This window comes from Aulonocara sp. 'chitande type north' Nkhata Bay, linkage group LG11 (assembly GCF_057382095.1).
Source record: "Aulonocara sp. 'chitande type north' Nkhata Bay isolate Kocher_YH1m ecotype deep benthic linkage group LG11, A_spYH_male_GT1.1, whole genome shotgun sequence".
NCBI lineage: Eukaryota > Metazoa > Chordata > Actinopteri > Cichliformes > Cichlidae > Aulonocara > Aulonocara sp. 'chitande type north' Nkhata Bay.
Window position 1 is genome coordinate 20,729,200 of NC_141354.1, and position 115,961 is coordinate 20,845,160.

Genomic DNA, 115,961 nt, shown 5'->3' on the forward strand with positions numbered 1-115,961 from the left:
GTATAAGCAAATGATGAATGGGCATGTTTTTCAGCTATATAATAATACTGACATTACTGCAGAAGGGATCACAGGGTAATTAATTTTAGTGACAATACTGCGGTTCGAAAAAGAAACCAGTATGATATAACCAAACATCAAAGTCTAGATCACATTTAAAATTAAAGATTGCATCAGATGAAAAGAACAGGACTCCTGGAGCAATAATGCAATTAATGGAAGCTGTTCAAAGAGAACTGAAAAAGGAAACTAAAGGAAGCAAGAGGGCAAGCCAGTCAACATGTTTGAACTCCACCTTGAAACAATAACAACTATGGGATACATTCATACAAATACACTGAATTATTTTTGCAAACATGGTGATTCTGCTGAGTGTAATTGTATCACTGATTGTAAAAATCTGTCTTCTATAGTCAAAGGAGCTTGCAAAGAAAAGCGTCTGGACTTCTTTAAGTTGCTTGAAGACGTTTCACCTCTCATCCGAGAAGCTTCTTCAGTTCTAAGGTCAAATGGTGGAGAGTCCCAGATATAAACCTAGTGGGAGTGACCCCCACAGAGGGACAAAAGGACCCCCTGATGATCCTCTAATCACCTGGGCCAAGGTGTGAAATTGGGTGTGGGACCCAATCAGCCAGAGTTTCGGGTGTGTTCATTGTGAAACCTGGCCCCACCTTGTCATGCGAATTCCTGAGGTCAGATGGCCCAGGATGTGAGTGGGCGTTAAGGCGTCTGGGAAGGGATCTCAAAACTGGATTATAGAGTATCACTTGACACAAACGTAACTGATTCAAGTACGGCAGCCAAGGGTTTTTGAACAATTTTTATTTTAATAGCACAAAAAGCACAAACCTCAAAACTGCAAACTACAAACCTCTGCCAAGGCAGCTCACTTGCTGGAGAGTATTCACTTTTAAGGGAATAGTGGTGTAATTTGTATATAAACATATGTATGAATATGTAATGCATAATATGAATTGATTTACAAGTAACTGGACATGAAATACTGCAGTATGTTTCTAACTCAACAGGCAGCTCATTTTCTTCCTCTTTGTAAAACATTCTTTAAATGTAGAGTACAACTGGGGCCAACTTTAAATAACAACAAATGTGAAATGTAAAAGTGAGATCAGAGGGGAAAATTGATAGGATATTTAGATGCAAACTACAGTCATATTTAGAATTCCCATATAACAGTGTATCATTTCCTAAATGGTCCCAATGCAAACAAAGGCAGTAGACTTTTTAGCATAGTTTTAAAGATAAAATGTGTTTTATGAAAGTCTGACATAATGAAACTTTCACCTTAATGAAGAAAGGGTCCAAACTAACACGATATTTAGAATTTCCATTTATCAATCTTTATATATGCCTATGTGTTGTCAATACAAATAATTGCAACAAAAATCTGGACATATATACCATTGTTATCGCTTTAACCCAGACCTTCCCAAAGTGTGGGGCCCGTCCCCTAGGGGGGGGCGCAGAGCCATTGCAGGGGGGGCGTGGCATGAAAAGGCAAAAAACAAAAAACAACGCTTGGACACTGCTAGCATGGGGGCCTACACAAACGCAAAGCAGGAGATGAAGCATAGCTGAATATGTTTCCAAACCAACTTCATTCTAAGCCAAAGACTAGAAAATGTGGTGAAGCATAACTTCCCTTTGGTTTCACCTGCACAAGTGCCGAGGTAGGTCTCCCCTGCAAAATTGGTTTTCCCTTCGTGGGGAGCACCGCTGAGCTCTCCACATCACGGGCAAACAACATCCCACATTCTTGATTTTTAGTTCACAAACACTTCTTGTAATGACTAACTACTCCTGACATTTTGGAGATGTTAGCTCTTTATACAGTAAAGTTACAGCGGGATACAAATAACATCAGGCTGATCCTGCCACGATTTGTTCCCCCTGTCTAAATCCCGGACAAACAGTATTCTACAGCTGTTTATCTTTTTGAACCCATTTTGCACAGAGAGGCATTTTTTTTAAATGTATTGACAGCAATGTTGAATATTATTACACAGGAAAAAACAACTACATGTAAAATAATCACGTGTTTATACGTGTTTATATGTAAGCGTGTAAAACCTGAAGATAGAGACAAAATACTGTTAATCTGACTATGTGCCATTCTGCAATTCCTTTCATGTAAACAATAACGTGGCGCACAGCTGACGTGAAAAAAGGCACATACCTTTGACGTTGCATGACAAACTCTGTATTCCTCGTCCACACGCAAACGCAAAAAATGAGTTTTAAAAATCTTCGTTTTCGGTGATTCCAAACGGCGTTTACGTGTGGACGACACAGCTGCGTTTTCAAAAATATCTGTGTAGGTGCGGACGTAGCGTAAAAGAGTTAATAGTTTATTTTCTTACTACCTGTAATTTATTGCAGATTACTTGTATTTGCTTAATTGTTTACTAAATGTTTGAGGTGTGAAATAAACCGCAATTGAGCAAAATATGGGTGTGTGTGGTTGGAGGACGTGTTAGTGCGTGCGTGTGTGCGCGCGCGAGGGGGGGGGGCGCGAATATTTTTCTGTAAAACAAAGGGGGTCCAGCGAAAAACGTTTGGGAACCACTGCTTTAACCTTTAGATCAATCTACAGAGCTTGAAGGAGAGGTCAGAGGTCAAACATAGCATGATGTTTTCAATTTTATACGGTCATTTCTATATGTTGACAATACACACCACACCTGTAAGAATAATAGTCTCTAACCTATGAGCCTTTTGGTCCATGTTCAACCATTTTCAATAAAATTGACCTTCAAGAACTTGGTGGATGTACATTTTAATGGCTTATTAGCATGACTTCACTCTACACCCCTACAAAGTTTTATCAGAAAGCATTCAAAACTTTTCCAGCTTTTATATTTACAGACAGCATGACATGTAGACACTACAAAAAAGCCCAACCTCCTTGCTGAAAGAAAATATATGCTGAAGTAAAAACTGCTTTTAATCTAATTTTGGGCTTTCTGCCTTTGTTGACAGCCTAGCAGTAAAGAGTAAACAGGGGAGGACACAAAGCAAGGACAAACAGGACTGCTTGAACCCGGGACATTGCATTCCAGCCATAACACATATGAGTGTCTGCTAAACCAGTGAGCTAAACCACAAAGACCTGAACTGCTCCAGGTCTGTGTTCTGGATCTGTTTCTGAAATAGCCCGTATCCTACAAAAAATAGGAAGCATTACTGTTTTGAAGTCAGAGAATCAGACTGCTGTAACACAGACACACAGCTCACCTTTGACCTTTAACCTTTCAACTGAAAATCCACATCACCAACATTAGTTGTAAAATTCACAGATTCATGTGTGAAACAACTGTAGAGGAATCTTTGATTCTGAATTTTGAACATTTTACTATTTTATATTTTTTTTCTGTCTCAGTAAAAAAACAAAAACAAACGATAAATTAGGGAAGCTCTGCAAGCGCGATTGTTGAGTTTATGGGGTTTTTCCTAGATGTGAAGGACATAATCGTGTATCACTCGTCATAATTAATGTTACACCACACCATGTTTTTGGTGTGGATGGTTGAGTATTTGTATAAAAATGTGCAATGAACACAATAAATCATATTCCAAGTTATACACACAGACCTGGCTTGAGGTAAAATTACAGAGACCTGCTGGTTCCACATTTCTTTGTTATTAGGGCAATTTATGCTGAAACAGGCGTTAGAGTGGCTTATGTGTCATCTGTTGAATCCAGCAGAGGGCAGTGTCTGACTTTCTAATGATAAAACTATGACGGTTCAGCTAGTATCTCTTCTCAGGTTAGACTGTATTATTTAGTATCATCTACAGTTTTTGGCTTATAATTACAATTGTGGTGTTTATGATAATATTAATGCTGAGATATGTCGAGATATGCATTCTCTGGACCTACAGAGATATTTGAATATTCTACTTACATCTGTATGTATACAGCATATATGATGAATGTGCAGGAGGGAAAGTGTTCAGGACAACACTGACATCAACCTTTGTGTGTAATTAGACAGCATCACAGTGTAACAACATTCAAACCACTCCAGGAGTAGTGGGGAGCAGCATAATCCACCATAACACTCAGTTTGAAAATATATGTGTTTCTGAAATAAAAGCCACCTTACCTATGAGTATCCAGGATGGTCAGAGGCCCAAAATAGCTTAACTGTGTGGTGGAGCTCTACACTGAGGCCCTCTGTTCCTGTTCAATTTACACTAATCTTTATTATAAATTCTGTCTGCTACAGTATACATCACTATGCTGCTTTAATCGATTTTAGGTAATAAGTCAAAACATTTTCATCATAAAACAACTTGACCAAACACAGTGGCTGTAATGGAGAAAACCACTCAGTTACAACTACAGCACATTTTTGCTTTCTGTCATGTTAGCAGTTTCAGCAGTGAACATGTGAGCTAATTTTAACTGACCGAGAGAGAAACTCTGCAGTCTTTCAGAGTCGTATTTTAGTACATTTAAGTGAGAATGGGAAGTTGTCAGATGCTGTGTGTACAGTGATGCCACATATGTATATATGTGTATAAATATTTATAGACATCATCACAAAAGACAAACGTCCATGTACTGGAATAGAGACATATGTTTCTTAATTTGCAACAATTTATGCACTTCTGTAACAGAAGTTGTATCTTTTCGTACATGGATGCATGAATATAAGATTACATGTAAAATGTATGTACTCAACTGTCAATACAGACTTTGTAATAATAAAATTAATACTTAAGTACACTTTACATGCAACATCTGTATTGCATCTAACATGAAATGTCATTGTTCATACTTTACCAAGCTGATATATGTTTAATAATGCAGTCAGTGCAGTACGAGCAGTCTTTATTTTTCATAAACTGCTGAGTTAATGAGAATCGCTACGTGACATCGATAATGGAATCAGAGTCTGACTGCTACAGCATCATCATCAATGATCTCACCAAGTCAGGCATTTGGCAGAATTTCCTGATACTTTTCCAACAAAGGACTAAAAATGACTACAAATATCTGCTTATCGATTAATGATGAAAATGCTTTCCAGATGGTCTCAGTGTAGACACTGTTCAGCACGGCTTGTGCGTCATATCCACAGGTTATCACACTTATCACCAACTTCAGAGCACTAGTTTTCTTACTTGATATTTTAACGATTTCTGGCTATGAACTGTATGTTTAATATTTCACAGACTGCAAGATTAAGACCTCCCATATCCAACAATTCAGTTTTCTTATTCCCAGTGTATTAGACTGTTCTGTCTATCAAACTTTATGGAAACTATTATAAAAAGAAGCTAGGACCTATTTAGTCACCCCAGACTTTGCTTAATTACTTGATGATTTAAACAGATATTATTTGATATTATTCTTTGAAACTAAGGCTACACGTTAACCCAAAACAGGCCCAGTATCTTTTTAAACTTGCCTCTATAATGAAAGCTGTAAGACGTGATGGGATTTTACATGCAAAGCTGGATTACAGATGATGTTTTTTCTGCCATTTCTGTTCTTTCTGGGACGTAAACAGTTGGATCTCGTCTCTTTAAATGATATCACTTGTTTCTATCAAGTATGACTCAGCAGGTTAAGGCCAATAATACTGCCTCAGCTATCAGTACTTGAGCTCCATTAGGCTCTTTCATCTTGTCTGTACTCAAGTTTTCACAGAATTATATATTTAGATGCTCAGACCACTCTGCGAAGTTGAGCTTACGCTTTAATGCAAGATTCAAATTCAGAAGAAAAGCAGTTTGTTGACCTGCATGACACCAAAAAGCTATTTTCAAATGCAAAAAAAAAAAAGACTGCGTTATTTTTAATCCACATAATGTTGGCAATCTGTGGATCCAGCTTTGTAGAGTCACCATTAACAAACTGCTGAATGATTCATAGATTAAAATCTTGCATGTTCTCTGTTTTCATAAATACAGAGAACTCAACCGTGTCTTATTCAGTGTTAAAATAAGAGTCCACAGCAATGGAACAAACCTTGAAAAAAACAGAAGTGTTATCAGACAAACTGTTGAAATGCTGAGACGGCTTGTCTTTCGAGTTCTGTAAGCTCTTTAATGCATTTAATTTAAATGAAATTAAACTTAATGTAATCTTTGTCGAGTAAAGTATCAGTAATGTTGGAGTAATGTAAAAACAGCCTAAATGACAAGTCAGGTTTTCACTCTAATATTCTGGTCTTTAACCCTTTAAGACCTACCATAGAACCAAGTTCGCCAGAGCTTATATTATATTTTTACATGCTGTGGAGCCATTTTTGGGAGCATTTCAAGTTGCTATACATCAATACAACCATTATAGCCCAAACTTTAATAATATGTCTGCATTAGGTGCATAGTAATTACATAAATTGCAAAAAAGTGCAATAAACTACAAAAAAATTGAAAATCGTTTTTGTTTTTTTAACATATATTTCTAGTTAGAGAAATTTAAGAGGCTTATCCCTCAAAACTGTAAATACAAAAAAGTTACACAAACTAGTTTCCCACCACAGGAAATTTATTTTGAGTGTCTTCATAGTTTTATTTTTGAAATACACCAATTTTTATATACTGCAGGAAAAACGAAAATAAATATTATAGTGCAAATTTGCAAAATAACAGCATATGCATCAAAATAAACTATTTCCAGCAGTGCAATATGAGTCTTAAGCATCCCAGAAACGACACAGAAAGTCATAAAGTCAAACATAACTTTTTAAAACACATAACAAGTAAAACACAAGCTCATAAGGCCCCGATCGTAAAAAACTACATTTCCGCAAAATGACGTCACTTCCGGTTTCGGGCAGGTCATGCGGTCATGTGATAGTTCGCGCTGATGGACGTAGGAAGTGTTACAAACAGCTGATGGATCGGCGAAGCGTGTTTCTGGAATATCATGTTTTTGTTGCTGCAAGTGATTTTTATGCAGTTTTTGCAAAGCTATATGTGGAAGGAAACTGTGACCTAGGACAAGCTGATGGCATAAGATGTAAGTACAACTCCTCCAGTTTCATATGCAAAAAAAATTATTGCGCTAGCTTACTTGGTTGCATATGGAACGCCAGGACTGCCATAATGAATTATGCCATAATGGGGGTAGGGATAGCTCAGTAGGTAAAGTGGTCGCCCCATGATCGGAAGGTCGGCGGTTCGAATCCACTTAACGGCTACCCTGAGGTACCCCTGAGCAAGGTACCGTCCCTACACACTGCTCCCCGGGCGCCTGCTTAGTGGGCTGCCCACTGCTTCACTGAGTGAATGGGTCAAATGCAGAGAAAAACAAGTAATTTCCCCATGGGGATCAATAAAGTATCCATTATTATTATTATTATTATTATTAATTAAATACACCATTAAATAATTAATTAAATGTGGCAATAATTAATTAAAATTGGAATTAATTAATTAAATAAATAGTTATGACACATGTAATTAATTAATTATTGACACATGTAATTAATTATTTATGTATTTCACATTTTAATTAATTATTGACACATGTAATTAATTAATTATTGACACATTTAATTAATTATTTATGTATTTCACATTTTAATTAATTATTGACACATTTCATTAATTATTGACACATTTAATTAATTATTTAATGATATATTTATTTATTTCATTTTGGCAGTCCTGGCGCCTGGCTCTCGTCATGAAATAATTTTATCTGTCAGCCTCACCCATCAAACTCAGGGGGCGGGGTTAACGCTGCCCATGCAGCTTCTCTAACATTTGATTGGTTGCCGTGCAAAGTAAGTCAAAACAGGTCGATCCTAGAAAATCGATTGCTTGTGTAGACTTGGGGCAGCCAGTTATCCCAGAATGCAGATCAAATCACAAGCAGCAATGGTGGTGGTGTAGTTTTAAAATACCCCGTTTTTCTGTCACCAGCTACACTTTTAACAGTGTTTTAGCCGCGAATGTCGCGACGTATGTCTGGTCAGGTTGTCAACATAGAACATGTTTGCAAAAGTGCTCAGATGTTTTCAGAGATTTCACTAGCTCTGCTAACAGTTAGCATGCAGAGTGCACCGAGGGGGTTACGTTAACCGGTTTGTTTACATATTCCACTCTCCGTGTTCCACATGTTGCATTCGCAGATTCTCATTTTCACCGAACGATCGTCTCTTTCCGCCTGGTCTTGTGTCTCTGTGCTTCTGTAACATAAAGAACGAGCTGACATTTTTCTCACGAAACCAGCGATCAGCTCAACAGACCCTCAGTTTACCTGCATGCATCCTCCTCCTCATCTGTCAGCTGTTTAACACCTGCTGCTAATTCAAGAAACACGCCTAGTTACCTGGTGATAGTCACAGTTTAACTGGGCAGCCGGTGCTCGATATAACGCAATGTCAGCGCATTTTTCTGCACAAGATAAGTAAATATAGTGTTTTCCCCGAGCGCAGAGCTGCTGGAGCTTGTTTCCTTACAGAGCACTTTATAGGCGAGCCAGCTTTATCAGCGGCTGATGTCCAATCACCGGCACACAGCTTTCAAACCTCAGCTGAGTTTTAGCTCTCAGTGGTTAAACGCTGGACTTCATTCACTCAGGTTCTGTCTGTCGGGTCACGTTTACTTCGCTGTTTTATTTACAACTGAGCAAATCGGTTTGGCTGAGGTTAAAGTTACGTTTCATAACTGCATAGTTTCACAGACGTTTAATGGTTCACTGGCACATGTGTTAGACTGAACTATCATCTAAATATCATCTGTTTTTTAATAGTTATTCAACTGTATTCTAAGCACCAGCTGTCTGTTAGAATGTGATTTTTTTTCTCTCTCTGTTGGCAGAGGTATAAAAATGCGCAGGAAAATCTGACATGCATGGCAAACTTCACCGACGATATTTAGGGAGGAATAAACACACATCAAACATAAATGAACCATTTGCCTGTCTCCATAATTGAGAGAATTTTCTCTTCTTATGTCAACACTCTCTCTCTTTTTTTTTTTTGCTTTTTTTTTTGCTTTTTCGGTCATGTTATGTTTACCTGTCAAAGGCTTGTTACAAACTATGAAACACATTGTGCAGACTTCTGGATGTTAGAAGAAAACTAATACTGCTCATGAATGAGACTAAAGGCAGGAAGGTGTCCTTTAAAACTAAACATGTTAATAGGACCTCCCTATTTATATCATAGTTTATGATATAGCACGTGTATTTCAGTAATAGCCTGCTGAGGCCACTATACGTGCTGGCCTCATATCAAATGTGAAGGCAGACTGAGTCTATGTTTGACGTTTTTTATATCTAATCTTCCTTTTCAAACATTTAAACAGCAGCGAGTCTGCAGCTGAGGGAATACAAATTCAAATTGTCGGAACAGGTTTGCTCGTTTCTTGGATTCATTTGGTGATTTATTAAATGTATAACTGTTATTCTAATCTGCTGCTGAGTCTCTTACACTTTTCTTTATGCTGTATATTTTCACGTCTCTGGAATAGTTGGCAGTTAGATAGTCAGCTGGGAAACTTTGTGTTAACTCATGGAGCTGAGGATATCGTGGATATGCTGACCTCGCTGCGTGGTGTACAGAGCGAGGTCAGCATGATTAATATTCACAATAAAAATATTAGCCGAACATCGTGAAGTCTGTATGTGTTTCATAGTGTCGAACAACCTTTGTACAGTTAAAGCCAGCAGTTACTACATGACGGAAACACCAACGTTATCTCTTTTATGTGTTTATACACAGGTCACGCTGATTACTGAACAAAAACCCAAAGATCAGATGTTAAACAGATTTATTTGCTCTCTCTCCTCCTTAAACATGTTTTTAATGTTAGTTATAATTCAGAATTGGCGACTGAAACACGTAGGACACATAAGAACATCAGGAAATAAAACATCGATAAATATAACCTCAGTAAAAGAAGTCAGCGGGGGTTACTACAGCTGTGTACCGGGGCCTGCGCTTTGTCGGTGGGATTGCTTGCGAGGCGAGCGGGTCTATCCCACGCTTTGCCGTGAGACTGGGCAGACATCTCCGAAATCATCGAAACACTTTTGCAAAGAGGCTGTATCTTGACAAACCGACCAGACACATGAAGATTAAACCACTACATTCTCGGCTAAAAAAATATTAAAACGGTATTTGGTAACACACAAACAGGGTTTTTCAAAGCTCAGTTCTGTTAGCTTCCACATGCCGGTTGTTGTGTGCTAGAAACAATGGCCACCAGGCCAAAGCAATGGTTTTGACTCGATCAGCGTTAACCCCGCCCCCTGAGTTTGATGGGTGAGGCTGACAGATAAAATTATTTCATGATGAGAGCCAGGCGTCAGGACTGCCAAAATGAAATAAATAAATATATCATTAAATAATTAATTAAATGTGTCAATAATTAATGAAATGTGTCAATAATTAATTAAAATGTGAAATACATAAATAATTAATTAAATGTGTCAATAATTAATTAAAATGTGAAATACATAAATAATTAATTAAATGTGTCAATAATTAATTAATTACATGTGTCATAACTATTTATTTAATTAATTAATTCCAATTTTAATTAATTATTGCCACATTTAATTAATTATTTAATGGTGTATTTAATTAATTCATTATGGCAGTCCTGGCGTTCCATAGTTGCAGAGCTACCGGGATTTAAAAATAGTTACGCAAAACAGAGCGTGCCCGCTCCGATCGGCTGTAAAGGGTTAACTTGCTGTGTAAAGAGCACTATATAAATAAAACAGAGCGGAGTGTAAGAAACTTTATTTCGTACCACTACGGGGGTCTCATTTTCTTAGGATGGCAAGATTTTTGAGGAATAGAAATACCCACTGACTGACATTTTGTGATAAAAATATAAAACATACATTGTGTGATATAAGATAATAATTGTATCTGTTGTAGTGCTTATGGGGGTGGTGACAAACTTTCTGAAATGTTGTTGCAGGAAAAAGGAAGAAACAGAAAAGAGAGGAAGAGAAACTTCAGCTCCAAAAAGGCAGCAGATATCAGTGTGGAGAGAAGACTGACGAAGAACAAGACGAAACACGTAAACTGTTTAATATATTTCAAAATATCTTTTTAAAAATGTAAATCTGAATGTAAAGGTTTTCATATTTATAGCAGTGCTGGCAAAATTAAGAGATCTTATGCATTCATTAAATATGGTTGACAATATACATATATTTATGATATGAGGGGTATTTTTACTCTGTAGGGATCTTTTTTTTTTCATTAATTAACCTCCTAGGACCTGGTGTCCACATATGTGGACATCACATTTTGGGTTATTTAGACCAAAATACAAAATTTTGCTCTACAAGGGCCTGATATCCACTTACGATGACATTATACTGCTACTGTTCTATCAACATTTTAAACGAATAGCCTCATATGTGGATCTTATTTTTCTTAAAAACAAAAATAAGGTTAAAAAAATCTAGTAATTCTTTGTTTTTACATTCATCGGGCAAATATATCCCAAATATCAAAGAGAAATTAAAAATGCATGCCGTGGAAGAGTTCAGGTCTTAGGAGGTTAATGTTTCAGAAATAGATATCACAAAGATTTTTACCATAAAGATCTTTATGGTCAATTACTACATAACTAAGCATGTGACATCATTTACTGAGTTGTGAGAAGAAGACTTTTCTTGTGTTTTAAATTTTGTTTTAATTCCTTTATACTTCTTTAATTTGCTTTATCATCTTGATTAGTTATTCTGTGGAAGGAGAGACTGAACGTGTTGCGCATCGAATATCCAGGATGTTTGTTCTCATCTGGTCAACTCTGTTTTTCTCTGTAAGAGGCAGCAGTGCTGACAAAGGTTTGTGTCTGCTAATTTGTAAACCTGTATTTCTGCCAATATGATTTTTGTATATATCTGTGTGTGAAACTATTTTCATGACATGAATCTAGATAAAAAGCATTTATTCACACTCACACATAATTTAACAGTGCCATTGCTATCTGTTGACTTGTATGTCATAAATAAATCTTTTGTTAACTGCACATATAATAAGATAAGAAATGTGAAACCTTTCATCTTTCCCTTTGCATTAACAGGTGCCTCAGTCTGGAGACGACAACACTGTAGAGGCAAAGGAAACTGTGTGACTCTGAGTGAGCGAGAACTAACAGCAGAGGCTGGACTCTGTGTTGTGATCCCGTGTTCTTTCACTACTGCTGCTAACTTTACACCCAAACATACAATTTGGTACAAATGCGAAGCGTCTAAAAAATGTAGTGATGCTGACATAACATTTCACAGCAACAAGAACAATGAAAAAGTTCAGTCTGGGTTTAAAGGACGAGTCTCACGTTTGGAACCTGATGTGAGTCAGAAAAACTGCAGCATCATCATTAATGATCTGAAAGAGTCTGATTCTGGATTTTATCAGCTCAGAGTTAATGGTGAACTGAATGGACAACAAGGTGGATTCACATTCAGTCAAAAAGTAACTGTTTCTATTAAAGGTATGAAAAGTTATTCCAAGAACAATCATGTAGAAACACGATATTAAGTCATGTACAACAACATATTTTGTATTTTTTTTGGTCTTAATGAAGTATTCATTCATTTTAGGAAATTGTTAACCTCTAGCTGGTAGCTAGTAGGAACTGCAGCAGTTCCTGGTAAAACCTGTGTTTGCCATTAACCATTTTACCAAATATTTTATTATCTGAGCCCAAATCCAAGTAGTTAAACTTCAGACAGTTTATGTGATTTCATTAATGCCCAGTATTTCCATTAGGTATTGAACAGAAGCCTACAGTAATGATTCCCACACTGACAGAGGGACAGCAGGCCACACTGACCTGCACTGCTCCTGGTCTCTGCTCTGGATCTGTTCCTCAAATCACCTGGACATGGAGAGGAGAAGGAGGGACTGAATCTTACATTACAGGAAACAGCACTGTGTTTAAGACTGAGGGTCTGACTCCTTTCACACAAAGACATGTGTCAACTTTGACCTTTAACCCTTCAGCTGAACACCACAACACCAATGTCACCTGTAAAATCCGCTTCACAGGTGACGCGACTGCACAAAAGACTTCAGGTTTGAATGTAAACTGTGAGTACTTTTACAACCTTAAGTTGACTTTCCCCCCTAAAATCTATTTTATTTTACAGGATAATCTTTTCACTTGCAAGAATTTTGGAGTTATGGAAACTACATGACTGGGATTTATGTGTATTTGTTTCATAGATGTGAAGGAGGTTAACATCACTGGTGTTACAACTGTCAGGGACGGTGAGGCTCTGAATCTGACCTGCAATGTTCACAGTTTCCCTCCATCTCTGATTATTTGGTCTAAACTTGGTTACAATGAAACGCTTCACATTGACACTGGATCAGCCAATCTTGTTATCATCAATGTAACAGCAGGAGATGCTGGACAATACGTCTGCACAGCTAAATATATGAACAATACCCTGAAGGACAAAGTCAACGTCACAGTGATATGTGAGTACACAGCTTTATGCTTTTGGACGGAATATATTTCTAGCAGAAACACAAGCCTACATCTGGTTTTTGTAAGTATACAAAAATATATCCATTACAAAAAAGTGAGCTGAATAAAAAGCTTGATTAGCGTTAATATCTACAGGTAGGATTAAAATTAGGAATGAAAAATGAAGGTCGAATGTTGGCAAAAAAGCCGTTTAAACATAACATTCAGACATTTTCATAGATGCTGATCAGAAAGTGTTGGCTAAGCCTGCAACTGATCAGCTTGCCTGTTTTATGTTACTGGAAGTCGGCACAGCTGCCGTCCCCTCACCATCATCGTCACAGCTTTCATTTTTAATGTACTAAAGGAGTTATTAATGACTTTTCATACTGTTTTCTCTGCATCTAACATGTTGGGAAAGAGGAAGGTCATCTAGTACAGTGCTAAGCTTATTTACTTGCTGATTGTAGTGAAAGGTTAGTCAGTAGTAGCTTGCCTCACACAGTGGTCTCCCGGTTTACTGTGAAAGACCAGAGTTTTAGACCACAATACGTGTGTGAAAATCACCAGAATAAAGGCTTTTACATGCTGGATGTGCAAAATCTGGTTTCAATGGACTCAAATATTCTTAAAGCGGCCATGCACACCTACTGCATACTTATGTAGGATGAATTTGCACAACAACTTAGGATGAGGATAGCTGTGGAGTTTCAGTGCGACAATGGGTGGGTTGATTGCAGTGTTTTTAAACTTGTGCTAATGCTAATGCTGCTCCCGGTTGTTTATAATGTGACAAAAGATTATTCTGTACAGGTCGTCTGTATAGCAAAATATTTGAACATGACTCTTACATTATATCTGAATGTGTCTGTGTCTTGTAAGTACGTTAACCTTATTATCTGAGGTTTATATGCACAGTAAAGGTTACGTCTGTATTTCTTTTAAAACAAAGTTTGCTTATATTTAATCATTCTTTGAGTTATTTTCTAATTTCTTATCTTAAACAAAATATTGCCATTTCTTCAACAGATAAAAGGATACCTCAAATCATTGGAAACACAACTATCAAGGAGGGAGATGTCCTGAATCTGACCTGCAGTGTTGAAAGTTTCCCTCCATCTCTTATTATGTGGTCTAAATTAGGTTCCAAGGCAAACCATCATAACGACACTGGATCTGCTACACTAGTCATCCCAAATGCAACAGCAGAACATTCTGGACAGTACATCTGTACAGCAAAATACATGGACAGTGTCCTGAAGAAAGACACCAATGTAACCGTGATATGTAAGTACACAACATCGTGCAACATCGCGCAGAAAAAGTATTCTTGACACAGTTTCCTCCATCGGACAACCGTGCATTGTCAACATTGTGCATTGTGCAGTCAAATTTGTAGACATTTTTAGATTGTTGGCCTTGACTGCTAGCACTAAAAAGCAAACAAAAAAATACATATTGAATAAAATGCAGACAATGTAAAATATACAATAAAATGAACATTCCTGACAAACAAAAAATTACAAATGTGCATTCAAGAACCATTTGAATTTACTGATCACATTCTACAATAAACATTTTAAAAGCTGTTGGTATTTGTGGCACTTGACAGTAGGTATATAGTGTTACAAACAAAGATGGGCAGTAACACGTTAAAAGTAACACATTACTGTAAAGCTATTATTTTTTCAAGTAACGAGTAAAGTAAGGGATTAATATTCCAAAAAAAGCTGAATTGGTTTACTGTATCTCATGACAATGATGTGCGAGCGTGCAACGTCCATAGCAGCAACAGACGTGTGTAGATGAACAATGGATTATATGGAGGGTGGGAGAGAGTACGACCATGCAGCATTTAAAGCTCGGAAGTACTGAGATTACTTTGTTTAATTCCGTAAAAAGTGACAGAAACATTAGTGTCCACTGTACACTCAGCGTGGGAAAAAAACTTTCTACAGTGAAAAATTAAACCTCAAATCTGAGCAAGCACCTGCCCTGCCACAGTGTAACGTTGAATTGTGTTCATTGGTTGAGAGGAGGCGGTAGAAACCTTAGCAGGATAGTAGGAAAAATACGCAATCACACTGAAACTGGGAATTCCACAGCATATCCTTTAATGCACCTTTTCTTCATCAACCATACAAGGCCCGGTTGAACGGCTGTTGCCTACGAAACATGACACACAGTGTTCATACAACCCGTAACATTGCAAAAGTTCCTGAAGAGGTCAAATATATAAAGTCTGTCTCTTTCCATGCACTCGCGTGCAAACATGTTGTTCATGTCACTACCCGATCTGTACCAGAAACCCGGTCAGTACCACACATGCGCAAATCTTACGTCACTTCCTCTCTTTGCCAACATTGCGACATTTAATATATTTGAATGACACGGTTAGCGCCCAGTTAGCTCCTAGCATTTCTCAACAGCTCTGCCTCTTTTTCGACTGCCCGGGATATTTAAACAATGGATACCTCCATATACAAACAAATTCATGCATTTCTCCTCAACGGAACAACAGCGCCATAAAATAAGAAGAATGGTGCCTAATTACAGACTTAATAATACAGACTTAGTTATGTGTCATGTGAAGATTCATCAGCCAGATTAAGTGTTTACTGACAAATGACAGTGATAGGGGACATCATCATCACTATTCCAACAATCCTCTCCACACAGACAAGCAGAAACACATTCGACTATCACTAAATCAAATGTAACACGCATACATGAACATGATTTGTAATGATGCAAGTTCAGTTTACAATAGGGCTCATTTGCTCGGTCAGCAAGTGACAGTATCCTCGTACATTGGGGCGTAAACTGCCATTAAACGAAACAGAAGAAGAAGAGAACATCTGCACATGCACGGTACGGATCGGGGAGCCCTGATCCGTAACTATCTTTTGATTTTTTGTTTTTGTCTACATTATATTGAAATGTTTCATTATTGCCGACATTTTCCCTTGTGGGACAATTAAAGGATTATTCTATTCTATTCTATTCTAACATTTTAAGAGATACGTATTATTGTTAACATCTTAACAGATACTCTGACCTGTAACTATTGTAAACTGCTTCGAGCGGAAATAGACACCTTTCGCACATGCATGGTACTGATCGGGTTTCCGGTACGGATCGGGTAGTGACAGTTCACAGATAGGGCAGTGGCTCATACTAATGACATCATAAACCCCTGACTTAGGTTGCCTTAAAGAAACACCACACAATTGTGACTGTTACAACGGGAATGCAAAATTCACAGAGAAACCCCCGGATTATTTTGTGCTTCTTATTATTGTTCTAGCATCAACACACTACTTTTCTTACATGTTCATGTCTACACAGCTGTACAGGGTATCATTACACATTTCCATAGTATAATGTTTGTATGACAGTGTTCTTTGAATGAACCACTTAAATGTGGTTTTTAGATACAAGGAACCTTCACATCATTGGAAATACAACTGTGAAGGAGGGAGATGTTCTGAGTCTGACCTGCACGTTTGAACGTTTCCCCCCAGGTCTTATTGTGTGAAAAAAAACGTAGTTCCAACACAGACATTCATAGTGGAACCTACAGTGAATTGCTCAGTGACACTGGATCTGCTACACTTGTTGTTTATAATTCTGTTTATAACATGTTTATAACATTCTGGACAGTATATCTGTACAGCAGAATATTTATACACGACTCTTACATCTTATCTCAATGTCACTGTGTCTTGTGAGTAGTTTAACCTTGAATCTGAAGTTTATATTTTGGGTTAACTTTCCCTTGTTTTATGATTATGATCATGTGTTTACAGGGTTTTCAAAGATACAGAAGGGCTCTGGATGTGTGCTTCAGTCAGAGGTTTTGACCTGTGTGTGTATCAGTGAAGGGTTTCCTTTACCTACTATCAATTGGCCGCTACTGAAGAACCACACTGAGTACTCTGTCATTACTACTGTGTCAAACCACACAGTCAACAGCACTATCAGTCTAACTGTAAAAAGCCATGGCAACAGCACTGTTGAATGTGTGAGTAACAATGGAAATGGAGAAGAAAGAGAAATCCTCCTTATCCATCAAAACTTGTCTGAAAAACATGGTATGTGCTTTTTCAAATTATCACCACTACCACTTTCTATATCAAATAATATCAATATCTTTGTAATCAGACATTGATTAGTTAGTTTTTTCCATTTACTCTATGTAATATAAAGAAAATGTATTAAGCTTTTTTTATGTCGTTTCCTTTGGTTATAGAGCAATCATCTGGTGTCAGGCTGGCATACCTGAAAGTCACTATTGCCTTTTTGACTGGGGTACTTTTTTCAGCAGTCCTTTGCTGTTTGGCCAAACATTGCTACAGGTACAGCATTTACTTTTATAACTATTATTAGGATGGATGGATGGATGGATAGATAGGTAATTACTTTTTTACTATAAAATTACTCTTTTCTCCAGAAACAAACAAAAGACTTCCAGAAGTTTGGAGATGAGGACACATCAAGATGATAAACTGGTATTTATGTTCATTTGGCTTTTTTTTTTTTAATATACTTGCTTTTTAGTTAGTTAATATGTATGCTCTCATTTGTCATCAGTCAAGATTTTATTTTGTAAAGACACTTCCTGTTATGTTGCTGAGAATAATCGAGAGTTTATTAAAACTCTCCTTCATGCAGAAACGTTCATGCAGTTTCTGCTGGAAGACCTGTCTGCTAATGTAGACACTAAAATTCAACAGGAATAGATGAACAAAGTTTTAACAAAACAAATATTCTTTGTACACTAAAATATCACCCAGTTCCGCGATGCAACTGTCCCACAACCCAGGACTAATGTTCCTTATGTGCTTACAACCAGGAGAGAAATTGCCCTTCCACAGTGGGGACCACGTCCCAGGTGGATGAGGAGATCCCTCCTATCCTCATCTTGCCCCTCCACTAAGCTAGTCACACCACAGCTCAGCTCGCACTCTGCACTTGAGTCTGTCACTCGATTCCACTGCGGCTTCCCTCGTGGCATTGCTTTTAAAAACAGACAAATCAGAATGAAATCATGCAAATAAAAACCACACACAAATAAACAATAAAAATCAATTATAAAAGACAAATACAAATTTCCACTGTGTGACACTAACACCTGTTAATATATATTTTTTTCACATCCTGATCCAAGGTTCTACAATGTTACAGTATATGAATTGGGTCAGATTCATGCCACAATTATTTGGTTCCATTTATAAGATCAGCCTTCATTTTTTGTTGCGTTTAATTCAGTTCAGAGAGGGAGGTTTTGGATAATCTCGCTAAAAGACAAAATCTACTGAAAACAGTTGTTTTAGTAGGAGAATAAAAGTATGAGCATAAGTCCATGTATCTTACTTGATGTTTGAATTTTTTTTATACTTTAGTCATTTTCAATATATACTATTGGAGAATGTTGCTGTGTTTTAGGTATGATGATATAGTTTTGTTTGTTTACCAATTCCATTGGAAGCTGGGAATTCACCACGACACAAAATGCAAATATAATTAACTGGCACAAAACGATCTGCTCTTTGGAGGGACTGTTCTGGAGTCTGAGAAGGAATAACTCTGCTAAAGAATCATTCCCTTTTAAACACACCGCAGGCATATATAGACATTAAAGCTCTGTTTAATCAACAATACCAAAAAGACACAAAAAGAACAAAACAAGCAAACATAAAATGCAAAGTACATTGTGAAAGATTACAACCAGTAACTGTCAGTAACTAAAGGTTCAATTCTTACACCAAACTGATAAAGAAAGAAAAAGTAAAAGAAGAATTTTGTTCTGTATGCATAGCAAAATGTAAAAATACCAGACAGACGCAAGTGACTGACTCTTTACTTTGTACCTAACAGGTCTATGATGGTCAAGAATTACAGGACAATCTGACTCTTAACTCAAACAGCGGGCCAAAAGAAGTGGAGTATGCTGACATTAATTTTTCCTTGTTGAAAAGAAATGGTGCCAGAGAGGCAGCAAGGAGGCAAGAGAGCACAAAGACAGTATATGCTGAAATTAAGAAAGCAGTCGAGGAACGGGAAGATGATGCTGAAGAGGAAGGTGAAATGCTGGAGGCCAAAGAGGACGAGATGGTAGTGGAGATGGAGATGAAATACCGTGAACCAGAAAAGGAGTTAAAAATGGGAAAGGAGAGAGTGTACGCCACTGTGAATGATGTTACTGATGAAATTTGAGGAATGTTTTATTGTGGAGTTGATTGAGATAAAGAATCTCTCATCACACGTTATGAACATCACGCCTTTACATACAACAGCAGGAACTATGCAAACATTCATTTACCGAAGTATGTGTGTGTATAAAATAACATTTCTACACCTAAGAACCATATGGTTCTGGTATATAAAGTGCACAAATAAAGTTAGAGTGTTAAGCTTGCTATTAACAGTAGAGATACTGCACAACAAAATAGGAACAAAAAAAGCTTAAATATGCAGAAGTGTTCGCAGACAAGCTCTATGCAGATGAAATGACGTCATGCCAAAAGAGGCAAAGTTTTTTTTCTTTTCTTCTTTAAGCTCATTAATGCATTTGATCTTTCTAAGGAACTTCCTTCTTTATTTACCGTATATTACTGTTTACTAATATATGCACATTTGAACCAGTAGGAAAGCAATGAATTAATGGCAATACAATGAGCCAGTAAGTGCTGAATGCTGTTGAAGTGATGTGAAGACAAATGGTGTGTATATGTTATATTTTCTGTCTGATATTGTAGGCTCTTCATTTGACAATGGAAAGACCGTTGAAGTGATTGAAATACAATAAAATTGAAATTAATGTATAAATTGTAATGAATTCATTTTACTGAAATTTCTGTTTCTTAAGATAAAAAGAGTTTTCAGGACTAGGTCTGCACTGTAATGTTCCTCAATGGCTTTTTAGATCCTGCTTTCTATTGAGCTTAGCTATTTAGTTTAGGTAGCAGCTCCTTCTGCTGAGGTTGTCTCTCTGAGTTGCCATTCATAAAAGATAACAGTTCTTGGATTAGCTTGATTGCTTTTTCTGCCTCTTCTAGTTTCTCTTCTGCCATTTTAATGAGCATCCACTTACTCTTATTGGCAACAGCTTCTTCTGCCAGGTACTTACAGACCTCCACCATTCTGTCCTAGTTTATCTGGCTCAATATAGAGAAATATAGAGGAATCTCCAGATCCACCTCACTTATTTTGTTTTTTCTCTAGAGAAAAAAGTCAGCTCTCCACACAGCAGAGCATCACCAGTAAATCATCCTGTACAGTGCAGTTGACTCTCACTTTATATGGCGCAAAATCCCAATAGTCACCTCAAGGTGTTTTATGTTGTAAAGTAAAGATCTTATAATAGAGAGGAAATCCCAACAATCAGATGACCCCCTGTAAGCATGGACTTAGTGACAAGCACTGTATTCCCACACTAACAGTGGGACAGCAGGACACAATGCAGGACAGCATACTGACCTGCATTGCTCCAGGTCTGTGTTCGGGATCTGTTTCTGGAGTCACATGGACATAAATCTTATGGGACCCATCTCTGTTTTGACATCAGAGAATCTGACTGGTGTAACTTAGATAAACAACTCAGCTTTGACCTTTAACCTTTAAGCTGAAAACCATATCACCAGCGTTACCTGTACAATCAGCTTCACAGATGAAACATCTGGAGAGATATCTTCAAATTTCAATTTTTGAAAATCTTACTGATCTCATTTTTCTGTCCCTCTCTCTCTCTCTCTCTCTCACACACACACACACACGCACACACACACACACACACACACACACACACACACACACACACACACACACACACACACACACACACACACACAGTGATATATATCCTTACCGTTCTTAGGTTAAAATCTTGCACCTCATTTGCAAACACTTGGTTTGCACAACACAGAGAGAACAGCTGTGCTTTACACAAAGTTAAAATAACATTTCTCAACAATTGCTAATAAGAGTACAGATATTGCACAATATAAATAGAAACAAAACAGCTTAAATATGCAGAAGTATTTGTAGAGAGGCTGTATGCTGACGTGGGGAAATTCTGAGGGAAAGAGAAAATTTTGTTTTAATTTTAGAAAGGTGCATTGGTTTAGTGCCCCTCGCTCATGTATATGTTGCGTACTTCATTTCTATTGTGTTCACAGTGAATTGTCATATTATTTGTACTTTATCAACCTATTATATGTCTAACAATGCAAAAAATGCAGTCTGAGTAGTCTTACTTGATCAACAATCTTTTTACAAACTCAACATCATTTGTCCTTTTTTAGTTCTTTCCTTTTTCTAGTTTTAGGTGTGAAGATGAGTGATCCATTCTGTGCAAAGAACACATACAATATCACTCTAAATAAAAGACATATAACAGCTGAGTCTGGAGTATGTGGTTTTTTTTACCATGTTATTTTACTACAGAAGCTAGTTTAATATCAAAAGTAAAAAATTGACCTTTAACCCACTGCTAGAGTCTGACCTGAAAATGAGGAATGGTATCATCATCCTCAATGACCTCATCAACTCAGACTGGATCATATCAAATCAGAGTTTCTGTTACCAAGAAGAGGAACTAATAACTAAAGGACTTATGACAGCTGTTAACCTGTTAAAGCCTGGACCATGAAATAAATGGCAGAAAAATAAAAACAGTAAAATATATATAAAATTCCCCGCTCGCCCCTACGGGCGGTCTATCCTTCAAGTTCAGGCCTGGAGCTTGAAGGTCCTGTGCAGTATCTTAGCTGTTCCTAGGACTGCGCTCTTCTGGACAGAGATCTCTGATGTTGTTCCTGCACTGCACCGTGCTCCGATTACCCCAGGGACCACTGTTATCTTCACGCTCCACATTTTCTCGAGCTCTTCTCTGAGCCCTTGGTATTTCTCGGTAATGGTGGCTGTAGGCATCGTCCGTGGGGCTGCGTTAACATCATATAGTTGACCTTCTGAGGGTACTTCACGTAGTCTTGGTAACCGGCTATGGGGGAATCCAGGTTTCAAGCTTGGCCATGATCCTATCTTTAAGGTCAGTTTCTAATGCACTCAACGATCCTTCTATCGCACTTGGGGCTTGGAATCCCAATCTCAGGTGGGAATGATATCTGTATTTAATTTGACTTGACCTTTTCAAGTTGGGTTCAGTTTTCCTCTCCTGAAATTGTTGCTTAATATCTGTTGCGCTTCTTCTTCCTATTGACTTCTCACTTCCTAAACGTGATGACCTCTCATCACGTTTAGGAAGTGAGATATCCTTCAGCATCGTTCAGTGAGATACATTTCCTGGTCCCTATTCTAGGAAGCATGTTCATCAAACTGAGTGTAAAAATAAACTATGAGTTTATTAACTCTGTGATCAGCAACTCAGAGTTTCAGAGTTTGGTTTCAGATCAGAGTTTCGTGTTCAAGAACAGTTCACCATCGTAAGTTCAATAAAGTTCAGTTCAGTTTAAAAAATAAAAATAAAAACAGTTTTTGTTACAGACTGGTTGAGACTGGTTCCTGGCCCGTGCCATGTGTTGAGGTGCACCTCACTGTATCTATGGGTCATATCTTAAACCTCACACTCAAACATCAGCTCCTTCTCCACCAGAGAAGTGATGTTTCATATCCCAGTTGTCAGCCTTGATATTCAGACATCAGACCACCAATGACTACGTCATTTGCTGGCGTTGATACACACTGCACCCAACCTCTATAGCATCTCTTTTGGGTGGTGACAGTGAGCGAGAGAGAAAATTTAATTTAGTTTTTTTCACTACTGGCTAAAAATGCTTCATGAGATTTGCAGAATCTAATCTAATCTCAGCCTTCACTGATAGATAATAGCAACCTTACAGCTATACCAGGAATGTTTTGCTGACTGATTGGAAATCTTTACACTGTGTTTCACAAGCCAGCTTTCCAAATCTATAATGACTCTGAAGTTTTATTGGTAACGGTAAACATTTTATAGGAAATGTCACTTTTATAGATTTTAAAGATTTGAGTCTATTTTTTGGAGAATGAGTTACTTTAAATAAAGAATACAGGTTGTGCTTGGGAAAAAGTAAGGCGTTATGAATGAATCTGGACAGGATGAACTCCAACCTGGACCTGGGCATCTATGGACTAAATCTGTGATCCTGATCTATTTTGGATCCATCCAGTCAAAGAAAGAAAAAGAAGAGTATAATCCCCTGTTTGAGTTTTTTTTTTAATGGCGGCCAGTATTCTATCATCTCCATCATTATTTGGTAGAATTTTGTAGAAGAGCACTTGTTTTCTCACTTGAGATTTTTCTGTAATCTGTAGCTGGCTATTAACATGTTAGATGTTTCACAAACTGCAAGATTAAAACCTGTATCTAATGATTCAGTTTTCTTCATCTCAATCTGTCTGAAGGACTGAAAAAAGGTATTTTTAAAAAATTGTTATTTGTATGACACAAACAACTTTATTGTAAATGTGCAAACGACTGAGGTTGCTGTTGATGCAAATAATGTTGCTGATCACGCGAAAATGATATTGCTGTATTATGACTCATTATGTATTATGAGTCACTTCCTCTATCTCTGTCTTTCTCTCTCTCTTTCTTTCTTGCAAAAAATTGTTACACAGTAAAAATTAACCAATGGTTAAATTAAGGATAGATTAAAATTATGCACCTCAAGTGAAGAGCTTTGCATGATACAGAGAGCACACCAGTGCCTTACACAATATTAAAGTAATATTGCAACACTTTCCAATAACAGTACAGATATTGCACAATATAAATAGAAACAAAAAACCCCCTAATACTTCCTATGCAGAAGTTTTTGCAGAGAATGGGAATAAAATGGAGAAATGCTAAGAGAGAAAGTTAATTTCTTTAAAATTATTTAAGTTCTTTAATGCACTTAACCTTTCTCAAGGAACTTTAAAAAAAATATCATTGTTAACTATTTTAATATATGCAGATATGAGGCAGTAGGAAAGCCCTTGAATGGCATTCCAATTATGCTGTACATGTTTTGGGGGTGTTGGAATGATGTAATGATGCTTAATGACATGCACAGGTCATATTTTCTCTTTAATATTGTACAGTCTTTACAGTGTAAAGACAACAAAATTAAAAAAATGAATGGAATGTCTGGAATGTCAATTTCCCAAGATAATAATAAGATTTTCAGGGAATAAAAATTAGTCAGTGATTAGCATTTTGTGTTAAAATATACAGCATACACTGTGTGATATGAGATGAGAGATAACTTTATTGGGGAAAGAATAGTATTTGGTCACTTAAATTGACATCAAAACTGGCCTCCCTGTGACTCGCTGTGAGGTTGTTGATCCACATGAATTTCTCCAACCTAATCAGCAAAGATCAGATTATATGAAAGGTAAAGTGACATTATTGCGTCTGCCCGGTAATGACCCACAGGATGTCAAAATTCAGTATTCTTCCTGAATTCAAGAAATCTGGCTTTTCACCCCAAGCTACCCCCACACTTGTGGTCATAACATCAAAACTAACAGTGATAAGATGATGAAACCCACAGATTGTGTAGTTTAATAACTGTTTAAAATTTTCTGAAATTATACACTAGTATGAATCTAGAACAGCAATTAATACAATGTTGGATGCTGTCACAGCTTTTCATATCACTATTCAATGATCCAGCAAGAAAATAAAACTTTTATAGACATTTTCAAAGTAGAAATACTGAAATATATGATTTAATTATTTTTTTCTTTTGTCCTAGTTGCAGATTTTTATATAACTAAATTGCATATTTGTTTAGATTTTTACTGTCTTTTTCTGGTAAAATGAATTTAGTAATACAATGTTGGTCATTACTTAATGTGATCAAATGACATATATAAAATATAAGGGGGTAAAAAGTTGTTATAACGCTGTTTCTGTTTTCAGTAGATTTAAACTTTTCCTTCAAATTGGGCTACATGCTGACTAATAAGTGTACTAATTTTTTTTTCTCTGAATCAATCTATTTGGTGTCCTGGTGAAAAACGCCGGTGTGTTTATGAAACGGACCCAAAACGCAGACACAGGAGAAATGAACTGGTGTTTAAACAAAAAATGAACCTTTACTGCGGGTGATACAAAAAACGGAAAACAAGGGAGAAAGAAAACTGAAACCTAAACTGGGAAAAACTATGACTATCTATGACACCTAAGACATGGGACAGGAAGACGGAACTGAACAGGAACATGCAAACATAGCGAGAAAAAGTCTAAACATGAACATGAACCTGGTAACAGGTAACAGGCGACTTAAAGAAACAGACGGGTAATGAGGGAAGTGGAAACACCTGGGGAAACACAGGTGACACAAATGAACATGTTGCCACAGGGGGAAGTAAAACAAAACACAGTGAACATGGAAACACTACAATCTTCAAAATAAAACAGAAAATATGGAGAGACGTAGACATGACACACGAGCTTGACAACGTGGACACAACACAGACATGAAACACATGACAGACTGGACAGGAAACATGACACATAACCAAGGAAACATGGATTAAAAAACAAAATCCAGAATAAAGCTCAGCTAAATCCTAACTAATAATAAGACAAGAACTTATTATCACCAACTTAACATGAGAAAATCAAAAATACAAAATAATCTGAAAACACTGGGTCACAGACCCCGCCCCTGACATTTGGTTGCTTAATGGAAGACAGCCCATCAATTATCCTACCACAGGATAGCACAACACACAGTAGATTGTATACACATGCTAAATATGGTGAATTAACTTAAGTGAATTTATTCTGTGAAAAAACTTTAAATGCTTTCTCACATTATCTTACTTACCGTCATTACCAACTTACGGGAGCAAGTACTGTATTTGTGTAGTATTTGTGAAGTGTGTATCAAGAAAAATGTTCATAAAAATGTTCCTTTAAGTTTTTGTTTGCTTTTCCCATAGTTTTTATATACTGTACATACTATATGTAAAAATGTATACTTCAGTGACATTGATTGACATCCTAAAAAAAAACCATTTTGAAATATCACACAAGTAAAAAAAAAAAGTCCTTTCGCACACTCTAGTTACACTCTAGGGTTGAAATTAAGAATGTCTGTGTTTTGCAATGATTGCCCTGTAAAAGGTTGGAAAGCCAGTCGGTCAAGTTCATTGGTGTGACGAGAAACTTCCTGAAATTGTGCTACAAAAAGAGGGAAAAAAACAGAAAAGAGAGAGGCGAGAAACAGAAACTTACATTTAAGTAGTCAGCGGACATCAGTGAGGAGAGAGAACAAGGCAAAACAGGTAAGAAAAAATTTAATGTGTTTTAAAATATCTTTTTAAATACAAAAAAGAAAATCTATTTTTTTTTTACATCAATAGCAGGTCTGGTAAAATAAAAATACCATTATGCATAGATTACATGGATGATGCTGCTCTGTTATATGGCAGGTGTTTTACATTTATTGTATAAGTGTCGCTGAAGCACTGTAAGAACATTTTTATTCATCAAGTAATGTTTCAGGATGGATGACACAAAGATTACTTTTTAAGGTAGTGGTGTAATCACAGGTGTGGGTAACATATAGACAAACAGGAGCAAATAACTGATCACGTTTAATCGATCTGAATTGTTGAATTTGATTTTTGTTTTGATTTTTGTTTTTATTCCTGCATGTTTACGGCATCATCTATATTAGTTATTCTAAGGAGAGAGAGACTGAATCTGTTGAGCATCGGGCATCAAGGATGTTTGTTCTCATCTGGGCAACTCTGCTTTTCAGCAGTGCTGAAACAGGTTTGTGTCTACTTTGTTATCAACCTGTAATTCAGCCAACATATATATTTCTTTCATAAATTTGCAAGTGAAACTGTTTTTCTAACATACAAATCATTATTTATTCTACCAAGACTTTATCATAAGTTAGTAGTGTTACTGTTATCTGTTGACCTTTATGCCATTTTATATAAATCTTTGTAACAAAACTTACTACAGGCTAAGAAATATGTAAAATTCTGATTGTTGCATATACTACACTCAAACAAGCAACATATGTAAAACAGGAAAGCTATTGAAGTATATTTATTAAAAATCATATTTATTGTTATAAACTAAATATTCTCTGTCACTATGTGTATCTCCCTGTTTGTGCCTCAGCCTGGGGACGACAACACTGTGTTGGAAGATACTGTGTGACTCTCAGTGAGCAAGAACTTACAGCAGAGGCTGGACTCTGTGTTGTGATCCCATGTTCTTTCACTACTGCTGATGAGTTTACACCCAAACATACAGTTTGGTACGAATGTGAAGCATCTCAACACAGCTGCAGCGATGCTGACATAATATTTCACAGCAACAAAAACACTGAGAAAAAAGCTCAGGCTGCGTTTGAAGGACGAGTCTCACGTTTGGAGCCTGATGTGACTCAAAAGAACTGCAGCATCATCATTAATGATCTGAAAGAGTCTGATTCAGGATCATATCAGCTCAGAGTTACTGGTGAACTGAATGGAAAACAAGATGGATTCACATTCATTCCTAGAGTAACTGTCTCTGTTAAAGGTATGAAAGCTATTCCAAGAAGAATAATGCTGATTTTAAATACTCAGTCTTGTGAAACCTCATGTTTAGTATTTTTACAATCTTAAATGAAGTATTATTTAATTTCGGGAATTGGTTGATCCTCTGTGGAAATCTAATAGGAGCTGCAGTAGATCCAACTAGTGGCCAGCAAAATATTTCTTTCATCAAGGCTAAATTTGATTCCACTAATGCCCAATACTTCTATTAGGTCTTAATCAGAAGCCCACAGTAATGATTCCCACACTGACAGAGGGACAGCAGGCCACACTGACCTGCACTGCTCCTGGTCTCTGCTCTGGATCTGTTCCTCAAATCACCTGGACATGGAGAGGAGCAGGAGGGACTGAATCTTACATTACAGGAAATAGCACTGCGTTTAAGACTGAGGGTCTGACTCCTTTCACACAAAGACATGTGTCAACTTTGACCTTTAACCCTTCATCTGAAAACCACAACACCAATGTGACCTGTAAAGTACACTTCATTGGCAAAATAATGAAAGAAGAGACTTTGGGTTTGAATGTGAACTGTAAGTACTTTTATAGTATTAAACTAGCTTTTTTTTTTTTCCTGAAATCTGTTGAGTTGTGCAGTGTCAGCTGCATTCTTCTAGCAAGAAAGTCAGAAAGTTAGGGAAACTACATGATTGTGTAATTTATATGTTTTGTCTCATAGATATGAAAAAATTTCAAATTACTGGCATCACAACTGTTAAAGAGGGAGACAATCTGAATCTGACCTGCAGTGTTGAAAGTTTCCCTCCATCTCTGATTTTATGGTCTAAACTTGGTTCTGTCACAAACCTGCACAATGACACTGGATCAGCCAAACTTGCCATCCAGAATGTGACAACAGAAGATTCTGGACAGTACATCTGTACAGCAACACATCTGGACACAACTATGACTTCTTATGTCAATGTGACTGTGACTTGTAAGTAGGCATTATCGTTTTTTATTAATGTCTTGATGCATGCTCAATCATGCATTGGTCACTGAAGGAACAATGGGCTGGGAGGTCAGTTCCTTGATCAAAAATGCAAATTCTCATTAATTATCAAGGAACTGACCTCCCAGCCCATTGTTCCTTCAGTGGTGCTGGTTTCAGTCATTATGCAAATGTACTGTTTATAAAATTGGGGTAACCTGAAGTCAGCTGAGACTGAAGAAGTCACTTGGGTGAGTGATGAAACGTTTCTCCCACTGAAAACGCTACATCCAAATGAACAAAATCAACTTTGGGGAGTCTTTATTAATCTTGTATTTGACAGCCATTCTAAACTTCTTTTGACGTTCTACAGAAACCAATTTGCTGAATTTTGGCACTTTGCTCAGGGAATATATATAATGTCACACATGTAACACATCAACCTACCTTAGCAGCTTTTACTGCAGAACTGCATATTGTGTCTCATCACCATGATCTATGCAGTGTTAATTTCTCCCTCTTTAAAAGATTTAAATACACTCCACAGATAAAAGGAAACCTCAGATCATCGGGAATACAACAATCAGGGAGGGAGATGTTCTGAATTTGACCTGCAGTGTTGAAAGTTTCCCTCCATCTCTGGTCATGTGGTCTAAACCTACTTCTAACCCAAGCCGACACAATGAAACCTACACTGACGCGCACAATGACACTGGATCAGCTACACTTGTCATCCCAAATGTGACAGCAGAACAGTCTGGACAGTACATCTGTACAGCAACACATCTGGACACAACTATGACTTCTTATGTCAATGTGACTGTGACTTGTAAGTAGACATTACCAGTCTCATTAATCTCAAGATATATGAATATGATATAAAATGCCTTATTATGAGGCTGGATCACTACAGGCTACCATAACAGCTACATTCCATTTTAACATTAATTCTTAAAATGAATTAAACATCATGGAGTTGAAACATCATTCTTCCTTCTCTGGTGATTTGATGATTAGAGTGGTTCGCACTGGTGGGGGAAATAAAAGCAAAACATGCCAGCTAGTTAAATACCTGGACAACATTATATAAATATTAGAATCCCTGACTGTTCTGTGTGGACCAGGTTTCCATTTTTTCTTTTTTCTTTTTTCTTTTTTTTTTTTTTGGGGGGGGGGGGTCTTTCTTTTTTTGGTTCATTGTTAATATTTTTTTTGAGTTGTTTTCTCTCACCTTATCCTGAATGAAATGCTGGTGTGCTCCACAGACACAAGAAGACCTTGGATCATTGGAAACACAACTGTGAAGGAGGGAGATGTTCTGAATCTGACCTGCAGTGTTGAAAGTGTCCCTCCATCCCTGGTTGTGTGGTCTAAACTTGGTTCCAACACAAACCTGCACAGTGACACTGGATCAGCCAAACTTGCCGTCCTGAATGTGACAACAGAAGATTCTGGACAGTACATCTGTACAGCTAAATATATGAACACTACCCTTAAGGATAAATTCAACATAACAGTGATATGTAAGTACAAAACCTTATGTTTTTGGACAGAATATTTATAGTACTGTTCATTTTTTTTCTTCCTATCACGTAACTGAAATTGTGAATCACAAGGAGAACAACAAAGCAAACAATGCAGTCACTATGCAAATGTGCATCTTGTTTCTTTCAGTTTAATGAAGCACAACAATTGTTGCATGTGTATTTGAGAGCCATTCTAAATTTCCTTTGACATTCTACAGTAACTAATTGTATTTCAAGTGCAGCTAAAGTTTGGCACTTTGCTCAGTGAATATACATAATGTTACACATGTCAAACATTAACCTATTTTAGAAGCTTTCACTGCAAAACTGCAGTAGCAGTTTCTCATTACCATGATCTGTGGCAGTGTTAATGTCTCCCTCTTTAAAAGATTTAAATACACTCCACAGATAAAAGGAAACCTCAGATCATCGGGAATACAACAATCAGGGAGGGAGATGTTCTGAATTTGACCTGCAGTGTTGAAAGTTTCCCTCCATCTCTGGTCATGTGGTCTAAACCTACTTCTAACCCAAGCCGACACAATGAAACCTACACTGACGCGCACAATGACACTGGATCAGCTACACTTGTCATCCCAAATGTGACAGCAGAACAGTCTGGACAGTACATCTGTACAGCAACACATCTGGACACAACTATGACTTCTTATGTTAATGTGACTGTGACTTGTAAGTAGACATTACCAGTCTCATTAATCTCAAGATATATGAATATGATATAAAATGCCTTATTATGAGGCTGGATCACTACAGGCTACCATAACAGCTACATTCCATTTTAACATTAATTCTTAAAATGAATTAAACATCATGGAGTTGAAACATCATTCTTCCTTCTCTGGTGATTTGATGATTAGAGTGGTTCGCACTGGTGGGGGAAATAAAAGCAAAACATGCCAGCTAGTTAAATACCTGGACAACATTATATTAGAATCCCTGACTGTTCTGTGTGGACCAGGTTTCCATTTTTTCTTTTTTCTTTTTTTTTTTTTTGGGGGGGGGGGGGTCTTTCTTTTTTTGGTTCATTGTTAATATTTTTTTTGAGTTGTTTTCTCTCACCTTATCCTGAATGAAATGCTGGTGTGCTCCACAGACACAAGAAGACCTTGGATCATTGGAAACACAACTGTGAAGGAGGGAGATGTTCTGAATCTGACCTGCAGTGTTGAAAGTGTCCCTCCATCCCTGGTTGTGTGGTCTAAACTTGGTTCCAACACAAACCTGCACAGTGACACTGGATCAGCCAAACTTGCTGTCCTGAATGTGACAACAGAAGATTCTGGACAGTACATCTGTACAGCTAAATATATGAACACTACCCTTAAGGATAAATTCAACATAACAGTGATATGTAAGTACAAAACCTTATGTTTTTGGACAGAATATTTATAGTACTGTTCATTTTTTTTCTTCCTATCACGTAACTGAAATTGTGAATCACAAGGAGAACAACAAAGCAAACAATGCAGTCACTATGCAAATGTGCATCTTGTTTCTTTCAGTTTAATGAAGCACAACAATTGTTGCATGTGTATTTGAGAGCCATTCTAAATTTCCTTTGACATTCTACAGTAACTAATTGTATTTCAAGTGCAGCTAAAGTTTGGCACTTTGCTCAGTGAATATACATAATGTTACACATGTCAAACATTAACCTATTTTAGAAGCTTTCACTGCAAAACTGCAGTAGCAGTTTCTCATTACCATGATCTGTGGCAGTGTTAATGTCTCCCTCTTTAAAAGATTTAAATACACTCCACAGATAAAAGGAAACCTCAGATCATCGGGAATACAACAATCAGGGAGGGAGATGTTCTGAATTTGACCTGCAGTGTTGAAAGTTTCCCTCCATCTCTGGTCATGTGGTCTAAACCTACTTCTAACCCAAGCCGACACAATGGAACCTACACTGACGCGTACAATGACACTGGATCAGCTACACTTGTTATCGCAAATGTAACAACAAAACAGTCTGGACAGTACATCTGTACAGCAACACATCTGGACACAACTATGACTTCTTATGTCAATGTGACTGTGACTTGTAAGTAGACATTGCCAGTTTCATTAATCTCAAGATGTATGTATGTGATATAAAAAGATAATTGTTGAAAAAAAATAAAATAAAATGTCTTATTATGAGGCTGGATCACTACAGCTACAGTCCATTTTAATATTGATTCTTAAAAAAAAAACAATACAAACATGGCAGCCAGTTAAATGCCTGCACAGCATCACAGAATTATTATTATTATTCTGTGTGATCAAAGAACATAAGAACTTTATTTTCTTCTGTTTTTGTTTGTTTGTTTGTTTGGTTGGTTCATCCTTAATAATTCTTTTAGTTGTTTTCTCTCTCCTTATCCTGAATAAAATGCTGGTGTGCTCCACAGATACAAGAAGACCTCAGATCATTGGAAACACAACTGTGAAGGAGGGAGATGTCCTGAATCTGACCTGCAGTGTTGAAAGTGTCCCTCCATCCCTGGTTGTGTGGTCTAAACTTGGTTCCAACACAAACCTGCACAATGACACTGGATCAGCTACATTTATCATCTCAAATGCAACAGCAGAACATTCTGGACAGTACATCTGTACAACTAACTATATGGACTATGCCCTGAAGGACAAAGTCAATGTAAAAGTGATTTGTAAGTACACAACTTTTTGCTATAAGACAGAACATTTATAATACAGCACAGTTATATTTCCCCCGATCTGGTAACTGAAATTGTGACTGCTAGCATAAAAAATACATAAAGAATAACATGCAGATGATGTGTACATGTGTTCTTTGTAGGTACAGAGTAACAAAAAACAAACAAATGAAAACACAATGCTATGAAATAACATGCAGAACACAAGGTATATTGTGGGGAAAACAACTTTGCAGAAAACCACAGCAAATGTTGCACATGTATTTGAGAGCCAGTTGAAACCGCAAGTGACATCTGCAAAAATCAAGATGTATCTTCAATGCTGCTGAAATCTGTTTCACTTTGCACTGTCCATGTAATATTATACACGCAGTGTCAGATCAGTTTGTGAATAATATTATTAGTGCCAGTATCAAAAATCTTATTTCTTTTCTTTTCAAAATCTCATTACAAATTTTCACAGAAGGGTTATCTGCCAGTGTTCCTTTCATGGTGCTTATTTAAGTTACTGAAATGTGCTCTGCAGATAAAAGGAAACCTCAGATCATCGGGAATACAACAGTCAAGGAGGGAGATGTTCTGAATTTGACCTGCAGTGTTCAAAGTTTCCCTCCATCACTTATTATGTGGAAAAAACTTAATTCCACCACAATTCTTCAGAATAGAACTTACACTGTCCTAACCAGTGACACTGGATCAGCTACAGTTTTCATCCAGAATGTGACAACAGAACATTCTGGACAGTACATCTGTACAGCAACACATCTGGACACAACTATGACTTCTTACGTCAATGTGGCTGTAACTTGTAAGTAAACTTTACCAGTCTCCAGGTGTCTATAATGTATGTACACAATTGTTTTTACGTCATTGGTAGTCAGATATTTTGGTCTTTACATTTTACTAGCCATAATGACGTGAGGAAATATTTTTTTAAGGATGCAGTATAAATGGTTATCAAATTTCATTACATGAAGACAAAAACTGCTGGTTAAAGCAAAGGAAACATTAAAAACCAAAAAGTGTTGTGTTCTCACAGTGGTCCAACACATGTTGTGGTAACAGGCATTGATTCTGCAAGTCTCTTAAAATCTGCTTGAGGGATCAAATATAATTTTTCGTGTTATGATGATTTGGTGACTGTAGTGGGGAGCAGTACAGCAGTAATGGGTAAAACCCTGGAATACTAACTGAGTTGTGCTCCACAGATACAAGAAAACCTCAGATCACTGGGAACACAAGTATAAAGGAGGGAGACGATCTAAATCTGACCTGCAGTGTTGAAAGTTTCCCTCCATCTCTCATTATGTGGTCTAAATTGACTTCTGTCACAAACCTGCACAACGACACTGGATCAGCTACGCTTGTCATCCCTAATGGAACCGCAGAAGATTCTGGACAGTACATCTGTACAGCTAAATATATGAGTAACACTCTAAAAGAGGAAGTCCATGTAACAGTGATATGTATGTATACAACTTTTTGCTTTTACTATATGGTTAAATGTGTGATGCCATCTAAACATCTTTGCATATTGACTATTTAGGCAGATTCTCTTGTTGGTGATCACAAAAGAAAATCTGTTATCCCACAGATAAAAGAAAACCTCAGATTATCGGGACTACAACTGTTAAGAAGGGAGATGTTCTGAATTTGACCTGCAGTGCTGAGAGTTTCCCTCCAGCTCTTATCATGTGGAAAAAACGTAGCTCCAACACAAACCTTCTGAGTGGAAATTACACTGACCTGCACAATGGCACTGGATCATCTACACTTGTCATTCATAATGTGACAGCTGAGTATTCTGGACAATATGTCTGCACAGCGAAATATCTGGACAAAGCCATTACTATACATGCCAGTGTGACTGTGACTTGTAAGTGGAACACAATGATCTTGAATCTGAAGTTTATGTACACCTTCCTTTGTTTTATGAGTCTAATCATGTGCTTACAGGGTTTTCAGAGACCCAGGATGGCTCTGGATGTGTGCTTCAGTCAGAGGTTTTGACCTGTGTGTGTATCAGTGAAGGGTTTCCTTTACCTACCATCAAATGGCCGCTCCTAAAGAACCACACTGAGTATTCTGTCATTACTATGGTCTCTAAACACACAGTCAACAGCACTGTCAGTGTAACTGTAAACAAACATAGCAACAGCACTGTGGAATGTGTGAGTAACAATGGAAATGGAGAGAATAGAGAAAACCTACTGATCCACCAAAACTTGCCTGAAAAACATGGTATGTGTTTTCCATCTAAACACCTTTCACTGCCACGTTCACTTTTTACGTACCACATTTTCTTAATGCAGCCTTGCTAATTAGGCTGTCATTTATAGTTTGTATTTGCTTTATCTAATTCAAAACAACCTGGACCATAATTTTTTATGTTGTTATTTTTTGGAGTGCAGAGCAATCGTCTAATTTAAGGCAGGGATACGTGAAAGTCATCATTGGCATTTTGGCTGCAGTAGTTCTTTCAGCAATCGTTTGCTGTTTTACCAAAAATTGGTACAGGTAAAGCACTTGCTTTTATAATTATTATTAATATTAGTTAGCTGTTGTTTTTTTCTGTAGATAAATTTGAACATAAATGTACTTCTCTAAAAACACCCCTTTCTATAGAAAAAATCAGAAGACCTCAAAAAATTCAGATGAGACTTTGGAGATGGAGAAACATCAAGATGATAAACTGGTATTTATGTTCATTTGACTTTTTTTTGGTATGATTTTCTACACAAATGCTCAGAAAACTTAAGTGTCCATACTCTTACTATACATTCACATATAAAGTGGCCCATCCTGCTCCAAGTTTCTACAAAAGAAAAAGAAATTCGGTCTGAGTCAAAACACAATTAGTTGGATCCCTTTATCTTTCTACTGAGTCTAACGCAATTCAGAGAAGTAGGTTTTGTAGAATTGTCCTGAAACACAAACTGCACAATGACGTGTTAGAAAAGGAGTACGGTATCATAATGCAATTTTGAAGTAAGTCTGAGAAGCAATGACTCTGTTTAGGCATCAATGCCCTCTAAACACCAAACAGACAGAATACACAGACATTTAGTTGCACAAAAAGACACAAAAAGAAGTATGTTGGAATAAGAGTGACAAAGGTGACACAACACTATACACAATAAACACAATAATATGAATAAACAACATAGGTTATTAGTTTTGCCATAAACAGTTGATGAACAGGTCACTGATGTTTAAGCATGAATGTAACTTCTAAGTTGGTTAACTCAAAAATACTTGCAACATGCTGACAGTTAATTTTTCCCTGTTGAAAAGCAGCAGTGCCAGGAAAGCAGCAAAGAGGCAAGAGAGGACAAAGACGGAGTATGCTGAAATCAAAAAAGCAGTAAAAGCAGAACAGGTAGAAGATGCTTGAGAAGGAAAGGGAAATGTTGGAGGCCAAAGAAGAGAAGGAGATGGAGTTGGAGATGAAACATTGTCAACCAGAAAAAGAGGAAGGAGAAGATGAAGCTGTGTACTCCACTGTGAATGATCCCACTTATTCTACTGTCACTGTGTCTTTTTTTCTTTAAATAACCCAAATAAAGTTCTCTGCAGGTAGTTAGACACTTCATTAAGTGTATATGTAAGATCCCAAGGACCACCTCAATGATCTGTGCCCTAAGATATAATGCGGTTTTCTTTTACATGTTTTATTTGACAAGAATAAATCTATACTTTAAATTTTCCATCTAGTCAGAAAAAATAACTTTGTAGGGCTAATATGATTCCTTTTTAGAAATGTTATTTAAGACTTAGTCCACAGTAAACATCGAGATTTTTTTTTAATATTACAAAATCTTGACATATATGTTGGTGACAATACAGTGTCCAGACAAAGACAATATACTTAAGATTGTGTCTTTATCCAAAAAGAAAAGAAAAGAAAAAAAGAAAAATCAATTAAACATTCTAGAAAAGTGTGACCTATACTTTTTGTGGTTTGAGTTTTAATGGTCTCTGCTCATTTTCATTTATTATTCTTTGTTGTTTTGCTAACAAAATAAGACCTTTTTGCTTTCTTTGGCCATTCATTGTGCTCACCAGAAAGTGGCAGAGTAAACCCATTACCCATGTGAAATTATAAGTCAAGTAGATGTGTGGTCTGTTATCACTGGTGCTGCCTGGCTGCAGATTTTGTATTTTGCCTGGTCTTGTATGATGCATTAATAAAAGTGAGTATTTTATACATCTCTAATTCTGCCCAATGCTCTGAATGGTGTATCACAAGCAGGTTTCTATATCATAACATGAAATAGAGCTTTAATTTCAACCTTGAAAATTTCAGTATATTTTCATCATTGTTTAGACACTGGGTTAAAATAAAATTCCCACTCATGGTATCTACAATTGTGAAATATTAACACAACAAAAAAATTATCACACTGTAAAGCAAATCTTAGCATGATCTGATCAGATACAGTGTTTCAGATTTGTAATTAAGTTATAGAAATTGAATCATAATCAATAGCAGTACACTCACACACCAAAAATTAGGGCATTAGAGTACCTTACGTTTTTGGCGATACTGGCGCTCTACTTACTTGGTCACACAACATGACAATGAGCAGTTGTTAAAATTGAAAAAATGTGATGCAAAAAGGAAGCAGAGAAACAATCACATTCAAAGCAAAAGTTGTGGCTTACAGCAAAAACCAAGATGTAATGAATGGTCACCATTTCACCTTCTTCACAGTTTCAACACCTCTCAGCAAGTAGAAAGTGTTCACCTATAATTTGGTGTCTTCCATACAAGCTATGGCTGAAGTTGTCAACCTCTGTGTTAAGGAATTTTTATTGTTTTATTTGATTATGCTTCAAATGTTATGTTATACATATTTCACCAGACACAGTTTTCTGTTGAAACAGCAAGCTGACCCTGTGACACTGACAAGAGATCAGTACAGAAATACACATCTGCAGAAGTTGACTCGCAGTATATTATTCTTAGAAATTGACTTGCAACACACATACTTTGTGACACACACACACACACACACACACACACACAGACAGACAGCATCAGGACCTGCGTAACAGGAAATGTGATTATATTTGCATATTGACGATGTAACCTATAAAAATAAACGAATACTGCAGTTCGGTGTGATTTGCTCTGAGCTTTTCACCCGTGCCGCACGTTGTCAATCTTAAGTGTCTCAGTGTTGTTTATTCACCTGACTGTTTGTTAACTGTAAATCTCTGACACTCTGTTAGCAACCAAAGTAACCACAGTGAAGTTATCAGAGCAGCAATATCTGTGAACAGTTTCACTTAGTGATGGAAATATCAACCATATCAGACAACATGACCCAGAGTCATGAAACTACAGTAAAGCAGGGGGAAAAGCCCCAAGAAGGAAAAGTGATGTTGTGTTACAGTTTTAAGGCAGAGGAGGGTGGGAATGGTAAAATGCAATAAAAAGCTCACTTCGGACTTCCCACTGCGAGCACTTACATGAAACCTTGTATTGGATGAATTTGCTCCCTTGCAAGAATAAATACTCCAGTTCTTGACTGTTGTTCATTTTTCTTAATTTGTATTCTGACATAGCACAATGTTGATAATTTGTTGAGCTGACCCTTTGAAATAAGATAATAGTGTAACTTATATGTTATTATGAAACTTTGCACTTTCCTTTCCTTTATTCATACTTTTCATTAGACAACACAGCAGTAGCTGAACATACAAAGATACACTGTCAATTTGAATTGGAATCTTATGGCAAATGGAGTGCTTCTCTTGACCACTGCTAATGTATTTATGTGTGTGAATGTCATCTTTATGTATTCCATCAATATTTTGTGTTTTAAAGGTTCTATAGTGGCTCCTTTGAAGACCCAGGCTTTCTTTTTCCTGCTCAAGAAACCCAAGGGAACACAAGCATCTGTTGTAGCTGAAACAGAGTTTTATACCAGTTTGGAAAACTGAAACTGAGTTTAATCAAATTCAAATTAAATCAGATTTCTTTTTGGATTTTGAATCATTTGATTTTCGATGACAAGAAAAACACGTTTTTGGCTGTCAGATGTGCTTCAGAGATGAGTACCAGTTCACCCCGAGCACATCTGACAGACATGAAAGGGTCTTGAAAAGCTGTGAAGAATGTTATATTGTACCTGTAACATTTTTCAGCGTGTCCGGTTTGGCAGTGGTTTCATGCAGTTAGATTATGCAGGAGGATGAAGGAATTGACACTACTGACGTGCCCACCAAGCTCTCCTAACTTAAATCCAACAGAAAACCGTTGGGACATTACGTTTTGGTCCATCCAATGCCACCAAATTACACCTCACACCGTCCAGGAAATCAGAGATGCCCTGCTCCAGATTTGGGAGGACACCCCCCAGCGTCATCTCATTAGGAGCATGCCCTGCATACAAACATGTGAAGTCCATACAAACTACTAAGTACCATTTGAAGTTGCTCTAATGAAATTTTGTCAGATTAGCATGTTGCATAATTTTTTCACTTTGATTTTTAGGTGTCTGTGAATTCAACCCTCTGTAAGTTAAAAAATGTCATTTCCATCAACTGATGTGGCATCCTTTCATTCCTAACACATTACCCTAGGATTACTACAGAAGCTCATACAGGACACTAGCCTGTAAAAATAATTTTCTTTCTATGGTCTCTGCAGATTGAGGGAGCCTTGTTGCATTCTGTTAAGACAGTTCTCACTTTCTAGAAGGTGTCATTCTCCCCCCCCCCCTATCAAAGACATCAGATCATTTGTTAATCTGACAGACTGCCTAGTCTTAAAGAATCTGTCTCAACTTACTGAATTGGCCATAACCAGGAATCAGTAAATCCAGGTCTGAAGTTATTTGAACCATGCTTATAACACAGATGTGCTGAAGAATGTTTCCGTGCCCGAATGTTTTGGGTGTTAATGTCGCCTTCAGACATGAACATCTCTGTCTGATCTGTGGTAAATTAGTCAACCTTGTATAAATTTGGTTTTTGATAGTTCCATTCAGTTATTATTGTGTCTGGTTTACTTCCTAGTTAGCGTCCTGCCATTCCTCCCACACTGCCTTAGAAACCCATGATTCCTTCTGGAGTGTAAGTGGTGTAGTAGCACATCAACAGCAGTCAGGTTTTGGGATTCTCTTTGGAAAAAAAAAAAACTTATGGGAAACTCACCTGCCTGCTTGCTGTTTTTTAATTCATACGGTTTATGAGACATTTGAGTTTGCTAGACCTGAAAAATAAAAGACACTAAAAAAGAGGAAGAAAAAGAGAAAGACTGATGCAGAATATGGAGGTTCATAGAAGACTTGAAAATTTAAGTATTTGTTCACTGAAGTAAGAGTTAAAGCACCACACACCACACAATGTTGCAACTCAAATAGACTGCAAACGAGAGGTTTCCATAGAGACAGAAGGCACAACAGCGCCTTAGTAAGAATAGTAAAGATACCACAGAATATTAATAGATAAAGAAAAAAATCTAAATATGCAGAAGTCAAAGGAGCTTGCAAAGAAAATTTTGTGTGTGTGGGCTTCCGGTACGATGACCTGGATGACTGAGAACCTTCACAGACATAAATATGCAGAAGTGTTGCAGAGAGGCTGTATGTGGCTGAAAAATGGAAATGCTGTGAGAGTTTATTTTAAATCCTTTAAGCTGTTTAATGTCTTCAATGTGCCTCAAGAATCCTTTCTAATGTGACTTTTTAATTTTAATACATGCAGCCATTAACAAAGCTTGTTTATTGCTGTATGTGTTGTACTATGTTGAAGTGACGTAAAACTGAGCAAAATGTCTCATGAAAAACTGAATTAAGTACTTCTGCTGGTGTGTCAAATTCTTAAGTTAAGATACAGGTTTTTACCAAAAATAAATAATAATAATGAACATATATAAGATGTTTAGTGCAACAGAACATGCTATATTTATGAAAGCCAGTTTGTAAAAATCAATAGTGTCTGCTAAGAATTTAGTTGCAAAATGAGGAAGAAATAGAGATGAGGAAGTGAAACCTGAGATTAAAAAGTCAGCAGAGATCATTGTGCAGAGAAGACTGATAAACAGCAAATACACTGAGGTAAAAAATGTGTAAAATATATTCAAAATATATTTAAAACTCTTAATGAACACTGTTTCCAATTGTCTTTCACTGTTGATAAAAGTAGGAGCTGACTCAGTGCTGGGAAATGAAAAAAAAAGGCTGGATGATTAAAGATCGTTATGCATTCATTATGCACTGTGAAATAAGTGAGCATGTGACATCCTTTAGAGACATTTCTGGACATTTACTTCATATGCTGCATGTTTGTCTGTGCAGGGAGAAACTGAATGTGCCAAGGATCAAATCAAGATGTTGGTTCTGATCTGGTCAGCTGTACTTTTCTCTGTGACGGGCAGTGATGCTGACACAGGTTTGTATCCTCTTTACAATTTTATAATTCTGCATATAATAAATAATCTTCCAACATTTGAATGTAACACTGTTTTTTTGGACATACGTCCAGGTTATAAATATTTCTTCTTATCTGTTGACTCGTGGTGTCATTTAAAAAAAAGTTGTGCACACACAGCAAATGCTAATGCATATACTATTATATATTGTACATATGTTTATTAGTCTCAGATTTAGCCATTCTTATATTTTGCTTGTTTTACGTCATTGTATTTTTGCACAACTCTGCTGCTTGTGAAGGTCGCACACAAGAATTTCACTCGCATGTACTGTACCAGTGTACCTGCACATGTGATGTGACAATAAAAGTGATGTGATGTGATGTAATGTAAAAAACAAACAAACTTGCAAAGAGATTGCAAACAAAACATAAAGAAACAGCAAAGGCCAATGCAGTCTCAAGAAACAAATTCATCTTTGCTTGCCTAAAACTAAAGTCTGTTTATTTTATCTCCTCCTTTACATTTGCAGGTGATTCAGAAATGAGAAATCCACAGTGTGACAGAGAATACTGCATCACTCTTAATGTGAGAAAGCTGACAGCAGAGGCTGGACTCTATGTTGTGATCCCGTGTTCTTTCAAGACTGCTGAAGGCTTTGAAACCCAACATATAGTGTGGTATAAATGTGAAGCATCAGAAGCAGGATGTGATCGCCCTGTCATGATATTTCACACCAACAAAAGCACTGATGTTCAACCTGAGTTTGAAGGACGAGTGTCACTTATCGAGCATGTCATTCAGAACAACTGCAGCATCATCATCAATAATCTCAAAGAGTCTGATTCTGGATCATATCACCTCAGAGTTATTGGTGAAGTGAATAGGAAGACAGATGCATTTACATTTATTCCTAAAGTTAATGTCTCTGTTAAAGGTATGAAAAGCTCGATCAAAAACAATCATGTAGGAAATTGAAATGTAGTTCAACATGCTTGTGTTTTATTGTATCTGTGAAACATTTTGCACATTTGCTGACCCTTGTATGCAGCTTATAAGAAGTGCAACAATTCCCGATAAACATCTACTTAAATTTCTGGAGTTTTTTTCCTCTTTTAATTCAAGTTCATTTGATTCCACTAATGTACTGTGTTCCCACCAGGTCTTAAACAAAAACCCACAGTAATGATTCCCACACTGACAGAGGGACAGCAGGCCACTCTGACCTGCACTGCTCCTGGTCTCTGCTCTGGATCTGTTCCTGAAATCACCTGGACATGGAGAGGAGCAGGAGGGACTGAATCTTACATTGCAAGGAACAGTACTGATTACAAGACAGAGAATCTGACAGCTTTCACACAGAGTCATGTCTCAACTTTGACCTTTAATGCTTTGGCTAAACACCACAACACCAGTATCACTTGCAAGATCAGCTTTACAGATAAAACAACTACAGAAGGGAGTTCAACTTTGACTGTGAACTGTGAGTATTTCTAAATCTAAATATTTCTATCTAAAATATTCAGAATGCTATTGAATGTTATAGTGCTTTTGAAGAAAAGTCAGGAAGTTATATGGAATGTGTCCTTTGTCACATAGACGTGAAGAAAATTAAAATCACTAAGGATACAAGTGTGAAGGAGGGTGAAGCTCTGAATCTGACCTGCAGTGTAGAAAGTTTTCCCCCATCTCTGATCATCTGGTCTAAACATAGTTCCAACACGAGCCTGCACAATGACACTGGATCAGCAACTCTCTCCATGCTGAATATGACAACGAAAGATTCTGGCCAGTACATCTGTACAGCTAAATATATGAACAATATAGTCAACAATACAGACACCAAAGTCAATGTAACAGTCATATGTAAGTACAAACCTTGTTTTTAATGTATTCATTATTATTATTATTGTTATTATTATTATTATTATAAATGTTATTATTAATATTAATGACAACTGAAAGATGAGTTTAGCATTAGAGCCCCAAGAAGGGTCCTTTTTTTTGTTGGGTCTGTGTTTCCACAGGCCCTGCTAGTTTAGAGACTTATTCATCATGAAGAACACAAGACAAAACAGAACATCTTCAACCGGTCTTTAACTTGCTAACAAGGGAAGCCTTGGTCTCATCACCTGTCTCTAGCCCAAATCCTTCAAAGAGCAGCTCTCCTCGCAGCTATTTATTGACATGACAGTTACAATACACATCACAGCACAAGCACCTCCCACCGTAACCCCCCCCCCAATGGTTCTAAGACAAGGCACTATGTGTGTGTGTGTGTGTGTGTGTGTGTGTGTTTGTGTGCGTGTGTGTGTGACTTCCTGATCACAACATCCTTGGTCATAAGGAGAGTAATCTCCCCCACACCCAATATATGGTTCAATTCCTGTATTGGTTCACCATGCACAACACAGTAAATTACTTTAGTAAATAAATTACTAAAATGTGTTTTACAGATAAAAGGAAGCCTCAGATCATTGGAAATACAACCGTTAAACTGGGAGATGTTCTGAATCTGACCTGCAGTGTCGAAAGCTTCCCTCCAGCTCTTATAGTCTGGAGAAGTACCAACACAAACCTTCTGACTAAAACTGATCTGCACAATGACACTGGATCAGCTACACTTGTCATTCAGAATGTGACAGCAGAACATTCTGGACAGTACATCTGTGCAACCAAACATCTGCACACAACTGTGACTTCATATGTCAACGTGACTGTGACATGTAAGTAGACGGCACTGATCTTAAATCTGAATGTCATCCTTACGCTAAAATCAATGCTTCACTTGTTTAATGATCCTAAACATGCGCTTACAGGGTTTTCAAAAATAGTGAATGGCTCTGGATGTGTGCTTCAGTCAGAGGTTTTGACCTGTGTGTGTATCAGTGAAGGGTTTCCTTTACCTACTGTCAAATGGCCATTTCTGAAGAACAGCACTGATTACTCTGTCTTTACCACTGTGTCAAACCACACAGTAAACAGCACAGTCAGTTTAACTGTGAAAAACAATGGCAGCACTACTTTAGAATGTGTCAGCAACAATGGAATGGGGGAAGCAGAAGAAAGTCTCACAATCCAAAAAAACTTGCCAGACAATAATAGTAAGTATTTCCAACCAAACATTTTTGAACACCAATTTAACCTCTTAGGACCACACTTGTTAATGCAATCTTTGTAAAAAGACAATCTTCAAACACACATTTGCAGTATGCATTTTAAGCAACATGGAACCAACTTTATTCCTTTTTAAATTCACTTCAATTCACAGTTTTTAGGCTGGAATACCTGAACGTCATCATTGTCTTGTTCACTGGGACAGTTCTTGCAACAATCATTTGCTTTTTAGCTAAAAATTGCTACAGGTAAGGCTACAGGTGTCTAATTATTATTAGGTTTTCTCTGTAGAGGAATTTGAACATGAATTTGTCTCTCTATCTTTTTCTTCAGAAAAAAACAGAACATTCAAAAATTGAGAACTTCAGATGAGATTTTGGAGATGGAGACACATCAAAATAAACTGGTATTAATTCATCAGACATTTTTTGATTTACTTGTCAAAATAGGAGTTTCTGCACAAATTTTGATGTCTTTGAAGCATCCATAGTTTACTTGTTTACATTTTACCGAAAGTTCCCACATAAAGGTTCTGCAAGAAAGTGGTTCAGATTAAGATTAGCCTTAATAACAAGATTATTTTGATTTTGTATACAGTGGTGTGAAAAAGTGGTTGCCCCAGTTTCCTATTTTATTTGTATGTTTGTCAGAGTTAAACATTTCAGATCATAAAATAACTTTAGATATTAGACAAAGAAAAAAAGTCAACACAAAAGGCGGTTTAGTTAGGCCGCTCCTAAGTCTTCAGTTTGTTTTTCCTAAGCCATTCAGAGGTGGACTTGCTGGTGTGTTTTGGATCACTGGCAAAATAGTTTTTTCCCCCTTTATGCTCATTTACTCAACACTGGTTTTCACCTTGGAACTCTCTCATGGATGCCATTTTTGCCCAGTCTCTTGTTTATGGTTGCATCACTGAACTTAACTGAGGCAAGTGAGGCCTGCAGTTCTTTGGATATTGTTCTGGGGTCTTTAATGACCTCTTGGATGAGTTTTCACAATTTAGTTTTTAGGGCAATTTGTCATGGTCCTGGGTCGTGCGACCCGGTGTTTTGTGTTTAGTCTATTTTGATGTTTATTGATTGTTTAGGTTCATTAAGGTAGTCCAGCCATTTGTATATATCACCCTTGCATTACGTCTCCCTTGCCCTTCGTGTGTTTATGTCTGTGCGTCTTGTACTGTCAAGTTCATGCTGTCAGTTATGTCACCTCCCCCTGTACTACGTCTCCCCGGTTCATGTCTCATGTTTCCTGTTTTACTTTGAAGGCCTGCATTCACTGTCAGTGTATTCAGTTTCACTCCTCCTGTCCTGTCGTTAAGTTCATGTGTGTCAGCTGCGTTTCCATGTGTGGCCACTTCCCCTGATCATCCCTCATGTGTATTTAGTCTCTGTGTTTCTTACAGTCTGTGTCGCGTCGTCTGTGTTCCCACCCTCCGTGTTTCCATGCCCGGTCTGTTGTATTCTAAGTCATAGCCTTACCTTAGTTCATTCCCAGTTTAGGTTTCTGTTTAGTTATTGCTTTTGTGCTGCCCTTATTCTTGTTTGTTTCTCTTGTGTTACCAGCCACAATAAAAGGCTCACCTTCTGTTAAAGCTCACTTCCGTCTGCTCACTTGTGTACGCACCTGGGTCCATTACACGCATTCTCCACTCGGTCCGTCACAGCGGACCGTGACACAATTTTGGTCAGCCGGCCACTCCAGATCACCACTATTCCATGTTTTTGCCATTTGTGGATAATGCCTCTCACTGAGGTTTGCATGGATTCCCACAGATTTAGAAATGTCTTTATAACCTTTTCCAGACTGACACATCTCAATTACATTGTTTCTTAACTGTTGCTGAATTTCCCTGTATTGCAATATGAGGCCTACTCAACTTTGCCATGCAGGTCCTATTTACAGTAAGTAATTTCTTGATTGAAAATGGGTGTGGCAGTAATCAGGCCAGAAATTGAACTCAAAAGATGAGATACACCACCATAACTTTTTCATAAATGGCCATGTAGCTTTGGATTTTTTCCCTCTTAATAATGTATACTGTCATTTAGAAAATACATTTTGTGTTCAGTTGTGTTATCTTTGTCTAATATTTAAATTTGTTTGATTATCTGAAACATTTAATTGTAACAAACACTTTTTCACACCACTGTGTGCACTTTAAAGTGGATATGAAACACCACATGTATAAAGGTTAATTTAAATCATGGAATCCTGCTCTCAAAAACTGACATAGATGTGACACTGTCTTCGAAGCTGGACTTTTTTAAAAGTTAAAGATAATAGAACTTGTTTAGCACAATCTTGTGTTTTGGTCAGTAGCCTTACATTAGTTTATGTTAACTAACTAATAACAAAAGAATAACATTGTGGAAAGTAATGACTCTAAAACTAAAAAGTTGTTTAAGGGGGTCATCTTTATACTGTCCCTGGCTGCAACAATGAATTTTATCATAAGAAACCAAGGATCCAATGTCCACTTTCACTGTCTCTCTTTAGCAGTAATTGGAATTGAAGTGTAAATCTATGCAATATTAATTTCATGCATAAAGGGACACCATGAGTTTTAGCTGAGAGCATGTAGTGTTTCAAATCCTTGTCATGTCTTCTTTAACAGTTTTTTTTTAAGTACATTGTAAGCGATTGCAATAAATTAAGCTTCAGTTCTTTCATCAAGCTGATTGTCAGGGCATAAAAAGAAAAATAACCTAGAATGAAAGAATGTAAATGTACAAGACAAGATGAGTCTCTTTTCCTTTGTCTTTAACAGGTATATAATGGTCAAGCATTACAAGACAATCAGACCCTGAGCTCAAACAGTGGGCCAAAGGAAGTGGAGTATGCCAATATTAATTTTTCCCTGCTGAAAAGAAACAGTGACTGGGAGGCAGCAAGGAAGCAAGAGAGCACAAAGACAGACTATGCTGAAATTAAGAAAGTGGTCGAAGAACAATGGGGAGATGATGCTGGGGAGGAAGGAGACATATTGGAGGGACAAGAGAAGAATGTGATAATGGAGCTGAAACAATGTGAACCAGAAAGGGTAGAAGGGCGAGATGAGACAGTGAATGAAATGTGAAGGATATAACCAATAGAATTTGAGTAATGTTTTGTTATGGAGTTAATTAAAAACATTATTAAGCTATCAGAGTGTCCATTTAGGAGCCCAAGACCACCTCAGTGATTAATGCTCTCAGACTGGTTTTTGATGCTTTGATTGAGAAGGATAAATATATTGGCATATCGGTCATCAAAAATATAGTTCTTAAAGCCAATTGTAGTTCCCATTTTGAGCAAATATTAATCAACTGAATTTTTAAGGAAAGGGACAGGTCAGCCTCTCGCTCTCTCAACTGTTTATCACATTCTAATAATATTAACTATTTGAATTGAGCAAAAAAGAGACAGTATAGATTAAAAGGCATTTAGAATAATGAGTGGGAAGACAAAGACAATATGTTAAAGCTAATATATATTAAAGCTAAGTTTAAATGTCTTTCTTGAAACAATCAAAACTTACCAGAAAAATATAAGCTACCTATTGCATTTTTAATGATATATGCTTAACTTCATTGTTTTTACTCTTTGAGGGGAAATTCTTTTTTCCCCTCTGGCCATTTTTTACACACACTAGTTGCAGACAGAGTAAGCCACATGGCCACCAAGTAAACATCAAAAGTAGTAATATACCTGTAGCTTTTTTTGCCCCCCCCCCACCCCGAGGGCATTCCCCCCCCCCCCCCCACCCCTCACCCCCTCAGTGCTGATTATTCAAACCCTGTTTAAAATGTGACACATATGTTGTCCGAAAACATTTCCTCTAAATTTGCAAAGTTACTGATTTAGAAAATATATATTTTCGAATTTTTAGTTGCATGTCAAACATATGATAGACTCTTGAGCATATTTGTATAGCTAAATTCACAATGGTATAACCGTGCTAAATAAAAGAGGCCCAAGCACCAATGCACTCTAATCCACTCCGCTAAACTGTATGTTGATAAGTACATGAAGCGTACCTCTACCTCTACAGCTGAAAACAGTTTGTATCCGCACTCTGAGGGTCTGCTGAATTGTTTTTAATATGGCACTTTTTGACGAACAGCAGATGATGAAATCCTCTTTATTGTAGAAACTGTCCCTAAGCTATTGTTGCTCATACTTACTGAGGTCCCTAGCTACTTCCTTACTATGTCAGTAAACTTTTTTGAAAAGGAAGCTGTTATAGATTTAAAGAAACATCTTAATTGAAGCAAAGGCAAAAAAAAAAACTGGAATGAATTTTATGTGACTGTTCATATTAAAGCCAACAAGTGAAAATCCAAAAACGGCTCCAATCCTTTGTATTAATGATCTCCCCCTCTCTCTCTCTCTCTCTCTCTCTGTGTGTGTGTGTGTGTGTGTGTGTGTGTGTGTGTGTGTGTGTGTGTGTTGTGTCTATGCATTGTATGTGTGTGAGAGGTGCTGACGTGTTGGGGTAGGGTGAGTGTGTGTGTGTTCTGTAGTGTGGTCGCGAAACAGTTTGCTAGTCTGCTAGTCCTGATTTGGATGCACCTGTCGTGTCTACCTGAGGGCAGCAAGTACAACAGGTGGGCTGCAGGATGGGTGGAGTCTCTTGTGATCTCCTCAGCTCTGAGGCAGTGGGATGTATAGATGTGAAACAGGGGAGGGGGCAGTCGATCTTCTACGCTGTGTTGACCACTGTGGAGTCTCTTCTGTTGAGTCTGGGTACAGCGTGTTTGTGAACCATGCCTAAGTAAATTAATCAATGGTATTTTATCAGCTTTATCAGCTCCCTTTTATCTCAGGGCACACTAAAGCAGATTGATCAGTATATTTGGTGCAGCCTCCTCCATATATATGAGCTCAGAACAGGCTGTGCAGGTGATCTGGGAAACTTTTGCATACAAAGATGTATTAATAAGTTTTCCTGAAAAGGCTTGGTATAAAATGTTTACATTTACATTTTTGAAGTATATGCTTCTGAACAGCAGTTGAGCAATGTGATAAAACTACTTGAAGCTGACCACAAAGACAGAGGAAGTACATTAGAGGTACTTAAGAAAGAGGAAGTGTTAGTTGAAAGCAGAGACACTCTATAACAAGACACAAGGATGCCCACACAAACATGCATCAACACGGAAACACTGAGAGAGAAGCAGAGGACAGAGACACTAGGGAACCTAATAAACAAGAATCTAAACAGGGAATAGAAGAAACTCAAAACCGACTAACTTCGAACTACTAATGAACCTAGGTATGAAAAGCTATTCCAAGGACAATCATGTCGAAAAAAAGATATTCAGTCATGTACAATAACATATTTAGTATTTTTATGGTCTTAATGGAGTATTCATTCTATAAGGGGATTGTTGACTCCTAGAAGTCGGTCATCTTGGATACAACTTTTGTTTTTTCAATAGGAAGAGGGCCATGTGACACATCAAACTCATTGGTAATGTCACAAGAAAAACAATGGTGTGCTTGAAGAAAAAGACTAAATTTTTCATGACATATATAATGTTGGTGATCACAATCCTCTGGGTACAGCTATGTAGACTCACACATACAACAAACTGCTGCACTGATCTTATTTTAAATGGTTAAAAATAATTTTCACAAATACAAGTGCAGAGCAGTGCATTGCTAAAACAATATTAAAATGAGCTACGTGGCAATACTAAGAGCAGCAGAGATGGTGCAGAATATAAATAAATACATAAGAAGCCTAAATATGCAGAAGTGTTTGCAGAGAGGCAGCAAACACTGAGAATGAGAGAGGGGACGTTTATTTTAAATTCTTAAGTTCTTTAATGCACTCAATCTGTCTCAAGGAACTTTTTTTTAACTGAGTACATAAGAAAGCACTTATATAGCAATAAAATGATGTTGTATCGGTGGTATGATGTTGAAGTAATGTAAATGCTGCCAAAATCTTCATCTTGGACTCCATCCACAAACATCTGGAGCTCCCTGACTCCTCCGCCAGACTTCTGTTTGCTGATTTCTCATCAGCGTTCAACACTCTGCAGCCTCATATCCTGGCCACTAAACTTTCCACCCGATTTCACCTGGATGATCAGCTATTCCTGTGGATACTGGACTTTTTCACCAACAGGACTCAGAAAGTTGGGGTCAACAAGTCTCTTTCCGGTCTCTTTTCCACCTCCACTGGCTCCCCCCAGGGCTGTGTGCTCTCCCCCCTGCTCTTCATCCTCTACACCGATGACTGCAGATCCACACAGCCCAACTGTCACCTGGTTGAATATGCTGACAAAACATTTCTCCTGTCACTGCTGTCAGGCCCCTCACAACACCACAGGCCCACTCTTCAGGAGTTTGTAAAGTGTTGTGACAGCTCCAGACTTGAATTGAACATAGGCAAAACCAAAGAGATGGTGGTGACCTTCTCCAGTAGGCCGAGGGATCTGGCTGCTTCAGTCACCGCCACCATCCACGGGAAGCCAGTGGAGGTATTGAGGAGTACAAATACCTGGGAACCATCTTCAACAACCTCCTGAAATTCTCTGCCAACAGGCTATACCTCCTTAGGAAACTCAACTCCTTTGGAGTCAGCACACCCATCATGATGACTTTTTACTATGCCTTCCTGGAAAGCATCATGACCTTCTCCATCACCTGCTGGTTCCACTCCCTCAGCCTTCAGAACAGGAACAGACTGCAGCACACTCCATCAGTGTGCTCTAAAATCATTGGACTGCCTGTCAGAACTCTGGCATAGGTTTTCAGCCAACAGGCCCTTAGACAGGCAGCCAAAATCATCAACGACCCCTCTCACATTCTTCACCCAGGATCTCAATGGCTCCCCTCTGCAGGAAATGCGGCTGTTACACCCCGGCCTAGGCAACCGGAGTGCAACACGAAAAAAAGTAATGCGGCTGCATTTCCTGCAGGACTGAGAGAGGGAGAGCCACCTTTGTCCTCAAAGCCACTCTGCTTTTTAACTCCAGCCGATAAAAACATTTCCCACACCAGAAACATAAACTACATTCTTCTTACACTACTGACACTTTATTCACTTTTAGTCACTTGCGGTTATTTATTCACCTTCAGTCACTTTAATTTTAAAACTGTGTAATTTTAAAACTGTATATTCTGTATATTCTGTGTATTTATTATTTCACTTCTATTGCTTGTTCTTATTGTCCTTATCTTCCACGTATGCTGCTCGGCTGTTTGTTAATTGCCCCTTGGAGATAAATAAAGTCTTCTGATCCCGATTCTGATTCTGATATGAAAATATAAAACTTGTTGGAGCATCATTATTGGAATGTTAAAATAAGATAACATTATGTTTTAATAAACAATGTTATAATTATATATAGCATACAGAGGAACTTGAACGTCAGTCTGTAAAGTTGAGTGGTTTACTGAGAAACTTCCTGAAATCATTTTGCAAGAAGGAGGAAGAAAAAGAAAAGAGCGATGAGGATGAAAAACTTCAGTTTAGAGAGTCACCAGTCATCAGTGAGAAGAGAAGTTTTGAAGAACAAAGTAAAACAGGTAAAAATAAAATTGAATGTGGCTCAAAAAATCTTTTTAAAAGAAGAAATGTAAAGACTTTTTCACATCTGTAGCAGTGATGGTGAGTAAGACCATTATTTATTAATCAAATATTATAAGGCTGTCCTCTTATTTGGCAGTTAATATACATTTATATAATATTATATATATTATACATCTTTCTTTTGATGTGTGATGTGAACTGTTGGCTTTTTCTTTATTGCATTTTTTGTTTTGGTTTCTTTTTTGCTTCATCTGCTGGATAAGTTATTCTGTGGAGGGAGAGACTGAACGTCTCGAGCAACGAACATGTTTGTTCTCATCTGGTCGGCTCTGTTTGTCTCTGTGAAAGGAAGCATTGCTGACACAGGTTTGTATCTTGTCCTTTACTGTAATTCTGCTATATTTGTATTTGATATTTGCATGTAACACTCTTTTTCTGAAATGTATCCAGATGATAAGAATTTTTTATTATCAACAGTTCATCATAAATTTGTGCCTTTACTATGATCTATTGGCTCGTGTGCCATTTTAATTTAATGTTTTGTTAAACATGTCCTGAGATATTGTTGATGCACATCCAGGGAGATTCCATAGCCTGGATATAATAAGCTGTGAAATGAGAACATTATAGTAGTTGTGGAGTACAGCACAAACAAGCAGCCCGTGTAAAAGATAAAAGTTACTTCAATATCTTTAATTAGACATCATGTTTATTGTTGTAAAGTAAATATTCTTTATCACTATATTTATCTTTCCCTTTGCATTAACAGGTGCCTCTGCCTTGGTGCAAGAACACTGTGCCAAAGGATACTGTATTAATCTCACTGAGCGAGAACTAACGGCAGAGGCTGGACTCTGTGTTGTGGTCCCGTGTTCTTTTACTACTGGTGTTGGCTTTACACCCAAACATATAGTTTGGTACAAATGTGAAGCATCTCAACACAGGTGCAGTGAACCTGACATAATATTTCACAGCAACAACACTGAGAAAAAAGCTCAGGCTGAGTTTGAAGGACGAGTCTCACGTTTGGAGCCTGATGTGACTCAAAAAAACTGCAGCATCATCATTAATGATCTGAAAGAGTCTGATTCTGGATCATATCAGCTCAGAGTTACTGGTGTACTGAATGGAAAACAAGATGGATTCACATTCATTCCAAGAGTAACTGTCTCAGTTAAAGGTGAAAAAAGCTATTTCAAGGACAATCACGTTGAAAAAGAAGATATTTGTTCATGTACAATAACATATTTAGTATTTTTAAGGCCTTAATGAAGTATTCATTATTTTGGGGAATTGTTGACCTCTATGGTAGCTGGTAGGAACTGCAGCAGTTCCTGTTAAAACTTATGATTGCCATTAACCATTTTCATTAAATATCTTATTTGAAAAAACAGATTGATTTACTAGATGAACTTCAGATAGTTGATGTGTTTCTATAAATGCAATTTATTTTCATTAGGTCTTAATCTGAAGCCCACAGTAATGATTCCCACACTGACAGAGGGACAGCAGGCCACACTCACCTGCACTGCTCCTGGTCTCTGCTCTGGATCTGTTCCTGAAATCACCTGGACATGGAGAGGAGCAGGAGGGACTGAATCTTACATTAAAGGAAACAGCACTAATTTCAAGACTGAGAATCTGGTGGATTTCACACAAAGTCACATCTCAACTTTGACCTTTAACGCTTCATCTGAACACCACAACACCAGTATCACTTGCAAGATCAACTTCACATGTGGAAAAACTACAGAGGAGACTTTGACTGTAAATGTGAACTGTGGGTACTTCATAACCTATTGTTATTGTTTATATCTATTTATTTATTTGAAATCTATTGGATGATCAGTAGAGTCTGAAAAGGAAACAACATGATTGTAAAATGTATATTTTTATCTAACAGATAAGAAAGAAATTACAATCAGTGGCGTTACAACCGTTAAGGAGGGAGATGTTCTTAATCTGACCTGCAGTGTTGAAAGTTTCCCTCCATCCGTGATTGTGTGGTCTAAACTCGGTTCTGACACAAACCTGCACAATGACACTGGATCAGCTACACTTGTCATCTCTAATGCAACAGCAGAACATTCTGGACAGTACATCTGTGCAGTTACATATATGAACAATTCCCTGAAGAAGGATATCAGTGTCACAGTGATATGTAAGTACACAATTTTTTTGCTTTTAAGCAGAACATTTTTAGCAGTGGCCACATCTTTTATATATTGATGTAGAGTAAAACTTTATTCAGAAAGAGGAACACTGTAGACTGCACTATACGGGGGAAGTGAGAGGAAATGTATTAAGAGCCTTTTGAAACCTATTATGATAATGTACGGTGACCAAATTGTAATTTGCATTTTAATGACATTTGTGGCATTTTACACTTTGCATTTATTAAACTCGCGTTGTTATCATTCTTATCTTTCTTTTTTTTTGTGTTGAATTATTACATGTCGGTGTAACTTGCCCTCTCCTTAAATATACCACTGAAATCACTGAAATGTATTTTACAGATAACAGGGCTGCTCAGATCATTGGGAATACAACTGTTAGGGAGGGAGATGTTCTGAATCTGACCTGCAGTGTTGACAGTTTTCCTCCATCTGTGATTGTGTGGTCTAAACTTGGTTCTGACACAAAGCTGCACAATGACACTGGATCAGCTACACTTGTCGTCCATAATGTAACATCAGAACATTCAGGGCAGTACATCTGTACAGTAAAACATCTGGACACAACTCTGAATTCATATGTTGATGTAACTGTGACTTGTAAGTAGATGGCATGTATTTTTAACCTGAAGTTCATTAACATTATAGCTTGCAGCGTGTCCTGTTTTATGATTCTGACTACATGTTTAAAGGGCATACAAAGATACAGAATGGCTCAGGATGTGTGCTTCAGTCTGAGGGTTTGACCTGTGTGTGCATCAGTGAAGGCTTTCCTTTGCCTAACATCAAATGGCCTCTGTTGAATCACCACACTGAGTACTCTGTCATTACTAGTGTATCAAACCACACAGTCAACAGCACTGTCAGTCTCACTGTAAAAAACCATGGCAACAGCACTGTTGAATGTGTCAGCAACAATGTAAATGGAGAAGTAAGAGAGAACCTGCTGATCAATAACAACTTGTCCAAAAAAGATGGTAAGTTTTGTTTGGTTGTTGCTGTTGTTTTAAATTAAAACCCTTTCTGTAACATTTTTAACCACTTGACATTTTTACTACCATTTTCTGACCCATGTAATCTATGACCTATGTAATTAAGACAATCATTAGACTAGCCATTAGGTGTGCTGTATATAATTCAATATGTGAGTTAACAGGTTTTTCATGTTGTTTCCTTCGAGTGCAGAGCCGTCATCGGGTCTTAGGTGGCGATTTCTGGAAATTATCATTGCATTTTTGATTGGTGCAGTTCTTTCATCAGGTGTTTGCTTTTTGGCCAAAAAGTGTTACAGGTACAGAATTATTTTTGTAGTTATTACTAAGGTTTCTCTGTAGATTCAATTTAACATTCATTTCAACATTGTTTCTGTAAATATGCCCTTTTCTACAGGAAAGAAATGACGAGTTCTGGACATTTGAATGACACTTTTGTGATGCTGACACGTCCAGATGATCCACTGGTATTTATGTTAATTCGTCTTTTTTGATATAACTATTCAAATAGTTTAAATGAGTTTCAGCACAAATATCTCACATACATATGGTGGAAGTCTCATTGCTGCTGGTAATCCAGTGTCGCCACCTTTATTCTGCTAGGCGGTGTTTAACACAGCCTGGCGATTCTCAGGTGTACTCCAGCGCAATGCAGTAAGGGACAGATGGAGAGAGAAACCATGCAAATAGGATGGTTTGACTTAAAATATGAGACATCTCAACTTTCTGTCACAGTAAAACTTTGATCTTTAATATTCATGATACAACAAACATATAATAAAATAAATAAACAAATACACAAATGGAAACCAGAATTAAAGTAATGCAAAGTTTCTTTCTTGTGTAAAGCTAATTTTCAGGCCACCCAATGAGAACTCAAACCCTTTGAAGCATGAAAGACTATATACAAGATAAATCGATAGTATTCACAATGTTTGGCTGCCTGTAGCTGATAAATGACTGAAACTATTTACTTTGTGCCGAACAGATATATGATGCTCAAGCATTACAAAACAACCAGACCCTGAACTCAAACAGTGGGACAAACGAAGTGAAATATGCCACCATTGATCTTTCCCTGTTAAAAACACACAGCGGCAGAAAGGCAGCAAGGATGCGAGAAAGCACAAAGACGGAGTACGCTGAAATTAAGAAGGTAATAAAAAAAGAACAAGAAGATGATGGTGGAGACGACGGTAAAATGTTGGAGGGGGAGATGAAACATTGTGAAACAGAAAAGAAGGACGAGGAAGATGAGGCAGTGTACTCCACTGTGAATGACATAACAGATGATATTTGAGGAATTCTTTTGTATAGTTGCTAAGGATAAATATTGATCTCTTCAGATGTAATGGATGGATGGATGGATGGATGGATGGATGGATTTCCATTTTGTGTTGGAATAACTAACTGTAGGACAATTTTCTCTATACTGTAAACTTCACAAATATTAACAAATCAAATCTTACAGAATGTTAGCTTTGAATATCGTGCTCTGCAGTAGTTTAAGGATTACAAATATTAGAAAAATGTTATGGTTTAGCAAATTTTAGATACCTATACTGCTTTACTATAAAATCTTGCCCAGTGACATTTAGTAGTAGCAGTAAATATAGTGGCTTATCTTTTTCTTGACTCTATTCTTGATGTATTTTGCAGATTTTTAACAGTTTAAGTTTCCATTTGGCAGATGGCCAACACTGACATTGTCTGGTTAAATATATTTGAAAGTGTGTAGCCAAAGTGTGCCAAATGACCTTTGGAATTTTCTTTTTGTGTTTTCACAAAATGCTCTTTTACACGATGTATTGTGTTTTGTATTCTTCCAGAAAAACATGTCATTTTGTTAAGTAAATGCATTTCTTTCCTCTTTTGCATAAGATCATTTATTTTCTTTTTCAGTTTTTATCCGACACCATCATCAGGTTGACCGAATCATTTGTTCTATACCAATAATCCATTTAAAACTTTTGATATAACTAGCTTCAGTAGTTCTAATGCTAATGACAAAAGTCCCCAAACAATCCCAGAGTATTGATCGATAAAAATGACAATTTTTTTCTATTATTTACTTGGTTTAAAACCTCTTGAGAACAATAGAGTTCAACACTAAATATGTTTTATTGCCACCCCCACAGGGCGCCTGGGACCCTGATAAGGATTAGTGTAAGAGAATGGATGGATGAATGAATATGTGTATTTTAAGCTTTTTTATGAACATTTTGAAAAATAATGACTACCTGCTTTTAATAAATCCATTAAGTTGTTGAAATTTGATATCTGGGAAGTATCATTCATTTCTAATACATATGACTCAGTGTTTAAGGTCAAAACAGTCTGTCTCAGCTTAAATCGTAGAATTTTGTGAAGGCAGGCATCAAATTCAGCAGAAAGTCAGTAAGGCAATCTTAATGTGAAAAAGACTGAAGATAATTTTTTATGACATATATAATGTTGGTGATCACAATCCTCTGGGTCCAGCTATGTAGACTCACACATACAACAAACTGCTGCACTGATCTTATTTTAAATGGTTAAAAATAATTTTCACAAGTGCAGAGCAGTGCATTGCTATAACAATATTAAAATGAATTACATAGCAATACTAAGACCAGCTGAGATGGTGCAAAAATATAAATGGATACATAAGAAGCTTAACCCTTGTGTGGTGTTCATATTTTTGTTACTCAGCCAGTGTTCATGGGTCTGGTGGACCCGCTAGAGTTTTGGCTTTCCAAATTAACACTATCAAACAATTTTATGTTAAAATACTCAACCGATGTTTACTTCATCCCAATTACAAGCCATATGAACAGCAAACATGGTTAATTTTTTCCCTTTACCTTTGTTAGATCACATTTATGAAATAATGTGCTTCTTATTATTTTTTTTGTTTTTTTATATAAAATGTTATAAAAAAATCAGTTATAATCAAGTGGAGTGAGTGGAAAGACACAACACATTTACACGTGAAGCAATATGTTTCACAACTAAATGGGATCAGCTGCTCATCAATGCTGACATTATGCCCAGGGTTGTAAAACAGGGGGAGATGGTGCACCCACTTATCCCTCACTGTCCTGATAGCAGCTAGCTTGTCTCTCTGCCGTCGAGCTGGTCTGTCATCTCGGTTATCAAAACGGATAATCCTGGAAATTTTGTGGAAGTTTTCCAGAGACATTGATGCATGGAAAGGTTCTTGCCGGTTTCTGAATCCCACAGGGATTCTGTGGATTCCCCTTTGGACCTGAAAACTCCTGCAAGGATAAGAACCCCAAAGTAGGCCTTTGGGGTTCTTAGATGAATTTGGTCCATCTGCTTCCACCTCTCTCCAAAAACACACCTTCCTTCTAGATTACTGCAATCCAGAATAATTTTCTGGATGGAATCTGGGATGAAAAGCTCAAATGAAGACTTGATGTCCTGCACATGAGTAACTGTCAGCCGTGTTGGCCCTGGCTTATCACAGTAGCAGCTCTGCAGGGTGGCTCATTTCTTGGGCAAGAAGACCATTCAATTTCACCAGTTATTGACATCCATATTTCTTCACTTGCTGTCTGGTGGGCTTGTTCTGGTCCTGGAGCTGGCTGCAGATGGGGTACTCGTCTTCGTTTTGTTACTAAATGGTGCTCAACCTCATCCTCTTCTTCAAAGTCACTGTCAGACTCAGAAATGTGAAATATTCTGAAACCTCTTTGTCAACATCATCCGAAGCTCCTCTCTTCCAAAATCAATTAGATGGCCCTCGCAGCAGATAATCTTTTGCCATCTTGATCAGTTGTGATAAGGAACCATATTGTCAAAGTCTTATTTATAGTATTATGCCCCTAATTTGCAGGTGGTACAGGGTATGAGAAAATAAAATTTGGATCCCTCAAGAAAGAGGGTAAAATGTGTGGGAATGTAAGAGCAGACGGTGTTGATAGTTGTTGCAACTTTGTGCAGGAGCAGGAGGGGAAGAAAACACTATCAGCAGCACCAGAAAGGAGGAAGACAGAGTGTGGGAACACAGGACCTGCACTTTCAACACTTTTATTAGACCTGGGTCCAGTGGACCCCAACACCTTTTATGTAATGTAAATGCGTGGGGGGAGGTACAGTATGAGGTCATTGAAAATTAGTCCGGATTTATGTTTTTCACAGAAAATAAGCCAAAGCCAATGAATTTCAGGTTGAAAAAATAATTAATTGTTTAATTTTTCTTTTGAAAAAAACTGAAAACAGGTCTCACAGACCCGAACACCATACAAGGATTAAATATGCAGAAGTGTTTGCAGAGAAGCAGCAAACACTTCTGCATATTTGGACATGAAATATGACTAAATATGCAGAAATAGGGGGAATGAGAGAGGGGAAGTTTATTTTAAATTCTTAAGTTCTTTAATGCACTCAATCTGTCTCAAGGAACTTTTTTTAATGAGTACATAAGAAAACATTTAAATAGCAATAAAATGATGTTGTATTGGTGGTATGATGTTGAAGTAATGTAAAGATAAGCTGAATGTCATATACAAGTTATGTTTTCACTCTAATCTTGTGCGGACTTTACCTCACAGTGATAAGGGCCATGAGGTGATTGATGATGATTTGATGCTATATGAATATATAGAACTTGTTGGAGCACCATTACTGCAATCTTAAAATCTCAAGATACCATTATGCATTATGTTTTAAAAAGGTAAATTATTTAATATACAATGTTATAATTATATATAGCATACAGAGGAACTTGAATGTCAGTCTGTAAAGTTGAGTGGTTTACTGAGAAACTTCCTGAAATCATTTTGCAAGAAGGAGGAAGAAAAAGAAAAGAGCGATGAGGATGAAAAACTTCAGTTTAGAGAGTCACCAGACATCAGTGAGAAGAGAAGTTTTGAAGAACAAAGTAAAACAGGTAAAAATAAATTTTAATGAGTTTCAAAAAGTCTTTTTAAAAGAAGAAATGTAAAGACTTTTTCACATCTGTAGCAGTGATGGTGAGTAAGACCATTATTTACTAATCAAATATTATGAGTGACCTAATGCTGTAAATGGCCTGTATTTGTATAGCGCTTTACTAGTCCCTAAGGACCCCAAAGCGGTTTACACATCCAGTCATCCACCCATTCACACACTGGTGATGCCTGTAATGCTGTCCTCTTATTTGGCAGTTAATATACATTTATATAATATTATATATATATTACATCTTTTATTGAGCTGTGTGATGTGAACTGTTGGCTTTTTCTTTATTGTATTTTTTGTTTTGATTTCTTTTTTGCTTCATCTGCTGGATAAGTTATTCTGTGGAGGGAGAGACTGAACGTCTCGAGCAACGAACATGTTTGTTCTCATCTGGTCGGCTCTGTTTGTCTCTGTAAAAGGAAGCATTGCTGACACAGGTTTGTATCTTGTCCTGTAATTCTGCTATATTTGTATTTGACTTTTTAAAATATTTGCATGTAACACTCTTTTTCTGAAATGTATCCAGATGATAAGAATTTTTTATTACCCACAGTTCATCATAAATTTGTGCCTTTACTATCATCTATTGGCTTGTGTGCCATTTTAATTTAATCTTTTGTTAAACATGTCCTGAGATATTGTTAATCAACATCCAGGAATATATTCTTGCCTGGATATAATGTGAAAACCATAGTAGTTGTGTAGGCTACAGCACAAACAAGAAGACTGTGAAAACACAAAAGTTCCTGTGGTATCTTTAATTAGACATCATGTTTATTGTTATAAACTAAATATTCTTTATCACTATATTTATCTTTCCCTTTGCATTAACAGGTGCCTCTGCCTTGGTGCAAGAACACTGTGCCAAAGGATACTGTATTAATCTCACTGAGCGAGAACTAACGGCAGAGGCTGGACTCTGTGTTGTGATCCCGTGTTCTTTTACTACTGCTGATGAGTTTACACCCGAACATATAGTTTGGTACAAATGTGAAGCATCTCAACACAGTTGCAGTGAACCTGACATAATATTTCACAGCAACAACAACACTGAGAAAAAAGCTCAGGCTGAGTTTGAAGGACGAGTCTCACGTTTGGAGCCTGATGTGACTCAAAAAAACTGCACCATCATCATTAATGATCTGAAAGAGTCTGATTCTGGATCATATCAGTTCAGAGTTACTGGTGTACTGAATGGAAAACAAGATGGATTCACATTCATTCCAAGAGTAACTGTCTCAGTTAAAGGTGAAAAAAGCTATTTCAAGGACAATCACGTTGAAAAAGAAGATATTTGTTCATGTACAATAACATATTTAGTATTTTTAAGGCCTTAATGAAGTATTCATTATTTTGGGGAATTGTTGACCTCTATGGTAGCTGGTAGGAACTGCAGCAGTTCCTGTTAAAACTTATGATTGCCATTAACCATTTTCATTAAATATCTTATTTGAAAAAACAGATTGATTTACTAGACGAACTTCAGATAGTTGATGTGTTTCTATAAATGCAATTTTTTTCCATTAGGTCTTAATCTGAAGCCCAGAGTAATGATTCCCACACTGACTGAGGGACAGCAGGCCACACTCACCTGCACTGCTCCTGGTCTCTGCTCTCGATCTGTTCCTGAAATCACCTGGACATGGAGAGGAGCAGGAGGGACTGAATCTTACATTACAGGAAACAGCACTAATTTCAAGACTGAGAATCTGGTGGATTTCACACAAAGTCACATCTCAACTTTGACCTTTAACGCTTCATCTGAACACCACAACACCAGTATCACTTGCAAGATCAACTTCACATGTGGAAAAACTACAGAGGAGACTTTGACAGTAAATGTGAACTGTGGGTACTTCATAACCTATTGTTATTGTTTATATCTATTTATTTATTTGAAATCTATTGGATGATCACTAGAGTCTGAAAAGGAAACAACATGATTGTAAAATGTATATTTTTATCTCACAGATAAGAAAGAAATTACAATCAGTGGCGTTACAACCGTTAAGGAGGGAGATGTTCTTAATCTGACCTGCAGTGTTGAAAGTTTCCCTCCATCCGTGATTGTGTGGTCTAAACTCGGTTCTAACGCAAAGCTGCACAATGACACTGGATCAGCTACACTTGTCATCCATAATGTGACATCAGAACATTCAGGACAGTACATCTGTACAGTAAAACATCTGGACACAACTCTGAATTCATATGTTGATGTAACTGTGACTTGTAAGTAGATGGCATGTATGGCCATCACATGGCCTCTGTTGAATCACCACACTGAGTACTCTGTCATTACTAGTGTATCAAACCACACAGTCAACAGCACTGTCAGTCTCACTGTAAAAAAACCCCATGGCAACAGCACTGTTGAATGTGTTAGCAACAGAGATGGGCAGTAAAGCGTTACTGTAATCTGATTACTTTTTTCAAGTAACAAGTAAAGTAAGGGATTACTATTGCAAAAACGGTAATTAGATTACCGTTACTTTCCCGTAGGAACGCTGCGTTACTGCGTTACTAAAACCGTGAATTTTTTGCGAGAATGTCTCATGACAATGACGTAAGCGAGTGCGACGTTCGTGACAACAGCTGTGTGCAGATCAACAATGGATCATATATCGAGTGCGGGAGAGAGTATGAGCGTTTAAAGCGTGGAAGTACTGACCTTACTTTGAGTTTGATTCCATAAAACGTGACAAAAACATTAGTGTCCATAGTGCGTGGGAAGAAAACCTCTTTTTACAGCGAAAAAAACCCTAAACAAGCACTGAGTGCGCTACGACGTAATGGGAAATTCATAGAGAAACTCGCAGATTCTTCCACTGACTGCTGCGGCACACCTGCACCAGGGCAAACCTCCGCCTTCTTTACAGGTGAAAATAGAGCAACAGGACCGCTAGTCTTTGATTTTATTTATTTTCTGCTGTGTTTTACTTGCATCTATTTGAAAGACTGAGTGTAAACACAAAAAATATTTTATTTTATGTGCTGGAATGTGCAGAAAATAGATTTAAATGTTAAACAAATTTCTTCAAGTCAGAGAATGTTGCATATAATTAAATTTTTGCTTGATGCATAAAGTTAAAAGATTAAAACTGATAAAACAAGTTTTAAAAAAGGAGACTTTTCCATTTGATTACATTTTGTATGATGGATTATGCAGAAAAAGTAGAACTGGGCTGAAAGAGCTATTGCTTTATCACCTATTCAGGTTGTAAATCGTGTTTTTAAAAAGTAACTAAGTAATTAATTAGTTTTGAAAATAAGTAATTAATTAGTAAAGTAACGGGATTACTTTTTTGGGGAAGTAATTAGTTACTGATTACTTTTTTCAAGTAACTTGACCAACACTGGTTAGCAACAATGCAAATGGAGAAGAAAGAGAAAACCTGCTAGGAACGTGGTGGGTAGCCGAAAACGTAATATGGTGACGATTTGTCACCTAGCGTAAAATGTTACGCTTTGGGAGTGAGAACGGGTTGGCTAGTCCATAAAAACCTGTCTAAAAAACATGGTTTGTGCTTTTCATCTAAACACTTTCCACTTTAACATTTTCAGATTTTTTTAGTCCTGTATTTTTAACACAATCTCTGTATCTGCATGTACTACTTATAATTCAGAAACCACGGATATTAACTTTTTTATTTTTCCTTTCCATTTTATTTCCCTCGAGTGCAGAGCAACTGTCTAGTTTTAGGCTGGAATTCCTGAAAGTCATTAAAAGTCATCATTGGTCAGAAATTGCTATAGGTGCAGCATTAACTTTAGTAATTATTATCAGGTTTTCTCCGTAGATAAATTTTAATATATATTTGTAAACATGTTCTGTAAAAATTACCTTTTCTCCAGAAAAAAAGAGCTCCAGAAATTTGAATTAGAGTTTGAAAATAGATTTTTGTTTGTTTGCATTTCTTGTTGACTTGGGTGAATGATAAACACAATCTTTTTTTTTTCAATAGAATTGATAGTTTTTAATATCGATTTTTACCAAATGGTTTAAATATAACTTAATGGTTTACTTGTATGTTATGTAAATAGAACTACAGTAGATAATACAGCTGCAATTAAAAAAAAAAAAACCTGATTTTTATTCCAGCAAAGGAAAATATTGTATCAAACAACAAAAAAAGTGCATTTCAGATTTTTTTTTTTTATCTTGACTGCATCTGCACTTTAACTGCAGCAGCAGAAAAGTCTCACGTTCAGGACAATGGTGATTGTATCACGCCCTGCAAAATCATTTGTACTTTCAAAATCAAAAAACAAAAAATAGCCCAAACAAAGGAAATATTTGCAATAAACATTTCTGAATCAGCATTTCTCAACAACATTCTACAGACTATGTATCAGTCAACGTGACGAAATATGTGCAGTATGTTCACAACTGTATAGATGTAGAGCAACCAGCAGCTCACTGGACACATGTGGCTGTTGAGCCTCTCAGCTGTGGCTCCTGGAAACGCTAAAATTACAAAAAAAGCTGAAGTTACATCTGTCATCTGTCTGTGCCCCCACAGCATTTTAGCCCCCACGTGTGTGTGTGTGTGTGTGTGTGTGTGTGTGTGTGTGTGTGTGTGTGTGTGTGTACATATATAAGATACATAAAATATGTGTGTGCATGTGTTCTCTTCTGTCTTACAGCAGCTCGTGTGAAACATTGTGGTTCTTACAGTACAGTTCTTCCCTGGATTGTTGCTGGTGTATCTCTCACTTTGAATGCCTTCTGCATAACCTACATATGGTTCCTCTGGTATGTTTCTCCACATGTATGTTTATGTTTTTGTTTGACTCTTTGAATGCAGTCAAGACTTTTAGACGATGATTGGTTTCTGTTTCTTCTCATCAAAGGAATTCAAGAAAAAAGGTGAACCTACATCAGGAGGAGAGAACCTACATGTCACTGCAAAAAGCAGATGTATCATCAGATTATGATGTTATTGCACACCATATAAACTAAAAAGTCAGGTTTCAGATAGCTGTGTGATTTTAATGGCAGCCTGTAGTCAATACTTTGGTGATGTACTTAATTTAGTTTCACTGTCTTTATTAAAGCAGATACTATGGTATTACAAATTTTAATTTAAATTAGCTATTAAATTAAAGCTTAATATTTGTTCATTTTTTACATTGCATTGTAAATAAATGAGCTTATTTTATATGTAACAAATTACATTTTCTATTTCAATTTATACATAGAGTATAATAAAATTGTTCACCTGTCTACAGCTGCAAATTGAGCTTTTTTTGTACTTTTCTTTTATCTTTGTAAGTTCAGCAGGTTGTAGCTAACAAGGCTACAATTATTCTACCTCTTTATGGATCAGATCAGTTCACTAGCTCAGTTCACTAGCTCTCTGGGGTCAGTCACATAGCACAGTTTTTCTACTGTTCCTCTTTGCCATTGTTGTGGAGGAAGTGTTAGTTGAAAGTAGAGACACTCTGCTTTCTTGTGTGGGCATCCTTGTGTGGACACAAGGATGCCCACACAAACACACATCAACACGGACACACTGAGAGTGAAGCAGAAGACAGAGACACAAGGACATATAATAAACAAGAAACTAAACAAGGAATAGAAGAAACTCAAAACAGACTAACTTTAAACTAATTAATAACCTAAAACCTAAACCATTATACAAATATATTGTTCTTTTCTTTTATCTTTGTAAGTTCAGCAGGTTGTAGCTAACAAGGCTACAATTATTCTACCTCTTTATGGATCAGATCAGTTCACTAGCTCTCTGGGGTCAGTCAGTTATAGCACAGTTTTTCTACTGTTCCTCTTTGTCATTGTTGTAAAATGTGGCATGGTGGAATAACTGACAGAATCTCCCATGAAACATTAGGTGAGGAATAATTTCCTGTTCAATTATTGGATGCTTTTGTTTGTGTTTGTGTAAGATATAAGCCACACGAAAGTGGCAGTGGAGATTTTAGTCTAGTCCAGCTGCCAGCTATTTTGAGTTGAGTACTGGGAATAGTTGATTGGTGTAGCTTGTGGCCCTTCTCTATAAAAGGGAGAAAAAAAGAGGAGTGTGGAAGAGAAAGCAGGAAGGAGAGAGGTGGTACTAGTGATGGGTAGATGAGGCCTTGTGAAGCGTTTCAGCACATTCCCAAAGCTGTATCAATAGTGAGTCGACACAGTGTTGCTGTTTTGCTCCATACTGTCACCTGCTGGGCCTTAAATATCATTGCAGGCAACTTACTTGAGACTCACAACAGGCACTGATTCAATGACCTAGTCATACTTGTATACACTGTAAGGTGTTGTACTTTCCATGGAATCATTTTAGATTTTTTACATTGCAAATATTGTAGACATCTTTAAAATATATTGTGAATGACATTAAGTGAAAATTAAAATGAAGGTATTGTGAATGTAACATTACCCATTTAAATGTATTTGACTCAGAGTTTATTATAAATTTCTATTCAGAAAAATAAGTTTATCCAATGTTTTTGCATTCAGTCCATTGCGTTTTTGACACCATTTCCTCAGCTTTGGAAAACACACGCTCATAGGGCACAGATGAAGCTGGGGTACACAAAAACTGTAAAGCCAGGTGGAAAAGGTTCGGATAAGATGTCTTCCTATTCCCCCGGTATGTTAAAGGATCCTTTGATCTTGGAATGTTTCTCTCCAACACTCTCCACAATACTAAGGGATTGTCTTTTATAAAAATATATATATATTCAGGACTGCCTGGTCAAAAACAGTCTTCCTAGATGCTTGATTTCAAAATAATAAAACATATATTAATGAAAAAAAAATGATGATAATACTGCTCGATGTCTATATAGGCCTAGCTGTGTTCATTCTCAGTGTGTTTGTCTTCTCATTTTCATGTTTGGCTGCAGAACAGATGCGACATTTAACCTGCATAAAATGAAATAAATACTTTACACTGCATGTCACATTGCTGTTTTTTTCTATTCTGATAGATTACACTGAAACAAAGACACACAAACAGTTACCTTATATGCAGTTAAAAGATCGAAATGATCCCACACAGCAGAAACTTTTCTTTTTCTTTTGGGCTCCATTTTTTATGGAGAGATATGTATTATCTGTTTCTTTACGAGAGTTATTTTGTTTTGTTTTTTTTGGTGGCGACTCATTCCGTTGACAGATGCAGATGTGGTACCTTTTAAACACAGTTTAGAGCGTTGGCAATGAGCATACAGCAGCTGTATCGATCACGTGACTTTTTCTTAAAGCGACACACGCACCGATACAGGTTTCGCTCTGTGAGCTTGATACATGCGCCGGTGCGTCAGTGTTGCTGGACCCATCACTAGGTGGTACAACACAGTTGCATCTGGTTGCAGCAGCAGACTCCAGTGAGAGAGAAGAATATTTTAAAGGAAAATGGATATAACATGGCCCGAATGGTTTTGCTTTTATAATAATTCAATTTTACCAGAAGAAGGATTCAGTTTAATTAGGATTATTGTGGATTTGTTTTGATAGCACAGAATAGGAACTTGTCAGTTTGCTGGACCTGTGTATTATGGAAGTTTAAGGAGGAAATCCTACTCTGTAATTAGGAGTTAACCAACCAGATGACACTATTCAAGACCTAGAGAGGAAGAGTTTGAGAGTTGAATTTCCAGGATCTGGTGTGGAAACACAATCCCTACTAATGCAAGACCTATTAAGGTGGGTGAAAATGTCATGTGAAGGCTGTGTGTAGGGAGGAGTGGTGGTAAGGAGGACCCAAAGTCCAGACACTCAGAAGCAAAATGTGAAATCAAAGCCAGCTTTAATGCTGAACTAAAAAGTAACAAAACTGAAAATTACAAAATAAACTCACATAGGCAGACAGTACACACAGCCCATATGGAAAAGAAATAGTAAAAACTTATATATGATTTACTCATGAAAGTGGCCACTTTCTCATTACTTTCATATATTGTTTTAGTAAGTATCCAAAACATACAAGTTTCATTATATAATTTTTCAAGGGGTCTTATATCTGTTTTCACTCTTATATGCTTTTCATACAAGTTTCACACAAGACAGATACAAACTTTATAAGATTTATATATATATATATCTTTTCCATATGGGAGTATAAGATGAGGATAAATCCCAACACAGACAAACGAAAACACAGGGCTTAAATACACAGAGGAGCAATCAGGGAATGGGAGACAGGAGGGAAACAGCTGGGGTGCATCAGGGCTGACGAGACAAAGGAAGCAAAACCAGACATGCTAACATGAGACACGGACTTTCAAAACAAAACAGGAAACACAGACTGAACTTACAGACAGACTCACAAGCAGACACTGCAACAGAGTAGTGATGGGATTTCCGGTTCTTTTTAGAGAACTGGCTCTTTCGGCTCGGCTCACTAAAAAGAGCCGGCTCTTTCGGCTCCCAACCGGCTCTTCAGGTTGTTTTGTTGCTTTAATTAATTTATTATTAACAAAAATATAAAATTATGCACAAAAGGAATTATTAATGTAAAAAAATAAACTGTGGTTTTATTTATATATGTTTACATACGGTGGCCCCTAAAGACAAAGCACGTACAAACTCCAAAACATAGCGTTAACTGAACTTCCCTGAGTATTTTTTTAAGTAATAATGTTACTTAAATTTTATAGGAAGGGAAACGTCCGTGTGTGTCTTGCCAAACACAGCCACAGCATTGAAGCACAGTTGGACAAAATATGTGACTTACAATCGTTTTGCCAACATGAAAGCCAGTGGCAAGCTGTTTCTCTGAACTACTTGGTGGTTCAAAGAAACAGCTAAACACACACAACTGTCTATTCAACACTTTTTTCTCTTTCAGCTTAAAAGAGGATGTGAAAACACCCTTTGTCTTGACCATTAAATTTACTGTACATGTTGCTAGTTTTAGTTATTTTTGGCTTATTGAATATTGATATTAAAATAAAATGGTAACATAGACATTGTGAGATTTCCTTTTAAATACAACTTATTTTGATGCACGTAAAAATATTACTTATGTGAACTCTGCAATATGAAGGCATGTATGAAACTTTGAAATCTGCCAAATCCCCAAGAATGTCAAAGTATGTGATGTGTGCCAGGCAGGATGAAGAACCCAAAAGCAAGACTCATACACAAAGGAATAAACTCAAAATGGCAGCTTTATTGCTGTAGAAAAACTTGAAAATAAAATACAAGAAAACTAAACTAGAAACTCAAAACGTGTAGCGCAAACTAGAAAACCAGGAAACAGAGAACCAGAACATTACCACGAGCATGGAAGAAAAACACAGCACCGTGAGCGGACGACGCAACAAACAGCAAAGGAAGACACATTAAATACACAAAGGAGGGAAAGAGAAACAGGGGGGAAACATGTTTCTTATGTTTATTGAATTTACACACCACTGTTGCTTGTGAAGCTTTCACTCACATGTGCTGTACCAGTGTGCCAGTAATGTGATTTCAGATCAATTGTGGCCTACAGTCGGGTAGTTGCCTTTGGATTTGTTGCTACTTCTGTTTTGAATGTATACATACAGTGAGACATTAAATGCAAGTGATAGCAAAAGATCAGCAAAGTACACAAAAAAGAAACTTTATGCCACAGCCAAAACTTGCGGCCACGACTGTGCATGTACCACACACTGTCAGTAACATGAGGTTTCTTCACCAGTTCCAATTCCTTAATTTTTACCAGCTTCGAGTTATCGAGAGAGAAAAAACTACTCTCTATGCAGAGATTCAGCAGTAGAGGGTCTTTTTTAAGCAAATAAAACAGCTGCATTTCTCAGTGCTTAAGTAGTGAGAAATACATTTACATAGTGTGATATAAGATGGTGCTTTTACTGAAGCCAGTCTTGCTCAGTAACATTTAAACGTGTGCTGAGAAACTTCCTGAAATCTTGGTGCAAAAACAAGGAAGAAACAGAAAATAGAGACGACTAGGGCAGTCAGTTGAGATCACTGTGGAGAGAAGAGAGAACGAGAAACACAGGAAAAAGGTAAAAAATAAATACAATTCCACCTTTTCTTCTATATGGCACTGCTGACAAAAGTTACTTGTGCTGGACAAAAAAAAACTGGTGGACTGTTTCTACATTTGTTTCTGTTGTTGTATTAATTAAATGATACAGCTATGTATTAAGACCGAGTTTATACATATGACTGCTAACAAATTATGTGACATCCTTTAAGATATATTATGTAAAATGTGGACAATCCCTTGTTTTATTTCTGCATCTTTACATCATCTGCGTTCAAGTTTCTCTGTGGAGGGATAAACTGAACATGTCACATATCGAACATTTGTTCTCATCTGGGGTATTCTGCTTTTCTCTGAGAGCAGCAATGCTAAAAAACATTTTGACTCTTCTGTATTCTTGTAATTAGGTTGCAAAACTGGTGTTATCCTTTGTGAACAAAAAATAACAGCAGAGGTTGCTCCTCTGCTGGACAAGTTATTCTGTGGAGGGAGAGACTGAACGTCTCGAGCATCGAACATGTTTGTGCTCATCTGGGCAAATCTGTTTTTCTCTGTAAAAGGCAGCATTGTTGGCACAGGTTTGTATCTTCTCATTTTATGTAATTCTGCTTTATTTGTATTTGAATCTTTTTTTCCTGAAATTTATCCAGATGATAAGATTTTATTAACACTCACAATTCATCATAAATTTGTGCCTTTACTATCATCTGTTGGCTTTTTAACAATTAATTTAATCTTTTGTGAAACATGTCTCGAGATACTGTTAACTAATATCCAGGCAGATTTCATAACCTGGATATAATACACTATGAAATGTGAAAACTATAGTTGCTGTATATAGCACAAACAAACACCTTGTGTAAAAAATACAAGTTACTGTGATATATCATTATATTTATCTTTCCCTTTGCATTAACAGGTGCTTCAGCCTGGGGCCAGCAACACTGTGACAAAGGATACTGTGTTAATCTGAGTGAGCGAGAACTAACAGCAGAGGCTGGACTCTGTGTTGTGATCCCGTGTTCTTTCACTACTGCTGATGAGTTTACACCCAAACATACAGTTTGGTACAAATGTGAAACATCTCAACACAGTTGCAGTGATGATGAAATAATATTTCACAGCAACAAAAACACAGACAAAAAAGCTCAGGCTGCGTTTGAAGGACGAGTCTCACGTTTGGAGCCTGATGTGAGTCAGAACAACTGCAGCATCATCATTAATGATCTGAAAGAGTCTGATTCTGGATCATATCAGCTCAGAGTTACCGGTGAACTGAATGGGAAAGAAGATGGATTCACATTCATTCCAAGAGTAACTGTCTCTGTTAAAGGTATGAAAAGCTATTCCAAGGCCAATCATGTAGAAAAATGTCATGTACAATAACATATTTAGTATTTTTAAGGCCTTAATGAAGTATTCATTATTTTGGGGAATTGTTAACCTCTATGGTAGCTGGTAGGAACTGCAGCAGTTCCTGGGAAAACGACCATTTTCACTAAATAGCTTATTATTTGAACCCAGATTAATGTGCTAGATGAACTTCCGGTAGTTAATTTGGGTTCATTAATGCAATTTATTTCCATAAGGTCTTAATCAGAAGCCCACAGTAATGAGTCCCACACTGACTGAGGGACAGCAGGCCACACTGACCTGCACTGCTCCTGGTCTCTGCTCTGGATCTGTTCCTGAAATCACCTGGACATGGAGAGGAGCAGGAGGGACTGAATCTTACATTAAAGGAAACAGGACTGACTTCAACACTGACAATCTGAAGTCTTTCACACAGAGACACATCTCAACTTTGACCTTTAATCCTTCAGCTGAACACCACAACACCAGTGTCACTTGCAAGGTCAACTTCACAGGTAGAAAATCTACAGAGGAGACTTTGACTGTACATGTAAACTGTGAGTACTTTGCAACCTCCTATTTATTGTTTGCATTTTTTTAAATCTATTGAATCATCAGCAGATTCTGAAAAGGAAATAACATGATTGTAAAATGTGTATTTTTACCTCACAGATATGAAAGAAATTACAATCAGTGGTGTTACAACTATTAGAGAGGAAGATGTTCTGAATCTGACCTGCAGTGTTGAAAGTTTCCCTCCATCTCTGATTGAGTGGTCTAAACTTGGATCTGACACAAACCTGCACAGTTATTCTGGATCAGCCAGGCTTGTCATTGAGAATGTAAAACCAGAACATTCTGGACAGTACATCTGTGCAGTTACATATATGAACAATACCCTGAAGAAGGATATCAATATCACAGTGATATGTAAGTACACAAACTTTGTGCTTTTAAGCAGAAGATTTTTAGCAGTGGTCATATTCGTTTCATCTGGTACCTGAAATGGTGCATTTAGATTAGTGTAATTCTTTTGAATAACTCTTACAGCCACACCTCATTAAATATGTGATATCATCTCAACATCTGTGTATATTGGCTTTGAAATGTTTAGACAGTGATACCACTGACGACTTGTATTTTTCAAAAATGTCATTTAAAATAATTTTGATAAGTTGAAGACGATGTACAAATGTATATCTTTTATTTATAGATGTAGAGTAAAACTTTGTTTAGAAAGAGGAACACTGTAGACTGCACTATACAGGGGAAGTAAGAGGAAATGTATTAAGAGCCTTTTGAAACCTATTATGATGTTGCACAGTGACCAAATTGTAATTTGCATTTTATTGACGTTTATGGCATTTTACACTTTGCGTTAATTAAACACACATTGTTATCATTCTTATCCTGCAAGTTAACATCTACACAGCTTTGCAAGATGTGATTTTTTTTTATGTTTTTTGGGGGGTGTTCGGGCATTTTTCTGATTGAACAGAAAATGGCAGTGCAACTTGCCCTCTCCTTAAATATACCACTGAACTCACTGAAATGTATTTTGCAGATAACAGGACCAACACGTTCTCACTCCCAAAGCGTAACATTTTACGCTAGGTGACAAATCGTCACCATATTACGTTTTTGGCTACCCACCACGTTCCTGAACGACGACCTCGGAAAAAAGAGGAAATATGAGAACTGTCTGGACTGAATCTACACATGTTTGCTCTTTTTCTTCAAATCGCTTAGAAACACGCTATTTAACATCATTAAAGTCCTGGATAAGGTCAGGAATAAGGTTATGGTCAGGGCTAGGGATAAGGTTAGGTTTAGGGCTGGAATACAGGGCTGGAACGTCTATTACCGCGGGAGCGTCATTGAACTGGATTCCAGCCATAGCCCGCCGCGTACCATAAGAACGCCGAAGGTCTCCTTTCACGTTCCTCAGGAACGCCGCGGGACGTGACAAAACGTCGACATGTTACGCCTCGGGAGTGAGAACGGGCTGACAGGACACATCAGATCATGGGGAATACAACTGTTAGGGAGGGAGATGTTCTGAATCTGACCTGCAGTGTTGAAAGTTTCCCTCCATCTCTGATTGTGTGGTCTAAACTTGGTTCGGACACAAACCTGCACAGTTATTCTGGATCAGCCAGGCTTGTCATTGAGAATGTGAAACCAGAACATTCTGGACAGTACATCTGTGCAGTTACATATATGAACAATACCCTGAAGAAGGATGTCAATATCACAGTGATATGTAAGTACAAAACTGTGCTTTTAAGCAGAAGATTTTTAGCAGTGGTCATATTCGTTTCATCTGGTATCTGAAATGGTGCATTTAAATTAGTGTAATTCTTTTGAATAACTCTTACAGCCACACCTCGTTAAATATGTGATATCATCTCAACATCTGTGTATATTGGCTTTGAAATGTTTAGACAGTGATACCACTGACAACTTGTATTTTTCAAAAATATCATTTAAAATAATTTTGATAAGTTGAAGACGATGTACAAATGTATATCTTTTATTTATAGATGTAGAGTAAAACTTTGTTTAGAAAGAGGAACACTGTAGACTGCACTATACAGGGGAAGTAAGAGGGAATGTATTAAGAGCCTTTTGAAACCTATTATGATAATGCACGGTGACCAAATTGTAATTAGCATTTTAATGAAATTTGTGGCATTTTACACTTTGCATTAATTAAACTCGCGTTGTTATCATTCTTATCCTTCATTTTTCTGGTTGAATGATTACATGTCAGTGTAACTTGCCCTCTCCATAAATATACCACTGAAATCACTGAAATGTATTTTACAGATAACAGGGCTGCTCCGATCATTGGGAATACAACTGTTAAGGAGGGAGATGTTCTGAATCTGACCTGCAGTGTTGACAGTTTCCCTCCATCTCTGATTGTGTGGTCTAAACTTGGTTCTGACACAAAGCTGCACAATGGCACTGGATCAGCTACACTTGTCATTCAAAATGTGAAACCGGATCATTCTGGACAGTACATCTGTACAGTTACATATATGAACAATACCCTAAAGGAAAACGTCACCATAACAGTAATATGTAAGTACCACACATTGTCACATTACTGGATAACATCACCAGTGATGTCATCAGCAGCCTTATCATCTTCCAGGTTAATTTTGCAGTTGAAGCCATGAAGAATGATTATGTGCCAGTGTTGTTTCCAAACTCCTTAAATAAACCACCTAAATATTCTCCACAGATAACAGTGCTGCTCAGATCATTGGGAATACAACTGTTAATGAGGGAGATGTTCTGAATCTGACCTGCAGTGCTGAAAGCGTTCCTCCATCTGTGATTGTGTGGTCTAAACTTAGTTCTAACACAAAGCTGCACAATGACACTGGATCAGCTACACTTGTCATCCATAATGTAACATCAGAACATTCAGGGCAGTACATCTGTACAGTAAAACATCTGGACACAACTCTGAATTCATATGTTGATGTAACTGTGACTTGTAAGTAGATGGCATGTATTTTTAACCTGAAGTTCATTAACATTATAGCTTGCAGCGTGTCCTGTTTTATGATTCTGACTACATGTTTACAGGGCATACAAAGATACAGAATGGCTCAGGATGTGTGCTTCAGTCTGAGGGTTTGACCTGTGTGTGCATCAGTGAAGGCTTTCCTTTACCTAACATCACATGGCCTCTGTTGAATCACCACACTGAGTACTCTGTCATTACTAGTGTATCAAACCACACAGTCAACAGCACTGTCAGTCTCACTGTAAAAAACCATGGCAACAGCACTGTTGAATGTGTCAGCAACAATGTAAATGGAGAAGTAAGAGAGAACCTGCTGATCAATAACAACTTGTCCAAAAAAGATGGTAAGTTTTGTTTGGTTGTTGCTGTTGTTTTAAATTAAAACCCTTTCTGTAACATTTTTAACCACTTGACATTTTTACTACCATTTTCTGACCCATGTAATCTATGACCTATGTAATTAAGACAATCATTAGACTAGCCATTAGGTGTGCTGTATATAATTCAATATGTGAGTTAACAGGTTTTTCATGTTGTTTCCTTCGAGTGCAGAGCTGTCATCGGGTCTTAGGTGGCAATTTCTGGAAATTATCATTGCATTTTTGATTGGTGCAGTTCTTTCATCAGGTGTTTGCTTTTTGGCAAAAAAGTGCTACAGGTACAGAATTATTTTTGTAGTTATTATTAATGTTTCTGTGTAGATGCAATTTAACATTCATTTCAACATTGTTTCTGTAAATATGCCCTTTTCTACAGGAAAGAAATGACGAGTTCTGGACATTTGAATGACACTTTTGTGATGCTGACACGTCCAGATGACCCACTGGTATTTATGTTGGTTTATCTTTTTTGATATAACTTAAAATAATAAAATGGGTTTCTGCACAAATATCTTGCATACATTTGGAAGAAGTCTTACTGCTGCTGGTAATCCACACTGGATAAAACTCATGATTTCAAGGCATAAAAATAAAATCTTTCACATCTCTGTGTTACATAAAGGCAGATGTATATGCATAGTATGTAGATAGGACTCTCTCTCTCTCTCAAACACACACACACACACACACACACTGAACCATCTCTTATATTAAAACAAACCACCCCACCAAACTAACCACTCACTGCACAGCGCTATCAGGTGAAACAATAATAAGTCAGCTCAGTCCACCAGGACTACACTAAATAACAACACACAAGACAGTGTCAGGAAAGATGATTGTTTTCCAGAAATGAAAAGCCAATCCTTTAATGAACACTACATATTATACAACTTTAGATAGGTGCATCATTGAAAACATGGGCTGACAACAAGGCATAGCTGTAATGGTAGGCAGAGGCTTCAGAATAAAGTGACGCTGCCTTTATTCTGCTAGGCGACGTTTAACACTGCCTAGCAATTTACAGGTGCACCCCTTACACCAGCACAATGCAGGAAGGGACAGATGGAGAGAGAAACCAAACAAATAGGATAGCTTGACTTAGAATATGGCGCAGAACTCACACCCTTTGAAGCATGAAAGAATACACACTAGATAAATGGATAGTTTGCACAATGTTGGGCTGCCTGTAGCTGATAAATGACTGAAACAATTTACTTTGTACCTAACAGATATATGATGGTCAAGCATCACAAAACAACCAGACCCTGAACTCAAACAGTGGGACAAAAGAAGTGGAATATGCCACCATTGATTTTTCCCTGTTAAAAACAAAGCCAGCAAGGACGCAAGAAAGCACAAAGACGGAGTACGCTGAAATCAAGAGGATAATAAAAAAAGAACAAGTAGATGATGATGGAGACGACGGTAAAATGTTGGAGGGGGAGATGAAACACTGTGAACCAGAAAAGAAGGAAGGGGAAGATGAGGCAGTGTACTCCACTGTGAATGACATAATAGATGATAATTGAGGAATTCTTTTGTATAGTTGCTAAGGATAAATATTGATCTCTTCAGATGTAATTGGTGGATGGATGGATTTCCATTTTGTGTTTGAATTAATTTTTGAATTAAAATTTTGTGTTTGAATTAAAATTTTCTCTATGTTGTAAACTTCACAAATATTAACAAATCAAATCTTACAGGGATGAAAATGTTACCTCTGAATATAATGCTCTGCAATAGTTTAATGATTACACATATTAGAAAAATGTCATGGTTAAGCAATTTTTAGATGTCTATACTTCTTTACTATAAAATCTTGCCCAATGACATTTAGCTGTAGTAGTAAATATAGTGGCTTAACTTTTTTTTACTGTATTCTTGATGTATTTTGCAGATTTTTAACGGTTTAAGTTTCCAGGTGGCCAACACTGACATTGTCTGGCCACATATATTTGAAAGTGTACAGCCAAAGTGTGACAAATGACCTTTGGAGTTTCCTTTTAGTGCTTTCACAAAATGCCATTTTAAACCATGTTTTTTGTGCTTTGTATTCTTGCTGAAAAATGTACGTCTTTTTGCTTAGTAAATTTTTTTTTTCGCTGTCTTGCATAAGATCATTTATTTTCTTTTTGAGTTTTTATCCGACACGTTCATCAAGTCAGAATGTTTATTTTGACCAAATCATTTGTTTTATACCAAACAATCTATTTCAAGCTAATGATATAACTAGCTTCAGTGGTTCTAATGCTAATGTCAAAAGTCCCCGAACACTCCTTAAGTACACAATAACAATGCACGTGTAAGGGTTCCTAAAAACAATATACAAAAGTCTTTATAGCTTAAAATTACAAGCAGTCTGCATGCTCACTTTCAACAAGCACACTACAGTTTACATATTATTTGGGGCTGTTTTTAAGTTGCTTGCTCAAACAACAGTTTTCTCATTCCAGCAGTCAAAATCAGGTTATGACAGTAATGATGAAATTCCCTTTTTTCAGTATGGTAACGTATTTCCCTACAAAACGAAGCGTGCAACATTTTCTTCAGGAAAGGCATATCAGTTCTAAGACATGGCCAACAAGTGCTTAAAGTGCAAAGAATATAAACAATTTTTGATTTTATGGCTACAAAATATCAACACTCTTTATATATTCATATACTATTTATTTTCATTTACTTGCCTCTAACAAGGTTTTGCATTCATCCTGAGCAGTATGCGCCATCTAGTGGCATCTTTGAGTAACATAAGTCAAGTACAACCAAACCCAGCATCTGTACTTAAAGACACAACAAAATTTTAAAAAACTCATCCTGCTTTTAACTCAAAATTATCTGTGATTTTTACATGATCATAACCTTAAATATTTTTTATAGTTTATGTTTTTAATTTATCCACACATATTATTAACCCTTAACACACTCTGTACACATGATTTTAACCCTTAGCGTTATATTCCTGGTGTGTCATGGTTGTTTTATACTTTACAGATAAGCGGACCACCTCTGCATCCTCACTAAGGGTGGCTCTTTTATGTTTGTTTCAGTTTTCAGCCCCTGAAGTTGCTGCTTAATCTTTGCTTATAGCTCCTTCTGCAGAGGTCCTCATTCCCATCTCCTCCAGATGTATTTTAGGAACTAGGAATTCCTCTAAGGCAACACACTGAGATAAATTTCCAAATTACAGGCAGAAGGATGGAGAAGAAAGAAATGGAAGCATAAAATGTGAGAGAAATGAGAAAAGCCCACACTCTCAATAACAGCCATCTCCAGATTTAAATGTCATGAAAATGTTATTCATGCTTTTGTTTTCTCTGCTACTGTAGATTACTTCAGCTCTTTTCAGCAGCACATTTTCTCATTGGTATTAGAAAATAGACCAACATACTGCAATCCTGGCTATTGACTTGGAATTGTCACTCATTCTTTTTAAAGCATGTGGTATCTCGGCTCCAAGTTAAAAGCACCACACGTGTTGACCCTATAGCAATCTTACATTCTCCCCTCACTTTTCTATTTTCTTATACAAGAACTCAAGAAAAAAGTTCAACTCAAAAAAAGAAAAGAAGGAAACTCTGGCCTTTCTGTTCCAGAAGGAGAGTTCATTTAAACCCTGAGTCAGTCACTGGGGTACTTTAGATCATCTGAAATTGTCCAACAATTCACATGCATTTCATCTGAGATTTTAGAAGCTGCCTTCTGGAAAAAGTACCAGAGCATCCGGGCCCTCACTACAGGACTACGGAAAAGTTTCTTCCCCCCAAGCTGTCAGACTGGAATGACACACACACACACACACACACACACACACACACACACACACACACACACACACACACACACACACACACACACACACACACACACACACACACACACAATGTTACACCTCAAGCTTAACAAGAGGTTTCCATAGATACAGCGAGCACATCAGTGCCTTATATGGTGTTAAAATACACAGTACAGCTGTCACACAATACAAATACATTACACAAAAAAAAAAAAATGCTGAAGTATTTGCAGAGATGTTGTATGCAGCTGAAATGGGGAAATGCTGAGTGGCATTCTTTATTTTATTTTGGGCATTTTACTCCATTTAATCTACCATTTTAATACATGCAGTTTTTAGTTTTTGACAAAGCCCATTAATGGCAATATAGTTGTTCTATTTGTGGGTTACTCTGTTGAAGTCACAGAAAAAAAATAAAAAAAATAAAAAAAACACAATAATCACAATGATATGATTTTACTGGTATTTAAATTCCTCAAAGAACATTTTTCCTACTAAACACTAATTATTCAATCAATGAAATGAAACATATGTATATCATACATATGTGATATGTATGATACGTATGTGTGATGTAATAATAACTTTATCAAAGCCAGTCTGTAAAGTTCAGTGTTATGCTGATAAACATCTGGGAATCCTGTTGCAAAACGAAGGAAGAAATAGAAAAAAGTGAGGAACAGAAACTTTGAATTAAAACGTCAGCACAGATCAGTTCGGACAGAAGAGAGAACAAGAACAAGACAAAAATAGGTAAAGATGGTTTTCAAGTTTATACTTTAAACTGCAGATGAACCATATTTTGTTATATTATTTAACCAATTTTTATCTTATTTATTTTATACTAAACTATTATTGATCTCACTGCTGTAATAACTATGAGTTAACTGTGTATAATACATTGATACAGATAACATAAAACTGTCCTGTTAAGTGCTTAACTATATAAAGATTAAGTCTTTGGAGCAGCCGTAGTCCTCGGTAAAGGATGTACACATCATAATTACAACATAAATAAGCATGTGACATAAGATGTGACTTTCATGAGATGTGTGACTGTAGCTGGAGTCTTTCATTTAATGTAATTTCCGAATGTTTATTTTTAGCATTAATACAAATTTGTCCAGTGGAGGAAGAGATTCAACGTGTCGAGCATCGGATATCAAGCATGTCTGTCCTCATCTTGGCAGCTCTGCTTTCCTCTGTGACATGTAGCAGTGCTGACATAAGTTTGTATCTTCTTCTAAGTAACCTCCTAATTCAGCTGATATTCAATAATCTTTTAACATTTGCATATAAAACTGTTTCATAACATGTATCCAGATTATAAATGATCTATTATCAACCAGAATTTATGATAATTTAGTATTATTACTGTCTCAAGTAGTAATGTATCAAGGATCAGACACGATCTTTTACTGTTTGAAACTAAAAACTGTCTATTTTTTTATATTTCCCTTGCATTAATAGGTGCCTCAGCCTGGGGACGACAACACTGTGTCAGTGGATACTGTGTCACTCTCAATGACGGAGAAGTAACAGTAGAGGCTGGGCTCTGTGTTGTGATCCCGTGTTCTTATAGGACTGGTGATGGCTTTACACCTAAACATATAGCTTGGTATAAATGTGAAGTATCTGAACCAAGATGTGGTAATCCAATCATGATATTTCACACCAACAACAGCATTAAAGTTCAATCTGGGTTTAAAGCCCGAGTGTCCTTTTTGGAGCCTGATCTGAGCCAGAACAACTGCAGCATCTTCATTAATAAGCTAAAACAGTCTGATTCTGGATCATATCACCTCAGAGTTATTGGTGAACTGAATGGAAAACCTGATGGATTTTCATTCTCTCCAAGAGTGACTGTTTATGTAAAAGGTATAAAAATGTAGACTAAAACAAAAACATGCTTGAAGTCTTAAACACCCTAAATGTATAACCAAAAATCAAAAATGAATTGTTTCCATTAGGTTTTAAGCTGAAGCCCACAGTAATGATTCCCACACTGACTGAGGGACAGCAGGCCACACTGACCTGCACTGCTCCTGATCTCTGCTCTGGATCTGTTCCTGAAATCACCTGGACATGGAGAGGAGCAGGAGGGACTGAATCTTACATTACAGGAAACAGCACGGATTACAAGACTGAGAATCTGACTGATGCAACACAGAGTCCTGTCTCAACTTTGACCTTTAACCCATCAGCTAAACATCACAACACGAACGTCACCTGTAAGATCAGTTTTACAGGTGAAACAATTACAGAAGAGACTTCAACCTTGAATGTGAACTGTGAGTACTTTGCTACAAACATAAAATGTTGTGAACCTTGTTGAATTGTACAACTTTTGGGGAGAAAAATGTAAGGAAGTTATTTTTTTTGTCTTTTTGACTCATAGACTTGAAAGAAGTTAAAATACGTGGTGTTACAAGGGTGAAGGAGCATGAATCACTGAATCTGACCTGCAGTGTTGAAAGTTTCCCTCTATCTCTGATTAGGTGGTCCAGACTTAGTTCTGACACAAACCTGAAAAGTGATTCGAGATCAGCAACATTTATAATCCTAAATGCAACAACAAAACATGCTGGACAGTATGTTTGTACGGCTCAATATATGAACAATACTCTGAAGGAGAAAGTCACTGTAAGGGTGATGTGTAAGTTCACAATTTTGTGCTTTCAAAGAAAAAAACAATTTTTTTAAACGGTCTTCTGAAAAAGAGACAGGATTACTTTCATAAAGAACATTCCTGGAAAATGAATGTAGTTATAGAAATGGAAACATTGTAAATATTGTGTGTATATTCAAGAGAAAACCTCCAGTGAGATTCTACAATAATCAAATTGTTCTTTAAATGCTGATTGATAGAAAATAACTGTGCACATGTTAAAGACACTGTATCAGTTTAGTTTGTTGTTAACATTAGCATCTACAATTTAGTGCAGAAGCTCACTCATATTTTTGTGGTAAATGGTTATATGTTATTGTCTCCTTCCTTAAATAAACCAAGTAAATGTGCTGCACAGATTACAGGAAACCTCAGATCGCTGGGAGAACGGTCGTTAAAGAGGGAGATGTTCTGAATCTAACCTGCGGCATTGAAAGTTTTCCTCCAGCTCTTATTGTTTGGAAAACGTTGACTTCCAATATAAATCCTTACAATGGAACTAACAATGATCTGTACAATGACACTGGATCAGCTACACTTGTTATCCAGAATGTGGCAGCAGAACATTCTGGACAATATGTCTGTGCAGCAAAACATCTGGATACAGTTCTAACTGTAAATGTCAGCGTAACTGTGACTTGTAAGTAGACGGTAATAATCTTCTCAAATCTGCAGTTCACTAATACACATACGTTTATAAACCTGACAGGTAGTCAGCTTCGGTATTGTTTCTGATAGATGAAAGACCATTCTACCTCTTTTTGGTGTTTCAGTGACTATAGTGGAGAGCACTATTAGAGAAAAATAAAGCCAAAACAGAAAATTTCCCTCAGTGTGAAAAATATTGGATCCTATCACTGTATGGATCAAAGGTTATTTTTTAATGGTTTTTTTTAGTATTACATTCATTGTTTCATCCCACTTTACTTGTGTGTCCCACAGATAAAAGGAAACTTCAGATCACTGGCGATACAACTGTAGAAGAAGAAAATGTTCTGAATATGACCTGCAGTATTGAAAGTTTCCCTCCAGCTCTTATTGTGTGGAAAAAAATTAGTAGGAACACAAACCTTCATAGTGGAACTTACCTGTATAATGACACTGGATCAGCTACACTTACCATTCCAAATGTGACAGCACAGCATTCTGGACAGTACATCTGTACAGCAAAACATCTGAATACCACCGTGACTTCTTATGTTAGTGTAACTGTGACTTGTAAGTAGACAGTACTAACCTTCTAGTAAAGTTTAGAATTTCACATAATTGTATAAACATGATAGGTAGCCAAAAACCTTGATCTGTATTGTTACAGTAAGCCTGTTTTAAATGTCATGACATAAAGATAAAGGTGGGTAAGAAAATAGAAATACATTTTCAAAAATAAAACAGTAGTTATCAGGCCACAATGCACTGCCAGAGCAGCTACTGTACAATTTGGCATTGTTTCTCTGGAAAACTACTGGAGCAATGGAACAGTTTTTTGAAAGACATTCCCTCTTTTGGTGTTAAATTTATATTAAAATATTTTTGTTTTAGCCATTTCATCCTTTCTTTATTAAATAAATTACTAAAATGTGTTTCACAGATTCAAGGCAACCTCTGATCAATGGGAATAGAACTGTTAAAGAGGGAGATGTTCTGAATTTGACCTGCAGTGTGGACAGTATCCCTCCAGCTCTTATTGTGTGGAAAGATCCTATCTCCAACACAAACCTTCATATTGGAACTTACACTGATCTGTGCAATGACACTGGATCAGCTACACTTGTCATTCAGAATGTGACAGCAGAACATTCTGGACAGTACATCTGTTCAGCAAAACATCTGGACACAACTCTGATTTCTTACATCAATGTGACTGTGACTTGTAAGTAGACAGCACTAATATTTCACTATAATATATTGGAAAAGTAGCCATACTTTTATTTAAAGGTATAATAAAGTGTTCCAAAATTTAGAGTGTGATGTCCCTTCAACTTTTGAATTGTTAAAAGAGAAATAGAGGTGAATTGGTAAATTGAAAGAGAGATAACATAGATGATCTTATTATGACCCTTCATCAATACAAAATATCATATCATCAAAAGTCCACATTAATTAAAACACTTCCTAAAATGTTTAGACCAAATTATGACTACCTTACCAGCATATGTAAGTACTAAACACTACCCCAAGGAAACTTATTATCGATTGATTTGCCACTGTATTAAAAAATTGATTTTAATTGCATTAATGTTATTAATGACATTACTAACTATTATTCCCAAGGATATTCCCTCTTTTAGTGTTTTGATGTGAATAATACTGAGCAGTATGAGGAACAAGGAAACTTAAACCATGCCAACAAAAACATGCTGCCTATTTTACTTGAGAATGGTCAGACATCATCTTATCGAAAGATATTCCCACTTTCTGTGTTTAGGTATCTTGAATAATTATTTTGTTTCCCTCCATACTGTAAATAACGAGGACATTGGTGTCCCTCACTGCATCATCAAGGCAAAAATAAAGCCGAAACATGCTAGCCAAAATGCCCCCTACATGGAAAAAGTATTGTACAAAATCACTCTCTGTGTCAAAGGTTTTGTCATCCATTAGAATATTCCAATATTTTTGTTTTAGCCATTTCATCCTTCTTTATCTTAAATAAATTACTAAAATCTGCTCCACAGATTTAAGGCAACCTCTGATCATTGGGAATACAACTGTTAAAGAGGGAGATGTTCTGAATTTGACCTGCAGTGTGGAAAGTATCCCTCCAGCTCTTATTGTGTGGAAAAAACCTAGCTCCAACACAAACCTTCATATTGGAACTTACACTGATCTGCACAATAACACTGGATCAGCTACACTTGTCATCCAGAACGTGACAGCAGAAGATTCTGGACATTACATCTGTACAGCAAAACATCTGGACACAACTCTGACCTTATATGTTGATGTGACTGTGACTTGTAAGTAGACAGTACCAATCTTCTACTATATTTAGGTCAGCTGTGTTCTCACCTGTTTCCATTCATTGTCAATATGCAGTGTATTTAAGCCCTCAGTTTCCCTCAGTTTCTTGTCTCGTCATTGCCTATTCCTTATGTGTGTTGTCAGTTCAGTCCACTTAATCAGTTTAGTTCAACCTTCCATGTTCTGTTCATCCCATCTTTATAATAAACACCATGCCCATAGTCAGTCAGTATGTGTGTCCTGCATTTGGGTACTCTCATAGCACAGAGTTCCACGTTCCATAGCACAGAGTGTGATTTGCCTTCAATGTTTGAATTCGAAAAAGAGAAATACAAGTGAATTGAAATCTAATTATGGATGAGATACCAATATTACTTCTATTCCCAAGGATATTCCCTCTTTTAGTGTTGGGATGTGAATCATGGAGAGCAGTATGAGGAACAAGGAAACTTAGTCTTTCATGATTCTTTAAAGGTTATCTTGAACAATTCTTTTTTTACCCTCCATATTATAAATTGCTGAATTCTGTTCCACAGATAAAAGGAGACCACTGATAACTGGGAATACAACTCTTAATGAGGGAGATGTTCTGAATTTGACCTGCAGTGTTGAAAGTATCCCTTCAGCTCTTATTGGGTGGAAAAAAGTTAGTGACAACACAAATCTTCAGAGTGGAATTCACACTAATTTGCACAATGACACTGGATCAGCAACACTTTTCATCCCAAATGTGACAGCAAAAGATTCTGGACAGTACATCTGTGCTGCAAAACATCTGGACACAGTTGTGACCGTAAATGTCAGAGTGACTGTGACTTGTAAGTAGACAGCACTAATCTTGAATCTGAAATTCATATTCATACCAAACTCACAATTTACTTTTTTTTATGATCTGGCATTTCTTTTTACAGGGCTATCAAATATTCAAAATGGTTCAGGATGTGTGCTTCAGTCACAGGTCTTGACCTGTGTGTGTATCATTGAAGGGTTTCCTTTACCTACCATCCAGTGGTTGCCCCTCAAGAACAACACTGAGTACTCTGTCATTACTGCTGTGTCAAATGACACAGTCAACAGCACTGTCAGCCTAAATGTAGAAAAGCATGGCAACATCACTCTTGAATGTGTCAGCAACAATGGAAATGAAGAAGCTAAAGAAAAATTCACAATCCACAACAACTCTAAAAAATATGGTATGTTTTCAAATAAACAATTTTTGACCGCAACAATTATTTTTTTAGTAACACATAAGAAAACATTTAACTTGTGCAAAATATAATGAAGTAAAAATGTGTTTTTTTTCCATGTTGTTCCTTTGAGTGCAGAGCAACCGTTAGATTTAAGCAAGGGATACCTAAAAGTCATCGTTGCCTTTTTGATTGGGACACTTCTTACAGCAGTTGTTTGCTTTTTGGCCAAAAAGTATTACAGGTACAGCATTTACTTTTCTAATTATTATTAGGTTTTCTCTGTAAATAAGGCTGAACATGAATTTGCTTCTTAAAAAATATAATTCTCAGAAAAAAACAGAAGAGCTCTGGAAACCTTCATGAGACTTTGGAGATGGACAGACGTCAAGATGATCCACAGGTAGTGATGTTCATGTGGCATTTTTTTTTAATATAACTGGTATTATATGAGTTTTTGCTCACATGTCTAGAATGCTGAAGTGGCCATATTTCCACTTTATTGATTAATATTTCATAATTGTTTTTGCACTACTAAAAGTCTGCAAAGTTGCAAAGATCCAAAGCTTTTGAAATTAAAAACATTAAAACCAATTAAAATAAACCAAAGTACTGCATGTGGATTATAGTGAAGTTTTAACTTTTTAAGCATTGAAAGAAGTTTCATTTAAACTGTAAAAAAGGTTTCTACAATTTGAAAGGAAATGGGCCATTTTCATTCCACAATGAACTGATTTCTTTTACATACCCACCATTTGTCTGTCCGCCAAGTTTAGTTCAAATTGAGAAAGTTAATTTGTGCATAATTTCACTAACAGATCAACTGAAAACATATGCGTTAGAAGAGAAATAACTGCTCATAATGCCAGTTATTTTGCAAGTGTTAAAGCCTGAAAACATTTTTATGAATTGTGTTGGGATTCAGTTTGAAATGTGTATGGTCAAACTATAACGTTTTGTTACCCATGCTCATAGAGTTATGACTACAGATACAGTACAATTAAGGTTGTGTGCCAACCAAACAAATTCACTAATCATAGCAGACTGGACTTGCAGACTAAGCAGGAAAAGAGATGCTTTATAACACTGAAACCTGCAGACTTATTCTGGTGAACCAAAATCTAATCATGAACCTATAAATGAGCAAAAATGCATCTTTAACAGCCATGATCAAAAACAACAAATACAAAAACTGCAAAGCATGACAGTAATTCAAGATTCAACGTTGCATCAAGTTGATTATCAGGCCAAAAAAAGTCACAACAATTTAATAACAAAAGAATGTAAAGATACCAGATAGAAATGAACAACTAATATTATTTACTTTCTATCTAACAGGTATATGATGGTTCCCTATTAGAAGAAAATCAGACTCTGATCTTAAACAGTGGACCAAAAGAAGTGGAGTATGCTGACACTAATTTATCCCTTTGAAAAGAAATAGTGCCAGGGAAGCATTAAGGAGGAAAGTGATAAATGATGCTCAAATTAAGAAAGTAGTACAAGAAGAAGGTGGAGATGATGGTGGAGAATAAGGTGAAAGAGGGGGAGGTGGTGGTACTGGAGATAAAAGACTGTTTTCCAGAAAAGGAAGACGGACATAAGGATAAGAATTTGTTTTAAATCTCCATCATGGTCAGGAAAAAGTGCTTGTGGCCAATATGGTTTTTCAGTTTCAAAGAATAAATAATCAAATGTTCCAGTGTCAGCTTGTCTCTCAAATTATCCGAAATAGCATGATATTTTAGAAAAATGTCACAGTTGATACAAATTTTAGATATGTCTTTATTATATTAAAATCTTCAGTTTAATCTTAGTCTTAAGTCTATGTGTTGTGGAATGATTTTTTCCTGTTTTATTGTTGAGATGGCAAATGCCCACCCTGAGATTGTCTTGTCAGAAACATTGAAAAGATATAATTAAAAGTGTGTACATTTATTTACAGTTGCCCTTTTTTACCATACAGCTACTTAATATTTTGTTCTCAGTAATGTATTTTTCCCAGTTACCAAACTTCATATCTAAGGTCATGTATTTTCTTTTCTCTGAAACCCTCCAGCTTGTAAGAAATTTCCTTATGTTATGTTGGCATGGGTATCCACCATATTGTTCCAGTGGCATTTAAAATTGAATGACATAAATTAAATTTATACAGAGCCAAATCACTGTTGCCTCAAGGCATTTAATATTGTAGGGTAAAAAATCCTAACATATAAAACTGAAAAAAACAAAACAAAAACAAAACAAAACAAAAAAAACAGTGAGATTTGACACTTTTGTTTGTAGTGAGTTTTTTTTCTCCTCTACCCTTCACACCATTCACCAATAGGGGGCAGTGTAACCCAGCAGCGGTACATGACAAGTCAGATACTGTGGAGTTGTGATCCTGGTGCTGCTGCACCATGTCTGATGGTTTAGTCAAAGTCAGAACACCTATTCATGCTGTAGCAGTCTGAATTGTGTAACACAAGCAAATACAGGATCATATGTCATAGGTATGTAGTGGAGAGGAGGGCCCAAATGTAATCTCACAGATAGACTGAGTGAAACAAACAAGCCGTTTATTTAGGCTGATGACCAAAATACAAAAAAGGTGAAACACAAAATACAAAAGGGAACTGAAAACCTCTACTTACAGAAATAGCAGACTTACCAAAATAAAACAGGAAGTGAGATAACTGAAGGGGGAAAACAGTCACATGAAAAGACTAAGTGCACCGGGCTTGAGACAAAGAGGGGAATAAAACCAAGGCAGCTGCTAAGAGGGTAACTGCATTGAGTAAGAGGGACAAATACAAGAGTCAACATAAACATTAGGCAAGCCAGGAATTTATAATACTTAAATAAACTAAACTGGAAAACAGACCCAGGACCATGTCATTGCAATCAGTTTCTGATTTTATGCTTGTTTGCACTGCAGACTGTTTCAACATGCAGGTCTAAAAATCACGGGGGGGGGGGGGGGGGGGGGGGGGGGGGGATAAAATAATTTAGCAGAAAGCAGGGACATGCAAACTGACTCTGACTGAAACCTAAAACTATATTTAAAAAAAAGGCAAATAATTTCCAGAGAAATAATGAAAATCTGAACCGCTTGCTAAGAATTCAAAACCACAAACCCAAAGAGACATAACCGAACAGAGAATATTTAATAATAAACATGAATTCAAAGTTGAAAAACTTTTTCAGTTTGGGTTTTTTTTGTAATTATGAGTTGATGATGACTATTTTATTATATAATATAGAGCATATATAGTGTTACAGGGGTGCACATAAGTGGTGCGCATTCGCTGTCAAAATAAAAGACGCGCACCAGATAAGAAGTTGCAACGTGCGTTTGCGTACATATAAAAGTCACTGTTTTTGTCTGCTGGGATTTTCACGGCATATTCTGCACCACATCTCTGTGCGTTCATCATTCGTTTGAAGCCAGTTCACCTCCTGCAACCACTTTTCCTAGAATACGCGCTTCTTTTGCGGTTCGGGCTCCTTCTGACATTTCTTTGGAGGTGGAGGAACACCAAAGTAATTGCTTAAAGGAGCTTGCTTCTTCGACATCTTTAAGAGTTCTAAACAAATGTCTGTCCTCAACCAGAAAATCCTATTTACGCAAACGCACGTTCTTATCTGGTTCGCGTCTTTTATTGTGCGCACCTGCGGACCACTTATGTGCACATCAGATAACTTCATAAAAGTGAATGTGTCGTAATCCAGTTTGAATGTATCACACCCTTCCTGAAATCTTGCTGTAAAAATACGGAAGAAAGGAAAAGGAGAAGCTTGAAGATTAAAAGTCAGCAGACTTTCACTGTGGATAGAAGACTGAAGAAGAAATAGACAAAAGAGGTAAAAAAAAAAAAAAAACCATTCATTTAATGTTTTTTTCAAAATATCTTTAAAACACTAAACAATATTGTATAAAGGTGTTGACTGTGCTGGTCAAAAAATGTGTTAGTTTGAGAATCCACTGTTCAGTACAGTAGTAACAGTTTTTATTGTATTAGTGCTTTTGTTGAGCTGTAAAAAATATTTTGCTTTGGTCATTTATCTTTTGAGAACAGATCTTTGTTTACCAGAAAAACTTTAGGGTAATGATGTAGGCATACATAACTACGGAATAACCAAGCATGCCACATCCTCTATTACAATGTGTGATGTAAGATGTTGAATTCCCTTAATATCTCTTTACTTCATTTGCTCCAATAAAGTTTCTCACTGGAGGGAGAGACTGCACGTGCTGAGAATCAAGTCAGGATGTTTGTTCTGATCTGGGCATCTTTCTTTTTGTGTAAAAGAGTCAGTAATGCTGAAACAGGTTTGATTCTTCTTGTTTCTAATCTTGTAATTCCGCTTTATCATTTTTGTTTTATACGGTTATATGTGCAGGTGTGTGTGTGTGTGTGTGTGTGTGTGTGTGTGTGTGTGTGTGTGTGTGTGTGTGTGTGTGAGTATTAAAAGTGTTTTTTTGAAATGCATTCAGATTATAAGTATTCATTATTGAAGTAGAATTCATCATAAATTAATCCAACGATTCAAATGAACCAAATATTCTTTTCCTCTTTTTTTTTTTTTTTTTTTTACCTCCTTTGTATTAACAGTCACATCACAACAATGCAGTGGACAATACTGCATCGCACTTAGTGAGACACTAACAGCAGAGGCTGGACTCTGTGTTGTGATCCCGTGTTCTTTCACTACTGGTTTTGGATTTACACCCAAACATATAGTTTGGTACAAATGTGAAGCATATTCAAGATGTGACTATGATCACGAAATAATATTTCACAGCAACAAAAACAATATCCGTGTTCAGTATGGCTTTGAAGGACGTGTGTCACTCTTAGAGCCTGATATAAGACAGAACAACTGCAGCATCATCATTAATGATCTCAAAGAGTCGGATTCTGGATTGTATCGGATCAGAGTTAATGGTGAACGGAAATGGAGAGAAGATGGATTTGCATCTATTCAAAAGACAACTGTCTCAGTTGAAGGTACAAACACTGCATCAAAAAAAGGATGTTGAGAATAAATATTGGCTTTTGTGCTACTTTATTTATTAATTTTTGTCTCAAGTATGAAGGGATTTTCCCCATTATTTACCCCTGTGTGCTGTTAGAACGAAATACAACACTTTATGTTCCACATCTACCTGCTTAACATAATTTCCTATAATTTAAGCCAAAATATAAGTAGTTGATGAACTTCAGGCAGTTAACCAGATTATTCTTACGTTCTATGTTTCCACTAGGTCTTAGTCAGAAACCCAGAGTTAAGCTTTCAAATAAAGACATTTTTAACACTAAATATATATTCGTGAAATTATGTAACCCATTATAAATCATTCACACACATCATGAACTCTACACAGAACGTTCTTTAACAGCATTTGCATATTATAATATGTTCTTTTTCTTTCTCTGCATATTTATCATTGCTAAGTAATGCAAAAGTAATGTAGCAAGTAATATAACAAATTACTTTTTCTGACAAGTAGTTAACTAATGTGCTGCATTACTTTTAATAAATGTAACAAGCAATGTGCAATAAATTACTTTTTGAGTAACAACCCCAACATTGAAGACACAGTATAAGAGGATACTGGGGAACAACAAACTCACACACTATCAAACAGAAGCCAAAATTAAAAAAAAAAAAAAAAAAAAAGCAACAGGAGCTAATCGACTAAGAAAGACCTGATACAAGTTGAAGATACAAATCTGCTTGAATATAAAGAACAACAGAATCAACTAGAAAATACACAATACTAAAAAACAAAATAACTATATACACTGTATATCTATCTGCACTGAACATATATATTTTAACTTTCACGTAGAGTCTTAAGCACATGGTGTATTAAGGTGGTACAGTAACAGGGCAGTTAATGTAAGGGGAGAGTTCTCCTGAATAGCTCACTCTCCAACTCCGGTAACTACACACTCAACATTTTTCATGCAGCACAGACAAAACAGTAACACTGTAGCAGAGATCTTGAACACGTCATGATAAAATATCATATGATATAATCACACACACACACACACACTGTAAACCTACAATAAAGTGTTTTTATATATGAGAATCACCATTTTATGCATGTAACCTATTGTATAAGATAAGATTGTGCCACTTGCTGTGTAAGATATAATAATTAGGATTAATGTGCGATGTTTGACCGTGTCATGACCTATTGTGATAAGAAAAAGCCAAAGGGTCCTGACTGGCCTCTGGACGATTCAGGACGAGTGGGAAAGTTACCCAGCAGCAGGGGGCGGGGATACTGGTCACTATATATTAGGGGACCAGATGACACCCCAGCACTTTCTTCCTGCTGCTTCTTTCTGTCCATCTCTGTGTTGCTCTGCTGTCTGTGCTTGAGGCTGTACTGCTTTGCTTGCTTTCTGCTATGTAATTCTCTTGTTAAATGTCTGTATGTATTTTTCCTGCTGTTCATGTGATTCAATGTATTAAACTCAGTTCCAAGAATTCTACTTTTTTCCAGAGCATCTTTTTGAGTGCTTGATTTTAATTGGATCTAAAAAAAAAAAAAAAAGTTGAATCTCCACATCGTTGGTGGGATAAGGTTATCAGGATAGCTTCAAAATCTGCGACCACAGCGTGTCTGATTAGGTAGAGGATCAATAGGGCGCCCATAAAACAGGGGGACACTCCCATAGGGTTTAAAATCTGGGACTCTCCACCATTTGCTCTTAGAACTGGAAAGTCTTCTCGGATGAGAAGTGAAACGTCTTCAAAAAGCTAAAGAAGTCGAGACGCCTTTCTTTCCAAGCTCCTTAGACTAGAATGCCCTGGATGACTGAGAACCTTCACAGACAAAATAAACAGAAGGCAAATCAAAAGAAAACATAAACCCAAAACCATTAAAATAGTTATTGTTATGTAAGTATTGAAGACATAAACAATCACACTAGCAACCAAACCAAACCAATGAAACCAAAATCTAAGGAACATAACCAAACAGAGAGTATTTCATGAATTTAACATTCAAAAAATACTTCTGTCGATGTCCGAGACTCTCACATATCCTGCCTCTTTCTCTTTTTCTCTTGCACCTGTTTTTGTATTCATTGTATCTAACAAACCTAGAAATAAACCTACTTAACTTGTCCCAGTGCTCAGCAACAACCTATCTTTATAAAGTTTCAGTCATGGAGCATCTTTTTGTTGTTTTTAAAAAGGTTTGTTTTTTTCATTACTTGATGAGTTTTTTTATTAGAGCATATATAGTGCGATATAAAATAATAACTTCATAAAAGTGGGTCTGCCCTAATTCAATTTGAACATGTACTCACACTTCCTGAAATCCTGTTGTAAAAAGAAGGAAGAAAGAAAAAAGAGAAGTGAGGAAGAAAAACTTCAAGGATAAAGGTCAGCTGAGATCACGGTGGAGAGAGGAGTGGTGAAAGACCAGAGAAAAGAGGTAAAAAAACAAACATTTAATGTTTTTTGTGGAAAATATATTTTAAAACCCTAAATGAGCCGCAGGATTATATAAAAGTGTGAACTGTGCTGGTCAAAAAACTTGCTAGACGGAAGCCACTTCTTGAATTCATGAAATGATACAGATGACCTAAAGTTACATGGAATACGACAGAGAACATGCAGTTCTAACAGTTTGTTTTGTAATAGTGCTTTTGTTTACCTTTTGAATCTTTTGAGAACAGATCTTTGTGTGTGTTTACCATAAAAACTTTAGGGTAGTGGTGTTGGCACAGTCGGTAAAACTGGTACATAACTATGGAATAACCAAGCATGCAACATCCTGTATTGCGATGTGTGACGTAAAATGTTGCATTTCCTTTGTTCTAATCTCTCTTTACTTCATTTGCTGCAATAAAGTTTGTCTCTGGAGGGAGAGACTGAACGTCAAGTCAGGATGTTTGTTCTGATCTGGGCGACTTTCCTTTTTTGTGTGTGTGCTGAAACAGGTTTGAGTCTTCTTCTTTATATTCCTCTAATTCTGCTTTATTAGTGTTTTGTTTTATGCGGTTATGTGTGTGTGTGTGTGTGTGTGTGTGTGTGTGTGTGTGTGTGTGTGTGTGTGGTGAGTAAAAGTGTTTTTTTGACATGCAATCAAATTATAAGTATAAATTCATGTAACAGAATTTAGAGTTCACATAAATTAATAAGATCACTGTCACCTGACTTGTGCATTATACAACTATTCAGATGAACCAAATATTCTTTTCCTCTTTTTTTTACCTCCTCCTTTGTAATAACAGGCACATCACAACAATGCAGTGGACAATACTGCATCACACTTAGTGAGACACTAACAGCAGAGGCTGGACTCTGTGTTGTGATCCCGTGTTCTTTCACTACTGCTGTTGGATTTACACCCAAACATATAGTTTGGTACAAATGTGAAGCATATTCAAGCTGTATCTATGATGATGAAATAATATTTCACAGCAAAAACAATATCCGTGTTCAGTATGGCTTTGAAGGACGTGTGTCACTCTTAGAGCCTGATATAAGACAGAACAACTGCAGCATCATCATTAATGATCTCAAAGAGTCGGATTCTGGATTGTATCGGATCAGAGTTAATGGTGAACTGAATCGGAGAGGAGATCGATTTACATCTATTCAAAAGACAACTGTCTCAGTTGAAGGTACAAACACTGCATCAAAAAAAGGATGTTGAGAATAAATATTGGCTTTTGTGCTACTTTATTTATTCATTTTTTGTCTCAAGTATGAAGTGATTTTGCACATTTATTTACCCCTGTGTGCTGTTAGAACGAAATACAACACTTTATGTTCCACATCTACCTGCTTAACATAATTTCCTATAATTTAAGCCAAAATATAAGTAGTTGATGAACTTCAGGCAGTTAACCAGATTATTCTTACGTTCTATGTTTCCACTAGGTCTTAGTCAGAAACCCAGAGTTAAGCTTCCCACACTGACTGAGGGACAGCAGGCCACACTGACCTGTGTTGCTCCTGGTCTCTGCTCTGGATCTGTTCCTGAAATCACCTGGACATGGAGAGGAGCAGGAGGGACTGAATCTTACATTACAGGAAGCAGCACTTCTTTCAGGACTAAAACTCTAACTGCTTTCACACAAAGACACATTTCAACTCTGACTTTCAACTCCTCTGCTGAACACCACAACACCAATGTCACCTGTAAAATCCGCTTCACTGGAGAAAAAACTACGGAGGAGGCTTCAACTTTAAAAGTAAACTGTGAGTATTTTCACTATATAACTTTGTATGCTGAATTCTTTTGAAAGCAGTGTGCTCTCTTAGTCAGATGGTCTTACAGGAAAGAGAAAAAGAGAAGTTTTATTAATATGTCATTTTTATTTCTGTGTAACAGATGTTAAGGAAGTTAACATCACTGGGGGTACAAATGTGAAGGAGGGTGAAACTCTGAACCTGACCTGCAGTGTTGAAAGTTTTCCTCCATCTCTGATTATGTGGTCTAAACTTGGTTCTGATATAACCCTGCACAATGACACTGGATCAGCCACACTCTCTATAATTAATGCTACAACTGAACATTCTGGACAGTACGTCTGTACAGCAAAGCATATGAACAATATCCTGCAGGAAAACATCGATATAACAGTGATGTGTAAGTAAACTGCTTTTTTCAGTCAGGTGAAAATGGTGGATGGCTTTTTCTGTCCTGACACTTAACTGATCTTACACATTAATAAAGTACAAATAAGTAGTAATATTTATCTTGCCAACTAGCAAGGGCAACATTCATTTATAGAGTTGACAAATAGACATTTTTCACCTAGCCAAGCGTCCGTGTACCTACCTCTCAGATGTTTTGTTAACATGGAGCCAAACATCCTGATCAACTCGTTGTATGTGTCAGGGTTTCAGGTTTTCTTTTAATTTACCAGCAGGCTGTTTTCTTTTTTTTCTTTTCTTTTCTTTTCTTTTCTTTTCTTTATATATATATATATATATATATATATATATATATATATATATATATATATATATATATATATATATATATATATATATATATATATATATACTAAGTATTTGAGATATTTTTCCTCCTTAATAAACCGAATGTGTGTCACAGATAAATGGAAACTTTAGCTCAATGGGAATATAAGTGTTAATGAGGGCAAAACACTGTCTCAGCTACACTTGTCATGCAGAATGTGACAGTACATCGTACCAATGTTGAATGTGAAGTTAATATTTCACTAAAAATCATATTTTACCTTGGTTATTACGTTGTTTATATTTCTGATCATGTCTTTTCAGAGTTTTCAAAGATCCAAACTGTGCAAATCAAAGGAAACATTTGCAATAAACAAAATATCACAACAACATTGTGCACACTACGCATCAGTCAGCGGTGCAGAGATATCTACAGTAGCTACACAACAGTATGAATTTAGAGCAGAGGTTGGCAACCTGCAGGGAGATGTTTAGCTTCTCAGCTGTGGCTCCAGGAAACATAATTTATATATATCAATATGTAATCATATACATTTTTAATCAGAATCTGTCACAGTCCAGTATTTTGAGTTTATTATATTTCGGTTTAATTCTGCTTCATGGATTGTTTTCTTATTCTCGTAGTGATGATGATTATTATTTCTTGTTTCTGTTTATCCGTGCTTAAGGATTTGTTCTCAGTTATATCTCACGTTTAGTTTAGTTCAGGTTCCATGTGTCATTCTCTGTCTGTCTGTCTCTCAATGTAAAGTCTGCATGCTTGTTTAGTAATTCATGTTTCCTGTTTTATTGTGAAAGTCTTTGTCTTATGTTAGTGTGTGCAGCTTGGTTCCCCCGTCTCGTTAACCCTGATCTCTCCCAGCTGTGTCTCCCTCCTGTTGCCCATTCGCTGATTACCACCCTGTGTATATTAGCCCTGTGTTTTCCTGTGCTCAGTGTCGTGTCGTACCCTCAGACCCTGCCTGTGTGTTCCTGCTTGGTTTCATGGTTTGGTTTGGTTTGTGTTTTTGTTTTTGTTTCATGCCAGCAATAAAAGCTGTGGTTTTAGTTACATTTCGTCTCGGAGTCCTGCATTTGGATCCACATTTCCGCCTGCCCGCACACAGAGCCCTGACAGAATCAGAATACTTTATTGATCCTTGGGGGAAATTATTTATTTATTATTTATTATATCTATCTGTGTGTGTTTGGTGTGTATGTGTGTTTGCATGTGTTCTCTTCTGTCTTAGAGCAGCTCGTGTGAAACACTGTGGTTCTTACAGTACAGTTCTTCCCTGGATTGTTGCTGGTGTATCTCTCACTTTGAATGCCTTCTGCATAACCTACATATGGTTCCTCTGGTATGTTTCTCCACATGTATGTTTATGTTTTTGTTTGACTCTTTGAATGCAGTCAAGACTTTTAGACAATAATGAGGTTCTGTTTCTTCTCATCAAAGGAATTCAAGAAAAAAGGTGAACCTACATCAGGAGGAGAGAACCTACATGTCACTGCAAAAAGCAGATGTGTCACCAGATTATGATGTTCTTGCACAACATATAAACTGAAAAGTCAGGCGTCAGATTTCCAGTCACAAGTTTCAGAAAGCTGTGCTGTTGTAATGGCAGTCTGTTATTGTTTTGTTATTTTTTACATTGCATTGTAGGGAATGTTTTACATGTAATAAACTACACTTTTTATTTCAACTTATACATAGAGTCCATTAAAATTGTAAACAAAGGAGTCTGAAAGGCAGAACAACAGAAGACCACTAAGATTTATAGCACACAAAACGGATGCTGATTGGCTCAGAGAAGGCCGGCATGATCATCCAATGATGTCAGCACTGAGTTTGACAGCATGACAAGGTAGAAATTATGAAAAGAAAAGACTAGCAGCCAAACATCCAGAAAGTCAGGCAGAGGAATAATTACAGAGATGAATATATCACCTGGAAAATGACACAAAAAAAGTTTACAACTCTACCTTGAACTTTTCCTAAGAAATCATCCACAGGTACAAATTAGAGGCAACAATCTTTTTAAATCAGGGGTCTCAAACTTGAGCTGTGGGCCACTGCTGGCACTCATTGGATTACCACTTAATGTTTAAGTAATACAAAAAACCCAAACAAACAAACGAGAAAACACCTGCCAAACCTTTTGAAAATGTGGTGTTTTGTTTGCTTTTCTAAAAAAAAAAAAAAAAGTTTTATTTAAAAAACATGAACAACAACTAGCATGAAAGCCTGGGTACCACCGTGAGGTAGCTGACAACAGAGTGAAGGGCTGAGCTTGTCTTAAATGTCATTCTGCTGATTGCCATTGATGGATCACTGGCTGCAGAAGACCACTGAGAAAGGCTGCAGCAGATGGCCGCCCCTCCCTGAGCCTGGTTCTGCCGGAGGTTTCTTCCTGTTAAAATGAGTTTTTCCTTCCCACTGTCGCCAAAGTGCTTGCTCATAGGGGGTCATATGATTGTTTGGGGTTTTGTCTCTGCATGTATTATTGTAGGGTCTACTATACAATATAAAGTGCCTTGAGGCGACTGTTGTTGTGATTTGGCGCTGTATAAATAAAATTGAATTGAACTGAATTGCTGGGAGAAGCAGGTGAGAAAATAGGGCTACACCCTCATAGATGGGCACAGGAAAACACAGTGCCCAAGTCAAAAAACACCAGACACTCAGTTTTCTCTTGTTCCTTCCTTACCATTGCTAACTAACATATTCAGTGTATTGCCAAGCAAACACCTGCAAATCAATGTCAGAGTTTCACCTCTGATACTGCTGGATAAACAGAAACTCACTCAGGAACGAGGTCACACAGAGCTCTGGTTTACACTCACCGCGAGGGAAGCAGTTGTCTCCAACCCACTTCAACTTGCTTCCCCCTGCAGGTTGCTTTTATTCTTTACACACATGAATATTCATAAAGCTTGTTGCTGTGTTAACTAAGACAAATTACTATATATGTTTACAAAGTGTGTTGTGCAAGCGTGGTTATACGATGTGAGTGCAGCCCTACCAGGATGTTGTTGTTACCTTGTCCCGCCAGGTGGCTTCCTTCATTGAGTTGAGTCTGTTCTTCTCAAGGCAGATTTTTCTCATTATGAAGGTCGTGCACATACTCATATGCATGGGTTACATAGGGAGCAAACAAAAGCATTCTAGCTTTTTAAATGACAACCTACAACACATTAACCCTAACATTTATAGTCTTCTATTCTTACTACAGCTCATCATTTGTCAGCACTTCTCTTTACTTTTCTGTCCTCATAATTGTGCTTATTTTCATTTATGTTGTGTTTGCCTGGTAAGTTTGTATGTTTATTACATATAACTGATGTGTAATTTCTCTTTAACACCCTTTAAATTGAAAAGCTAGATTAAAAATGAGCACATAAAAAGTATATTGTTAAAGCTGTTTTTATTATCTTAACGGGGGTTTTTGCACATTTGTCAACCTCTGTGGGCAGCTAGAAAAATTGCATTTCTTTACAATGTTGTGAAACCTGTTGAACTTTACAGCTTTTTTGGACAAGTGTCAGGCAGTTATTCCTTAAGATATGTGCAAAAACAGACTCACAGAGTCTCACATTTAGAAGGGGTTTCTTCAGGGGGCGTATGTGATGTTTGATTTGGCAGATCTTTACACCGGATACCCTTGCTGACATAACCCTAAAGGGATGTGTGTTTTCTCTTTCAAAGCAAACACTGCTCCTGAACAAATTGCTTGTAGTACAGGCTATTCTTTTGTAAAAAAATAAAAAATAAAAAATAAAAAAATCTGTGTAATTCAAATACATCAAAATCATCAGATTTATGTGGTCACAGAGCAAGGTCATGATAAAAAAAATAATGCTGATGGGAAATCAGAAATGGAAACAGTAACAGGGACTAGATTACAGTTGCAGTATTTTGTTGTCCTTAAGGGCTCATCCTGCTTCAAGGTTCTGTAATTTTAAAGAAAGAGGGCCACTTGTATCGTTCGGCGATCGTGGCTCAAGAGTTGGGAGTTTGCCTTGCAATCGGAAGGTTGCCGGTTCGAGCCCCGGCTTGGACAGTCTCGGTCGTTGTGTCCTTGGGCAAGACACTTCACCCCTTGCCTACTGGTGGTGGTCAGAGGGCCCGGTGGCGCCAGTGTCCGGCAGCCTCGCATCTGTCAGTGCGCCGCAGGGTGGCTGTGGCTACAATGTAGCTTGCCATCACCAGTGGGTGGATGACTGGATATGTAAAGCGCTTTGGGGTCCTTAGGGACTAGTAAAGCGCTATATAAATACAGGCCATTTACCATTTGTATGTCAAAATTCATTTGCTCCTTTAATATGCACATAGCTGAAAGCAAGTTCATTGAAATTCAGTAAAAGAATTTTTGCATAATCTTCACAAAAGACAAACTTACTGAAAACAGATGAATTAGAAGAGGAATAAACAAGTAATGTTTAAAAGATTAAGGTCATTGTATATTAACCTGTGGACTGCTTAATACATGAACTGTGGCTCACATGTGTATGATTAAACTATAAGCTGTTAGAGAAGAAGTGCTGCAGCAATGTACATTTTTAAAAATCCATGTTTTTTTTAAATACATTACAGCTTTTTAACTTATTTTAGTTATCCGAAATCTAATAATGAACCAGCAAATGAGCAAAATGCGGACACCTAAAATCGCTTTAAGTATTCCCTTTACATAAACAACAACACATCTTTCTTTCTTTCTTTTTATATTAGAATAGAATTTTAGTAATGCAGATTTTTACAAAATGCTAACGTATTTTAATTGGCACAAAAAAAATTCTGTTCTTTGAAGGGAATATGATTGAATCTGTGATGCAACAACCCTGCCAGGAGGAGAGTTTCTTCCTAAAACACAGACACTAGTATACATTAAGTAGACATTTAGTATTTGTTTGATCAAAAAATAGTAATGATGAGAAAACTTATTCTAGAGGCTTCTTAGTAAAGCTGAATTGTTGTCAAAAAGTTGATACACAGATCCCTAATGTTGAAACATGAAAGAAGCAGCCATGTTGGTCAACTCATGGTAGTGCAAATCCATGCAATATTCATTTTATGTATAAACATTTCATAAAGTAGTGAAGGTAAGATTACAGATGAGGATGTCGCATTCAGTCATCATGACTTTAAGAAGAACATTTTGAAGGATTATTGTGATTCAAAGTTCAGTTCTTGTCCTTCTCAATTGGTCCACACTACCCTACAAGTATAGCACATTTAAAATACTTTTTAATGATATCTGCCCAGTTTAATTTATATTAACACATATTTATTGTGTAGTTCTCTTCACGACAACACAGACACAGGTTGGTTCTTTGAAACGGGCATTTATTACTTGGGCTTTCTCTCCTCCTTAGCTTCACCATCGCCAGTACGCAGTGAGAACTGGTCAAGAGTGAATAGTACAAACCAATTAGCAACTTTACAGTACAAGTATTAAGTCCAAACACAAATAAAAACATTTCTCAAATGACAAATACCTTGTTGACTGCTTGTCCTGAAAAGACGTCTTTAAATCCTTGTGTTGCTTTTCTTTCAATAAACCTTTAGCTTACCCCACAGACGGACAGCATTTGGGCAGAACGTCCGTTCTGTCTTCCTCAATTTATTAGAAAATGCTCAACATTCAACTTGTTTAAGGCACAGGTTAAAAACTAGTTATGGACAAATCAAGTGTGTGATCATGTATAAGTTGTGTAGTTTTAATGTTTTATTTGGGAATAGAAAAGTCTCGTGTGCTCTCGTTAAGGGTGTTGTCACGAAAAACTAGCTCTTACACTTTACACATGTACATTTCAAATAAAGACATTTTTAACACTAAATATATATTCGTGAAATTATGTAACCCATTATAAATCATTCACACACATCATGAACTCTACACAGAACGTTCTTTAACAGCATTTGCATATGTTCTTTTTCTTTCTCTGCATATTTATCATTGCTAAGTAATGCAAAAGTAATGTAGCAAGTAATATAACAAATTACTTTTTCTGACAAGTAGTTAACTAATGTGCTGCATTACTTTTAATAAATGTAACAAGCAATGTGCAATAAATTACTTTTTGAGTAACAACCCCAACATTGAAGACACAGTATAAGAGGATACTGGGGAACAACAAACTCACACACTATCAAACAGAAGCCAAAATTAAAAAAAAAAAAAAAAAAAAGCAACAGGAGCTAATCGACTAAGAAAGACCTGATACAAGTTGAAGATACAAATCTGCTTGAATATAAAGAACAACAGAATCAACTAGAAAATACACAATACTAAAAAACAAAATAACTATATACACTGTATATCTATCTGCACTGAACATATATATTTTAACTTTCACGTAGAGTCTTAAGCACATGGTGTATTAAGGTGGTACAGTAACAGGGCAGTTAATGTAAGGGGAGAGTTCTCCTGAATAGCTCACTCTCCAACTCCGGTAACTACACACTCAACATTTTTCATGCAGCACAGACAAAACAGTAACACTGTAGCAGAGATCTTGAACACGTCATGATAAAATATCATATGATATAATCACACACACACACACACACTGTAAACCTACAATAAAGTGTTTTTATATATGAGAATCACCATTTTATGCATGTAACCTATTGTATAAGATAAGATTGTGCCACTTGCTGTGTAAGATATAATAATTAGGATTAATGTGCGATGTTTGACCGTGTCATGACCTATTGTGATAAGAAAAAGCCAAAGGGTCCTGACTGGCCTCTGGACGATTCAGGACGAGTGGGAAAGTTACCCAGCAGCAGGGGGCGGGGATACTGGTCACTATATATTAGGGGACCAGATGACACCCCAGCACTTTCTTCCTGCTGCTTCTTTCTGTCCATCTCTGTGTTGCTCTGCTGTCTGTGCTTGAGGCTGTACTGCTTTGCTTGCTTTCTGCTATGTAATTCTCTTGTTAAATGTCTGTATGTATTTTTCCTGCTGTTCATGTGATTCAATGTATTAAACTCAGTTCCAAGAATTCTACTTTTTTCCAGAGCATCTTTTTGAGTGCTTGATTTTAATTGGATCTAAAAAAAAAAAAAAGTTGAATCTCCACATCGTTGGTGGGATAAGGTTATCAGGATAGCTTCAAAATCTGCGACCACAGCTTGTCTGATTAGGTAGAGGATCAATAGGGCGCCCATAAAACAGGGGGACACTCCCATAGGGTTTAAAATCTGGGACTCTCCACCATTTGCTCTTAGAACTGGAAAGTCTTCTCGGATGAGAAGTGAAACGTCTTCAAAAAGCTAAAGAAGTTGAGACGCCTTTCTTTCCAAGCTCCTTAGACTAGAATGCCCTGGATGACTGAGAACCTTCACAGACAAAATAAACAGAAGGCAAATCAAAAGAAAACATAAACCCAAAACCATTAAAATAGTTATTGTTATGTAAGTATTGAAGACATAAACAATCACACTAGCAACCAAACCAAACCAATGAAACCAAAATCTAAGGAACATAACCAAACAGAGAGTATTTCATGAATTTAACATTCAAAAAATACTTCTGTCGATGTCCGAGACTCTCACATATCCTGCCTCTTTCTCTTTTTCTCTTGCACCTGTTTTTGTATTCATTGTATCTAACAAACCTAGAAATAAACCTACTTAACTTGTCCCAGTGCTCAGCAACAACCTATCTTTATAAAGTTTCAGTCATGGAGCATCTTTTTGTTGTTTTTAAAAAGGTTTGTTTTTTTCATTACTTGATGAGTTTTTTATTAGAGCATATATAGTGCGATATAAAATAATAACTTCATAAAAGTGGGTCTGCCCTAATTCAATTTGAACATGTACTCACACTTCCTGAAATCCTGTTGTAAAAAGAAGGAAGAAAGGAAAAAGAGAAGTGAGGAAGAGAAACTTCAAGGATAAAGGTCAGCTGAGATCACGGTGGAGAGAGGAGTGGTGAAAGACCAGAGAAAAGAGGTAAAAAAACAAACATTTAATGTTTTTTGTGGAAAATATATTTTAAAACCCTAAATGAGCCGCAGGATTATATAAAAGTGTGAACTGTGCTGGTCAAAAAACTTGCTAGACGGAAGCCACTTCTTGAATTCATGAAATGATACAGATGACCTAAAGTTACATGGAATACGACAGAGAACATGCAGTTCTAACAATTTGTTTTGTAATAGTGCTTTTGTTTACCTTTTGAATCTTTTGAGAACAGATCTTTGTGTGTGTTTACCATAAAAACTTTAGGGTAGTGGTGTTGGCACAGTCGGTAAAACTGGTACATAACTATGGAATAACCAAGCATGCAACATCCTGTATTGCGATGTGTGACGTAAAATGTTGCATTTCCTTTGTTCTAATCTCTCTTTACTTCATTTGCTGCAATAAAGTTTGTCTCTGGAGGGAGAGACTGAACGTGCCGAGAATCAAGTCAGGATGTTTGCTCTGATCTGGGCGACTTTCCTTTTTTGTGTGTGTGCTGAAACAGGTTTGAGTCTTCTTCTTTATATTCCTCTAATTCTGCTTTATTAGTGTTTTGTTTTATGCGGTTATGTGTGTGTGTGTGTGTGTGTGTGTGTGTGTGTGTGTGTGTGTGTGTGTGGAGAGTAAAAGTGTTTTTTTGACATGCAATCAAATTATAAGTATAAATTCATGTAACAGAATTTAGAGTTCACATAAATTAATAAGATCACTGTCACCTGACTTGTGCATTATACAACTATTCAGATGAACCAAATATTCTTTTCCTCTTTTTTTTACCTCCTCCTTTGTAATAACAGGCACATCACAACAATGCATTGGAGAATACTGCATCACACTTAGTGAGACACTAACAGCAGAGGCTGGACTCTGTGTTGTGATCCCGTGTTCTTTCACTACTGCTGTTGGATTTACACCCAAACATATAGTTTGGTACAAATGTGAAGCATATTCAAGCTGTATCTATGATGATGAAATAATATTTCACAGCAAAAACAATATCCGTGTTCAGTATGGCTTTGAAGGACGTGTGTCACTCTTAGAGCCTGATATAAGACAGAACAACTGCAGCATCATCATTAATGATCTCAAAGAGTCGGATTCTGGATTGTATCGGATCAGAGTTAATGGTGAACTGAATTGGGGATACGATGGATTTTCATCTAGTCAAAGGACAACTGTCTCAGTTGAAGGTACAAACACTGCATCAAAAAAAGGATGTTGAGAATAAATATTGGTTTTTGTGCTACTTTATTTATTCATTTTTTGTCTCAAGTATGAAGTGATTTTGCACATTTATTTACCCCTGTGTGCTGTTAGAACGAAATACAACACTTTATGTTCCACATCTACCTGCTTAACATAATTTCCTATAATTTAAGCCAAAATATAAGTAGTTGATGAACTTCAGGCAGTTAACCAGATTATTCTTACGTTCTATGTTTCCACTAGGTCTTAGTCAGAAACCCAGAGTTAAGCTTCCCACACTGACTGAGGGACAGCAGGCCACACTGACCTGTGTTGCTCCTGGTCTCTGCTCTGGATCTGTTCCTGAAATCACCTGGACATGGAGAGGAGCAGGAGGGACTGAATCTTACATTACAGGAAGCAGCACTTCTTTCAGGACTAAAACTCTAACTGCTTTCACACAAAGACACATTTCAACTCTGACTTTCAACTCCTCTGCTGAACACCACAACACCAATGTCACCTGTAAAATCCGCTTCACTGGGGAAAAAACTACGGAGGAGGCTTCAACTTTAAAAGTAAACTGTGAGTATTTTTACTATATAATTTTGTATGCTGAATTCTTTTGAAAGCAGTGTGCTCTCTTAGTCAACTGGTCTTGCTGGAAAGAGAAAAAGAGAAGTTTCATTATTGTGTAATTTGTATTTTTGTGTAACAGATGTTAAGGAAGTTAACATCACAGGGGGCACAAATGTGAAGGAGGGTGAAACTCTGAACTTAACCTGCAGTGTTGAAAGTTTTCCTCCATCTCTGATTATGTGGTCTAAACTTGGTTCTGATATAACCCTGCACAATGACACTGGATCAGCCACACTCTCCATAATTAATGCTACAACTGAACTTTCTGGACAGTACGTCTGTACAGCAAAGCATATGAACAATATCCTGCAGGAAAACATCAATATAACAGTAATATGTAAGTAAATAACCTTGTGCTTTTAGACAGAGCTTTTTTTTCACTCAGTCATCTGAAAATATGAGTTCAGAGAAATTAAACAACTGTAGTCAGACACTTTTAAATATGAAGCTGTCCCACATCTATGTAAAGAGCCATTGGAACCCATTTCTTATATTTTAAAATAATAGGCACATTGTGCTTTGGATATAATGCTTAGCATTGCTGTCATGAGCTTCCAGCATCTATCTTAATGTCTTTCTTCATTGCTTATAACTTCAGTCACAGACAGCAACACTGACATCTGCTAATGGTGGATGGCTTTGTCTGTCCTAACACTTAACTGACTTTGCACATTAATAGTGTCAGGGTTCCTGGGTCGGTGACCCAGTGTTTACAGTTTTGTTCATGTTCAGTTTATTTTGCCACTTCCATGTGCTCACTTGCTGCTTTTCCTGTGTCAGCTCGTCTTGTGTCATTAGCCAGATTATGTTCAGCTGTGTACTCACCGGTCTCTCATTATCATCCTCATCAGTCTGTGTATTTAAGCCCTCTGTTTCTACTCGTTCACTGTCGTGTCATTGATGATGTTGGTGTTATGTTGTCCTTCTCGTGTGTTCCCTCAGTTCAGTCAGCCATTCAGTTGTCCAGCCAGTCAGTGTCCGTTCACCCGTTGTTCATCCACTCCTTATAATAAACCTTCACCAGTCTTCACCTACCTGCGAGTCCTGCGTTTGGGTTCCTTCTTCCTCGCCTCCACACAACGCCTGACAAATAGAGTACAAATAATAGGTTAAACTGGCCATTATTTCTGAAGCCAACTAGCAAGGGCAACAACATTTATTATAGTCGACAAACAGAGATTTGTCACCTAGCTCACCATCTGTGTACCTACTTCCCAGATGTTTTGTTAACATGGAGCCAAATATCCCAATCAACTCGTTGTATGTGTCAGGGTTTCAGGTTTTCTTTTTATTTACCACCAGGCTGTTTTGTTCAGTGTTGAGCAAGTTACTTTGAAAAAGTAATTAATTATAGTTACTAGTTACTTCTTCAAAAAAGTAACTGAGTTAGTAACTGAGTTACAATATTCTAAAAGTAATTAATTACTTGAAAAGTAACTATTGCGTTACTTTAAAAAAAAAAAAACGTTCACCCTCTGGGGTCCAGGGTATAATTGGGCATTTTTAACTACTTTTGATTTTCCCTCCACATTTTACCTTTAAAAACGATTTACTTTACCTTGTTTGGTATCTTCCTTTTCAGCACAACCTCACGTGTCTGAATTTACAATCATGTTTTCATTTTTTACATACTGTATTAACTCAATTGATCTAAAATTGGACAAATAACATAAAATCAGAGTAGAAAAAGTTATATTTTTACTGTAACAACCACAAACATGTTTAATGAATCATATTTCATAACTTTAAATGCAAATACAAATTGTCAGTTTTAAAATCATATGCACAAGTTTTGCAAACAACAAAGTTATTTGCATCCATTTAACTTTTACCTTGATTTTTTAAATAACCATTTCAAACTATTTACAGAACAATCAGCTGTTCTGCATTCAATAAGATGCCACACAAATTATTTGTGCCACTCCAAATATTCCTGTCCACTATAAAGGAGAACATCACAGCCTGATACCTGCAGGTCTGACAGCAGCAGGTGTATCACTCCTGTTTCTACCTGGAGACAGCAGTCGCCTCATTGTTCTGACACACAACATAAAACTATCCACAACACTACACACTAACTACACAAGACAACACATTAACTACACACCCCAAACACGCTAAACGTCACAAATCTCTCACATCAAAAAAACTCCCTCTCTCTCTCTTTTTCTGCTGTCTCTCTCTCTCTCTCTCTCTCTGTCACTCCTAAAACTTCCCCTGTTTTGTTTTTTGTTTTTTTGTTTTTTGTTTTGCTCATAAGCAGAGAGTGCTTGCTAGCGCTGTCCTTACACAGTAAATGTGACGAAACTATTGAGGAAAAAACGCCGCGTATATATTGTTTATCATGACTCTGGTTTTACGTGGCCTATCAACAGTTTAAAAACTGGTAAATATCACCTTGTTGCTTTGTAATGAAGGTGATATTGTAATGTGCCCCACAGATATAAGGACACCTCAAATCATTGGGAATACAATCATAAAGGAGGGAGATGTTCTGAATCTGACCTGCAGTGTTGAAAGTTTTCCTCCATCTCTGATTATGTGGTCTAAACTTGGTTCTGATATAACCCTTCACAATGACACTGGATCAGCCACACTCTCCATAATTAATGGTACAACTGGACATTCTGGACAGTACGTCTGTACAGCAAAGCATATGAACAATATCCTGCAAGAAAACATCAACATAACAGTGATGTGTGAGTAAGCAATTTTATCCTTTAGACAGAGCTTTTTTCACTCAGGTAAATAAAAATATTGTATTCAGACACTTTTAAATATGTCAAGCTGCCTCAACATGTATGTATTAAAGAGCCATTGGAAACCATTTCTTATTATTTAAAATAACTTAACTGAAAGTTGTGGCACATTGTGCTCTGGGTGTAATGCTTAGCATTGCTGTCAACAGTATCTGGCATCTATGTTAACGTCTATGTTCCTTGCTTACAACTTCCTGTCAAAGACAGCAACACTGACATTTGCTAGTGGTGGATGGCTTTGTCAGTCCTGACACTTAACTGACAGCACAGACCTTTACAATGAAACTAATTTGCACAATGACACTGGATCAGCTACACTTGTCATCCCAAATGTGATAAGAATACACTGAACTGTATATCTATACATCTGTACAGCAAAATATCTGGAGACAAATTTGACTTTACCTTTTTGAATAGTTTTATGATGGTTGTTACCACAGGGGACAACTAAGCTGATTATTATTTTTTCCCATTTTATTTCAATTATTTTCTTCATTCTGAAAAAAACTACTGCAATGTTCTCCACAGATATAAGGACACCTCAAATCACTGGGAATACAATCATAAAGGAGGGAGATGTTCTGAATCTGACCTGCAGTGTTGAAAGTTTTCCTCCAGCCCTTATCATGTGGAGAGACCTTAGCTCTAAAACAAACAGCAAAGATACTGGAGCTTACACTGACCTGCAAAATGACAGTGGCTCAGCTACACTTGTCATCCAGAATGTCACAGCAGAAGATTCGGGATATTACACCTGCACAGCAACACATCCAGACACAACTGTAACATCATCTGTCAGTGTGATTGTGTCTTGTAAGTAGATAGTACGGTTGTTTGATGTGAAGTTCATATTTACACTTAAAATCATACCTTACCTTGTTTATATTTCTGGTCATGTGTTTTCAGGGTTTTCAAAGATCCAGGATGTCTCTGAATGTGTGCTTCAAGCAGAGGTTTTGACCTGTGTGTGTATCAGTGAAGGGTTTCCTTTACCTACCATCAAATGGCCACTCCTTGGAAACCACAAAGAGTACGCTATCAAAACGACTGTGTCAAACCACACAGTCAACAGCACTGTCAGTCTAAAGGTAAAAAACTATGGCAACAGCACTGTTGAATGTGTCAGCAACAATGAAAAGGGAGAAGCAAAAAAAAATCTAATGATCCGAAGTGTGTCCGATACAGTGGGTATGTATTCTAATTTTCATAAGTGAGACCTTTGCATTTATAAAAACATTAGAAAATCAATTAATTGGACTGTATATAATTGAAAGCATCTTTGAAATTACCTTTTTCATGTTGTTCCATTTGAGTACAGCTGACTCATCGGTTTTGAACGTGGGATATTTAGAAATCATCATTGCCTTTTTGATTGGAGTAGTTCTTTCTGCAGTTGTTTGCTGTTTGATTAAAAAATCTTCAAGGTACGACACTTATTTTTATTATATTTTCGTTTGTTTTTTTTTTAAATAGATGTATTTACACTTGACTTTAATAATGTAAAACCCTTTTATTCAGAAAAAAAACAAAGAATTCTGGAAATTTGGATGAGACTTTGGAGATGGTAACAAGTCAAGACGATCCACAGGTATTTATGTTCATTTGGCTTTTTTTTTTCTTTTTCTTTTTTACATAATTATAAAGTATTTAATTGTGCACAAATATCCTCATTACTGAAATATACATATTTAGTCTTTTGGTTTTCTATATCGTTTTAACGTACTAAAAGATCTGCAAGGATAAACAAGTACTGGAGATAGGTTACTGTGTATTCATGATGCCTTTGAACTACGTCCAACCTCTATCAGTCTGTTTCATCAGCATTTGCTTAAGGAAAATATATGCAATAAAAGAGGACAGAGAAAAAGAAAACTCATCTTTTTTTTTAGATAGATATAATTTATTTCCAACATGCAAATATAATCAAATTATATTTGATTATATTTGCTTCAAAGTTTTGCAATTTTAAAAAATAGGGACAGATCAGTACCAAAAATTAATTGGTTCTTTACCCAAAAAATTTACCCAAAAGGGTAAGTTTTGCATAATCCTCCTAAATCACTGAAAACAGATAAATCAACATAATCCCAGTTATTCTCATTAAGATTATTTCATGAAAACACTGTGGACTATAACATAGGAAAGCTGAACCACATATAGGTCCATAATTTGTTGGATAAAGACAGAATTTCTGTAGTTTTGCCTCTGTACACAGCCACATCAGATTTTTAATCAAACAATCAATGTAATAGACTTTCATCTTTAATTAGGAGTTTTACCAAAAAAAATGCATAAATTGAAGTTTCTGTTAGATAGTATGTCTTATAGTACAGTCAGCACCATGATTTCTGTCTTTCTTGCTGCTATTTCAAACACCACAACTTAAACTTAATGGAAAAATGTAAGGAATGTGTAAGCATTGTGAAAAAGTAATTTAGGTTTGAATCAACCTGATTTTCAACCCACAGAAGAAAGAACTGCATGACATGATTTTGACATTAGTATTGCAGTATTGCAGATTACCCAGATAGACACAATCTAATGTGCAATACTGGGTTTTTGGAGGCTGGTAATTGACTTGTATCATTTACGTTGTACCTAGCACATATATGATGGTCAGGAAACACAAGACAATCAGTCCAACCCACAAGAAGAAGTCGAAGATGAAAGTGTGGCAGCAGAGAAAGACGTGCCTGAAATCAGCGGTGCTCCGCAAGAAGTGGAGTATGCAGACATTGATTTTTCCCTATTGAAAAGAAACAGCAAGTCAGAGAGAAAGCAAGAAAGCACAAAAACGGAGTATGCTGAAATTAAGAAAGCAATAAAAGACAAACAGGAAGATGAAATGGTGAAGGGCGAGGAGGAGGAGATGATGACAGAGATGGACCTGAAACAGTCTGAACTAGAAAAGGAGAAAGAGGAAGACGAGCCAGTGTACTCCACTGTGAATGATGTAATCGACAAAATTTGAGTTTCATTGTGGGTTTCCCTCGGATGAATGTTCTTTGATCTGGTGGTTTTGTGTATGAATAATTCCACTTTGAACCATTTTTCTCACACTGTCATCTCCACACCTCTGCGTCTTAAAGTAGGGGCTCTGCAAAATAAGGACTGGAACTTGGACATAATTTCCTAATCCCTCTGTTATTTTGCTGTCATGTTTTTGGTTTAATAACCTTTTCAGGTAACATTTTAAATGTTTTATTATGCAAGGGTAAGTGTGCTTCTTTGGACTGAACACATTTGCCTAACATGTAAAAGGTCCCCAGTCAGGACCAAGAGAAGACAGCAGGCACAAACCAAGCCTCAGGGCATCACAGCTAGTGTACTCCTAGTTTACATCCCAGTCCCCATTAAATAGGAGTGTTATGCCTCAAAGATCATCAGGCATAAAATCTGAGCCAAATCCTATCAGGTGTGGCAATACTAACTTACCTAGATTGTTTAAGGATAAATACTTGCTTGAAACGTCCAACAGGTGAGCACTCTTTAATGGGCAATATTGTTCTCATTCTGGGAAAATGTTACTCAACAAATTCTTCCCGGGATGCTTTTCTCTCTGGACATTCTTTCATAGCTTAATGAGATTAATAATTTGTCTTGAGTATAAAACATGTCTACTGTAGGTTAAATGCCCTCTGCACATTTGTTACACTCACCAGCAGAGGGCAGAGTTAACCCTTAAGTCAGACTGTATCTTGTGGTCTGTCATGAGACTGTGAACCTGGTGCTTCTGCACTGACAGCTTGTATATTTTGCCTGGTCCTGCTTGGTGAGGTAAAAAAACAAACAAAAAAAAAAACGTTAGATTTTCTACACCTCTGTTTCTCCATTTAATTTGTGTAAAACAAGCACATTGTAAACTGTTAAAACTGGTCCATATTTTACTCACCTGTTTCATATCCTTTGTATTTTTTCTGTGTGTCATTGTGTGGTGTAAATGTCTTCAACTTTTTTAATTTAAATAATTAATATCTAATTGAATTAGTAAATAATTAGTAAGCATGCACAAATCACACTTTGTATTTGTTTTTTGATTCCTTATGTTAAATTATGCTGGACTAATTCCTGATAGTGTCTGCACAACACTCCACCAAGGACCAACTGTCCAACTGTCACTGTGATCCACTGGTCTAAGCAAAAGTAGTAAAGACACAAATACCATTGCAAATTCTAATACTACAAAGTATTGCAATCATATTGCCTGCTGACTGTGGGTTAGTGGTAGTGATGGGCAAAGCGAGGCTTTGCGGAACTTTGACGCATTTATGCAGGACTTGTATCATGGATTAAAAATAATCTGACACCCGTCTCCACAGTGACACACCTTCACCCACTCTTTTGCTAATCGTCACATTTTGATAAAAGCTATCTGTGGCACAGACAAGCACTGCACACACACACACACACACACAAAACGGCGCATACTCATTATTACCACATGTTTGGGTGGATGGGTTTGTTTCCGTTCCGTTCATTCACAGTAGCAATACTCCTGCACATGGGAGTTAGAGCTGAAAATTTGTGCCTGTTTAAGTTTTCTCCTTGAAAGCAGAGGCAGTTTCTCTTGAGATCATTTAATAATTTTTCAGCACAATGCATTACTCTCTCTTTCTCTGCTTGTGGAACTCATTGGAGTCAGCAGGGGAGCTGGTCCCAGGTAGGGACTACTTGCGTGACCCCACCCCAGGGAAAAGGGTAACATCTCCTGGGTCTAGGAGCCGATTGTCTCTCCGGGGTTGAGGATATCTGGACCTGGGGTGTAGAGTATGTTTGGGGAGTGTGAGTGTGTGTAAGGTGTCGATTTCTGTTTGTCTCCACGTTGGGTGAGTGCTGAGTATTTGTATATGTGTTCATGAGGGTGGGAATGCATGTTTGTGTCTGTGTGTGCCTGTTTGTCTGTGTCTATATCTATGTCTTAATCCTGTGGTAAATCATGTTGCTTCATTTTTTAATTTTTAATTTATTTATTTTTTAGTGGAAATTAAGTCCTGTTTGATTATGGAATGATATGAGGCCTGAGTGAGGCAGGAAGATATTTGTGGAAGTTTAGTCATACTTAGAGATGTCAGCAAATGACCACCAGATATTAGAGCAAGAAGATGAAAGTTCAGGCAAAGGAAAAAGCAGCTTTTGATGAGTCTGAGAAGTCCATTATGGATAAAAGGAATTGTGTAAGCTAGTTCTCTGAAGTTCTGGGATTTGGTTTGTAAAGCCCATACAGGACACCGGCCTGTGAAGGGAATCTTTTCATGGCAGCTTTGTTGAAATCTATTTAGGAGAGCTCTCACTTTCCAGAGGGCTTTATTATTCCCCCCCTTATCACAGACGTCAAGATCATTTGTTACTTTGACAGGCTGCCAAATGCTGAAGAATCTGTCTCAACCTATTGACCTGTTATAACCAGGAACCATTGTTGCTTGTTTTATGTTTGAGATCAGAGGTCCACTTATTTGATGGCCATGGGCCGCATTTCCTGTTTTCCTGTTTTATAAAATGAATGAATAAATAAATAAAATTTCAAGTCATTTGAAGACTGGCATTAATGCTACTTTCACTTCAGAAATGGGCATCGCCCTCTGGTTTGTGTGCTCTGATATATTTTTTTTCTAAAACCTGGTTGCCTGTTTTCTGTGTGGTGTAATCAGACAACTACATGTTGGTGGTTGTGGTTGTGGGCAGCGGTGTCCTCTTTTCATTTTTCAACTAAACAAATCAATAAAAAAACAACCCGATTTCAGTATGTTGAAATTGAATTAATAAAGACAGGAGAAGTAGAATTTAATGTACTTTAGCATATATATTGTGTGTGTGTGTGTGTATGTGTGTAAATTCAACTGAAAAATTGTTTATGTCTTCTAAATTCTAAATGTCTATTTATTTCCTATCTTATTCATAGCCTTTTCCTTTTTTGTTTTCTTTAGGTCACGAGCAGTTGTCCAAGCATTTCACTACATATCGTACTGTGTATGACTGTGTACGTGACAAATAAAAATTTGAATTTGAATTTAAATATTGTAATGCCCAAAGGTTTCAGAGCCTATTAAACAACAACGTGAAGTATGGACGATGGCTGAAAATGTGAGGTAAATGAGTGAATGTTTTGTTTTGGAAGAGGTAAAATAACTGTACATTTATGAGATCCCAATAAATGAAAATTAAGACTCTTTTTGTAAAGAAAGCCCATGTGGTACAAATGTGACCTCAATAGAAAAAGAAATGGTGTTTGACGTAGTGTTCTCAGACTCATGTCTCTGACAGAGAAGAAAAATTAGTTGCTTGGTATTAAGAGGAAATAGGGCGACGTTAATAAAGTTATTGATACTCCAACATCTCGAATTAAAGTTTCACACAATGACATAATGTGATGTGAGAAGAAGTTTTAGCTCTGCATCTAGTACCAAACCAAGAAAAAATAATCTCCAACAGAGTACAAAAAAAACCTTCCTGGGAATGTGTTGAAGTGCAAAGAGAGGTAACAAAAGAGGAGGAGCCCTTCCCAGGAGGGTGGCACGGATGCCCCTCCGGTGGACCTCCTTGGGGTCTCGCACTCTGGGACCTCTGGATGTCTGGGGCCTGGATCTCCTCCATGCCTGCTTCATGCCCTGGGGTACAGGGCTATGGCTCTCTACATCCTCTTGCAGACCATTACATGTGGAAACCATTTGAATACAAGCGCGCTGATCCACACAGGTGTGCACACAGGTGTTCACTGCTCGTAGACTTAAATTACACCTTTCTTGGCTGCTACTTCAAAGCACATTGTGCAATGTCTGTCCTGCGTGCTGCACAACAACATTCAATATTTAGTATTTACTGCTGTTTACACTTAGCTAGATTAATGCGATGGTGTTGTGTTTAGTATGTTGCTTTGTTTTTTTTTTGCTTGTTTTCTCTTCTTTCTCTCTCAACAGGTGATCCAGGAGATTTTTTTCCCCCTTTCTCACTGTCCCTCTCCCCTTCTGTTTTTCTTTTCCTTCCTTTTTCTTTCTCCCTTTCCTATCCCTCACTCATGTCTGTCCCATCTGTAACAACTGAAAATAAAATAAAATAAATAATAAAAACAAAGGTCGATCAAATGGACCAATACGGCAATGCCACGATGATCCATTTGGCAAAATAAATCCATTGGGTATCCTTGTTGGTCTTCAGACAACAATTCTGATGGCTAAAGAACCAAATGGGACAGGCAAAAAAATAAATAAATAAAAATAAAATAAATAAATAAAATGTGTCCTTGAACCAACACAGCTGATTTAAATGGCTAAATTAGCTCCTTAACATGTCCCGAAGTTCTCCAGAGGCCTGGTAATGAACTAATCATGTGATTCAGGTGTGTTGACCCAAGGTGAAATGTAA

The 115,961-nt window shown here is 36.9% G+C and overlaps 5 protein-coding genes across 15 annotated transcripts; all 5 read left to right on the forward strand.

Moving 5' to 3' along the window:
• The first annotated feature begins 10,972 nt into the window (after positions 1-10,972).
• LOC147318867 (sialic acid-binding Ig-like lectin 5) lies at positions 10,973-20,151 on the forward strand. Of its 2 annotated transcripts, XM_086309936.1 has the most exons (10): positions 10,973-11,019; positions 11,688-11,797; positions 12,037-12,447; positions 12,726-13,046; positions 13,182-13,439; positions 14,458-14,715; positions 17,238-17,522; positions 17,681-17,786; positions 17,882-17,939; positions 19,309-20,151. In XM_086309936.1, exons 2-10 carry the CDS (start codon positions 11,737-11,739, stop codon positions 19,645-19,647), a joined length of 2,097 nt encoding a protein of 698 aa, XP_086166062.1. In that variant the 5' UTR covers positions 10,973-11,019; positions 11,688-11,736; the 3' UTR covers positions 19,648-20,151. The 2 variants fall into 2 exon arrangements, with proteins under 2 accessions (XP_086166062.1, XP_086166063.1); XM_086309937.1 differs by lacking the exon at positions 10,973-11,019 and having other exon boundaries at positions 11,071-11,797.
• A 6,503-nt stretch (positions 20,152-26,654) lies between these two features.
• On the forward strand, positions 26,655-37,325 carry LOC147318868 (hemicentin-1-like). The gene is made up of 18 exons (XM_086311032.1): positions 26,655-26,715; positions 27,111-27,208; positions 27,569-27,973; positions 28,203-28,523; positions 28,670-28,927; positions 29,469-29,750; positions 30,187-30,444; positions 30,856-31,137; positions 31,562-31,819; positions 32,231-32,512; positions 32,862-33,119; positions 33,652-33,933; positions 34,334-34,591; positions 34,720-35,001; positions 35,082-35,366; positions 35,537-35,642; positions 35,751-35,820; positions 36,423-37,325. Exons 2-18 carry the CDS (start codon positions 27,160-27,162, stop codon positions 36,474-36,476), a joined length of 3,990 nt encoding a protein of 1,329 aa, XP_086167158.1. The 5' UTR covers positions 26,655-26,715; positions 27,111-27,159; the 3' UTR covers positions 36,477-37,325.
• Positions 37,326-41,467: 4,142 nt separating this feature from the next.
• Positions 41,468-77,143, forward strand: LOC147318869 (sialic acid-binding Ig-like lectin 14). 3 transcript variants are annotated; one of them, XM_086311029.1, is made up of 16 exons: positions 41,468-41,532; positions 42,057-42,445; positions 42,671-42,991; positions 43,108-43,374; positions 43,965-44,234; positions 54,054-54,311; positions 54,667-54,924; positions 62,232-62,489; positions 72,239-72,513; positions 73,589-73,829; positions 74,396-74,653; positions 74,817-75,074; positions 75,167-75,451; positions 75,660-75,765; positions 75,864-75,933; positions 76,720-77,143. In XM_086311029.1, the coding sequence occupies exons 1-16, from the start codon at positions 41,468-41,470 to the stop codon at positions 77,017-77,019; spliced, it is 3,879 nt and encodes a 1,292-aa protein (XP_086167155.1). In that variant the 3' UTR covers positions 77,020-77,143. The 3 variants fall into 3 exon arrangements, with proteins under 3 accessions (XP_086167155.1, XP_086167156.1, XP_086167157.1); XM_086311030.1 differs by lacking the exons at positions 41,468-41,532; positions 42,057-42,445; positions 42,671-42,991; ... (9 more) ...; positions 75,864-75,933; positions 76,720-77,143 and adding exons at positions 52,413-52,516; positions 52,920-53,330; positions 53,610-53,930; ... (2 more) ...; positions 55,714-55,783; positions 56,305-57,515; XM_086311031.1 differs by lacking the exons at positions 41,468-41,532; positions 42,057-42,445; positions 42,671-42,991; ... (10 more) ...; positions 75,864-75,933; positions 76,720-77,143 and adding exons at positions 60,533-60,697; positions 61,095-61,508; positions 61,788-62,108; positions 64,905-65,013; positions 65,112-65,220.
• A 3,305-nt stretch (positions 77,144-80,448) lies between these two features.
• LOC147318870 (hemicentin-1-like) lies at positions 80,449-87,612 on the forward strand. Its single transcript, XM_086309786.1, has 13 exons — positions 80,449-80,513; positions 80,665-81,158; positions 81,251-81,571; positions 81,679-81,936; positions 82,307-82,588; positions 82,891-83,166; positions 83,537-83,818; positions 84,624-84,905; positions 85,446-85,727; positions 85,821-86,102; positions 86,235-86,340; positions 86,430-86,499; positions 87,435-87,612. Exons 1-13 carry the CDS (start codon positions 80,449-80,451, stop codon positions 87,528-87,530), a joined length of 3,096 nt encoding a protein of 1,031 aa, XP_086165912.1. The 3' UTR covers positions 87,531-87,612.
• Positions 87,613-89,790: 2,178 nt separating this feature from the next.
• On the forward strand, positions 89,791-114,789 carry LOC147318871 (sialic acid-binding Ig-like lectin 14). Of its 8 annotated transcripts, XM_086311063.1 has the most exons (12): positions 91,115-93,540; positions 93,960-94,048; positions 94,343-94,735; positions 94,995-95,315; positions 95,449-95,706; positions 105,923-106,180; positions 108,285-108,542; positions 109,131-109,415; positions 109,509-109,790; positions 109,921-110,026; positions 110,121-110,190; positions 111,205-114,787. In XM_086311063.1, exons 2-12 carry the CDS (start codon positions 93,997-93,999, stop codon positions 111,571-111,573), a joined length of 2,652 nt encoding a protein of 883 aa, XP_086167189.1. In that variant the 5' UTR covers positions 91,115-93,540; positions 93,960-93,996; the 3' UTR covers positions 111,574-114,787. The 8 variants fall into 8 exon arrangements, with proteins under 8 accessions (XP_086167186.1, XP_086167187.1, XP_086167188.1 ...); XM_086311056.1 differs by lacking the exons at positions 91,115-93,540; positions 93,960-94,048; positions 94,343-94,735; positions 94,995-95,315; positions 95,449-95,706 and adding exons at positions 103,949-104,007; positions 104,427-104,524; positions 104,817-105,209; positions 105,469-105,789 and having other exon boundaries at positions 111,205-114,789; XM_086311058.1 differs by lacking the exons at positions 91,115-93,540; positions 93,960-94,048; positions 94,343-94,735; ... (1 more) ...; positions 95,449-95,706; positions 105,923-106,180 and adding exons at positions 103,950-104,007; positions 104,427-104,524; positions 104,817-105,209; positions 105,469-105,789 and having other exon boundaries at positions 111,205-114,789.
• The last annotated feature ends 1,172 nt before the right edge of the window (positions 114,790-115,961 follow it).

What these genes read in the sequence shown, in the direction of transcription:
- LOC147318867 (XM_086309936.1), top strand. Translation starts at nt 11,737, where the DNA reads ATGTTTGTTCTCATCTGGTCAACTCTGTTTTTCTCTGTAAGAGGCAGC. An exon ending in AGGCAGCAGTGCTGACAAAG is followed by an intron (nt 11,798 to 12,036) that starts GTTTGTGTCTGC and finishes TTGCATTAACAG; the next exon opens with GTGCCTCAGTCTGGAGACGA. An exon ending in TTCAGGTTTGAATGTAAACT is followed by an intron (nt 13,047 to 13,181) that starts GTGAGTACTTTT and finishes TTTGTTTCATAG; the next exon opens with ATGTGAAGGAGGTTAACATC.
- LOC147318868 (XM_086311032.1), top strand. Translation starts at nt 27,160, where the DNA reads ATGTTTGTTCTCATCTGGGCAACTCTGCTTTTCAGCAGTGCTGAAACA. An exon ending in TGTCAATGTGACTGTGACTT is followed by an intron (nt 28,928 to 29,468) that starts GTAAGTAGGCAT and finishes TACACTCCACAG; the next exon opens with ATAAAAGGAAACCTCAGATC. An exon ending in TGTCAATGTGACTGTGACTT is followed by an intron (nt 32,513 to 32,861) that starts GTAAGTAGACAT and finishes TGTGCTCCACAG; the next exon opens with ATACAAGAAGACCTCAGATC.
- LOC147318869 (XM_086311029.1), top strand. Translation starts at nt 41,468, where the DNA reads ATGTTGGTTCTGATCTGGTCAGCTGTACTTTTCTCTGTGACGGGCAGT. An exon ending in AGTGATGCTGACACAGGTTT is followed by an intron (nt 41,533 to 42,056) that starts GTATCCTCTTTA and finishes TTCAGAAATGAG; the next exon opens with AAATCCACAGTGTGACAGAG. An exon ending in TGTCAATATCACAGTGATAT is followed by an intron (nt 73,830 to 74,395) that starts GTAAGTACAAAA and finishes TGTATTTTACAG; the next exon opens with ATAACAGGGCTGCTCCGATC.
- LOC147318870 (XM_086309786.1), top strand. Translation starts at nt 80,449, where the DNA reads ATGTCTGTCCTCATCTTGGCAGCTCTGCTTTCCTCTGTGACATGTAGC. An exon ending in AGTCACTGTAAGGGTGATGT is followed by an intron (nt 81,937 to 82,306) that starts GTAAGTTCACAA and finishes TGTGCTGCACAG; the next exon opens with ATTACAGGAAACCTCAGATC. An exon ending in TTGGCCAAAAAGTATTACAG is followed by an intron (nt 86,341 to 86,429) that starts GTACAGCATTTA and finishes TATAATTCTCAG; the next exon opens with AAAAAAACAGAAGAGCTCTG.
- LOC147318871 (XM_086311063.1), top strand. Translation starts at nt 93,997, where the DNA reads ATGTTTGTTCTGATCTGGGCGACTTTCCTTTTTTGTGTGTGTGCTGAA. An exon ending in CATCGATATAACAGTGATGT is followed by an intron (nt 95,707 to 105,922) that starts GTAAGTAAACTG and finishes TTTGTGTAACAG; the next exon opens with ATGTTAAGGAAGTTAACATC. An exon ending in TGTCAGTGTGATTGTGTCTT is followed by an intron (nt 109,416 to 109,508) that starts GTAAGTAGATAG and finishes ATGTGTTTTCAG; the next exon opens with GGTTTTCAAAGATCCAGGAT.